General features: G+C 37.3%; 3 protein-coding genes, 2 long non-coding RNA genes and 1 other non-coding gene across 13 annotated transcripts; 3 read left to right on the forward strand and 3 right to left on the reverse strand.

The window, feature by feature from the left end:
* The first annotated feature begins 649 nt into the window (after nucleotides 1-649).
* SLC2A2 (solute carrier family 2 member 2) lies at nucleotides 650-30,979 on the forward strand. Its single transcript, XM_042955229.1, has 11 exons — nucleotides 650-664; nucleotides 8,104-8,196; nucleotides 11,653-11,915; nucleotides 19,051-19,175; nucleotides 21,827-21,942; nucleotides 23,051-23,213; nucleotides 23,719-23,906; nucleotides 26,210-26,314; nucleotides 29,684-29,785; nucleotides 30,492-30,695; nucleotides 30,779-30,979. Exons 1-11 carry the CDS (start codon nucleotides 650-652, stop codon nucleotides 30,977-30,979), a joined length of 1,575 nt encoding a protein of 524 aa, XP_042811163.1.
* Nucleotides 22,921-41,095, reverse strand: LOC122229767. The gene is made up of 3 exons (XR_006207130.1): nucleotides 41,061-41,095; nucleotides 24,617-24,718; nucleotides 22,921-23,156 (listed from the first exon to the last, which is right to left on the reverse strand). It is a non-coding gene; the product is annotated as an uncharacterized LOC122229767 (long non-coding RNA).
* Nucleotides 41,096-52,931: 11,836 nt separating this feature from the next.
* Nucleotides 52,932-92,348, reverse strand: LOC122230323. Its single transcript, XR_006207378.1, has 3 exons — nucleotides 91,825-92,348; nucleotides 63,540-63,608; nucleotides 52,932-53,056 (listed from the first exon to the last, which is right to left on the reverse strand). It is a non-coding gene; the product is annotated as an uncharacterized LOC122230323 (long non-coding RNA).
* Nucleotides 92,349-92,621: 273 nt separating this feature from the next.
* EIF5A2 (eukaryotic translation initiation factor 5A2) lies at nucleotides 92,622-105,774 on the forward strand. 7 transcript variants are annotated; one of them, XR_006207376.1, is made up of 7 exons: nucleotides 93,090-93,206; nucleotides 93,454-93,653; nucleotides 94,191-94,295; nucleotides 101,122-101,253; nucleotides 101,801-101,891; nucleotides 102,068-102,099; nucleotides 103,686-105,774. XR_006207376.1 is itself a non-coding variant. In XM_042956112.1 (6 exons), the coding sequence occupies exons 2-5, from the start codon at nucleotides 93,489-93,491 to the stop codon at nucleotides 101,169-101,171; spliced, it is 396 nt and encodes a 131-aa protein (XP_042812046.1). In that variant the 5' UTR covers nucleotides 93,073-93,206; nucleotides 93,454-93,488; the 3' UTR covers nucleotides 101,172-101,209; nucleotides 101,801-101,879. The 7 variants fall into 7 exon arrangements, 5 of the variants coding, with proteins under 5 accessions (XP_042812048.1, XP_042812046.1, XP_042812044.1 ...); XM_042956112.1 differs by lacking the exons at nucleotides 102,068-102,099; nucleotides 103,686-105,774 and adding an exon at nucleotides 97,042-97,117 and having other exon boundaries at nucleotides 93,073-93,206; nucleotides 101,122-101,209; nucleotides 101,801-101,879; XM_042956110.1 differs by having other exon boundaries at nucleotides 102,068-105,774.
* Nucleotides 100,672-100,814, reverse strand: LOC122199038. The gene has a single exon (XR_006193308.1). It is a non-coding gene; the product is annotated as a small nucleolar RNA SNORA67 (small nucleolar RNA).
* A 10,197-nt stretch (nucleotides 105,775-115,971) lies between the features above and the next one.
* RPL22L1 (ribosomal protein L22 like 1) lies at nucleotides 115,972-119,777 on the forward strand. Of its 2 annotated transcripts, none has more exons than XM_042903050.1 (4): nucleotides 115,972-116,023; nucleotides 117,620-117,712; nucleotides 117,878-117,999; nucleotides 119,514-119,777. In XM_042903050.1, exons 1-4 carry the CDS (start codon nucleotides 116,015-116,017, stop codon nucleotides 119,656-119,658), a joined length of 369 nt encoding a protein of 122 aa, XP_042758984.1. In that variant the 5' UTR covers nucleotides 115,972-116,014; the 3' UTR covers nucleotides 119,659-119,777. The 2 variants fall into 2 exon arrangements, with proteins under 2 accessions (XP_042758984.1, XP_042758985.1); XM_042903051.1 differs by having other exon boundaries at nucleotides 115,989-116,023; nucleotides 117,623-117,712.
* The last annotated feature ends 24,402 nt before the right edge of the window (nucleotides 119,778-144,179 follow it).

A 144,179-nucleotide genomic window follows, 5' to 3' on the forward strand; every position in this document is an offset into this window, starting at 1 on the left:
TATTAGGTGAAAAAAACTAAGGCACAGAAAAGTCACTGTGAGCCAGCCGCTTAATAACACCACCAGTAAATGCTGAGATTCAAACCCAAGTTCACAGCTCTCCAAAGCTCATTCAGGTGAACCACTCAAGACTGCAATGGCCTCTGGCTACACAAACCCAGCTGGAAAGCACAAACATCACTGTTCTGGTTCTCTATGGGGCAGAGTGGAGTGTCCTCCCTTCTCCCTGTCTTTGTCATCCCCACAGCATGGTATGTTGGCCCAGCACATCTTACCTTCTACAAAGGACCCCAACGATTTCTTTTTTCACCTATCTCTGATTACTGGCATACTTAACGTGTCTTAAAGTGTGACCATCTCTGCTTTGTAACTCATGCCTAAGGGACCTACTCCAATTTTCTTTTGCTGGTGCACAGGCATTGAAGCCACAAGTCACTAAGACAAAGCATTTATTGATTACATTCTCATCAATATCAGCCTCTGCCAAGATTAGATTTGGACTTTTACATGGCCACACAGCTTCCTTGCCTTGCTCCTCCTCCTCTAATGTATAACTAGTAGAAAGCTGGAGAAAGGCAGGGGCTGGCCAGCTGCGTGTGCCACACTCACTACAGGACTTGTAATTCAGAGGAGGACTCCAACTGGTAAAATGACAAAAGATAAGGTAAAACAGCATTATGTTTATTTTAAATGGGCTTGAGGAAATGAATAGGGGGATTCGTTCAAGTTGGTGACCATATGGAGGATTTGGGGAATGTTGGGTGTTGCTACCACAGATCAAAGCTACTTCTCTTGGCCAACTGATAGTTCATCTGGCTGCTAAAATATATATTTTATTCAGGATTTTATATCATGTATCTATTCAGGATTTTAAGGATATTTACTCTGTTTTCTGACCAATCTGTGTAACTTTTTCTCAAGTGATTTTGCATAACCATATTACTGAAGGAATGTGCAAAAAAAGGGGCAGGTTAACCTGAATCTAACTAATCGTGAAAATTGGTCTGAAATTAAAAAAAAAAATGACAATGAACGAAAAACAAGAGGTAGAAGGACTGTTCTAGATAAAAGGAGACTAAGAACTGACAACCAAATGGGACAGGTGATCTTAGATCCTGGAAAGAAGAAAAGAGCTGTAAGGGACAATATGGGGATAGTTGGGAAATTTTGAAAATGGGCTGCTTATTAGATAATACTAGTATATCTATTACATTCTTGGGTGTGATATGGTATTATAATTATGCAGGAGAATGTCTTTGTTCTAAACGAGTACATGCTAAAGTATTTAGGAATGAAATGGCACTAGTATGTGCAAATTCTTTTCAAATGATTCCAACAAAACAACAGATATACATACATACGTGTGCATGCACGTGTGTGCACACACACAGTGCAAGTTTAACAAGTGTAAATGTGAACCATCCTTGAACACAGGTTATGGAGTGGTCATTGCACTACTCTTTCAGCTTCTCTGTAGATATTTTCCAAAATAAAAACTTAAAGAGAAAAAGGTCATAGTGCTGTTGTTCCCTTATAAGTTTTCCCCAACCAAACTCACCCACCCCTGCACATAATCATACATGTGGGTAAATCTGTGGCCCTGGAAGAGTAGGACCCCTAAAGTTCTGACCTGATGTAACTTTCTGTAAGCACTTCTTCATGTCAGTAAGTGACGAGGCTGGGAGCAAAGACTTTGCAGTTAGCCAGGCTTGGATTTAGAGTATGGTGATGCTACTTACTTGCCGTGAGACCAGAGTTATTTAAGCAAGCTTGGGTTTTCTATATTGTGACAAAATGCGAACATATTGGGATACAATAGAAGGGTATGATATAGGATATGCAGGGATAACAATAGTTTTTTATGGTCTGGGGGTATTTAAATGAGATAATATTACAGAGTTCAGATGACTGTTAATGCTAATAGTTATGTATTTACGTGATGCATATTTTAAAAATACCTAGGACACCCTGATTTCCTATCACAGCCCAGGATAAAGCTAAAGCAGTTAACACTTTCAAGATGATATGAAGACAAATATTACATTAATACCTATACAGATGGTATGTAGATTTGGCAAAATAATAAAGGTAGTATTCAAATAACTAGAGTTTGGAAGATACTGCAAAAGGGAAGATAATGTGCTTACCACAGTGTCTGGCACGTAGTAAGTGCTCAAGCTTCATTTTGAACTATGATTAAATTCCCTTTGGGAGCTTGAGAAACTGTCATAGGGCTTTTCTTGAGAACTAAGGAATTGCCTAATAATAGAACCCAGAAATAATGCAAACTGTTGGAAAGCACAATGTTGCAGCTTTGTAAATCTGCCCAGACTTTAAAAGAAGTGGGATAAACATGGAACTGAGGGTCAGGAGACCTGAGTTCTCACATTGGATATGCCCAATAATGCACTATATAACTCAGACAAGAGACTTGAACTCATTTTCTTCAAGTAAAAAATGAAGAAATTAGACTAGAATCCTCTGTTCTCTAAGGTCCCTTTCAGCTTGAAAATCCTATGGCTTGAGAGGCCCGTGGGGTTTTCTAAAGTTGGATGCAAGATCACCTTTAGGTTTGCATTTGGAGTCATGCAGTTTAGAGGGAAGACATCAGCTTTTCCTCCTGACCTAGTCAATCAGTAGCTGCTGAAAATCTGCTTTTGTGTTTATCAGTGAGAGCTTACAAACACCAGCTCTGGGTTCCAACACTAGAATATCTGTTACTAGCTGTATTGTAGTTGGAATATTGCTTAATCTTCTGTGAGCTCTGATTTCCTCACCTGCAAAATGAAGATAACTTCCTGCACTTTGTAGTATTGCTGTGAAGATTATTGGCGATGTATGAAAAGTTGAAAGGTGGTTGGTTGACAAGAGAGATAAATGAGATCCTAATGTGATTAAAGATGCAGTTGTTTTATAGCCCTTTTATTGTTTATAGAAAGACCATATTATGTATCTTGTTTAATCTTTATGATAATCTTATGCATTAACTATTATTATACCCACTTTTTTGGCAAAGAAACAGGCTCAGGGTTATTAAAGGCCTAGCTGGGACTCTTTGAGGTTTCCTGAATTCTAAGTCTATCTGTTTTTTAACAAACCCTTTTGATTTCTAAGCCACAAATTAAACATTACATTTTGTTTTATGTTAGAATTCAGCCACTTGCCTAGTCTACATACTTCCACATTTATCCAGCAGCAGATTTTTAATTGGATGTGGAATCTAGTTTCTCTAACTTAAAAGTGTTAAGCTCTAAGTGAAGGTAGTCATTCTAAGATATCTTGTAGCCCATGAAGAAGCCAAGAGAAAAGTCTTGAAGATCTTCAGCCATTTTGTAGGTATTTAGCCTTCAGACAAATTCCTTACCCTTTGTGTATTGGTTTTTCCATATGTGACAGGATAATAATAATTACTACTTACAAGGCTGTTGAAAGAACAGGTGACCATTTAGAACCTGTACAGAGTAAGATCCTAAGTTCTCACTGTTTTCATTAGCTCCTATGTACCTAACCTTGAGTCAGTTTCTTGGGCATCAGATTTAATGGACGGGGTTAACAAGCTAATTCAAAGGTAGCAGTCTTCAGACGTATTCCCTCTCATAAACGAAACTTTCTTTGACCAAGCTTAGTGCCAAACCACACAGAAGATTGACTATAAATGTTATCTGTTTTCATTTCACAACTGAAAAAGAAAAGATGGGAAGCAAAGAACCGGTTTAAAGTGAAGTTCAGAGAGGGTAATTAAACCTGAAATAAGAGAAAAACAAAGAAAGAGAAGGAAAGAATGTAAGGAAGGAAAGGAGGAAGGGAGAAAGGGAGAAAGAGAAAAAAAAAAGAGGAAGGAAGGAAGGAAGGAAGGAAGGAAGGAAGGAAGGCAGGAAGGAAGGAAGGAAGGAAATCAAACAGCTCCAGAGACTTCTATATTTAGAACTATCGCTTCAGTTGGGAATTCAAGTGACCTGCTTCAAATGGATAACATTATTCCTTATCTGACCAACTAGATGAAATTTCCATCTTAGGAAGCTAAAGTGGGGAGACTGCAGCTTCCCTTGGCATGACAAGACCAGAGCCAACTCTAAAAAAGAAGCCAGGAAGACCAGAGGACAAGGACTTTAAGAACACTCTAAGATTTCTAAATGTTTAAAAACTATTTCCTTCACAGTTCCTTTTTGTTGTTTTTGTTGTTGTTATTCCTATAAAATGAGAAATTGGTTTTAGGGGCAGCCCCAGAATTGCTACAGTAATGACTTAGAACAATGTGATTAGAAAGTAATGGGACCAGAGCTCCAGAGAACTTCGATCTCTGAAAATTAAATTTCGTTTTTATCAAAGTAATGTAGGAGCAGCTAACGCTGTTTGGAGTGGCAGGGGTGGGCCGATGGAGATTATGGGGGACCAAATCTGCTACTGCCACCACCTTCACCACCAACTTCCATTTCCATAGCACCCCTGCTCACCATTGGCATGGTGACTAGTTGGATTGTTAAAATAAGAAGAGAGGAACTATATGATTGTCTGGTGGGGGCAGGAGGAGAGAGCCAGCAGAGAGCAGAAGCCCAGGGATGGAGTGGGAAGGGCAGTCACTAAGACACCAAGTACTTGGACATTCTGCCACAGGAAGAAAAGGAGATGAAGGGAAGAAATTGGGTGAGTATATCATGGCCCTGGATTTGGTGGTGGGAAGGCCATGAGGTTCTTCAAGGCCATGAGTTGTAGATGAGCAGTTGAGTAACTTTGGCCCTTTTGTATTTTTGTACAGAAACTTCACAAGTTTTCTGTGGGTAGATGAGGAAGGAGGGGATTTGTGTGGTGGGTAGTGGGAAAGTGAACTTGAAACTGGGCACTATTGGTGATTTGGTTTCAGCGTCACACTTGCAAATTCTATAAATATGTGCACTCTTAATATATTTTTTAAATGTTTATTTATTTTTGAGAGAGACAGAGTGTGAGTGGGGGAGGGACCAAGCGAGAGGGAGACACAGAATCCAAAGCAGGATCCAGGCTCTGAGCTTTCAGCACAGAGCTTGATGTAGGGCTTGAACCCACAAATTGTGAGATCATGACCTGAACTGAAGTCGGACGATTAACTGACTGAGCCACCCAGGCAACCCAGATATATATTTTTTTTTATTGAGAAAGATAATGATCCTAGATTTTTAGATGTTTGTTTCTTATCTGACCAACTAGATGAAATTTTGAATGTCTTGAATTTTGAATGCCTATTTCTGACCGATGAAAAATGCAAAATAACCCATTAGTTAAAAGCATAAGGTCTGCACCCATGTCATTATTGTACAAGTTACTGCCTCTGAGACCTTAATCTAGTCTTGTTACCTATAAAATAGGGATGCTGATGGTGCTGTCATGAGAAGTGTGGTTGGTAGAAAAATGGCTCTCCAAAGATGGCCATTACCTTATCTCCAGAATATGTAAATATGCTACCTTAAATGGCAAAAAGGACTTTACAAATGTCATTAAGATACAGAGATTTCCCTGGATTATCCAGCTAGGCCAAATCTAACCCCACAAATTCTTCAAAGGGAAGAACTTTTCTGCAGTGGTCAGGATTAGTGTGAGGACCTAACTGACCCATTTCTGGCCACAAAGACAGGGGAAGGGCACCACTAGCCAAGGAATGTGGTGGCCTCTAGAGCTCGGAATGGCCCTCACTTTGCAGCCAGCACAAAAACACAGATTCTACAACCATGGGGAACAGAATTCTACCATCAACCCGAATTTTCCTCCACAGCCTCCAGAGAGGAACACAACCTGCCAACATCTTAATTTTAGTCTGGTGAGACTCATACCAGACTCTTGACCTACAAGAACTTTAAGATAATAAACTAGTTTCATTTATTAGACAAATAAGAGAAAACTGAGAGCAGTTAAAAGAGATGATACACATAGAGCAATGAATAGGCATGCACTAGGCATAAATATTCAGTATCAGGCCTTGAAGCTGTGTTTGCATTGCACCTAATATCAGATTGTCTAGATGGTAGTGATAGACACTATCAGGGAAGTGAGTTGAAGCCTTCTCGAGGTGGCCACTGGGCCCCTCACTGCTGCTGCTGGTTACTCCCTATAAATAAAATGAAAGGATGATATTCCCTGTCCTTGGAAACAGCTGAAGGGGAAAAAGGATTTGAGGAAAAACCACCAACCAAGTAAATGGAACCCATTTTAGCTTTGGCTGCCTGAGGCACTAGGTATTAGAGATCTAGTTACATGTTAAAGGATAATTCAAAATCTCTGGTAATCCCATACACCATGTAGCATATTGTGTGTATGTATACACACATGTACATTTTACTTTGAATTTATTTACAATTATTTTATTATGTATATGTATAAATATACATATGGTTTATATCTCAATATATAATGCATATTATATGAGATATATATGCTTCTTTTAAGATATACATATATAATATTATCATATCTTTGGGGAAAGTTTTTAAGTCCTTTCAGGGAAGGAGGTTGCTGGGAAGAAAAGTCTACAGAGGTGCCACCTGAACTTGATTCTGAATTAGTGGAAAGAGGACAAACCTACAGATTCCCAATTCTCTCCCCAGAGAGTCCAACCCAGTAATAGGTCTGGGATGAACTCCAGGAAGCTACACCTGTAACAAGCTCTCTAACTCGGGTCTGGTTATAAGACCACTAGACTCTAACCTCAAGGGCTCTCGGGCTGGTTCTGTGATTATACTTTGTGGATGAGGACACTGAAATTTCTGATATCTAGCTTTATTAGGGAATGAGGGGACCTGACTAATAAGCTATTTTTCATGCTGGAGTAGGGGTTTACAATGATCCCCCAATTTAGAGAAAAACTGAGGATCCTATAGGAGAAGTGGCTTGGGTCACATACTCCCTAAATATCAGAGTGGGAACTGGAATCCATGTTGATATGACTCATTCATTTGTTCAATGGAATTTTTACAATAGTCCATGTTATTTATTTAAACATTTAAATTATGTAATTATATATGAAATTATTTCCTCATAAAATGACTCATAGTATAAATAAAAGAAAAAATACCCTCTTCTCTAGTCTCATATTCCTCCTCAACGATCATCCTTTTGTTATTTTTTCTTCAAGAAAATATTCTGTGACTTACATACAACATGCACAAATCAAAGAATACTCGGGTTTAAGCCTTTTTAAAAAAATATTAATGAGATTACACAGCTTCATTTGTCACGTAACAATAAGTCAGTACATAACAGTCACATTATTCCTTTTAACTGCAGCATAGCGAGTTATAGGTCTTATGATGTATTTGAGTCTATCTGGCCATTTTCCACTGAATGACATTTAGGTTCTTTCTACAATTTTTTCTATCACACACACACACACACACACACACACACACAGCTTCATCAAATATCCTGAAACGTGATTCCATATGTATGATATGATTTCTCTAAGATGGTCAGACGTGTAATTTTGAGTTGAAGGGAATAAATGTTCCTTTCTACACTGTTTTTTGTAGCTACATGGAGTTGGGAAGAAAAGAACATGCTTTAATCCATAGCTCTAGGTTCAACCAGTTGCAAATCTTGAAAATTATCCTTACATGGAAGGTGATGTGGTTGTGATAAAGCCTGGCCTATGCCTCTTATATGAGTTTTGAGGTGGTTTTGTACAACAGCAATGCCGAGGAGCGCCCCCTATCTCTTTGTTACAGGTGTCTTATTTGACTTCTCCCAATGATATAAACTGACTGTTTCTGTCATGGCAGTTGCCTTCAGTCAGTAGCAATTCTAGTCCTCAGTCCTGATTTTGAATCTTAAATATATACATATATATATATTTGTGTGTGTGTGTGTGTGTGTGTATGTAAAAGGATGTTTCGTTCCTCTCTTGGAAGAAATTGTCCCAAACTTCTCTCAGCTTTAGCAGTGTAGAGGACATGATGAATGGCTTTTACATTCCTGTATGAATGACGCCTGCTGGGAACATAAGGCATACTGTGAATGAGTATCAAGGATCAAGAACCAGCCTGTGGAGCCTGTCAGAAATCCAAGCTGCAGACCGACAGGATGGCAGGTAACTGAAATTGCTTAGTGTTTCCTAGCCCTGTGTTTCATTCCCCACAGGTCACCGGGACTTTGGTTTTCGCTGTCGTCACAGCTGCACTAGGTTCCTTCCAGTTTGGATATGATATTGGCGTGATCAACGCACCTCAAGAGGCAAGTGAAACATGTACAATTCAATTCTCTTTGTGGCGATTTCTGTCAGTGACTGAAAGATCTGCGTTCCTCATACACAGAGATAAAGTGTGCCCACGTGGAGAACACAGGGTAATCCCAGCATTCTGTCAGGCACCATGTGCGTGGTTTCAGAGCTGATAACTTGGCCTTGACTCCTCTATCACCCTCACAAAGAAAGAAAGGGCAATAAACAACTCCTGATCTCTGACTCTGCTGTTTGCTGAGCTCACAGAAAACTCTAGCCAGAATACCACATGCCTATTGATGTTGTTTTTAAAAACTGAAGAGCTTATTGCAGCCTTGATTCAGAGCCCCCCACCATACGTGAGTGGAAAAATGAATGAAAAATGCTAGGGAATAAGAGGAAGCAATAGAAGGATTTTAGTGCACTAACTTTTACTGAGCACCAACTCACTGTGCATCGGGCATTTTAACATATGTTCTCCCTAGTTGGACCTCTAAAAACCTTATTATACCCAATTCTAGGTCAGTTGAAAACCTTTAGGAAACTTAACACTAAAAACGTCCTAGTCCTTCCTCCTACTTCTGTCTCCCATAGCTAATTCAAAGAAAAATAATATGAAACTATTTAATAATAGTCAAGAAGTCCAATAAAAATTTGGATTTTCTCCATAATAACTATTTGGATGGGTATTTTTTTTAATATTGAATAATTTCTATAACTTTTCTCATTTATTTTGTGCATCCCTACTCTGGTATCCAATGAATAAATAGGAGAGGGCTGTCATTTTTCTCAGCTCCCATGGCTTGTAAGTGGGGAAACCAGGAATTCACCCCCCTTGCTCTAATGAAGGCTGTCGGGTCATTTAGGTCAGGATTGATGTCTCATTCCTCTTCCTGTCATTGGCATAATGGGGTTCAATAAAGTGTTCCATGAGTAAAGAAAGAGAGGAGAGAAGGTGGGGGGAAAGGAGTGGCAGAAGGTGAAAGTGCAAGCATTTGTTGGGTGCCTTCTATGAATAAATCATATTTCATCTGCTTCTCTTACAATGTTGGGCTCCATGGAAAATGTGTGCTGGCCACAGATATGGTCAACAATAAATAAATCTACCTGTGATCGTATGTATAGAATATACAACCCTGGAAGGGCTGCTCCTTGGACCAGAAGATGTGCTTTGGTCAGGCGCCACATAATATTTTCATGGGTGTGACTGTCTTGCCGAGGGTGAGAGATTTAGATGATAATGCTGGGGGTCATGGCTTTTTTTCTGAGTGGGCTTCTTGAAATTTGGTTCAACATCACCATAATTCAGAATCAGCAAGCCTCTTTTTTGTGAAAGATCTTTTCACATTCTATTTAAACCATCCTCTCCAGGGAAGGAGAGGGGAAATTAGTCTAAGGTTTCCCCTCCTTCAATCCAAGTCCTAGAGCCAGACTTGAAAACAGGATCCCCGACTGGCATCCGGCTTAGTGCCTTATCTAGAGCCCTTCTTTTCTGTGTTTAACAAGGCACTTAAACACCATTATAGAATAATAATCATTCAGCTTCATTTGTTTTTGTTAGTGGGATGACATTTGGCATTATTTTAGGGTATTTTAAAGTCACACTTTTTTATGATTATAAAAAATTATACAGGGGCACTTGGGTAGCTCAGTTGGTTAAGCGTTTGACTTGATTTCAACCCAGGTCACGATCTCATGGTTCATGAGATCGATACTTGAGTAGGGCTCTGCACTGACAGCACAGAGCATGCTTGGGATTCTCTCTCCTCTCTCTCTGCCTCTCCCCCCACTTGCCCACACGTGCACATGCACACACTCTCCTTTTCTCTCTCTCAAAAGAAATTAAAAAAGAAAAACAAAAAGCTACACATACCTGTTACAGAAAGTGTTAGAAATAATCATCTATAATTATTCTACCACATAGAGCAAACAGCTGAGAACATTTTGGATGTTTCCTTCTAGCCTTTTTTCTATGTATATTATCCCTATAGAGTGGTCTGCTAATGAGGTAATGTCATGGTCAGACTTCTTTTATCATAAGAGGACGTCACTTCCCTCCCTCACTCAGTTGACTTTACCACATTGGGCTTTACCCTATGACTGGCAACCTAGTCAGTTGTATTCCAGGTCCTTGTCAGAGGTCCTCCCAGACCACTCAATAGTGACCAAACCATCACTGAGAGGAAGGACAAAGAAGGAAGCCTGAAGGCTGTGCCTTTACTAAATTATATTTTGGTAGGATCTTTGCCTCTTCAGAAACACATGATAAAATAATGGTGCTGTGAAATTTAGTTCTGAGAATTGTTCATTATATTACACACCGAACTCTGTGGGGATCCAGAAGAAAAAAATTCCTTCAGGTCCCAACACCTTCTGAGGGGCCACTGAGTTGTTTTTATCTTTGAAATTCATCAGGATACAGGACTGTTTTCTTCTCTTTGAGCTGGCTGCCAGGAAGTTTATTGCTAAATTTATAGCATACTTCTAGCAAGGATACAGCACCTAGTCTTTTTAGCCTGCAGAATATTTTCCATTTGAATAGCTGCTTGCATTTAAAACTTAAAGAATTTTATATAAAAATACAGATTTCTGGTTTCTTTCCATTTATTTATTTATTTATTTATTTATTTATTTATTTTGAGAGAGAAAGAAAGAGAGAAAGCAGGGGAGGGGCAGAGAGAGAGAATCCCAAGCAGAGAGAATCCCACACTGCCAGTGCAGAGCCCGATTCAGAGCTTGAACTCACAAACCAAGAGTTCATGACCTGAGCCGAAACCACGAATTGGATGATTAACTGACTGAGCCACCCAGGCACCCCAAGATTTCTGGCTTCTTTTTAAAAATTAAAGGTCATTGGGGCGCCTGGGTGGCGCAGTCGGTTAAGCATCCGACTTCAGCCAGGTCACGATCTCGCGGTCTGTGAGTTCGAGCCCCGTGTCAGGCTCTGGGCTGATGGCTCGGAGCCTGGAGCCTGTTTCCGATTCTGTGTCTCCCTCTCTCTCTGCCCCTCCCCCGTTCATGCTCTGTCTCTCTCTGTCCCAAAAATAAATAAAAAACGTTGAAAAAAAAAATAAAAAAAATAAATAAATAAAAATTAAAGGTCATGAAACACTAGTCTCACATTTGCAGCTTCCTCCTTTAGGTGAGGCAAATGCTCTCCAGTGCTATAACCTTGCCCACTTACTATTATAGTCTCAATAGTAGAGACTGTATTTCAGTTCTCCTAGCTATCAAGGTTCTCCTTCACTTATTTGTTGCTGCCTAGTTCCTGTAGGCACTGGAATTTGCGACCTCTGTTTTACAGGATATGGTCAACTGTAAATAAATCTATCTGTGACTGCATGTATATAACACACATAATTGGGATGACACTTTTAAACACCTAACAAACATTCTAAAGGAAAAACAAAGAAAAAATGTATAGAGTATATGAGATGTTGGAGCTATTTTTCTTTATTTTATTTCCCCAGGTAATAATATCCCATTATGAATATGTTTTGGGTATTCCACTGGAAGACCGAAAAGCTATCAACAACTATACTATCAACAGTACAAATGACCTGCCCACAATCCCATACCTAAGGGATTCAACACCAACCTCTTTGGAGGAGGAAGAGACTACAACATCTACTAGCCTCATTACCATGCTCTGGTCCTTGTCTGTGTCTAGCTTTGCAGTTGGTGGAATGATTGCATCCTTCTTTGGTGGGTGGCTTGGAGACCAGCTTGGAAGGTAGGCAAGTTTCATAAATAAGCATAAACATGGGAACTAGTACTTGGGGTTTGTTAAGACTTTGTTTAGGAAGAAATCATCTTTCCTTTTGTGGAATAGTTTTGAAGTTGTTTTTTGTTTGCTTGTTTGTTTGTTTGTTTGTTTGTTTTTCAATTCATGACCCTATCAGTTAGGTTGGTTTTAGACTGAATAATGGAGAAAGCTCTTGCCCTAGTCTGCTTAATTGTGGAAGCATTCATAGCAAAACTGAATTTGGTGTGTATTTCCACAGAAATGCTTTGATTCTCTAAATTCATTAGTTTTAAAAATATGTTAAGAAACCACTACACAAATGGTTAACTCAAGAACTATAGAAAAGCCAAGAGTGAAATTTTTAACCAGGGAATCCATTGTTTGCTTCCCCAAATCACTCCATTTCTCAGACCCCCAGTTTTTCATTTTCAAATTAGAATTTGGCATTTGGATCAGTCAAGTCCTAAGGTCAAACCAATATCCCTAACTCTCAGTTGCCCAATACAGTTGGCCTGGGTTTCTAGCTGCTGCTACTGCTATGTCAAAGCCCGAACCAGAGATGAAACAAATAGTGTCTCCATTTCTTTACTCTAGTTTTTACCAGGTGTTTTGGATTTAAAACATCACTGGAACTCCTTCAGACTCAAATTTCTTTCATTTAGTCATGTGACATACTAAGTTGGGATTCTGCCCCCACCACCAGAGAGAGGAAATAAAATCAGAAAAATCAGAAAAATCAAATGGTTGGGTTTTTTTAGATTTATTTTCTACTTTTTGATGCCACCTTTTGTTTATTAATTATATTTTTTCTAATGATAAAAATAAATATGCAAATATGGACAATTTAGAAAATGCAAAAATATTTAAAGATGTAAATGATATAGGCATCTATTTTAGTAATTCTGGATTAAAATTAATTTAGTTTTTTAAATTCCTACTTTAAATTATAATTTTATCTCTCTGGTTATTAAAGTACTGAAAATTTCTTCCTCTTGCACTGGAGATTTTATATAACAAGACTGTAAGAAGTTTTCTTAAATACTGAATAACCTAATAACCTAAGTTTTATTCTTGTTCTTATTTGAAAGGACATTCCTCTACCATAAAAGAGTCAGTTTCTCACATTTTTCTCAATTTACACGTGTTTAGCTGAACTTAGAATCCATAAGTTACAAGGTTCATAAACTGACTTAAATTGTTTAAAAAAATTAAATCATTTTAATTTGAACCAAATTGATTTAAGCAGTAATTGGAAAATTTTTTAGATTATTTCTAAAATAAATAAAATTAACCAAAGTTAAATTTTATAACATGAACCAACCAATTCTTTCACCAGCTACTGATATTTTCTACCTCTTCCCATTCTTAAAGAAAAAATTTAAGGGGCACTTGGCTGGCTCAGTTGGTGGAGCCTGTGACTCTTGATCTTAGGGTCATGAGTTCAAGCCCAAAGTTGGGCATGAAGCTTAAAGAAAGAAAGAAAGAAAGAAAGAAAGAAAGAAAGAAAGAGAGAGAGAGAGAAAGAAGAAAGAGAAAGAAAGAGAAAGAAAGAAAGATAGAAAGAAAGAAAGAAAACTTAAGTCCTTATTGTCATCTCATTTAGAGATGAGATTCTGGCAGGTCCAGTGACATACTCTAAAACATTTATTTCAGGTCCTACTGAAGGAAACAGATGCATGCCCTCTCAAGTCTTAGAATTTAGCATCAACAATGATCATACCCCAAAACCATGTCAAATGATTATTTATCAAATGACTTATGGTAAACTAAAAGTGATGCTTCTTCCAGCTCTCAGTAGAAAAATGATTCTCCATGAAAAGAGCCACAAATTAATAATTTTAACATCAAAATTAAGACAAAAGGGTTTAGTCTCTCCTATAAAACTATTTTTCTAGGAAGAGTCACTGATAAATGCCATGATTTTCCTTATTGACCAGGTCGTTGCTCCATCAGTTAAAAATAAATAAAGAAAAATGTATATTTCTATTACTGCTTTAAAAACTCTTTCCTTGTAATTGTGAAATAGGTAATAAATGTCTGTGGCCACTGTTTTATAGATTTGGCTTCTCAGGGTCAATTTTTCCAGAGGCTGTGTTCTGAAAATTTAATTACAAGGATATGGTGGAGGAGACCATGATCTGTGCAATCAATCCATGCTACCATAAGTTGTACATAAGGTGTACATACCTTGTATTTGAATACACTCTTTCTTTTATATAAACAATGGAACTCACTAAAACCAAACATTAACCTCTCATTTCACACAGATCAACTCCCAGCTCTGTCACTTAATAGTTGTGTGAAAATGAACGAGTTACTTAGGTCCTCTAAGATGTTTCCCCCTCCATCTACAATGTAAGAAAAAAATAATACCTAACTCGTAGCATCATTACAAGGATTACATGAGAACATACACAGAGGTTTATCACAATGCCCAACACATAGTAAGCAAGCCCTGAATGTAGCCTTACTGTGATGCTGATGGTGATGATGATGATGATGATGATGAAGACAATGATGATGACAGGATGACAGTGATAATGCCTACGCTAACAGGAATATTTAGAGCAAAATTTAAAGACATATACTTAGAAATATATTCTTTCTCCCTGATTCAACAATGTCATGTATTTTTAGATTATTCATTCTTGGCCATTTCTCCCGTCTGAGCAGAAGTTAAAATCCTCTAAGTTGTACAAAGTGCTCTAGCATCCCTTGGTGGTTAAGGAAGAGGGACTTAAGAGAAATCTGGCACCAAAAGTACTTTCAGGCTATCTCTTTTAAGAGTTTTTCTGCCTAATAGAATATTCTCCCTAATAGAATATACGACTAGCCAGCTAATAACAATTTTCTTAAGGTCAATTATTGAATTTGTTTGTCTTCTGTCCTTGTGTAAAGAAAAGGCACTTCACAGAGAAATATCCCTGTCTTGTTCTGCTCTGCAGCTCTGAAGTTGGTCAGCTCTAAATCACTGTTTTCCTTCCCTTTGAGTAGTTGACAATTCACATATATTGTTTTTCTATTACTGCTCTAATGAGTTACCCTAAGCAGTGGCTGAAAACAACACAAATTAATTTTCTTACAGTTTTGGAGGTTAGAAGCCCAAATTCAGTTTCATTTGGCTGAAGCCGAGGTGTCAGCAGGGCTGGTTCCTTCTATTTTTTTTTTTTTTCAATTTACTTTTTATTTTTTTATTAAGTTTTTTTTTTAATATATGAAATTTATTGTCAAATTAGTTTCCATACAACACACAGTGCTCATCCCAAAAGGTGCCGTCTTCAATGCCCATCACCCACCCTCCCCTCCCTCCCACCCCCCATCAACCCTCAGTTTGTTCTGTTTTTAAGAGTCTCTTATGCTTTGGCTCTCTCCCACTCTAACCTCTTTTTTTTTTTCTCCTTCCCCTCCCCCATAGGTTTCTGTTAAGTTTCTCAGGATCCACATAAGAGTGAAAACATATGGTATCTGTCTTTCTCTGTATGGCTTATTTCACTTAGCATAACACTCTCCAGTTCCATCCACGTTGCTACAAAGGCCATATTTCATTCTTTCTCATTGCCACGTAGTACTCCATTGTGTATATAAACCACAATTTCTTTTTATTTTTTTTTTATTTTTTTTAACGTTTATTTATTTTTGAGACAGAGAGAGACAGAGCATGAATGGGGGAGGGGCAGAGAGAGAGGGAGACACAGAATCGGAAGCAGGCTGCAGGCTCCAGGCTCCGAGCCATCAGCCCAAAGCCCGACACGGGGCTCGAACTCACGGACCGCGAGATCGTGACCTGAGCTGAAGTCAGACGCTTAACCGACTGAGCCACCCAGGCGCCCCAGTATTAAACCACAATTTCCACAATTTGGCTATTGTTGAGAGTGCTGCTATAAACATTGGGGTACAAGTGCCCCTATGCATCAGTACTCCTGTATCCTTTGGGTAAATTCCTAGCAGTGCTACTGCTGGGTCATAGGGTAGATCTATTTTTAATTTTTTGAGGAACCTCCACACTGTTTTCCAGAGTGGCTGCACCAGTTTGCACTCCCACCAACAGTGTAAGAGGGTTCCCGTTTCTCCACATCCTCTCCAGCATATATAGTCTCCTGATCTGTTCATTTTGGCCACTCTGACTGGCATGAGGTGATATCTGAGTGTGGTTTTGATTTGTATTTCCCTGATGAGGAGCAATGTTGAGCATCTTTTCATGTGCCTGTTGGCCATCCGGATGTCTTCTTTAGAGAAGTGTCTATTCATGTTTTCTGCCCATTTCTTCACTGGGTTATTTGTTTTTCGGGTGTGGAGTTTGGTGAGCTCTTTATAGATTTTGGATACTAGCCCTTTGTCCGATATGTCATTTGCAAATATCTTTTCCCATTCCATCGGTTGCCTTTTAGTTTTGTTGATTGTTTCCTTTGCTGTGCAGAAGCTTTTTATCTTGATGAGGTCCCAATAGTTCATTTTTGCTTTTAATTTGCTTGCCTTTGGGGATGTGTCAAGTAAGAAATTGCTGCGGCTGAGGTCAGAGAGGTCTTTTCCTGGTTTCTCCTCTAGTGTTTTGATGGTTTCCTGTCTCACATTCAGGTCCTTTATCCATTTTGAGTTTATTTTTGTGAATGGTGTGAGAAAGTGGTCTAGTTTCATTCTTCTGCATGTTGTTGTCCAGTTCTCCCAGCACCATTTGCTAAAGAGACTGTCTTTTTTTCCATTGGATACTCTTTCCTGCTTTGTCAAAGATTAGTTGGCCATACATGTGTGGGTCTAGTTCGGGGGTTTCTATTCTATTCCATTGGTCTATGTGTCTGTTTTTACGCCAATACCATGCTGTCTTGATGATGACAGCTTTGTAGTAGAGGCTAAAGTCTGGGATTGTGATGCCTCCTGCTTTGGTCTTCTTCTTCAAAATTACTTTGGCTATTTGGGGCCTTTTGTGTTTACATACAAATTTTAGGATTGCTTGTTCTAGCTTCAAGAAGAACGCTGGTGCAATTTTGATTGGGGTTGCATTGAATGTGTAGATAGCTTTGGGTAGTATTGACATTTTAACAATGTTTGTTCTTCCAATCCATGAGCATGGAATGTTTTTCCATTTCTTTATATCTTCTTCAATTTCCTTCATAAGCTTTCTATGGTTTTCAGCATACAGATCTTGTACGTCTTTGGTTAGATTTATTCCTAGGTATTTTATGCTTCTTGGTGCAATTGTGAATGGGATCAGTTTCTTTATTTGTCTTTCTGTTGCTTCATTATTGGTGTATAAGAATGCAACTGATTTCTGTACATTGATTTTGTATCCTGCAACTTTGCTGAATTTATGTATCAGTTCTAGCAGACTTTTGGTGGAGTCTATCGGATTTTCCATGTATAATATCATGTCATCTGCAAAAAGTGAAAGCTTGACTTCATCTTTGCCAATTTTGATGCCTTTAGGGCTGGTTCCTTCTAGATGTTCTGAGGGAAAAACTCATTTCCGTGCCCTTTTCCAGCTTCCAGTGGTCACCTATATTGCTTGGCTTGTGGCCCCTCACTCAATCTTCAAAGCACATTACTCCAATCTTACTTCTTTCATCACATTATCTTCTCCTCTGCTGTCCTCTTATAAGAATACTAGTGATTCCATCACTGGGTCCACCAGAATAATCCAAGGTAATCTCTTTATCTCAGTGTCCTCGATTTAATCATGCCTGCAAAATCCCTTTTATTATATAAGGTAACGTATTGCCAGGTTCTGAAGATCAGGATGTGGACTCTTGGAGGATATTATTAAGCCTATAGTTGTGGGCAATCACTGAAGAATAAGACTACATAGTTTTACTCTCCAGAAAAAAAAAAAAAAAATCTCCTTGGCGTTAAAGATACTTGTTTAGAAAAAGCTCACCTGTTCAAGTTTGAAACATTGACAAAGAATATAACATAGAATAAGACTACATAGTTTTACTCTCCAGAAAAAAAAAAAAAAATCTCCTTGGCGTTAAAGATACTTGTTTAGAAAAAGCTCACCTGTTCAAGTTTGAAACATTGACATAGAATATAACAAGGTGCTGACATTTGTTTGTGGCACAAATATTTCCACACCTACCCATTTAGATTCTTTTATTGTCCTTATCATCATCTACTGAACTTTAAAGGAGGTTTTTGTGCCCCAATTTTCCATTTAATGGGAGTAAAAGTATCAGATGTCTGCAAATGTTAATTTTCATATGATTAATTTTGAAAATGATATTTTTGTTACTATTGTCAACTTGATTACATGTTTTACATTGGTTGACACTAATTCATTGATTCTGGAAATATAACATACGATGTCAAAATAAGAATAATTATAATTCTCTTTGATAAGGCTTAAAGTCAAAGTATATTTTAATTTATTTCCAAGTAATTCATGTTAAAGGAAATTTAACTTTGAAAGTTCCTTACATGACCTACATCAACTAAAAATGTGCACCATTAAGAAAGGAAGGAAGGAAGGAAGGAAGGAAGGGAGAGAGAGAAAAGAAAGAAAGAAAGAAAGAAAGAGAAAGAAAGAAAGAAAGAAAGAAAGAAAGAAAGTCATAAGTTACAACTACAGTGTTGAATATAGCTATCAACAGGCAATTATGCCTTATAGCAATCAACTTGAAGAAAACTTAATTATTTATTTTTATTTTTAATGGTATCTGTACTCTTTTTTTTTTAAAGTAAGCTCCACCCCCAATGTAGGGCTTGAACTCCACACCCTGAGATCAAGAGTCACATGTTCTATCAACTGAGCCAGCCAGGTGCCCTCTTGAAGAAAACTTAACTAGTTAATTGTTTGAAAAAGTTTCAGAAGAAAAAAAAAAAAAAAGAAAAAAGAAAAAGTTTCAGAAGTATTATCTTAAAGCAAACCAGTCATCACCACAATTGAATCATCTCTATTAAAATGTGGAGATCATGTGCATGAAACTCAGATTTTCTCATTATAAACATTAATCGTTAATGCTTTAGACAAAAGATAAATCAAACTAGCAGTCATGGTTTAAGATCCCCAACTAGCTGTTTCAGCAAAATTAAAATAACTGCTCTTAGGTAAATACCTTAGCATACTCTTAGGGCAAATAATTTTATCAAGTTTTGATGCTGAACTTATAATCCTTGCTTTTTAAAATTTCAGAATCAAAGCAATGTTGGTAGCAAATGTTCTCTCATTAGCTGGAGCTCTCTTGATGGGGTTTTCCAAACTGGGACCATCTCACATTCTTATAATTTCAGGAAGAAGTATATCAGGACTCTATTGTGGTAAGTCATAACATGTGCATGTGCATGTGCTCGCACACACACACACACACACACACATCTGTCTGAAAAATTCTAACGGCAGATGTGGTAACATGCAGGGAAGTTTTTGAGCCTAAGGTGGTGTCACAAAAGGGAAAGGCAATAGCATGAAATTGAAGTCCAGAGTCAAGCAGGTTTGGGACCAGTAAGTGGGAGTTGTGAAGCTATCTTCTTGCTCATGGCAGTTTCTAGTGGTATCATCTCAGATAAATTATTTAACTCTTAGTTTCATTATCTGTTAAACGAAAGAGATAATATCTACCATGTAAGGCACTTGTGAGAATACATGTAAATGTTCAGCATAGGATCTGACTACAGCAAGCTGCCAAGAAAAGCTAGCTGTCGTTATCGCTTCTGTTGTGCGGGAGACAGTAGCATGCTTCTATACCCGCAACCCCCAACTCAGCTCTTTGGGCCTATTTGGCCACTTATGTCTCTGTCTCTCCTTTCTGGAAAGACCTTGACACTCGGGCCCATCTCTCAGACCACATTCCCTAGCCATTGGATTCCAGACATGGTTGGGTGAAGCATTACAGTGACGGTGACCATAAGGAGAGGGAGTCACGCAGCAGCAGATGATTGAAGAGTTCACAATGGATGAAGGATGCTCCCCCTGTGAGCCTCACATCTGAATATCTGGAATGACTAGTTCTGGGAGCAGCTTTTCAAACTTTTAGAGGTTTCAAACTTTCAGAAGCAAATTTAACCAGCAGGGGTGTGAACAAAGGGAGGATCACTTAATCTCTACAATAGCCAAATCTTTAGCTTCTCAGTGCAAGTGAAGCCCTGATTCTGGTGGTTTGGAGCCAAGGTTTTACATTGTCCCAAATCATAGCTGCCTTTCAGAGCACTAATATTCACTGGGGCTGGGGGCGCGGGAGGAGGGGACGTGCAAGAGCACAAAATGATGTATAAAATGTTTACATTTACTTCCAAAGAGAAAAGACTATATAGTTTCATGTGTCTTCAATGATCAGGTAAAACAAAAGTCTAAAATATCCATAAGTTAATAACTTAATTAAAAGTATTTTTTTTGCTATTTTCAATGTTAATATAAATAGCTAAAAGTTAGGATAGCTTTATCAGGTGAAGAGTCAACCCACATGTGGCAAGATTTACATTCAGCATGTATCAATTCTGGCACTGTCTCGGCCTGGCCTTAGATATATTAACTGAACCTTCTGTAAAATGCAAATAATAACACTATTGAGGAGGCCCAAATCATGATTCTTCTTTCTTCTCTCTCTAATTTTTAACATACAGTAGGAAAAAAATCACAAATATTTTGGCAAAATTGAAAAGAAATGCTGTCAACATTGTGGACACTAGCACAGCCAAGTAACTTGTACTCCCCAACTAGCTTTTAAAATTATTCCTGGTCCTGTTCTGAGCATTAAAATTGCTGAAAATAATAGGAAATACATTTGGACTTTAAATTTGTGTCACTTCAGACCTGTGAGCTTATCTACATTATTATGTTCTTGAGATATAAAGGTAAGTATTACACAGAGAGTACAGCCTGGAATAGAGCCAAAAATAAAGGGGGAGGGGGTTTCTTCTTATTTAAGATCAACAGACCACACAATAGAGTCACATGTAAATGTCAACCAAAATTTAGATGCCATTTCAATCATGCAACTGTTCATGTGAGACCTTAGAACGATTTAAAGCACTAAAAGAAATATCAAAAGTTTCCAAATGCATCTTTTACAAAAAAGCCATACATTTCCATTTTATAGACAATCTCTCTAAGAGGAAGACTCTAACAAATATTATTTTTAAATTCTTAAGAAAATGCCAAACATCTCATTCAGCCTTGCTTATTGATAGTGTCTGACCTTCCTGTGCACTCAGCAAATGGCTGGATACTCTGGCAGCTACTCCAACATGACCGATGACATCTGCACTTAAGAAAGCTATAGAAGCCAGAATTGCCTAGTGCTTTTCAAATTTTTTGTATTCCTTTAAGCACCAAAATCTTTTCTGAAGCCCGTTTTGGGAGAGAATAAAGAAGATGGGTTGCTCTGGTTGGAAAAATGGAGGAAGAGCCCCTGAACCCCTTAACCTCTCCCACCTCTCCACACCCCTGCTCATCACTTTAACAGTGATCTTGAGGCACTTGCACGTTGTGGACACTCAGGGCTTGTAGTTCTCATGATAATGCTCTGTTGCACTGTGATCCCAGGTAAACTCTCTTTGAAGTGAAAAGGTTGGCCTACATATGTGCTCATTTCCTTTCATACCAGGAGTTTGGATTAAGAATATTATTAAAGCATTTTTTCATCTCTTTTCTGAAGACAACTTAAGGCCTTATGATGTACAGTCCATTTTAACATGGTTTTAACTAAATAAGGCAGTGCTATGAGTGATTGCCAAATCCACGACTCATCAGTTCTTTCCATTCCTATATTCAACTACAACTTCATCTGGAGTCTTCTCAACAAATATTTTTTGCATTAACTGTGTCTAAGACTGGGGACGAGGGCTCTTCCTTCCAACAGACTCTGAAAGGGACTTTTAGTCAGGATACTGACCATACTTAAACCAAATTACTGTTATTGAGATAGTCCCAGCTGCACTTGCATTCACATTTATGTTCATGTTTTATGCAGGGCTAATTTCAGGCTTGGTTCCAATGTACATTGGTGAAATTGCTCCGACCACACTCAGGGGCGCCCTTGGCACACTTCACCAGCTGGCCATTGTCACAGGCATTCTCATTAGTCAGGTAAAAACTCGATCCCCTACTTCACCCATCCTCTATCCAACTTCTCCCTCCCTGACAGTCCACTCTCACTGTAGACCAACACAAAGGAAAAAACCAGTTCCACCAGCAGGAGTAGAGATGGTGTAGAGACTTAAGCTTTTTATGTCAAAGCTAAATGATTAGGACACCACTCCTCAATTCTCCCCTTGGATCTCTGGTAGGATTGGCACTAGAGATGACCCAGCATGCCAGATCTTGAACTTCTGGAGCTATTCTAGAATTAAATTATTCTGTTTAGATTTCAAAGAATAGGAAACTTCACATTTTTTTACTGCTTGGGTTTCCTTTGTTTTGAGCATTTTACCTGGAAAATTAATATGTGTATGATTATCATAGCAGTTTTTCGTTCAGCCAGCTCTATCCTTCCCTTCTATCCCATGGACTCAGAGTCTTCAGAGCCCCTAGCCTACGACTATCCAGGGGGTAAACCACTGCAATAAGAATGACAAAACGGGTTCCCATTATAATAATTGTTCTATCTATGGAATACCATTTTATTTAAGTTCTGGGTAATCTAAGAAGAAATTTTTTAATGTCCAAAGTTTACACATGATTTTTGGTGTTGCTTTAGATGTCAAATGTGTTCTTAAAAGTTTGGTTGTTTCCCATCCTAAATGGCCCATATGAGTTAATGAAAACAAACCTAAGTGAACTCTTTGTAAAACAAATAGTCTCTAATTCAGTTAAGGTAGGACACAATACTAATAGTTTCTGTTTGAGCATACTTGAATCCAAGTTGTCAGGGAATACTATTTTTTTAAGTTTATTTATCTGTTTTAGAGACAGATAGAGAGCGAGCACAAGTGGGGAAGGGGCAGAGAGAGAGGGAGACACAGAATCTGAAGCAGGCTCCAGGCTCTGAGCTGTCAGCACAGAGCCCAATGCAGGGCTCGAACTCACAAACCTTGAGATCGTGACCTGAGCCCAAGTCAGACACTTCACGAACTGAGCCACCCAGGTTCCCCACCAGGGAATACTATTAAACAGTCAATGTGCTTTTTCAACAAATAGTTGCAGAAAGCAGACCCAACATGTTGTGCACCTGCTATGTTTCCTCCTGCCTCTTCAGATTGTCGGCCTCAACTTCATCTTGGGCAGTCATGAGCAGTGGCATATCCTGCTTGGTTTGTCTGCTCTGCCAGCCATCCTCCAGTCTCTGCTGCTCCTCTTCTGTCCTGAAAGCCCCAGATACCTTTACATCAAGTTGGATGAGGAAGTCAAAGCAAAGAAAAGTAAGTCTGTGGGTGGGTTTTTTTTTTTTTTCCCTTCCTATTGTTTTGGAACTAGCAGATAATGAAAAGCAGTGAGCATGAATGTTTACTGATCAAATTGGTACCAGAGCTTTCCAAATGAAGTCAGTGATTACATATAAAAACAATGTGAAAGATCACCTCAATATGACTCATGCATGCCATTTCAAACCCAAAAACACTCGAGCCCAAATGGGAAACCCACATGCAGGGTATTGGACTCAACCAGAGGTTTCTAAAAGACCTTTACTTGCATTACGCTGCTATGATAATAAAGATCATAGTTTTCTTTGTCATTAGATAAAACCAAATGTGCTTTTAAAAATTTTAAAACAGGATTTAATTTAACAAAAAGACTTTCCAACACCCATGCTGTAAAGCAATAGAAAGAGCTATGCAGATCTGTAACTCTTTCAAAAATATAATAAAAGTAAATTTACTTTTGTTTTGACCTGAGTTGTGTCAACCTGATCATTTGGGGGGACAGGCTTGAAAAGACTCAGAGGAAGTGATGATGTCACCAAAGACATCACTGAGATGAGAAAAGAAAAGGAAGAAGCATCAAGTGAACAAAAAGTCTCCATAATTCAGCTCTTCACCAATTCCAGCTACCGACAGTCTATTATAGTGGCACTGATGCTGCACATGGCCCAGCAATTTTCTGGAATCAATGCGGTAAGTTTTAGAATACCCCCTAATTCTAAGAGCAAATTGAATGAAATAGGGAAAGAAAAGGATGTAAATTTAAATAGCTAAAAGACATTTTAAAATGTTGACATCACATGTTTCACTACAATAAACATATACTGAGTGAGCATTAATTTTCTTTGTTTCGCTTCATCTGCTTTCTAAAATTGGCATAGAATTTTTTTAAACGTCAACGACAATCACTGGTTCTGTGTGTCCACTAAGATGGAAGGTTAAAGGCAAAATTCACAATTAATACAAAAGAGGGAAAAGGAGAATAATTGTGAGGAAAAAAAAAAAAAAACCACCTGAATTACAAGGGGCTTCTAGACTTGAGAACCAAATTTAGGATTTCTGATGGCTTAGGAAAAAGGAGTCCGTGGTTCCCTTTATCTATTTAAATGAAGTATACCAGGTAGCCAGGTGCAAAGAAATTTCCTGCCATCCAAGAAACTTTCACTCTATTTATCGAGACAGCATACAAAATAAACAATAGAGTGAACTGATATGATATGGGTGAGTGAGGGTAGTAGATAAGACATGATTGAAAAACATACTGAATATTAAACTAGCTAGCTTTTAGGTTTTGAACTGAAATCATTGCATTATGCAAACTAAAATTATTCTACTGGCAATTAACTACTAGAAGAAAATAATTAAGCATTTGTTAAAAAAACGAGATACAGAAAATCACTTACCCCTTTTATTGCTTTTAAAAATGCTGTTTGGGTTTCCTTTTTAATGAGCCAATCACAGATCCACAGGGGACACTTTGAGGGTGACCGATGGATGGGCAGATCCTTGGAAGAAGGAAAGATAGTAATTCTCATCAGTTGAAGAAAAGGAGGCCTGAACCTCACTCAACAAGCTGAATACTGCTCTTCTGTCATCTCTGTTCTCCTTTAAGGGGTCAGTGATGTTCATTTTAATCTAATACTCCATAAACCTTTGGGGTTTGGAGACCAATTTTGTAGGCTTTCTCTCAGTTCTGCCTGTATATATCCAGAGGCGCAATACTTAATCTCTCCAAACCTTCCTGCTTTAGTTACTATCCCCATGCCTGACTTAGAGGCATCCAGGAAATGTGAGCCGAAGCTGTTGGGCAGCCTACAAATGTGGGATAGTGTCTAGTGTGCTGTAAGCTGCTCCTCACTGAACACAGTGGGTACAGTTCTCCTCTATCAGCCCCACCTGCAGAAGAGGTGCCAGCCAGCAGGACAGGTTAACCAGGGAAGCAGTGAAAGAAGATGACAGAATGACAGAATGGCCTAAACAAGACCACTATAAACATAAAAACATAATTAATAAGAAAGGCTATTAGAGAGATTGTGAAGATTTCTCCATGTCCACTGAGGATTAGTGAAAAATGTTGGATTAAACGTGGTAGCAACCAGAATTCTTACACACATGGGTGAGAGTGTCAGTTGGAAAATTGTTTGCCAGTATCTGTAAAGGTAAGCACATGCATACACTATGGTCCAGCAATTCTATCCCCAGGCATAAATATGTACGTCTTTCACCAAAAGGATTATACTAGAACGTTCACAACAGCACCCTTCGTAATCGCCAATGACAACTACCTAAATACCCATCAGTAGTAGACTGGGTAATAAATAGTGGTATATTAATACAACAAAATAGTAAGCAATGATAATCAACACTGTACAAGCACACATAACCATATGGATGATCCTCACAAAGGTAATGTTGAAGCCAGATAACAAATAATTCACACAGTGTGATCCAGTTATGGCAAGTACAAGACTAGGTGAAATTTATCATGATGTTAAAAGTTGAAGCATTTCCTTGGGAGAATAGGGGGACATTCTGGGAGCTTCTGGAGGACTAGACATGATTTATATCTTTATCTGTGTGCTGCTTACACAGGTGTGTTCAGTTTGTGAAAATTAATTGATCTGTATACTTATGCTATGTGTACATTTTTTGTATGTATTTTATACCTTAACAAAAAGTTTAAAATTTTAAGTACATATAAAAAGAAAATGCAGATTCAGAGTTTTCAGCTAAATTTAAAGAGAACTTTAAGCAATCAGGAGTTTTAAATACTAAAGATTGATAGTGGCTTCTCATCGCAATCAGGAGTTTTAAATACTAAAGATTGATAGTGGCTTCTCATCGCCCAGAAGGAGAGGACAGACAAAATCTTTAGGGCATTGTAGGGACCATGGTTCCATAGAAACAACTAAAACTAAACAACTTAAAATATTTCTTGCTTTCAAGCCATTAGTGCCAGGATTCTTGATTAAGGCTAAACTGTTATTACTTTACAGATCTTTTACTACTCAACCAGCATTTTTCAGACTGCTGGAATCAGCCAACCTGTTTATGCAACCATTGGAGTTGGTGCCGTCAACATGGTTTTCACTGCTCTCTCTGTGAGTTCATACCCTAGATAAGTATGCTGCTTGTTTCTCAGTTCAGAAATGGGAGAGGGGAGAACCTTGTAATCCAAAAGTGACCAATCACTTATTGTTCTATAGATGTAGAGAACCAAGTGAGTCACAAGAAGAGTCCTTTCTGCAAATAATGACCCACCAAGTATAACCGAGCACGTGGATCACTGGTTATCCCCAGAGTAGGGATGCCAGTTAGTCACTCATTTGTGAATTAATAACTCACTTGGGGGACAGAGGACTTCCTCCTTGTAAAAACACCTGGAGTCCTCCTTTGCTCTGTACTTAAATCTATCGGGATTGGTGACAGTCTGTCATTTCTATCAATATCGGGTCTTTTACCTGGGCTCTTCTCTTTCCGTGGTTGAAATTCTTTCTTTTATCCTGATGCCCTGGGGAAAATACTTAAAAAAAAAAAAAAAAAAAAAAAAAAAAAAAAAAAAAGGTCTTCTGCAATAGATATATCTGTCTGTAACAGAATTAAACAGCCTCAGCAAATTCCTACGATATTTGGCTATTGGGCAGAGTTTCCAGAGAGCTCACAAGGCCATAACTTCCGGTGATGAGGTGATGCATAAAAGTCTGTGATATTATGAGAGACAAAGTAGAAGTGGTATAACTTGAAATGTCACTATATTTGAAATGTTATTATTATTTTTTTCTGACAAGGGGAAAAAGTGATATAGTCCACTTAAGACCAAGTACATTATATAAGGACTGATTCAGTATCTTGACAATGATATTTAACATAAACAATTGAAGAATTAATGTAAACAAACAACAAAAAACTCCCCAAACTTCCCAACTCATGTAATTCATTCTAAGATGAGGACAATTGGGCTTATTTTTATCTTCAAATGCAGGATATTCAAAAAGTTCATGCTTTTCAATGTTGGTCACAATGCTGTCTGTACTCAATATACTTTAGTCAGTTGTTTTTCTTTCTCTGCTCATGGACTTTTAACTATTACCTTAGAATGGTCAATAAATTACAGCCCGGTTACCTAGATCAAAAAACAGATTTGTCCAGACTACATTAAACAGTGCTGGACCTTGGAAAGAGGAAAGAGAACAGATAACAAGGGAATACCAGCAGTTCTGTAGACATGCCTTTCATGATAATGCCTGTTCAAGCCAAAAGGCCACTTGAAATCGATGAAGGTCTCCTACTGGGATGTGATCCAAGAGACTACTCACAATCTTCTGTCTCCTGAGCTATGTTTGTTACAAGCCCCCCTTCAAAATATTTTTTTTAATATAGAGATTATGCTTAAAACATTTTATATGTAACAGGATTTGCTATGTAAAGCATCAGGTTGTCAAAATTGAGTAACCAAAAGTCTAAATGCCTAAAAAGGAAACTGCTGCAGAATTTCATTTTTGTCCCCCCTCCCCACCAATCCAGTTGGAATAGGAGGAGTTGCTTGTTGCCTTGAAAAGTGTCCTGACTATTCTGAATATACCCTCTGAGAGTTTATCCTTTTATTCTGTGAAAGATTTTGAACAGATTAGTGACATAATTTTAAAAATAAGCTCTAATCAGCTACCTAATTAACCCTCCAGAGCTAAATTTTTTAATTACATGTATTTTTGGAAAGTTGTTTTAAGGCAGAAAAAGTACAAAAAGGATAGTCCCTAAGTCACCCAAATCCTCTCCCCCAAATTAACCAATGTGTATCCTTTCAAATACAGATATGCACGTAGGAATATGCACTGATAGGATATTAATGTTTCATTGACTTGGAAGGGACATAATCAAACAATTTTTTTCTCTTGAATGAGTATTTGGGAAAAGAAAGATTTTCCTAACCCCATGCTGAATTATGCTTCCACATTCCATATTTTCTTCCACACTAATGGGCCGGGAGAAGAGGGCCTATAATGTTGAGAGAAAACAAAACAGGAAGAATTGGGGAGGGAATGGGGAGACAGATGGATCTAGAGGAGAAGCAGTGGCTACTAAACTCCAAGGAGGCATCCAGAACCTGTGTGACACACATTGTCTTGGGCAAAGACAAGGGTTCTGGTTAGGCAAACATCTCTAACCCCTGACCAAGTCTCACCCTGGGCCACACTCCTCCCCAAGTGCTCACCTAGCCTCAAGAAATGAGTCCAACTCAGTTTCCAAGGCATGTGGTTTTAGAATTTATTATCCTATTAGTAATAATTGTTCAGAAACAGCAGAAACATAGTAAAAGCCCTCATTCTTGAAGAAATGCTTCTATTTTCTTGATAGCTTTGACATGGTGTCATCAAGTCAACTTGGAAAGTCATACTGACAGAATCAAATTACACAGAGAAATGTTATGAACTTGGAAAAGATTTGTTTCTCCTATTACCTTTTCAACAGTAAACGTGGGCTCTTTGCTCATCACCCTGAAGTGATTTGAAACCTGAAGATGCAATGCCTCTGAAATGAAAGGGGTTTTTGCTATAGGTGAAAACAAATGTTTCTCAGATATTTTCAGAGCCAGAGCTCAAGGGTATTGGATTGCTATAGATTTCCTGATAGATTTATGAGCTGAGCCAATTTAGTCATCGAAGTGAGAAATTATGGCATAGTTTTTTGTGTGTGATTCACCAACCTTGGCAGTATTCCAAGAAGAAGAGTCTATTTAACAAATATTGGTCTTGGCTAATTGTAAATCTTAACCATTAATTGCAAAGGTCCACAGACCCAAAGGTATCAATGACACATCTCCTGAATTAGGATAAGAAAGCACTTAAAGCTTTTGCTTTGAAGTCTTATCTTTTCAAATAGATAATTCACTTCCAGCACCAAATACATTTAGGGACACCAGAAAAATGCAGATCTGACTAATTGGTAAAGTGATCAAATTCTGTGAGTTGCCACGTGAATGGCCATAATTTGACTTTATTAGCAGTGAGAAAGTTGGATAAGAATGGTTGGCAACCCAACAGTTACATGATTTCAGGTGTCTGCAGTGCACAAAACCTTGTACTTGTAACAGGATAATTATCAAAAGATAAGTTAATGTCATTTTTTATGTAGAGTCATTTTAAATGTATAAGAAATCTACTGGAAGAGATCTGAGAGGTACAGCCTCTTAATACTGTACTCAAGTGATAATTGTAGAGTGATGGTAAGGCCATGGCTCTTTCTCCAGAATTGCCTGTTGAAAGCAATGTGACTGAGTGAAGCTGGTATCTGTTAACTACTTCTGCTCACTGAGACCAGTTCTGCCACCTCAGGCAAGAGTCACTACCCCCACTCAGTTCCACATCTGTAAAAATGGGATTACAGAACTTCCTGTTTCCAGCTGTATAAATTAAAACGACCTCTTTGGCCATAAAAACCATTTAATTCAGTATGTTTTGAAACCTTCCTAGGTATTCCTTGTGGAGAAGGCAGGGCGACGCTCTCTGTTTCTAATAGGAATGAGTGGGATGTTTGTCTGTGCTATCTTCATGTCCGTGGGACTTATACTACTGGTAAGTGTAGATTTTGGTCCTGAGATTTTTGGTTACCATATGATAGCACTTCTATGCTCCAGATCAAAGTGTTTTGCATGTCAAAACGTTTGAGATTGACTTAGGAGATAAAGCCAGAGGAACAGCATATAATGCAAAGGAGGAATGTAAAGAAAAAGGGAACTAGTGTTTTAGGTTTAAAGACTTCAACATCACATTACTTGCAATTTATTATTGCACTTGTTACCAAGGGAGGCAGTGTCGCAAAATGGTCAGAGCATAGTCTCTGGGGTCAACCCCAATCGGGTTCTAACACTGGCTCTGCCATTTGGCTACCTGTGTGACCTAGGGCAAGTCCCAGGACCTCTCCAACCTAGCACACTCATCCACCACTTCATGGAGGGTAATGCACTCCATCTGGCAACATTGATATGAATAGGAGAGAAGGTCAATAGATTCTTGCCTTGCCTCTTTCACAGGAAAAGAGTGACTGAGAGTCATATAGAGTCCTAATCCCGAGGATTTCCTATAACAGAGTTCAAAAGATTTAAGCACGACTCAGACTAGAATAAACTTGTGTCAGACTAGAATAATTTGTAGTTATTTGCACATAAACATATCTAGAAGAGAGCTATGTCACCTCTGAACTCAATGAGAGCCTACTTAAAGGAAGAAGCTGCCAATAATCCCAGTTCCACTCTTTTTGTTGTTTTTGTTTATTCCTCAGAATAAGTTGGCTTGGATGAGTTACGTGAGCATGGTAGCCATCTTCCTCTTTGTCGGTTTCTTTGAAATTGGGCCAGGCCCCATCCCCTGGTTCATGGTGGCGGAGTTCTTTAGTCAAGGACCGCGGCCTGCTGCTTTAGCAATAGCTGCATTCAGCAACTGGACCTGCAATTTCATTGTAGCTCTGTGTTTCCAGTACGTTGCGGTAAGCAGCCTAATATTGTGCAGATTTGCTGAACAGTGGAGTAGAACGACGGCTAACTGGAACTCTATTTGTTCTCTGTGCAGAAGTTCTGTGGACCTTATGTGTTTTTCCTCTTCGCTGGAGTGGTCCTGGCCTTTACTCTGTTTACATTTTTCAAAGTTCCGGAAACCAAAGGAAAGTCCTTTGAGGAAATCGCGGCAGAATTCCGAAAGAAGAGTGGCTCAGCCCAAGCGCCCAAAGCCGCCGTGGAAATGGAATTCCTTGGAGCCTCAGAGACTGTGTAAAGATTATCTGATTTGGGACATGAAAAGGAATAGAAAGGAGGTTGTGTGTTTTTAAATGACAGTTCTTTGAGAATGTTATATCTACATCTTGAAGGATTGTTTTCTTTTTTAGAGAACGTTTCTGGGTTCTTCTCAGTAATGTCATCAAATATTACCAAAAAACGTATTTTTTTTTAAGTTAGAGCATCTATTTTTGATAGTAAGACTCTGTAATTAAGTAAACCAAAAGTCTAGCTCATTTTGCTCTCCCAAAGGGCAAGTACATTCTAATGTTGCTAGCTCTACTCTTTTTTTTTTTTTAAGAGGGGGTGCTGGGGAGGGGAAGAAAGAGAATCTTAAGCAGGCCCTGCACTCAGCACGGAGCCCAGCGTGGGGCTCAATCTCACAACTGTGAAATTGTGACGTGAGCCAAAATCAAGAGTTGGATGCTTAACTGACTTAGCCACTCAGGTATTCCCCCGTTCTATTTTTTATAACAAGGTTCTCCTGAAATGAAAGCTGTTTCAATATATCACTTTAATGCTTCATTAAGTGTGTAGCTAGAAACCTGAAGATGCAACTAAGTTACATATTTGCATATGATTATGTTGGAATTTTCTTACCTATGGACCTCATACTAAAGATTTGGCTAGTGGAAATAAGGTCCGTGTTAAAATTGATAACTTTTCCTTTTCTCCCACTCAGCTTTTTTTCTTGCATATTGAATTTATATTGTTTAATGTTTTATTTTGTCTGTATTGTCATGTGGAATGGTTTGTGAATATATTAAGATATGTGCGTAAAGAAAAACTTTTATTTTTGGTAGGCTTACCAAATCTTTCAGAACTCAGGGAAAAACATTAGTTCCTTGGCTTGATTTTTTGTAAGATTAAACACTTGAAAAGAGTTTACTGGTCATGTAGCCTGGGTTATCAGTTAATATTACTAACTATTATAAACTATGTTAATTTTTTGCTGGTTCAATCCTTGGAGCTATATTTTGGTTTGCTTTTAATATTGAACACAGCCTGGTTTTCTGAGCTGTGTTTTTATAAAATACATCCAAATAGTGATTAAGTTGGGCATTTTTGTATCTCCTCAAATGCTAAGTAAGTTACAGTAGCCTAAGGGAAATTTGAAATAAAGGTTTGCTCTGTTTGTTAAAAAGGATTTTCTGAATTATGTTTCAAGACAAGGTGAAAGAGGAGGTTGGAGGATTCCTGAATGGGGGCTTCTGAAACTTCCTGAATGTTCAGTTTCAGACTTCATCGAAGTCCCTATTTACATTTCTGGTTAGATGATCATCCCTTTTGATGTTTCTTCTTTGTCATGGCAATCTATGGATGCTATCTCAGCTATTCTATTACTATTGCTAACATTTACTATGTACTATCTATGTGCCAGGCACTGTCCTAAGTGCTTTTACCTATGTAGGCAAATTGGAAATACACAGATGATTAAACAGACTTTCACTTACAGTCAGTTTTACAACTATGGAAATACAGTTCTGATGGATACCAAAGGCTTAGCAGGCAGCTAAAATATCTCCAGGCTGTTTTCCCCACAAAGTGGAGTACTGAGTCAATCCTTTCAGTGTTTGCTTTAATGTGCTTAAAAGAAAGGCACTTTTTTAAAGTACTTTTTATGAGTGGAGGGAAAAAAAATGCAGAACACTAGTTTTTTGGTTTTGGTTTTTTTCCCTAAGTTGTTTACTTTTTACATAATTTGGCAGTCCAAACAACATAAAATTATTTCTTTTCACTTTGCTTTTTATTCCCTTTGGACCAATTTGGAATAAATTATTTTTACTTAAGACTTCAGGATACAGTTAAAGAGAGCTTAAATATTTCAGAAGATTTTTGTACTAACTTGTGAATCTAGGTAAAAATATCGGGACTCTGAACAGGGCAGGATCAGGGGAATGGCTCTTGTGTGGCTCTTGTCTGTCCTCTTGTTGGTGGTCTTTGAGAAGCCCAAAGTTACACTGATAAAGAAATTTAACATTTTTCTAGGTGATGAGTGTGATTTAATCAAATTGCTATTCCTGATCTCATTTACTAAGAAAAGTTAAGTTTAAATGAAGAACCCAAAAGATCACTTTTTTTTTTTAATTTTTTTTTTTAACGTTTATTTATTTTTATTTTTATTTTTTTAATTTTTTTTTTCAACGTTTTTTATTTATTTTTTTTTTGGGACAGAGAGAGACAGAGCATGAACGGGGGAGGGGCAGAGAGAGAGGGAGACACAGAATCGGAAACAGGCTCCAGGCTCCGAGCCATCAGCCCAGAGCCTGACGCGGGGCTCGAACTCACGGACCGCGAGATCGTGACCTGGCTGAAGTCGGACGCTTAACCGACTGCGCCACCCAGGCGCCCCTAACGTTTATTTATTTTTGAGACAGAGAGAGACAGAGCATGAACGGGGAGGGTCAGAGAGAGGGAGACACAGAATCTGAAACAGGCTCCAGGCTCTGAGCTGTCAACACAGAGCCCGACGCGGGGCTCGAACTCACGGACCGGGAGATCATGACCTGAGCCGAAGTCGGCCACTTAACCGACTGAGCCACCCAGGCGCCCCCCAAAAGATCACTTTTAACTTCTAATTGGTTATTTCAACTGACACATAAACACCAGAAATTCAGAGCCTGAAGTTTTCTGCCTCAGAGAAACTGAAGTAATTTACAATGTTTCCCTTCCTTATTTTTTTCCTTGCAGAGATACAAGTGTGTTGAAAAGAAACCTTAATGTCAAGTAATGAGCAGTAAAAGCGTTGTAGCCGGACAAAGGAACTAGCTTCACATAATAGAAACTCCTAGGTCTTCCTTCAATGGAATACCTCATAACAAATACTAAAATTGGCCCTGATTAATTAGATAGAATCCAAGGGAATTAGCTATGAGTTTGAACATTTAATTTTCATAGTAGTCTATGACGTTTGTGGAAGTGTTTTCATACCCTAACGTCCTAACAAATGTGACTTTTCTCTTAGCCTGTTAGAAGCATGATTGCAATTCTTGGTCTGGCCACTCACCTAGCTATTGCCCACTGCCATCACCTCAGTGAAAGGGACTTCTCTAACTTTCTTCTCTATGCAGTCAACACTGTGATGGGGCTGAGATACACTAAGACACTGCGCGCCTCCTCCTCCAGGAGCTCACAGTCTAATAAGCAGTTCAGGAAGACCAGGGTATGAATATTCCCATCTGTGCCTTTTGCCATGCATGAACCTTGACGTGGAGGCCTCTCTTGTAAAATGGGCACAGCAGTATCACCTACCTCAGAGAGCTGTGAGCATTGTAGTAGAGTTCCTGCTACACAGGAGGTGCTCAATAAATGTTACCTAGAATTAGTATTCATAAAGATACTGCTAAGATAAAAGTTTGTCATATACAAGATAGTTCCAAATTTTTCCTTTCTTTTTTTAAAGTTTTCCCCCAAATGTATCTTTTGAATATAAGAAATTTTATAAATTCAAGATAATATTTTCTTACTTCAAGCAACAATCTTACAATGACAGGGGAATGGTAAAAATTAGGGGAGATATTAGGCTATTCTAATTCCTAAACCCAAACAACATTTCTAAGTTGGTTATGAGTTTTTATTGTATTTTTAAAGTTTGATTTTGCCTAAGTTATGTTATTTTTTAAGAGGTCACTGTAATATTATGTCTTGGATAATACCAAGTACACAGTAAAATGCTGTCTATTTAAATGTAATTCAACAAGATTATAATCACAGGACAAGACCAAACCTTCTTGGTAAACCTCAAAAATTGCAAAAGTGTTGTATGTACACGTAAACCTGTGTGCATGCATAAGCTACTTCTGGCTAGCTTATTAAAACAAACACATGCAGGAAATAAGGCAACATTAGGCGATATCTTGTGTTTATGGGTGTCCTAAGCAGAGGTGTTGAGTAAAGGATAAAAGAATATATATTTTTCTTTATAATTCTATCCATGACCACTCCAGCCATCTGCTGGTGTTTTTACTGCTTTCTAATTTGGTGCACATTAGAAAGAATCATAGTGAAAAGAGACTTGTTGTAGTTAGGGGTATATATCCACTAGAGTTTTATGTCAATAAATACATTTCTGAATGCTTAGTGTTGCTTCCTTTTATATTAAAAATAACTACATTTAAGAAAATAAATATTGGTTTTTCTGTATATCCTGTTTCCTTCTCACAATATTGTTCCTATTCTCATTTTAAAGATAATATGTGAGTTACTTTTTTTCATTTATTTATTTTTTTATTTTAGTTTTTTAGAGAGCACACAAGCTGGGGTGGAGGCAGAGAGAGAGAGAGAGAGAGAGAGAGAGAGAATCTTAAGTAGGTCCATACTCAGCATGGAGTCCGATGCAGGGCTCAATCCCACAACACTGGGACCCTGACCCAAGCTGAAATCAAGAGTCCACTCAACCGGCTGAGCCACCCAGGCACCCCTGTGAGTTACTTTTTAAATCCAAATTTTATTTCCACCAGGCAGTTGTTTCTATTATCATTGGTAGGAAAAACTAACCTGAAGGCTAGGTAAAAATAATTGAAGAGAAATAAATAACTCCCTTTGATAAAATAAAAATAATTTTATTCAGTAAATATTTAGTTGAGCTCTCACTATGAATAAGACACTTTGTTAAAATTTTGTGTAAGACACAAAACTTGGAAAAAAAGGTCCATATCCTCAATTACTTGCATTCTCATAAAAGGGATAAAAATTGAAAACAAATACAGTAAAAAGGAGAAAATAGAAAACAACTACAGTGGTTACTACATTTTTAAGTTGACATAAAAGTTTTGTTTAAATAGCTGCAAAGGATGTAATTTTTTTAAATATAGTATATATTGATATTTAAAAATTGTTCTGCTTAGGGTACCTGGGTGGCTCCGTTGGCTAAGTATCAGACTCTTGATTTCAGCTCAAGTCATGATCTCACAGTTCAAGCCCCGCATCAGGCTCTGGGCTGACAGTGCAAAGCCTGCTTGGGATTCTCTTTCTCCCTCTCTCTCTGCCCCTCCCCCACTTGCTCTCTCTGTCTCTCTCTCAGTATAAAGAAACTTAAAAACAATTTTTAAAAAATTTCTTTCCTCTATTTATCCAATGGAATTTAAATACCATAGTAATTGGTTACCACAACCATTAAAATGTATGTATACACATACATGTGGGGTGCCTGGGTGGCTCAGTCAGTGGAGTGTCTGACTCTTGATTTCAGCTCAGGTCATTATCCCAGGGACATGGGGTCAAGCCTGGCATCGGGCTCCATGCTGAGTGTGGAAACTGCTTAAGGTTCTCTCTCTGCCGCTCTGCTCCATGCACATTCAGGCACACCCTCTCTCTCTCTAAAATATACATACATACATACATACATATATATACATATATATTAACAGTTGGAAATTTTACTGCATTCTTCTCTATTCTCATATTTCCTCATTTCCTCCAAAGAATTTCATCCCAAATAATAAATTTGTATGCTTTAAAATAACTCTGATGATTCTATTGTGAGTTTCTGCAACAAAAATATCTATAATTTGAATTTTTATGTTCAAAAATGTCCCATGTCTATGGAAAAAGCCCAAGTGTCCAACTGATGAATGGATAAAGAATATGTGGTGTATATATGTATACATATATATACGTATATATATATATACATATATATATGTATACACACACACACACACACACAATGAAATATTACTCAGCCATGAAAAAATTGGAATCTTAACATTTGCAAGGACATGGATGGAGCTAGAGTGTACAAGTCAGTTAAAGAAAGGCAGATGCCATATTATTTCACTCATATGTGGAATTTAGGAAACAAAACAGATGAACACATGGGAATGGGAAAAAGAGAGAGAGGGGGAAAACAAACCATAAGAGACTCTTCATGATAGAGAACAAACTGAGGGTTGATGGAGACAGGTGGATGGGGGGTGAGCTAGATGGATTATGGGTATTAAGGAGGGCACTTGTTATACTGAGCACCAGGTGTTATATGTAAGAGATGAATCACTCAAACCAATATTGCACTGAAAGTTAACTAACTAGAATTTAAATAAAATTTAAAAAGAAAAAAAATGTTCCATGTCTATAAAGGTCCAAACGTTTAACATTTTTTTCTGGATTGTGCTAACATTTATTGTTGTTAGTGGTACACAAATGATGAAAAAAAAAAAAAAAACCTGTGTTGCAGATTTTGATAGAATTACTAATTTTTAAAATCATTAATTTAAATTTCATCTCAGTGAAAAGCAGGAGTTATTTTTCAATCAGTTAAATATTAATGGATGGATATTTCATACAGCTAAAATTAAAGTGATCAGCATAAATACTGTTATTACTCTGTTATTACTGATATATTAAAATCTTGTTTTCATAAATAATAATATAAGAATAGAACATTTATTCCATAAACTATTTCCAAATTATAGCCAAAAAGCACATAAAAATTGATCACAAAAAGAAATTTTAATAACCAGCTAACAGCTTAGTTGAACATTCTTTAATTTTGTTGAAATCAAACAAATTATATTGTGGAAGGATTTGTTATCCAGTTGTTACAATCATTCCTCATTTAGTTTGTGGGCAGTAAAACCAAAAAGGTTTTAACAAAAGACTATTAATACCATTGAATCTTTCACTTAAAGGCAACTTGCTTAATCTGATATACTGAGAAAGGGTTAGGAGAATTGAAATACTAATTTTACATATTTTCACATATATAACAAAATTTCTCTGTTTTGTCACATGCCTTATATACATCAAACCATTAGAACTTGGATTTGGCTTATGAGCTTGTTCAACTCACAGAAAATATCTAACATAACCTAATGGGCAAATTTCAATTTTCATTGTCAAACTAATTTTCCAAATAAGATTTACTTTCTATTTGACTTAATTTTTCACTTCCCATAAGTACTTTCATACTTTTTCCTGTGACAGCCATCTCATGTTTGAATTCCAGTACTTCCACAGGTAAATAGAGATTAGGCATGGATACTTGCCATTAAGTCTGTCTCCGGCATTTCTCACAGATGTTTTACTTTCTTTACTTTTATGGGTCATTCCCTCAGGAGCAATACACTTTGAAAATAATTAGGTAAGTTCTGCTAAACAAAAGTGGTCATTATCTTGTCCTACAAAGCCTGAATTCAAAATATTCTAACTTGGGCCAAAATATACTATTTCTTATGCCACCTTAATTAAGGTAGGCTTCATAACTAAAAATTATTCCCAAATATTTTTTTGTTTGGCACCTCTAAAATCTTAACACTCTGGGACAATGCAACATAGTGAGAGTTGGGATCTATTGAGAAGGTTGATTATGAAAGAGGTATTTGAAAAGAAGAACTGGCTTAATGCACAGTAGGCACGTTATTGGGCACAAAAGTGTATATTTTGGCCCATAATAGAGCTAAAACATGAAACTTTGAAAACAATTATTACAAGTTATTCAGGAACTAAATGTTGGGGTTGCAGCAGGGTGCAGAATAAAACTTAGGGAATCAGATGATACAGACTCCAAACAACAGGAGTTCAAAAGAGGAAAAAACAAAATAGAGGGAAAAACTTATTAAAGATACCTTATACTGAAAATTTGCTGAGCTGAAATACAAGATGAGATTGTTCATTTTGTGTCAAATACAATGAACAAAACCCAAAATTTCACCATGAAATTTCCAAACACCAGAGATTGAGTACATATTAAAGCATCTGGAAGGGAAATACAGGTCACACACAAAGGAACAAGAGTCATAACAGCATGTGATATGTGAACAGCAACTATGGAAGCTAAAAGGCTGTGGAGCAAGGCCTGTAAAATTCTGAAGGACAATGATTTTCAACCTAGAATTCCATCCCCAGACATATTACCCATTGAGTGAGAAAGTAAAATAAAGATATTTCCAGAAATGCACGACTCAAAATATTATTTTTTCTGCACCTTCTCTCATGAAACACATAGATGGTGTAGTCTACAAAACAAAGAAGAAAACCAAGAGAAAGAGTAAGATGTGGAATTCAGCAAAAGAGAAGAAAGAAAGATAAATCTCAGGACAAAAGTCATGGGTGGACAGCTAGCATCAGGGTCAAGAAAGCAACTCATTCAAAGTGAAGTAAGGAAAAGAACATTCTGGGGGAAAATAAAACCGGAAGATTCTCTGATGCATTTGGCCATATGAAGAAAAATTTGGAACACTAAGGGAAAAAAGTGACAAACACATAGAAAACTAAAAAATGAAGATATGGGGCAATTATGAATTCCTGGAAAGAGAGTAGGGTAGGGAATGGCATAAAAAGGAAACATCATAGTACACTATTTGGCTTGGCAGTGAATAATTGCTTCCGTAATTATGTAAAACTGGATATTGTTACAATTTTTGTTTCCAAGTTAAATTTACAAGGTACTACATCACAAGGCATATGGACAGAGAAGGTGAGCAAGTGTGAGGAAAAAAAGCTCAATTATTATCATAGTAAGTTGTCAACACATAAATCCATAAAGCAAAAAAATATTAGCATAAGCCAAGTGCTGGTAATTTTCCCTGTGCTCTTGCAGATCTGTTGTAACCCTTTCTAACCTGTGCCTCAGGAGACTGGTCTCTTCACACCATTGCTCATCTGGGTTCCTTATCTTTAGCTTCTAGTTGGATTTGCTTAATGGGACGTACTGGGGGAAATTGGAGGACAGAAGCAGTAGAAAGCAGACTATTGGTTCCTGCAGCTTCCACCTGCCCACCCTTGGCTGGGCAGTGTCTGCATTCCTCCACCTATGGTCACAGATCCTGCAAGGTGGGCCCTCTCCTCCAGCTACTGTTCTTACTGTTGTCTGGTAATCATTGCTCTGGCATTGCCCCTCTAAATCCTAGAGTTGGTAATGGCGTCCTACTATTATTAGTTCCACTAATACAAGTCCCGGTGCTTTACCATCCCTCCTCCTTTGTAAATCATCTCTTCATTAAACTTCTTTAATCATCTCTTTTTCTGCTGGGACCCTGAACAATATAGCACATGAATTAGAACATGAACATTAAAGCTCTAAGGGATATTTAAAAACTTTTCAAGTGTTCATCTACAAGGAGATTTGTGGGTGGAGAAGAATGGGGCAAGAAACTATGTTTTGTAGTTTTTAAAATATTTTTAATATAAACTTTGTACTATTATTGACCTTTGAATCATAGACATGCATTCTTTTATAAAAATTAAATAACATTTTAATTTAAAGTATTAAATCGACCTTCAAAAAGCTATATAGCACAAAAGTAGATGAGATTATATATACACAATATGTTTTAGACAAATGAGAGAGATCAAGAAAGTAAAAATGGGTAGAAAGAGAGAGAGATGGGTGAGGAAGGAGAGAGGGAGAGAAGGATACAGAACAATGTTAACAGAGGTTAGTGGTTATCCTTGGGTGGTAGGATTTCAGACAGTGTGTGTGTGGTCCAAATCATCTTCATTGTGCATGTATATTATGTTTGTAACAGGATAAAAATAAATGTGGGGAAGTTAACCTTCTTTTAGAAATAGATGGTGAGAAAAAGAATAGAAATGGGTCTGCAATTTGAAAAACAATCAGGTTTTATTATAATGGGAAGTGTGTGAATGTGTTTATAGACTAAAGAAAAAGAAAAATAGAGAAAGGCTTTTAGGAAGAGGAAGAGGAGGATAAGCAAAGAGTGGGAAAGTTTGTTACAAAAATCACAGGTAGTGATATTAAAAAGGAGGAGACAGAAAGGTGAGAGAAAAATAAAAAATGAATAAAGATATGGAGATATTTGGGGACAAAGAGTAGAAAACTTGAGATTGCTTGTATCAAATGAACTGTCCTTTTTCAGCAGAGAAAGTGCTAGGTGAGCTCACACCCTGAGCAGGAATCCAGGGGATAATTGGTACCTGGACTACCCCAGTAAACCAACTGCACTCCAATGTTCAGCGTTGATTATTAAGTTATCAGATGAGTCATTCTGGGTAGGTTACATAATCTTCTAAAGTTTCAATCATTTGCTCCTATGTAAAATTAAAGTGACGATGGCATGAATTCTGTTTAAATTACAGGATTTTTTTGAAGCACAAATAACTGTTTTTAAAATTTTTACCTGGGGGTGACTGGGTGGCTCAGTTAAGTGTCTGACTTCGGCTCAGGTCGCTATCTCGTGGTTCATGAGTTTGAGCCCCACATCAGGCTCTCTGCTGTCAGTGCAGAGCCCACTTCAGATCTTCTGTCCCCCTCTCTCTCTGCCCCTCCTCTGCTCACACTCTCTCTCTGTCTCTCTGAAAAATAAAAAATAAACATTACAAAATTAAGCTAGAAATCAATAACAAGAAAACTACTTAATAATCCAACTGCTGGAGGGGATTCAGAAAAACTGGAACTCTTGTTCACTCCTGGTTGGAATGCACAATTGTAGAGCCCTTTTGGAAAATAGTCTGGCAGTTTCTTATAGAGTTAAATATATACTTAACATAAGAACCAGCAATCTTACCCTCAGACATTTATTCAAAAGAAATAAAAACTTATGTTTACACACACACACACACACACACACACACACGCTGCATAAATGTTTATAGTGGCTTTTTTCATAATCAGCAAAAACTAGAAATGCTCAAATGTCATTTAACTGAGGAATGGATAGAGAAACTATAGAATACGACTCAGCAATAAAAAAGAAAGAATGAGCGTAAAATGTGTTAAAAGTTAAACTGAGGCATATTAAAAATTTTAAGAGTTTATTTAAGCAAAAATCAATTCGAATTGTGCGGTGTCAAAAAGATGTGGCTGGGAGTGTTCCATCAAGAGGAACTAGGGGCAAGACTTTCATGGAAAAGACACAGAGACAAAGCAAAAGATTATTGGATTGGCTATAGGGTTGCTTTATTTGGGAAAGCCTAGTTGGCTGGTTGTGATTGACCATCCTTAGATTTTGATTTCTTACCCTTGAAGGATTTACAGGCTTAGGTTTTGTTTGATCTGTTTATATAGGCTGCCAAGGCATTAAAGCCACTACAGTCTAATGGCCTCCTTTAATTAATTTAACGCATGCAACAACATGGATGAATCTCATATATCATAGGCTAAATAAACAAAACAAGACTCGAAAGGCTACATAATCTATGATTCCACGAACACAATATCTAGAATACAAAAGGATAGGGCTAGAAATCAGATTATGATAGTATTTGCAAAGGAACAGGGTTAATTTGTAAAGGGGCTGCATGAGGGACCTTGGGGGAGTCATAGAACTGTTCTTTATCTTGATTGTAGTGGTGGTTTCCTGGACTATATATTTGTCTAAACGCATAGAACTATACCAAAAAGAGTGAATTTTATTGTATATAAAATTTTAAACATCAATTTAATGTTTTTTTTAAATTTGCATAAAATAAAAGGCAATGAACTTCTCAGGTTACTTGAGGAGAGATTTTTTTTTCATGTTTTCTGGCTATGGTCAATTATCAAAACATGAACCCAAACCAAACAATGTAAGCCTTGTTTATTCTGCTAACTCTAGGTGATTTGTAGCAGAAAAGGAATATGCCAATCAACAGAATCCAGAGATAATCCTAAAGCACAATTTTAGCTTCTCTTCACAGTCTCTGAGCTACACTCAAAACCTCTTTCCAGAACTGCCAAGGAGGCTTGATTGAGTTTCAGCATTATTTCCAGACCTCCCCAGGTGGAGCCATTAATAATCAGTGAAATGGCCCAAAAAGAGCACTGAAAGGAACATGAGTTTCAAAAATTTGCTAACTGCATCATCAATCTCTGAATGATTGAGAACTGAATATAAAGGCCATGGTACTGCTGCCCTTTCACACACCCACAACACTCTGAAACAGCAATCAACCCTATAATGATGATCTCACGATATTGCATAACCCTGAGGAGACAAGGTGAAGCTGGCTCTGTCTGGAACTGTGTTGATTGTCATCCATCAATCTGCACAGTCAGGAACGTCTGTATTCAGAGCCTCTGACAACCAGTTCCAGTTTAGACTTGTTCCCAAGGGACACGGGTGATTATTTTTATCTGCTAACGTTATAGTTTAACTAATTCACTAATGATTAAGACAATTTTAAAGACTGAGCAGGCCCCACTAGCTAAATGGCTGCTGCACTTTAGTTAACATGCAAAAGGTGTCCGCTGCCTGCAGTTAGCTAATAATGCATTATAATTAATAGTACTCGGGAAAAGTGTCCGGTCAGCAGGAGCCCTGAGGTTGTTTTCCTAATGCGCCAAGATGATCTCCATCAGACCTTCTCTTGTTTCATCAGATAAGTGATTGTGCTGTCCTTATTCTGATTCTTTTAATTTTGAAAGTCATTTGGGTTCTGATTCCAAAACCTCACAGAATTTTCTTCATGAGCATTTTCTTGAACTGACATGTGGGTTGCTGTGGTGATAAAAGTGAATAACCACCTTCTTATTTACTCATCTCCAATTCTGCCTTGCAAAAAGCACATCTCAGCAGGAGGGCTTCAGCAAGCACCACCCAGGGGAAGTCAGGACAATGATTCATCCACTGCAGTATAGATTTCTTCATTTGCTTGCACTATCTCATGTTCTTCTCACATTGTTTTATTTGATTTTATTTTATTTTTGACTTTCATTTCCTTGTGTATAGGATCTGCTTTGTCCCACTATTCTTAATTGGTGCTAAAAAGCCTATTTTGTAGTTAGGGAAACCAATCTTGGATGTCCTAGACAACTATTACATCATCTAACCCTACTTTGCTGGAATAAGAAACAGATGATGATGAAATCAGAGCAGTTCAGTGAAAGCCAAGAAAATAACAACAAATAATAGCCTGAGAACATGGCCAAAGGCCCATAGTCATCTCCTACCTCATTATTATTGTCAAATAATAACATAGAAATATTTTGGGGAATTCAGTGCCCTTCTCCAGATGCTCCTTCCCATCTCTGCCATCCTCCATTGCCCATCAACATTCCAGGGCAGGAGAGGGATGAATGAGGTGTCCCTCACAATATACATTCCAAAAGCAGAAAGTATCAAAATCATGTAAAGATGATAGAGCAGTCAGAAGGGGAAAAAATATGAGATGAGTTATATATATATATGTGTGTGTATATATATATATATGTATATATAAATATATATACATACACATATATATATAAATATATATATACACATATATATATAACATATATATATACATATATATAACATATATATACATATATACATATATATAACATATATATAACATATATATACATATATACATATATATAACATATATATAACATATATATATATACACACACATATATATGTATATAACTCATCTCATATATATATATATATATATATATATATATATATATATATATCTCATCTCATCTCATCTCATATATATATAATATATGCTAGCAAGAATCATTGTTCTACTGGTTCTGCAATTATGTACATTTTCATTTTTTATCAAGTTAGAAGTTACACACAAAGAAAATCTCTAATAACTGGCATTGGATCAGCTGGTGGAGTCTAGTTGTGTTCTATGTCTTCTATGAATGTCAATCAGGTGTTGTTCGGGTCTCCTATTTTCTTACTGATAATTTTTCCTTTACTTGTTTCTGATTACTGAGAGAAGTATTGAAATCTCCAACTGTAACTGGATTTGCTTAGTTGTATAACCTGTGCCACCACTATATGTCCTCCTTCCCCCAACATTTTTAGCCATTCTAAACTCTACTGTTATTATAATCACCATTTTAAAAATAAGGAAACTAAGGCAAAAGGAAGGCTAAGTAAATGTATGAGGCCACTTGGATTTCAAATTGAGGTAGTTTGACTCCAAAGTCCTTGCTCTTCACTCCCATGATATGCTGAACTCTGTCTCATCTGTGAATTTCAAGAGTGGGTAAGATGACTTTATTTGCCCTTTACAAGTTATTTGTGGCACAAGCCAATTTCTGGGGTTGTTCAAGCACCATCCCAGCCTCTACTCTCTCCCATCTCGACCACCATTCAACACAATTTTATCCTCCCTTCAAGGAGCATTGGATGGGACACTCTAAGGGTATGTTGTTAGGAGATACTGCTTTCAGTGGGTCAGAAGGTAAAAGACCTTGCTTTGGCATGAAGGGCTCTATGGGGGTTATGGCTTTCTTTCCACCTTCTCTCAGTTCTTAGCTACCTTAGCTTTATTCTCTTCCAGGATGTTGGTGTGGATAGTTCTGAGTCCTGCTTTTAGAGGGTTCCCCTCTCCTGAAGAGGCCTGGAGGTGGGGAGATAAAGCCAATACTACTATGGGGTTCAGCAATTCACCTGCTCTTGCTTCTTCTTGTCATCATTGTGGTAAAACCTTTGAGGTTTTACCTCAAAGGTCAACTATGGGGTATGGGCTTTGAGAAAGAGGCAATGAAGGCCTATTCAGATTTGGCCTTAGGCTAGAAAGACAAAAGGAGTCTTCCTGGTTCACTCACAGTTCATCTGGTTTAGCAAGACCAGGATGTCTTGGGGTCAACAGGACTTTCAGGGTCAAAGTTATACAGCAATGTGTAACTCCTAAAAAAGCAATGTGTATTCTCCTAAAAGATGGCTTCTGTATATAAATCTCTTAGGGAAGCTGTAATGGTAGATGATTGGCCACCTCTATTTTCATCAAAGAAAAATTCAAACCATAAGATTGTCCATGGGAATGCAATAACTATTTCTTTTTTATTAAATAATTTTTTAATGTTTATTTATTTATGACACAGAGCATGAGCAGGGGAGGGGCAGAGAGAGAGAGGGAGACACAAAATCAGAAGCAGGCTCCAGGCGCTGAGCTGTCACCACAGAGCCCAGCATGGGGCTTGAACTCATAAACTGTGAGATCATGACCTGAGCCGAAGTCAGATGCCTAATCAACTATGCCATCCGGGCACCCCTGGAATAACCATTTCCAACCAAAGAAATGTAAATCCTCATTCAGAATATGGCTAAAGAGCTGTTCTGTTGTTTGCCTCAGAGACCTTTTTTTTTCAGAGTTGAGGGTTCTTCCAGTTTAGATTAGGGCAAACTTTGGATCCAATGGAAGGACAGCTGAAATCTGAGCAAAGACCAGTGCATTTGATGTCTTGAAAGCAAGAGATGACCCACCACTCTCTTTAGTCAATTGAGGAAGGACTATGAGACCTAAGTGTTAAAATCAGTGTTACTGCCAAACTAATAAGACACTGGTCATAATATCAGAGTGGTAAATTATTTTACATGAGGAAACAGAGTTGTCAGGTAACCTGGATGTATACTCCTGTTGACCTGACCTAACACGAAGGGAAGCTAAACCAATATGGTTCTTAGAAAGTGAGGGAAGTTGTTATGATTTGTCTAGTAGCATTAGGCTCTGAAATGATTTCAGATTGGAACATTCCTACTATAGATATGTTTGTATATTTATCAGGCAAGAATTATGGGCCTGGAGGGTCATCTGGTCTGCACTGATCTACTATAGTAGTTGTAATAATAATAATAATAATAATAATAATAATAATAACTTGGTGAGCACTTACTATGTCTTTTATAAAGATAAATATTCTCTCATTTATTCTTCACAACAACTTTATTCCTATAAACAATATTACTGAAAAGGAAACCAAGATTTAGAGAGATATACTTGTTCCCTCGAGGATTTTGCCCTCACAGTTTCCTTACCTGGAACACACATTTGTCAGTCACCTGATCATTCCTATTCATCCTTCAAGACTTAGTTCTAGTGTTCCCTACTCTCAGAAATCAGACATCTTCCCTTCTTGGAGCCTCTTCTGGGCTAGGCACCCTTCTTCTCTTTCCTCAGTTCTCTGCATTACCTCTGCAAAGTACTTGCTACATCATATTAAAATGTTCCTGTCTCTAAGGCAGGCTGTATCTTGTTATGACTAAATCTTTGTTTCCAGAGATGCTCAATATCTGGCAGAAACTATTATTCAGAAGAATAAATACTGTGACTAGTATTGAATAGATGCTCAAATACTTGAGGAATCACAAATTAGATGATGGTTAAGCCTTTAAGATAATGGTTAAGCCTAATTAGATGATGGTTAAATGAGTGATTGGACTAGAGACTCTTTAAGGTCCCTTCCAATTCTGAAATACTACAGGTTTTTTTTCTTTTTTTTCATAATTTTTTTAAACATTTATTTATCTTTGAGAGACAGAGAGACAGAGCACGAGTAGGAGAGGGGCAGAGAGAGAAGGAAACACAGAATCCAAAGTAGGCTCCAGACTCTGAGCTGTCAGCACAGAGCCCAACCAGGGTGGGTAGAGCTTGAACCCATAAACTGTGAGATCATGACCTGAGCCAAAGTCAGACACTTAACTGACTGAGCCACCTAGGTGCCTCAGAGATACTACAGTTTTGAGACTCAGATTTGAGCCTCTCTGGCTTGAATAGATAATACTGACCTTCACTGAGAAGTGAGAAGTGGAAGTAATTTCAAGAGGAAACTAAGGAGGTCAGTTCTGAATTCAAATGAGCCCCCCAAAATTGCCCCTTCAAAGTTGGTAAACTCATCTAAAAGCAGAAGACCCACACGTTTTTTAAAGGAGAAAAAAACACAATATATTCTATGACACCAGTTCTAATTTTCAAATGTAAATCCCTTCATAGTTCTTTGGTAGAAATAATCCAACGTAAATAACATCCTCAAAGAATAAACTTCTCGGTTGTACAAGACAGATTATATCTTGAAGGACATGAAAATACTATATGTGAAGAGATGAGACTGGCCACACAATCAGCCCCTCCCTGTTATCGAATGGCCACTGCAGCAGTAACAGCAGGCTCCTGCTAGGCTCCATTCAGAAACCTCATGCACCGCTGACCTCTATGAATTACTCCTGTGACCTTCACCAATGTGCCTCAGGCAGTAGTCATTCTTTTCTGTCATCTACAGGCTTCATGAATTGTAAATCAGTTCAAAACTGATAAGTACTCATCAATTCCCACTCACATTCTGTTCCAAAGCGTAGTTGTTTCCATTAGTTTAAAATTTGTCATAAAACTTTCATACTAGGAAACCCATGGTGAGAATTTCTCTCAACAGTAGGCATATTTATTTCACTTAAACCTTGGAAACAAGGTTATTAAAAAATATATAAAATGGCTCCTTTTGTCTTGTTTTTAATGTCTCTTTATTGCAGGAAAAATAATTTGAGGGGTCTCTGGTAGAAGGCTGGTTCTGATTGCCAATGCCATAATTTAAATTTCACCACAAATACTGATTGATTCAAAAACAGCAAAAGAGAGTGGCTCCCAATTTTCTGTTACAGAGCCAAATTTAATCTGAATGTTGTGGGAATATTAATTCATTTGTGGAATTAAATGCAAGATAATACGCTCATGTTCTGATGCAAATCTGTAATTTAGAGTTGAGCTTGCCAATAACAGTGTTACTTAGTACAAATTCAAAGTTTAATGTGTCTGTGTTCACGTGCTTTCCAAATGCATTTCAGAGTCCATTTGTAGTACAGATAAGCTCAGATATCTGCTATTTTGAATTTTATCCAAGGAAATTTCTGCAACCAAAAAGAGGTGTGGTTATTTTAATCACCCCTCCTGAAGCAGTCCATTTCTTTTAGCTCTATGTTGAAAACTAGTTCATTAAATTGAACCAAAATCTACCTCCCTGAGATTTCTTCCATTTTTCTGGTGAGAACACCTTCCAGGTAAAAGCTATAAAATGGCCCGAGACGCCTGGGTGGCTCAGTCGGTTAAGCATACGATTTTAGGTCATGATTTTGCGATTCACAAATTGGGCTGTGTCCTGACAGCTCAGAGCCTGGAGCCTGCTTCAGATTCTGTGTGTGTCTCTCTCTCTGCGCTTTCGTGACTCATGCTGTCTCTCTCTCTCTCTTTCTCAAACATTAAAAAAAAAAATTTTAAAGCTACAATGGCCCAATTTCAGCCTGTCATTAGGAATGACTTTCTTACAATTCAAATGTTCCCCATCAACATGACCACTGCACGAACTGAGTACACATGAATTGCATGTACACTATGTGCTAGACCTTCTTTTAAGTGCTTTGCCTATATTATATCTTCTATCACAACCACACCTTTAAGTGGGTACTATTATTATCCCATTTTACAGATGAAGCAGGCATAGGGATTTTAAGCAATGTGTCCCAAATCACACATGCAGATCTAAATCCACTGACCATACTGCAAAGTCCTGTGTTATGAGATCACCACTTGACAGAGAATTCCAGTAGCAGAGGAGGTTTGAACTAAATGATATTTGAAGCCTTTTGCAACCATGAGAATATGTCACTTCCCCAGAGTACCTCTCTATTATGCTCCCTTGGATGTTTGTACTTCCTCTGTGATGGCACCTATCCAATTACTTTATTGTAATTACTTATTGTGTCTCTCCCACACAAACTAAACTTCTTCAGAATGAGGACTATTTCTACCTTCTTAATCATTATATCTTGAATATCTAGCACAGTTCCTGGCACAGAGTAGGCAATGAGTATTTTGTTGAATAAGTGAGTAAAAGATATAATGAATCAATGGCAACATCCCATTGTTTTACAATTTAAATTTCGTCAGGTCTTACTGCAGAACTAGATTCTAGAATGAAGACTAAAAGGAAACAGATACACCTACACTAGAAGTGTTTTAAAAAGCATATCCCATATTGCTTTATGCTTATTGTACGTTGCTTACTAATACATATATTTTTTTTAAATATACATCTATTTTAACAATAGGAGATTAGTTAAATAAATTACTATCTGTTCACCCAGTAGAATATTGGACTTTTGTTAAAAATGATGTTGAGGGATGCCTGGGTGGTTTGGTCAGTTAAGAGTCCAACTTCGGCTCAGATCATGATCTCAGGGTTCATGAGTTTGAGCCCCACATGGGACCCTCTGCTTTCAGTGCACAGCCTGCTTTGGATCTTCTGTCCCCCTTTCTCTCTGCCTCTTCCCCACAGGTTCTCACTCTTCATCTCAAAATAAATAAACTTTTTAAAAAATGATGTTGAAAAATAATAGTTAATGACATGGAAACACATTCTCGATGCATTCAACTTTTTAAAAAATTAACCACTAAACCCACTTTTTGCTCATGTGAGAAAAGAAAAAAGAAAAAATTAAATGGCATATATACATAAACATCACTAAAAGGATGTGTTATAACATTAAATAGCAATAATTTTTTTTCTGTTACAGAATTAGAGATAAATTTTTATTGTTTACAGGTCAAGTTTTTTTTCCTATTTCATTGATCTCTATATTCTCAATTTTCCACAATGAACTTGTATTACGTTTAGAAAGAGGAAAAATAAAGGTTTGGGGCTTTTGTTTTGTTTTTTGCTAAATACAAATGAATTACTTGTATAAATAGTTAGAAAGGAATGGGTGCAACTTCTACTCATGTACTCAATTATCTCTTTTCCCCACTACTTTAATTGAAATACCATACATAGGTTGTATGTTCATACATAGGTTGTATGATTCATTATGTTGTAAGGGGAGGGGTGGCTCTTGGGAAATATTTTTTCAAAGTGGAATCAAAGGCACAGTAGACTTTTCCTACCCAAACTTGACATATTCAGAGGATACTGTGCTGGTGTGAATCTCCTCATGGTTTTGTCTTTCCCCATGCATTGCAATAATTATACTAACTCCTATGAAGTGATTTAAACCCAACAAACAAACAAGCAAGCAATAACAAATCCTTCATAATAACAAGTACCACTAAAGAGAAAAATGAGTGCTAGTTGTAGAAATAAAAAATAAATAAACAGGTGTAAGGCAGTGATTGTTCTTTGCCTAGAACTACATGTTTTATGGGAAAATATGAACAAAAACCAGGCAAAATATATTTTCTAGAAGTGTTCCTTAGTTCTTATTTATCCCCTCCAATGATACCAGATTTGGCAACTTCTGAAAAATGTTATGCCAAGATTCCAACTACTTTTTTTTTTTAATGTTTATTTATTTTTGAGAAAGAAACAGACAGAACGTGAGCAGGGAAGGGGCACAGAGAGAGGGAGACACAGAATCCAAAGCAGGCTCCAGGCTCTGAGCTGTCAGCACAGAGCCCGGCATGGGGCTCAAACCCAGGAAATATGAAATCATGACCTGAGTCGAAGTCAGATGCTTAACCAACTGAGCCACCCAGGTGCCCGCCACCTTCTTAATTTATTCCTTGGCTGTAACAAGAAAGAAAGGGTGGAGAGAGACAGGGGAGTAGGGTAAGAGAGAAGGAAAAAGGTGGTGAGCAATGCTGGCTGCTGGCCCTTGTAAAAGATTTCAACTGTCAACTGATACAAGTAATGGTTAGGAAGGTTTTGTTTTGTTTTGTTTTGTTTTGTTTAAAAGGAGGGGAGCATGTTTGAAAGAGGGTGTGCCTGCAAGTCATTGAAAACTGGCCCTTTTTCCAATTATTTGTGGAAAGGGTTGAGGTTTGATGACCAAGACTGGGAGAAGGAACAGAAAGTGGTGGGTCTGACACTCCAAAGGACAGCATGAGGTAGTCAGCAGATAAGCAGCTCCATATCTCTACATCTTGGAGTCATATAAACAATAAGCTGGGAACCAGGTCCACCCGCCCTGGGACCCATCTCTGTATAGACAGGAAAGATATGAGGCCCCTTTCTGACGAAGATTGGACATAAAATCAGCAATCATGTTCTGTTTGCTGGTGGTTTGGCGACTTGAATAGATTTGGGGCATATGCCTGCCAACTACAGACACTGAAGTTCTCTCGAATCACCCACAGGGGAGAGTACTCCTTGGCAAGATACATACTGAGTGTTTAGGGAGCTTTTGTGTAAAATGGCATATTATTTCTAGTTTCTTGATGACCTACAGAATCACTCTTGCTTGCTTTCCTTCTCACTGAGCAATTTTCTTTCTTTTTTTGAAATTGGCATCATCACTTACTGTCCCCTACTAACTTACCTGTTCATACGGGACAGCTCCCCATAACAAAAGTATATCTGGCCCCAAATGCCAGAAGTGCTAATGTTGAGAAACCTCAGCTTACATGTATATGGGACTTCAATTATATTTTCTGAGGGCCATTTTACTCACTTGTAAAATGGAAATAAAAATACCATCAAAGCATTTTATGATCCTTAAAAATATAAATTTTTTACTCAAAATCACCTACCTCGTAGACAATAATACTAAACAATACTGAATACCGGACCCAGATTTCTAAGTGCAGTTATCTTTCTGCTACATTACAATCTTGGTACCTGCTTAATTTCTATGTTCTCCTACTTGCACTCCTGACTGTCTGTTCCAGAGCATGGTAATCATACTCCTTAGCCCTCACTTTTTTTCTGCCTGGGTTTCTTACCTGTTCTAACTTCTAATATTGTCTTCCCTTGTGTCATCATTTGACCTTCAGTGTCCCTTGGTTCTATGCGAAGCCCAAGGAATAGTGTTAGAGCTTGAAATTCCTTCATGTATTACTGAATTTTATGGATACAATAGAATAAATTTTAGTATATAATTGTTTTGTAATTCTTGAAAACGAACTTTCCTTATTGCTTTTTTAACACTGCTGCTCAATTGGTAAAACTTTTAAAAAGATAGCAACAAAGAAATTTGAAAACATTCAGTCTCCAAACCTAGAAATATCTCTGCCATCATTTTGTCTTTTTTCAATGCATATTTTTTCTTCCATTAAAAGGCATTGTGATGTCAACACTATTCTGTAATTTTTTCCCACTTAATACATTGTAACCTCTTTCCATGTCACTAAGCATTATTATCTAACATCATCTTTAATGGGTCCATAGTAATCCATTGTACAAGCGTATTAGAATTTGTTTAACCAACGGTGTTGTTGGAGTAATTAGGCTGCTTCCAATTTTTATCTTTTATAAACATGCCCTTCCAAATATTCTTAAAGCAAATCTTTGAGCATTCTTATCACATACCTAAAAGATGGATAAATGAATCAAATGACATGCAAAAGTTTGAGTTTTGACATATATTGTTAAATTGAAGGGAATTTTACTTTGAATTAATGAATTTTTTGGTTAGTGGGTGTTGACACGCCATGGACATTCTTCATCCTGATTGGTTTCTCACTATAGTGGCTCCTCATTGAGTATCTGTGAAATGAAAGCCAGAGTAAGGCCGGCAATTGGTGGTGATTAGTCAGTACTGTCACCCCTACTGTAAACTAACTTCGAGTAATCCTGAAATTCAATTCCACTGAAGTTCAGTGAATGCCACATAGTACTAAAAACAATGTGGAGACTATAACGATGAACCACCAACCTTGAAAGTATTTACAATTTAGTGTTCACACATAATTATTATATAATACAAAATACGATAAGTTCAATAAGAAAGTTACAAAATGCTGTGGGAAGAAAAATATTTCTGAATAGGATGTTTGGGAGGTTTATATAAAGGAAACTATATTTAATCTGGACTTTGATGAGGATAAGGTCAGACTTTGACTGGCAGGGGGCAGAAAGGCATCTTGGGTATGGAGACATACCAAGCAAAAGGACCAAGGGCAAGAAAGTGTGTGACATTCGTAACAAAGGCAGGGGGTGTGGGCGGCAACAATTGAGGTGTCCCATGAGTACAGTTAATGCAAGGCAATAATGAGAGATGTACTGGGGAAGCAGACTGATAATCAAATTTTAACACATTGCTGAGAAGTAGAAACTATTTGTAGGGAAATGGGGAGCTAATGAAGGGGAGAGATATGCTGAAGGAAGGTTAGTGTGTCAGCAATGTGGGTCACAGAGGCATCTGGTAGAGGGAAGTATTGTAGTAGTCGTAGAAGAAGTAAATAAGGGCCTGAAAAAGGAAAGGGGCAGGTAAAGAGGCAGACTGTGAGGAAAGAAAATGTATAGAGAAATTCTTCAAGTTACATAGAATAAAATCATGCAAGCAGTGAAAATCATGCAAGAGTGAAAACTGGAAAAATTAAAAAACTGGATTTATAGTTCCCCTCCACACACACCCAACTTTTTTCCTAAATAAATATCCAATTAATTGTCAACATAGACTGTTCAGCTCTTTATTTAGCTTTTATTTGAAAAGCACCAGCACCACCTGGTGACAATAACTCAGATTGCCCCTCCCCAACAGTCCTGGTTCCTTCTTTTCTACTTTCAATTGCTTTTTGAAAAAATTTCACACATACATAAAACTTGAAAGAATACTAAAGTAAACACCTCTATACTATCATCTATGTTTACCAATAGTTAGTGTTTTGCTACATTGGCTTTATCCGTTTCTATATGTGTTCATAACTGAACCGTTTGAAAGTAAATTGTAGACACAAAAACACTTAAGCTCCAAAATTTCCTGCATGAATCTAAGAAAAGGATTTCCTGTACATGATTGTAATATCATCACCTTACCTGAAAAGTTAATAATAATTTTACATCATCATACAATATGCTATGTATGTTCAAATTTTCCCAATTGTCGTAAAACATTTCTGTTTTTAATCCAAGATCTAATCAAGACTTATGCTTTTCAACTCGTTGTTGTTTCTGAGGTCTCTTCTAATCTAGAACGACGTCCCACATTCTGGATTTGTCTGATCATTACCCCCATGATTAAGTTCATAGTAAACATTTTGAATACTTCATAGGTGACTTTGTGTAGTTTTTATCGCATCTCTTCAGGAAAACTTACTGGTCAGCTTCTCCTTCTATTGGTGTTGCCAAGTTTGATCAACTTGGTTAAAGTGGTGACTGCAAATTTTACCCCACATAATTAATGCCGTAAGTGGAGAGTTACCTTGAGACCAAATGAATATCTTCACTCCAACAAATTTTTACACAAAGGTTTTGACATACATTGGCACGCCTTACTCGAATCAGTTAACTATACTAGAAATTGCAAAATGATTTTCTATTTCTATCATTCTTTTGACATTAATTATTAAAGAGAAACAAATAAATTAACCTAGCTATAAAGCAAACTGATGCAAGCAGATTTTCACCAAGTATTCTGTACACCCTTGGTGAGCTATATCTCAAAGACAAAAAGAACTGAAAAAGAAATTTCGAACTTGGGGTACCTGAGTAGCTCAGTCAGTTAAGCAGCCAAGGTCAGGTCATTACTTCGTGGTTCCTGAGTTCAAGCCTACGAATGGGCTCTCTGTCATCAGCGCAGAGCCCACTTAGTATCCTCTGTCTCCCTCTCTCTCTGCCCCTCCCCAGTGTGTGTGCATGCTGTCTCTCTCATTCTCTCTCTCAAAAATAAATAAACGTTTAAAAATAAGAAATTTTAAATTTTACTTAGTTTGTATATTATTAGTAATCATGGTATTGTAATTCTGAAACTTTTTATGTAATTATAAAATTAAGCAAATGAACAGATGTATTCATAAAATTAGGAACCAAGATTTCACCGGAAGAGCAAAGAAATACAGAAATCAAATATAACTAGCTAAGGAAAAATGCTATAATGTTACGCTTGAATTAGAATTATCAATATTAATTCATGCTTTAAGGAAAAAAAAAAGTTACTTCTGGGTGCCTGGCTGGCTCAGTTGGTAGAGCATGCAACTCTTTATCTCAGGGTTCTAAGTTCGAGGAGAAAAAAAGTTACTTCTGGGGTGAGTGGCTGGCTCAGTTAGTGGAGCATGTGACTCTTTATCTCTCGGTTGTTAAGTTCGAGGTCCATGTTGGCTATAGGGATTACTTAAAAATAAAACCTTTTTAAAAAAATTTTTAATGTTTATTTATTTTTGAGAGAGAGAGAGCGCGCGCACAAGTGGAGGAGGGCAGAGAGAGAGAGAGAGAGAGATACACAGAATTCAAAGCAGGCTCCAGGCTCTGAGCTGTCAGCACAGAACCGGATGCAGGGCTCAAACTCACGAACCATGACATCATGACCTGAGCTGAAGTCGGACGCTTAACTGACTTAGCCACCCAGGAGACCCTTAAAAATAAAATCTTACAGGGGCGCCTGGGTGGCTCAGTAGGTTGGGCGTCCGACTTAGACTTAGGCTCAGGTCATGATCTCGCAGTCCGTGAGTTCGAGCCCCGCATCGGGTTCTGTGCTGACAGCTCAGAGCCTGGAGCCTGTTTCAGATTCTGTGTCTCCCTCTCTCTCTGACCCTCCCCTGTTCATGCTCTGTCTCTCTCTGTTTCAAAAATAAATAAACGTAAAAAAAATTTTTTTTTAAATAAAATAAAATCTTACAAAAAGAAACAAAGAAATAACTCCTTAGTTCTGTCCACTAATCATTTAAACAAAGATATTGCAGCAGCAATAACAGAACTAGCACCCAGATTTTGGTTTCTCATATGCTTACCTGACATTTGCGTATCTTCCTTCATGAAATGTCTGCTCAAATCTTCTACCTATTTTCATTGGATTGTCTGTGTTTTTTTATGATGTAGTGAAAGGACTTATTTCTGTATTCTGGATTCAAGTACATTATCAAATATATTGTTTTGTGAATATTTTGTCTCATTCTATGGCTATATTATTTATTTTCTTAGTGTTTTTTTGATGAGCAATTTTTAATTATGATGAAGTCCAATTTACACATTTTTTTTCTCTTACGGTTATCGCTTTTCTGTGTTCTGCCCAAAACACCTTTGTCTATGCACAAATCACAGATACTCTTCTAAAATCTTTATAGTTTTAGTTTGAAGAATTTTTGTAAATTTATATAAAAGTTATTTGAATTTCAAAAAAAATCTTTATAGTTTTACTTTTTATGCACAAGTCTACAATCTATCTAAAATAAATTTTTGTTTATAATATGAAATAAGCATGAAAGTTAATTTTTCTATATGGATATCTAGTTATTCCAAAATTATTTGTTTTTTTTAATGTTTATTTATTTATTTATTTATTTATTTATTTATTTATTTTTAATATATGAGATTTACTGTCAAGTTGGTTTCCATACAACACCCAGTGCTCATCCCAAAAGGTGCCCTCCTCAATACCCATCGCCCACCCTCCCCTCCCTCCCACCCCCCATCAACCCTCAGTTTGTTCTCAGTTTTTAACAGTCTCTTATGCTTTGGCTCTCTCCCACTCTAACCTCTTTTTTTTTTTTTTTTTCCTTCCCCTCCCCCATGGGTTTCTGTTACGTTTCTCAGGATCCACATAAGAGTGAAACCATATGGCATCTGTCTTTCTCTGTATGGCTTATTTCACTTAGCATCACACTCTCCAGTTCCATCCACGTTGCTACAAAAGGCCATATTTCATTTTTTCTCATTGCCACGTAGTATTCCATTGTGTATATAAACCACAATTTCTTTATCCATTCATCAGTTGATGGACATTTAGGCTCTTTCCATAATTTGGCTATTGTTGAGAATGCTGCTATAAACATTGGGGTACAAGTGCCCCTATGCATCAGTACTCCTGTATCCCTTGGGTAAATTCCTAGCAGTGCTATTGCTGGGTCATAGGGTAGGTCTATTTTTAATTTTCTGAGGAACTTCCACACTGTTTTTTTCCAAGTGGCTGCACCAGTTTGCATTCCCACCAACAGTGCAAGAAGGTTCCCGTTTCTCCACATCCTCTCCAGCATCTAGAGTCTCCTGATTTGTTCATTTTGGCCACTCTGACTGGCGTGAGGTGATATCTGAGTGTAGTTTTGATTTGTATTTCCCTGATAAGGAGCGACGTTGAACATCTTTTCATGTGCCTGTTGGCCATCCGGATGTCTTCTTTAGAGAAGTGTCTATTCATGTTTTCTGCCCATTTCTTCACTGGGTTATTTGTTTTTCGGGTGTGGAGTTTGGTGAGCTCTTTATAGATTTTGGATACTAGCCCTTTGTCCGATATGTCATTTGCAAATATCTTTTCCCATTCCGTTGGTTGCCTTTTAGTTTTGTTGGTTGTTTCCTTTGCTGTGCAGAAGCTTTTTATCTTCATAAGGTCCCAGTAATTCACTTTTGCTTTTAACTCCCTTGCCTTTGGGGATGTGTCGAGTAAGAGATTGCTACGGCTGAGGTCAGAGAGGTCTTTTCCTGCTTTCTCCTCTAAGGTTTTGATGGTTTCCTGTCTCACATTCAGGTCCTTTATCCATTTTGAGTTTACTTTTGTGAATGGTGTCAGAAAGTGGTCTAGTTTCAACCTTCTGCATGTTGCTGTCCAGTTCTCCCAGCACCATTTGTTAAAGAGACTGTCTTTTTTCCATTGGATGTTCTTTCCTGCTTTGTCAAAGATGAGTTGGCCATACGTTTGTGGGTCTAGTTCTGGGGTTTCTATTCTATTCCATTGGTCTATGTGTCTGTTTTTGTGCCAATACCATGCTGTCTTGATGATGACAGCTTTGTAGTACAGGCTAAAGTCTGGGATTGTGATGCCTCCTGCTTTGGTCTTCTTCTTCAAAATTACTTTGGCTATTCGGGGCCTTTTGTGGTTCCATATGAATTTTAGGATTGCTTGTTCTAGTTTCGAGAAGAATGCTGGTGCAATTTTGATTGGGATTGCATTGAATGTGTAGATAGCTTTGGGTAGTATTGACATTTTGACAATATTTATTCTTCCAATCCATGCGCAGGGAATGTCTTTCCATTTCTTTAAATCTTCTTCAATTACCTTCATAAGCTTTCTATAGTTTTCAGCATACAGATCTTTTACATCTTTGGTTAGATCTATTCCTAGGTATTTTATGCTTCTTGGTGCAGTTGTGAATGGGATCAGTTTCTTTATTTGTCTTTCTGTTGCTTCATTGTTAGTGTATAAGAATGCAACTGATTTCTGTACATTGATTTTGTATCCTGCAACTTTGCTGATTTCATGTATCAGTTCTAGCAGACTTTTGGTGGAGTCTATCGGATTTTCCATGTATAATATCATGTCATCTGCAAAAAGCGAAAGCTTGACTTCATCTTTGCCAATTTTGATGCCTTTGATTTCCTTTGGTTGTCTGACTGCTGAAGCTAGAACTTCCAGCACTATGTTAAACAACAGCGGTGAGAGTGGGCATCCCTGTCGTGTTCCTGATCTCAGGGAAAAAGCTCTCAGTTTTTCCCCGTTGAGGATGATGTTAGCTGTGGGCTTTTCATAAATGGCTTTTATGATCTTTAAGTATGTTCCTTCTATCCCGACTTTCTCAAGGGTTTTTATTAAGAAAGGGTGCTGGATTTTGTCAAAGGCCTTTTCTGCATCGATTGACAGGATCATATGGTTCTTCTCTTTTTTTTTGTTAATGTGATGTATCACGTTGATTGATTTGCGAATGTTGAACCAGCCCTGCATCCCAGGAATGAATCCCACTTGATCATGGTGAATAATTCTTTTTATATGCTGTTGAATTCGATTTGCTAGTATCTTATTGAGAATTTTTGCATCCATATTCATCAGGGATATTGGCCTGTAGTTCTCTTTTTTTACTGGGTCTCTGTCTGGTTTGGGAATCAAAGTAATACTGGCTTCATAGAATGAGTCTGGAAGTTTTCCTTCCCTTTCTATTTCTTGGAATAGCTTGAGAAGGATAGGTATTATCTCTGCTTTAAACGTCTGGTAGAACTCCCCTGGGAAGCCATCTGGTCCTGGACTCTTATTTGTTGGGAGATTTTTGATAACCGATTCAATTTCTTCGCTGGTTATGGGTCTGTTCAAGCTTTCTATTTCCTCCTGATTGAGTTTTGGAAGAGTGTGGGTGTTTAGGAATTTGTCCATTTCTTCCAGGTTGTCCAATTTGTTGGCATATAATTTTTCATAGTATTCCCTGATAATTGTTTGTATCTCTGAGGGATTGGTTGTAATAATTCCATTTTCGTTCATGATTTTATCTATTTGGGTCATCTCCCTTTTCTTTTTGAGAAGCCTGGCCAGAGGTTTGTCAATTTTGTTTCTTTTTTCAAAGAACCAACTCTTGGTTTTGTTGATCTGCTCTACCGTTTTTTTAGATTCTATATTGTTTATTTCTGCTCTGATCTTTATTATTTCTCTTCTTCTTCTGGGTTTAGGCTGCCTTTGCTGTTCTGCTTCTATTTCCTTTAGGTGTGCTGTTAGATTTTGTATTTGGGATTTTTCTTGTTTCTTGAGATAGGCCTGGATTGCAATGTATTTTCCTCTCAGGACTGCCTTCGCTGCGTCCCAACGCGTTTGGATTGTTGTATTTTCATTTTCGTTTGTTTCCATATATTTTTTAATTTCTTCTCTAATTGCCTGGTTGACCCACTCATTCGTTAGTAGGGTGTTCTTTAACCTCCGTGCTTTTGGAGGTTTTCCAGACTTTTTCCTGTGGTTGATTTCAAGCTTCATAGCATTGTGGTCTGAAAGTATGCATGGTATAATTTCAATTCTTGTAAACTTATGAAGGGCTGTTTTGTGACCCAGTATATGATCTATCTTGGAGAATGTTCCATGTGCACTCGAGAAGAAAGTATATTCTGTTGCTTTGGGATGCAGAGTTCTAAATATATCTGTCAAGTCCATCTGATCCAATGTATCATTCAGGGCCCTTGTTTCTTTACTGACTGTGTGTCTAGGTGATCTATCCATTTCTGTAAGTGGGGTGTTAAAGTCCCCTGCAATTACCACATTCTTATCAATAAGGTTGCTTATGTTTATGAGTAATTGTTTTATATATTGGGGGGCTCCGGTATTCGGCGCATAGACATTTATAATTGTTAGCTCTTCCTGATGGATAGACCCTGTAATTATTATATAATGCCCTTCTTCATCTCATGTTACAGCCTTTAATTTAAAGTCTAGGTTGTCTGATATAAGTATGGCTACTCCAGCTTTCTTTTGGCTTCCAGTAGCATGATAAATAGTTCTCCATCCCCTCACTCTCAATCTAAAGGTGTCCTCAGATCTAAAATGAGTCTCTTGTAGACAGCAAATAGATGGGTCTTGTTTTTTTATCCATTCTGATACCCTATGTCTTTTGGTTGGCGCATTTAATCCATTTACATTCAGTGTTATTATAGAAAGATACGGGTTTAGAGTCATTGTGATGTCTGTATGTTTTATGCTTGTAGTGATGTCTCTGGTACTTTGTCTCACAGGGTCCCCCTTAGGATCTCTTGTAGGGCTGGTTTAGTGGTGACAAATTCCTTCAGTTTTTGTTTGTTTGGGAAGACCTTTATCTCTCCTTCTATTCTAAATGACAGACTTGCTGGATAAAGGATTCTCGGCTGCATATTTTTCCTGTTTAGCACACTGAAGATCTCGTGCCAATCCTTTCTGGCCTGCCAAGTTTCAAAAGAGAGATCAGTCACGAGTCTTATAGGTCTCCCTTTATATGTGAGGGCACGTTTATCCCTTGCTGCTTTCAGAATTTTCTCTTTATCCTTGTATTTTGCCAGTTTCACTATGATATGTCGTGCAGAAGATCGATTCAAGTTATGTCTGAAGGGAGCTCTCTGTGCCTCTTGGATTTCAATGCCTTTTTCCGTCCCCAGGTCAGGGAAGTTCTCAGCTATAATTTCTTCAAGTACCCCTTCAGCACCTTTCCTTCTCTCTTCCTCCTCTGGAATATCAATTATGCGTAGATTATTTCTCTTTTGTGCATCACTTAGTTCTCTAATTTTCCCCTCATACTCCTGGATTTTTTAATCTCTCTTTCTCTCAGCTTCCTCTTTTTCCATAACTTTATCTTCTAGTTCACCTATTCTCTCCTCTGCCTCTTCAATCCGAGCCGTCGTCGTTTCCATTTTGTTTTGCATTTCGTTTAAAGCGCTTTTCAGCTCCTCGTGACTGTTCCTTAGTCCCTTGATCTCTGTGGCAAGAGATTCTCTGCTGTCCTCTATACTGTTTTCAAGCCCAGCGATTAATTTTATGACTATTATTCTAAATTCACTTTTTGTTATATTATTTAAATCCTTTTTGATCAGTTCATTAGCTGTTGTTATTTCCTGGAGATTCTTCTGAGGGGAATTCTTCCGTTTGGTCATTTTGGATAGTCCCTGGAGTGGTGGGGACCTGCAGGGCACTTCCCCTGTGCTGTGGTGTATAACTGGAGTTGGTGGGCGGGGCCGCAGTCAGACCTGATGTCTGCCCCCAGCCCACCGCTGGGGCCGCAGTCAGACTGGTGTGTGCCTTCTCTTCCCCTCTCCTAGGGGCGGGATTCACTGTGGGGTGGCGTGGCCCATCTGGGCTACTTGCACACTGCCAGGCTTGTGGTGCTGGGGATCTGGCGTATTAGCTGGGGTGGGTAGGCAAGGTGCACGGGGGCAGGAGGGGCAGGCTTAGCTCGCTTCTTCTTAGGTGATCCATTTCAGGAGGGGCCCTGTGGCAGCGAGGGAGTCAGATCCACTGCCGGAGGTTTGGCTCCGTAGGAGCACAGAGTTGGATGTTTGCGCGGAGCGAGCAAGTTCCCTGGCAGGAACTGGTTCCCTTTGGGATTTTGGCTGGGGGATGGGCGGGGGAGATGGCGCTGGCGAGCGCCTTTGTTCCCCACCAAACTGAGCTCTGTCGTCCGGGGGCTCAGCAGCTCTCCCTCCCTTTGTCCTCCAGCCTTCCTGCTTTCTGAGCAGAGCTGTTAACTTATGACCTCCCAGATGCTAAGTCGCGCTTGCTGTCAGAACACAGTCCGTCAGGCCCCTCCGCTTTTGCCTGCCAGACTCGGGGACTCTGCTTGGCCGGCGAGCTGCCCCTCCGCCCCGGCTCCCTCCCGCCAGTCCGTGGAGCGCGCACCGCCTCGCCACCCTTCCTACCCTCTTCCGTGGGCCTCTCGTCTGCGCTTGGCTCCGGAGACTCCTTTCTGCTAATCCTCTGGCGGTTTTCTGGGTTATTTAGGCTGGTGTAGGTGGAATCTAAGTGATCAGCAGGACGCGCGGTGAGCCCAGCGTCCTCCTACGCCACCATCTTTCCAGAAAATAATAATTTTTTAAAAAGGTAGCCAAGATACCTTTCAACAGGTGAATGGATAAGCCAACTGTGGTATTTTCACACAATGGAATATCTCTCAATGACAAAAATAAGTAAACTACCAACCATTTAAAAGACATGGATAAGCCTTAGATGCATGTTGCTAGGTGAAATAATCCAGTCTGAAAATGATTCCCATTACATGACCTTTTGGAATAGGCAAAACTACACAACCAGCAAAAGATCAGTTGTTGCCAGGGATTTGGGGGAGGAGGGAGAGTTCAATAGTTCAAGGCAAGCAATATATTTAGGGCTGTGAAACTATTCTGTATGATACTATAATGGTGAATACATGAAATTATACATTTACTAAAACCCATACAGCTTCACAGCACTGAGTGAAACAATGTATGCAATTAAAAGACATCATTTAGGAGGTTGGGGGATTCAGGAAGGAATGCAGATGAGACAAGAGACTCTAACTGTATTACAATGTATAAAACCACTTCCTTGCTCTGTTAGCAAGGAAATAAATATCACAAGTGTATAGGAATATAAGTAAATGATTGAATAGGGAAATGAAGGAAGGAAAAGAGACAAATATCCCTTACAGAAGAATTCTAATTTATTTACGTAGATGATCTGCCATGAAGGAGCATAACTTCCCACTGTGCATTAAATGATTATCTTCCAAAGAGTACAGTATGGAAGGGGAGAGGGGAGAGTAACTTTATAGAGGAGAAATCTGACAATACTATCTCAGCCATATGAGCAAGGTCAATATCAACAGTGATAAACCATATTCATAATATGTACCTTTGATATGATGTGAAGAAAATAGCAATTTACCTCTGGGGTCTTCATCTCCAAACCCATATCCCCAGTCTAATCATGAGGAAAAAATTAGACAGATTCCATTAGAGGGATATCCTGCAAACGCTTGACCAGTACTCTTCAAAACTGTAAAATTCATCAAAATAAAGGAAGTCTAAGATTCACAGCCAAGAGGAGCCCAAGGAGACATGACAAGTAAATGCAATGTAGTATCCTGGGTAGGATTCTGGAACAGCAATATACATTAAGTAAAAAAAAAACAAAAAACAAAAACAAAAACAAAAAACTAAGGAAATCTGAGTCTTCTATTGACTTTAGTTAACTGTAATATAAAAATACTGGTCCATTAAATTGTAACAAATATGCAATACCAATATAAGATGTTAATAATAGGGGAAACTGGGTGAAGGAGTATATGGAAACTCTCTGTACCATATTCTCAATTTTCTGTAAATCAAAAACTTATGTAAAAAAGAAAGTGTATTAAAAGTATATGGCAGGGGCGTCTGGGTAATTCAGTGGGTTAAGCAGCCGACTCAGCTCAGGTCATGATCTCATGGTTCTTGAGTTGGAGTCCGCATGGGTCTCTGCTGTCAGCACAGAGCCCACTTCAGATCCTCTGTCTCCCTCTCTTTCTGCCCCTTCCCTGATCTCACTGTCCTCTCAAAAATAAATTTTAAAAATCTTAAAAACTGGTTGATCTTTTCAAAGAACTAAATTAAAAAAAAAAAGGTATATGGCAGACATATTCCTATTAATGAAAGGAATCCTACTTAATGATAAATAATACTTAATGATAAATAAAAACAATAAAAAAGCAAAGACTTGAATAGATACTTCACAAAGGAAAATATATGAATGCCCAGTAAGTGCATGAGTAGTTAATATCACTAGTCATTAGGGAAATGCAAAAGTAAAACTACAATGAAAAGCCACTATTGACCCACTAGATTAACTAAAATTTAAAACACTGAAAAGACCAAATGTTGGTCAGGATGTGTGACTCCCATCCATTGTTGGTGGTATTATAAAATGGCACAACCACTTTGGGAAATATTTGACAATTTCTCATTAAATAGAGCAATTCCAAGTTTAGATATTTATCCCTCAAAATAAAATCTCATGTCTACAAAAAGGGCTTGTACATGAAAATAAATGTATAGCACCTTCACTCATAACAGCTAAAAACTGGAAATAATCCGTATGTCCATCATTGTTTATTAGATAAATAAACTGTGTTGTATTCATAAAACACTACTAGGTAATAAAATGGAACAAACTATTGATAACCACAGTGGTATGGATGACTGAAAGAAGCCAGGACATGATGCTAAATGGAAAAAGCCAGATACAAAATAATTCGTACTGTAATGTACTTTATATGATGTTCCAGAATAGGCAAAAACAATCTATGGTAGAAAAAAATCAGAAAAATTATTTACTCTTGGAGAGGGGTGGTATATAGCCTGGGAAGGGACATGTGAGCACTTATCTGGGTGATGCAAAGGTTCTATATGTGGGCAATTGTGGATTACCTGCATACATGCATTTATCAAAAGTCATCATGTTATAAAGTGAAGATATGTGTATTTCAATATGTAAATTTACTGAAATAAAAAACTCTGAAGGGGAAAAAAACTCTTAAGAAATAACTGGATTTTGAACTGGTAATTTTAATAAATTGAATAATTATTTTTAAAACTCTTGAATAATTTTTGTGATTAAAAAACTATCAACAAAGACATTATAAAAAATTCAAGATTAGATAATTTTGGCAAGAGATTTTGCCAAGAAAGGGAGGACAGAAATATAATGTTAGAGTCAGATGTGGAATCCAGGCAAAGTTTTTTATTTTACCTATTTATATTAAACTTTTTATTTTGAGTGAATTTTTAAATGTATAGAAATCGTGATGATAGAAATGTTTCCATATACCCTTAACCTAATGTTATATATCATAGAATCACTGTACATTTATATAAACTAACAAATTTATGTTAGTACAATATTATTACTAAAGTAGAAATTTTCTTTGACTTTTCCAATTGATTTTCTTTTTTTGTTCCAAGATCCGATTTTGGGCACTACACCATTCTATTTTATTCGTCTCCTCCAATATGTGACAGTTTCTCAGTGTTTTCTTGTTTTTCATGACTTTGATAGTTTTGAAGAACACTGCTCAAGGTATTTTGTAGAATGTTCTTCAATATGAGTTTATGTGGCGTTTTTTGTTCTGCATTTTCTTAGATCCTGTATTCATAGTTTTGGCATCCATTGATCATAGGGCCAAACTAACAGCCAGAGTTCTTTGCATCTCCTTTGTGATCCAGCATTCACAGGTACATGAAAATCATATTACAAACCCTCACCAGTTCTGGTCCATACTCTCGATAACCTCCTTTATCTAACTATCACATACCAAGCCAATATTTCCCCTGCTTTAAATCACCCAGGGCCAGGAACCAGACCACACCCGTAGCTGAGAGCCAGTTGATATTATTTGAAGTAGTCATTCCTAAGCGGTTTCTCCTGTCCTGTCTTGCCTGTTCCATTGAAAATACAATAAAGTTTTAGGCCATATGTTGCCCTTGCTCCTACTTCTGTCTCTTGATCAAAACTGGTGCTTTCCCATGTAGTCCTGTATGGCATGGCATAGCCCCTTCTCTTGGGAATTATAAGTAATAAATTCTTTCAGTCACATTAGCCTCTCCATGTCATCACTCAGTTACCTCCATAAATTTAAATCCCACATGTACATTTTAATACATTTTCTCATTATTAGACCAGGGCTATGAATTAGGGGAAAAATACTGTAGAAGTAAAATGCTCTTATCATATCATTTTAGGGGCACATGATACCAACATTACTTATTATTGGTTATATTAACCTTGACTCCTTGGTTAAGGTAATGCCTGTCAGGTTTGTCTGCTGTAAAGTTAATGTTTTTCCCCTTCTATATTCTTTTTTTAAAATTTTTAAAAAATGTTTATTTATTTTTGAGAGACACAGAGAGAGAGAGACCATGAGTGAGGGAGGGGTAGGGAGAGAGAAGACAGAGTCTGAAGCAGGCTTCAGGCTTCGTGCTATTAGCACAGAGCCAGACACGGGGCTCCAACCCACAAACCGTGAGATCATGACCTGAGCCGAGTTCAGATGCTCAACCGACTGAGCCACCCAGGTGCCCCAATACTTTCTCTATTCTGTTCAATAGAAGCAAATCACTAAATCTAGCACACAAGAAGTGGAATTACGTTCCACCTTTTGGTGGGAGAAATATCAAAGATTTTTTGGACGTATGTTAAAAGCACCACAATTATTAATAAACATGTTGGGGTAGATATTTCAAGGCTATGCACATACCCTATTTCTCCTTAAAGTTTTGCCCCCAAATTATAGTGCTTATTTTTATTGTGGTATTCTAATGGTGAATTTCTATTTCCCTTATCTTTCTGCATTTATTACTTGAAATTCTTTTCTAAAGATTTGTCCCTTCTCTCTTTCTCTTCCTCTTTCTCTCTGTTTTCCTTATTTATTTGCATGAATATGAATTCATGGATAATTTATTTTACTCACAGATGTATAATCAACACTATTATTATTTTGTTGTTTAAATTGTTCCAGCATTGGCCCTTGGGAGCCTGTGTCCTTTTGACATGCCCCCATCTCCCCATCCTCATCTTTTTTTATTTTATTTTTTTTAATTTTAATTTTTTTTAATTAAAAAACATTTAATGTTTATTTGTGAGAGGGAGAGAGAGACAGAGTGTGAGCAGGGGAGGGGCAGAGAGAAGGAGACACAGAATCCAAAGCAGGTTCCAGGCTCTAAGCTGTCAGCACAGAGCCCGATGTGGGGCTCAAACTCACAAATCATGAGATCATGACCTAAGCTAAAGTCGGATGTTTAACCAATTGAGCCACCCAGGTGCATTGCTATTAGGCACACTTGCTGCTTTTCAGCTCTCTGTAGACAAAACTAGAACATAAATGTATGTATACTAACCCATGCATACACATTGCATTGGTGGTCCTCATGACCACTTTCAGGTTCAGTGTTTTGCTAGAAGGACTCACAGGCCTCTGAAATCATTATATTCATGGTTTATTACATAAAAAAAGATACAAATAAAAATTATCAAAGGGAAAAAGCACATTGGATGAAGTCTGGAGGAATTCAAATGCTCATTTCCAAGAGACTTCTCCCAATGGAATTTTACAGGATGCACTTGATTCCTCCAGCATTTAATTGTAACTACATGTTCAAACTGTTGTCTACTAGGGAAGATTGCTTAAGCCTGGGAATCCAGAGTTTCTATTGGGAATTAGTCACATAAACACACAGTGAATGCAGTTTCTGAAGTTCCCTATGCCCAGAAGGAAAGAAAATATTCACTATAAGTCATACTGTTTGCACAAATTATCTAAACAAATTGGTATAGGGGTTCAGGGCTTCTTTCACTTAGAAATGTAGCTGCATGAATCAGTACTTCGTTCCTTTTTATTGCTGAGTGGAACTTCATTTTCAGGATATACCATAGTTTGTTTATCACCTTTTGAAGGATGTCATCTAGGTTTTGTTGATTAATATAAAACTGCTATGCACATTTGTGTACAAGAACATAAGTTTTCAATTCTCTTGGGTAAGTATCTAGGAATGGGATTGTGGGGGGTCATTTGTTTGAAAAGAAACGCCAAAATGTTTTACAAAGTGGCTGTACAATTTTGTATGTACACCAGCAGTGAATGAGACTTCCAGTTCCATTCTCAACAGCATTTAGAATTGTAAGATATTTTGATGTTAGCCATTCTATTATGTGTTTAGTAGTAGTTCATTGTAAATTTAGTTTGTGTTTCCCTAATAATCAATGATGTTAAGTGCCTTTTCATATACTATTTGCATGTGAAGTGTCTGCTCAGAGCTATTGCCTACATTTTTATTCAGTTTTTTGTTTTCTTATTGTTGTATTTTAAGAACTCTATATAGAATTCTGGGAAGTTGGAAGGGTAGAAAGCACCAGGAATCTCTTTCTCTACCTAGACCACAATTGCTTTGGAGGAATCTGTCTGATGTAACTATTTTAGATCGCTGGAGTCTATTGAAGGATTGCAACTTCTGAAGAAAGGCTCAGACAGTAAATTTCATTTAATTTATGTCAATTTCAGCTTAGCACAGTAGTAGCTACCCATCCACCCATCCCCAGATCCATGGCAGGCAGCTGTGCACATGTTCCAGGAGCAGCTTGCATGCAGTTTGTGGAAGCCACGGTGGACAAAAAAGACCCTGTCACCTCCAGCATTACAGATCTATCCTCTGATACAGGTTGGAGCTTCTGATCTCAGAGGTGGGGGCAAAGAGTTGGGTGGCCTTTGTTATTTTACCTCCTTTATAGTTGCAAACCCTTCCTTCTCCAGTCAAAGTGACTTCCACAGGATTTAAAGTCCTCCTCTCTTCATTTTTCTCTTATTCCTCTTTTGGGAACCAAACATTAGAAATGAATATTCAAAAGCAATTGCATAAAAGGGGGAGATTAGAAAGTCACCATGCATGCCCATGGATAGGCTTAAACTCAGATAAAATCTGTGATCTTTAGCACAGACTTTGCCTACAATTAAAAAAACAAACAAACAAACAAAAAAACCCAGCAAATTATAGGGGTAGGGAGAGAATCTAACTTCTAGACTTATCACAGTTTTGGATTCAAGTTCGCAGCTGTCAACAGCAACAACAACAAAATCACAAGGCATATAAAGAAACAGGAAAATATGGTTCCTTCAAAGGAAAATAAAGCATCAGAAACTGTCCCAGATGGCAGATCTGTTAGACAAAAACTTTAAAGCAACTGTTTTAAAGATCCTTAAAGAATGAAAGGAATATGTGGAGACAGTCAAGAAAATGATGTATGAAAATAAAATATCAATAAAGAGATAAAAAATCTAAAAAGAAACCAAAAAGAAGATTTCGAGCTGAAAAGTACAATACTGAAATGAAAAATTTGCAAGAGAGAATGAGGGTCGTATTTGAGTAGGCAGAAGAAACAATCAGTGAGCTTGAAGATAGAATGATGGAAATTATCAAGTGTGAGGAACAGAAAGAAAAAAATTTTGAAAAGTGAATAGACCCTAAAGGACTTGTGAGCACCATCAAGTGGACTAACATCCATGTTCTGGGAGTTCCAGGAAGAAAAGAGAAAGAAAGGAACAGAGAGATTCTTTGAAGAAATGATGGCTGAAAACTTCGCAAATTTGATGAAAGATGTGAATATAAACATCTAAGAAGCTCAGCTAACTCCAAGTAAGTTGAACTCGAAGAGATCCACAGTGAGATACATTATAACCAAACTTTCAAAAGACAAAGACAGAGAATCTTTAAAGTAGCCAGAGAGAAATGTTGAAAGCAGTCAAAGAGATGTCAGATCCAAGAGCTCCTCATTGAAATTATCAGTAGATTTATCATCAGATACTTTGGAGGCCATGCCAGAAGGCATGATATATTCAACGTGCTAAAAGAAAACAAAAAACCCTATCAATTATGAATTTATATCTGCAAAACTGTCCTTCAAAAGTGAGGAGAAATTAAGACATAACCAGGCAAACAAAAACTGAGGGAATTTGCTACCATTAGGCCTGCCTTGTAATAAATGCTAAAGGGAATCCTGCAAGTTGAAATGAAAGGGCACTAGATAGTAACTTGAAGCCATATGAAGAAATAGAGATCTCACTAAAGATAAACAATCACCTGGGAAATTATAAAAGCTAGTATTATTGTAACAATGGTTTGTAACACTTTGTTTTCTATGATTGAAGAGACTAATACATTTTAAAAATAGCAGTTTAAAAGCTAGTATTATTACAACTTTAGTTTGTAACTCCATATGTTTTTCTATGTAATTTAAGAGATTAATGCATTTATTTATTTATTTATTTATTTATTTATTTATTTTTGAGATTAATGCATTTAAAGAATTAGTAGATTATGGTTGGGGGCATACAGTGTATAAAGATATTTTTTTGTGACATCAACCACTGAAAAAGTTGTGGATGGAGTTGTAAAAGAGCAGAGTTTTTGTATGTTATTGAATTTAAAACTGAAAAATTTTCCTCTTAGATTAGGAATAAGGCAAAGATGTCCACTTTAACCACTTCTATTCAAGTACTAGGGGTCTAGCCAGAGCAATTAGATAAGAAAAATAAGTAAAAGACATCCCTGTTGGACAGGAAGAAGTAAAATTATTTATCTTTACAGATGATAGGATCCCATGTGTAGAAACTCCTGAATGGTCCACAAAAGTGTTAGAACTAACAATGCTGGGAAAACTGTATATCCACATGCAAAAGAATGAACTGGACCCTTACCTAACACCATATACAAAAATTAACTCAAAATGGATCAAGAAAACAAATGTGAGAAATAAAACTACAAAACTTTTAGAAGAAAACAGAACAAAAATCATGACATTGGATCTGGCAATGATTTTTTTAGATATGACACCAAGAAAAAATAGGCAATTTAGACTATATGAAAGTTTAAAATTTTTATTAAAAAAGTCAATACACAGCTTGTATAGTTAGTACCTTTTATATGAAGAGGTCAGTGTTAATACTATGTAGACTGAGAAAAGTTAAGGATAGATGTTGAAATCTCTATAGTGACCATTAAAAAATTAACAGAAAGCTGTATAACTAAAAGGCAACAGATAAATTAAAATGAAAATTTTAAAGTAGTTCATTCAAAAACAGGCAAAAGGAGGAACAGAGGAACTAAAAACAGAGAGCACAGGCAGAAAGCAAAATAATGGAGTGGAATGCTTAAACCATATCAATAATAACATTTAATAATTATAATAAGACACCTAGAAATACTCTGACTAAATGTAGAGATTTTCAAAATGGATAAAAAAGGAGGACCTGACTATATGTTATTTCCAAGAGAGGACATAAATAACATGTTGCATGTCATATATATTTATAAATGAATATCATACACACACACATGCACACACACAGTGTTTTTGAAAGTAAAAATAGAAAAAGACACATGATGCAATAGGTGAACAAAAAACTGGAGTTCTATATTAGTATTGATAAAGTAAACTCAAGGAAAAGTATTACTCTGAGATAGTACTGCAATAAAAAAAGATATGTTATAAAAGAAGTAATTCATCAGGAAACATAATAATCACAATTGTGTATGTGTGTAACAACAGAACTTCAAATCATGAAATAACAATTGATGGAATTAAATGGAAAAATAGACAACTCCTTAATTATAGTTGGAGATTTTAACACATTTCTGTCAGTAATTGATAGAATTTTTTAAATCAGGAAAGACATAGAAGATCTGAATAACTCTATTAACCACATTTACCTAACTGACATTAAGTGGAACAATACACAACAACTGGAGAATACACATCCTTTTCCAGTGGACATTGCTAAGTTTACCAGGATAGAATGTATGCTGGTCCATAAAACAAGTCAATAAGTCTCCAAGCATTGAAATTTCACAGAATATACTTTCTGACGAGAAAGCAAGTATATTTAAGACCACTAACAAGATATACAGAGTAATCCAATTACTTTGAAATTAAATAACACATTTTGAAATAAGCTGTGGGTCAAGGAAAAAATTTCAAGGGAAATTAGAAAACATTTCAAAGTAAATGTTAGTGAAGACAAAAAATATCAAAAATTGTGGGATGCAGATAAAGGTACTTAGAGGGAAATTTGCAGTCTTAAAGGCTTATTTTAGAAAACAAGAAAGGTCTAAAAAAATAAATAAACAAAGGTCTAAAATCAGTAACCTAAGGTTCTGTCTTAAGAAGCCAGAGACAGAAGAGCAAAGTAAAACCAAACTAAGTAGAAGAAAAGAAGAACTAAAGACTGAAGTAGAAATCAATGAAATAGAAAACATAAAGACAATATAGAAATTTCATAAAGCCTCAGTTTGTTCTTAGAAAAGATCAACAAAGTTGATAGACTCCTATCTAGACAGATTAAAAAAAAAAAGAGACCAAAATCACCAATAGGAGTAATCACTACAGACTCTAAAGAAATTAAAAGGCTAATTAGAGAATTAAAAAAAAATTTTTTTTAAGTTTGGTTATTTATTTATTTATTTATTTATTTATTTATTTATTGAGAGGAAATGAGCATGAGCAGGGGGTGGACAGAAAGAGAGGGAGACAGAGGATCCTAAACAGGCTTTTAGCTATCAGCGCAGAGGTAAACAAGGGGCTTGATCTCATGAATGGTAAAATCATGACCTGAGCCAAAATCAAGAGGCAGACGTTTAACCAACTGAGTCACCCAGACACCCCAGAGAAAGTTTTAAACAACTTTAAAGCAATGCATTTGACAGCTTGGAGAAAACAGACTAATTCTTTGAAAGATAAAACTTACACAAATTGACACATGATTAAATCTATTAAAGAAATAGAATTATTAAAAACCTTCCCACAATAAAAAGTGAAAGCCCAGATGGTTTTATTATGTAATTTTCTCTAGCATTTAAGAAAAGATATAAAACTAATCCTAACAAACAAACTCCTTCAAAAATAATGGAGTGACTACTTTCCAATTTATTTTATGAGGCCAGCACAACCTAATACAATACCTAACAAAGACCTTACAAAAAAAGAAAATTACAGCTCTATATCCCCAATAATCATAGCAAAAATATCCATAATAAACAATTAGTGAGTCAAATCCAACAATACATAAAAAAGATAATACATTGTGACAAGTTAGTTTTATTCTAGGAATAAAAGGTTGGTTTATATTTGAAAATCAATGAAAGAAAGCATATTAACAGAAAAATGGGAAAACTATATTATTATTTCAATAGATACAGCAAAAACATTTGGTAAACTTCATTCATTACTAGTAAACACTCTCAGAAACTAGAAATAGAAGGGAACTTGCTCACTCTGATAAATGGAATATATGAAAATGGCATATATGAAAAAATAACAGTACTGCTTAATGGTGAAATATTGAATGCTTTCCCAAAAATTAAGAACTAGGCAAGAATACTCATTCTCATTACTTTATATTCACTCTCTCTAAGGTCGTAGCCATTTCAGTAGGGCAATAAAAAGCAGTAAAAAGCATAAAGATCAGAAGAGAAAACCTGTTATTTTGTTGTTGTTGTTGTTGTTTTGGGCAGATGACATGATTGTTTATATAGAAAATCTCAAGGAATTTATAAGATAACTATTAGTAAAATTTCAGGATACAAAGTTAATATACAAAAATCAATTGTATTTTTGTATATTATCTTAAACTACTGGAAAATAAAATAAAAAGTTAATTTCACTCACAATAGGATAAAAAAGTTAAAATACTTAGTAATAAATTTAATAAAAGACATGCAAGTTATTTTCATTGAAAACTATGAAACATTGCTGAGAAAAAAGGATGACATTATATGAAAATATATACCATGTTCATGGATTAGAAGACTCAATATTGTTAAAATGTCAATTCTTCCCAAACTGATTATAGATTCAACACAATCCTAGTAACAGTTCCACTATGCTTTTGGTAGAAATTGACAAACTTTTTCTAAAATTCACTTGGAAATGAAAAGGATCTAGAATATCCAAAGCATCTCAAAAAAAGAACAAAGTTAAAAGACCTAACTACTTAAGTTCAATACTACTATGAAGCTATGGTAATCCAACTGTATGGTATTGGCATAAGAATTGACATGTAAATCAGAGGACAGAATAGAGAATTAGGCTCACACTTATAAGCTATTTGATTTTCGACAAAGATGCCAAAGTCATCTGATAGGTAAAGGAAAACATTTTAACAAATAATTTTGGGAAGATGGTGGCGTAGGAGGACGCTGGGCTCACTGAGCATCCTGCTGATCACTTAGATTCCACCTACACCTGCCTAAATAACCCAGAAAACCGCCAGAGGATTAGCAGAAAGGAGTCTCCGGAGCCAAGCGCAGACGAGAGGCCCACGGAAGAGGGTAGGAAGGGCGAGGCGGTGCGCGCTCCACGGACTGGCGGGAGGGAGCCGGGGCGGAGGGGCAGCTCGCCGGCCAAGCAGAGTCCCCGAGTCTGGCAGGCAAAAGCGGAGGGGCCTGACGGACTGTGTTCTGACAGCAAGCGCGACTTAGCATCTGGGAGGTCATAAGTTAACAGCTCTGCTCAGAAAGCAGGAAGGCTGGAGGACAAAGGGAGGGAGAGCTGCTGAGCCCCCGGACGACAGAGCTCAGTTTGGTGGGGAACAAAGGCGCTCGCCAGCGCCATCTCCCCCGCCCATCCCCCAGCCAAAATCCCAAAGGGAACCAGTTCCTGCCAGGGAACTTGCTCGCTCCGCGCAAACATCCAACTCTGTGCTCCTACGGAGCCAAACCTCCGGCAGTGGATCTGACTCCCTCGCTGCCACAGGGCCCCTCCTGAAATGGATCACCTAAGAAGAAGCGAGCTAAGCCTGCCCCTCCTGCCCCCGTGCACCTTGCCTACCCACCCCAGCTAATACGCCAGATCCCCAGCACCACAAGCCTGGCAGTGTGCAAGTAGCCCAGATGGGCCACGCCACCCCACAGTGAATCCCACCCCTAGGAGAGGGGAAGAGAAGGCACACACCAGTCTGACTGCGGCCCCAGCGGTGGGCTGGGGGCAGACATCAGGTCTGACTGCGGCCCCGCCCACCAACTCCAGTTATACACCACAGCACAGGGGAAGTGCCCTGCAGGTCCCCACCACTCCAGGGACTATCCAAAATGACCAAACGGAAGAATTCCCCTCAGAAGAATCTCCAGGAAATAACAACAGCTAATGAACTGATCAAAAAGGATTTAAATAATATAACAAAAAGTGAATTTAGAATAATAGTCATAAAATTAATCGCTGGGCTTGAAAACAGTATAGAGGACAGCAGAGAATCTCTTGCCACAGAGATCAAGGGACTAAGGAACAGTCACGAGGAGCTGAAAAGCGCTTTAAACGAAATGCAAAACAAAATGGAAACGACGACGGCTCGGATTGAAGAGGCAGAGGAGAGAATAGGTGAACTAGAAGATAAAGTTATGGAAAAAGAGGAAGCTGAGAGAAAGAGAGATTAAAAAATCCAGGAGTATGAGGGGAAAATTAGAGAACTAAGTGATGCACAAAAGAGAAATAATCTACGCATAATTGATATTCCAGAGGAGGAAGAGAGAAGGAAAGGTGCTGAAGGGGTACTTGAAGAAATTATAGCTGAGAACTTCCCTGACCTGGGGACGGAAAAAGGCATTGAAATCCAAGAGGCACAGAGAGCTCCCTTCAGACATAACTTGAATCGATCTTCTGCACGACATATCATAGTGAAACTGGCAAAATACAAGGATAAAGAGAAAATTCTGAAAGCAGCAAGGGATAAACGTGCCCTCACATATAAAGGGAGACCTATAAGACTCGTGACTGATCTCTCTTTTGAAACTTGGCAGGCCAGAAAGGATTGGCACGAGATCTTCAGTGTGCTAAACAGGAAAAATATGCAGCCGAGAATCCTTTATCCAGCAAGTCTGTCATTTAGAATAGAAGGAGAGATAAAGGTCTTCCCAAACAAACAAAAACTGAAGGAATTTGTCACCACTAAACCAGCCCTACAAGAGATCCTAAGGGGGACCCTGTGAGACAAAGTACCAGAGACATCACTACAAGCATAAAACATACAGACATCACAATGACTCTAAACCCGTATCTTTCTATAATAACACTGAATGTAAATGGATTAAATGCGCCAACCAAAAGACATAGGGTATCAGAATGGATAAAAAAACAAGACCCATCTATTTGCTGTCTACAAGAGACTCATTTTAGATCTGAGGACACCTTTAGATTGAGAGTGAGGGGATGGAGAACTATTTATCATGCTACTGGAAGCCAAAAGAAAGCTGGAGTAGCCATACTTATATCAGACAACCTAGACTTTAAATTAAAGGCTGTAACATGAGATGAAGAAGGGCATTATATAATAATTACAGGGTCTATCCATCAGGAAGAGCTAACAATTATAAATGTCTATGCGCCGAATACCGGAGCCCCCCAATATATAAAACAATTACTCATAAACATAAGCAACCTTATTGATAAGAATGTGGTAATTGCAGGGGACTTTAACACCCCACTTACAGAAATGGATAGATCACCTAGACACACAGTCAGTAAAGAAACAAGGGCCCTGAATGATACATTGGATCAGATGGACTTGACAGATATATTTAGAACTCTGCATCCCAAAGCAACAGAATATACTTTCTTCTCGAGTGCACATGGAACATTCTCCAAGATAGATCATATACTGGGTCACAAAACAGCCCTTCATAAGTTTACAAGAATTGAAATTATACCATGCATACTTTCAGACCACAATGCTATGAAGCTTGAAATCAACCACAGGAAAAAGTCTGGAAAACCTCCAAAAGCACGGAGGTTAAAGAACACCCTACTAACGAATGAGTGGGTCAACCAGGCAATTAGAGAAGAAATTAAAAAATATATGGAAACAAACGAAAATGAAAATACAACAATCCAAACGCGTTGGGACGCAGCGAAGGCAGTCCTGAGAGGAAAATACATTGCAATCCAGGCCTATCTCAAGAAACAAGAAAAATCCCAAATACAAAATCTAACAGCACACCTAAAGGAAATAGAAGCAGAACAGCAAAGGCAGCCTAAACCCAGAAGAAGAAGAGAAATAATAAAGATCAGAGCAGAAATAAACAATATAGAATCTAAAAAAACGGTAGAGCAGATCAACAAAACCAAGAGTTGGTTCTTTGAAAAAAGAAACAAAATTGACAAACCTCTGGCCAGGCTTCTCAAAAAGAAAAGGGAGATGACCCAAATAGATAAAATCATGAACGAAAATGGAATTATTACAACCAATCCCTCAGAGATACAAACAATTATCAGGGAATACTATGAAAAATTATATGCCAACAAATTGGACAACCTGGAAGAAATGGACAAATTCCTAAACACCCACACTCTTCCAAAACTCAATCAGGAGGAAATAGAAAGCTTGAACAGACCCATAACCAGCGAAGAAATTGAATCGGTTATCAAAAATCTCCCAACAAATAAGAGTCCAGGACCAGATGGCTTCCCAGGGGAGTTCTACCAGACGTTTAAAGCAGAGATAATACCTATCCTTCTCAAGCTATTCCAAGAAATAGAAAGGGAAGGAAAACTTCCAGACTCATTCTATGAAGCCAGTATTACTTTGATTCCCAAACCAGACAGAGACCCAGTAAAAAAAGAGAACTACAGGCCAATATCCCTGATGAATATGGATGCAAAAATTCTCAATAAGATACTAGCAAATCGAATTCAACAGCATATAAAAAGAATTATTCACCATGATCAAGTGGGATTCATTCCTGGGATGCAGGGCTGGTTCAACATTCGCAAATCAATCAACGTGATACATCACATTAACAAAAAAAAAGAGAAGAACCATATGATCCTGTCAATCGATGCAGAAAAGGCCTTTGACAAAATCCAGCACCCTTTCTTAATAAAAACCCTTGAGAAAGTCGGGATAGAAGGAACATACTTAAAGATCATAAAAGCCATTTATGAAAAGCCCACAGCTAACATCATCCTCAACGGGGAAAAACTGAGAGCTTTTTCCCTGAGATCAGGAACACGACAGGGATGCCCACTCTCACCGCTGTTGTTTAACATAGTGCTGGAAGTTCTAGCTTCAGCAGTCAGACAACCAAAGGAAATCAAAGGCATCAAAATTGGCAAAGATGAAGTCAAGCTTTCGCTTTTTGCAGATGACATGATATTATACATGGAAAATCCGATAGACTCCACCAAAAGTCTGCTAGAACTGATACATGAAATCAGCAAAGTTGCAGGATACAAAATCAATGTACAGAAATCAGTTGCATTCTTATACACTAACAATGAAGCAACAGAAAGACAAATAAAGAAACTGATCCCATTCACAACTGCACCAAGAAGCATAAAATACCTAGGAATAGATCTAACCAAAGATGTAAAAGATCTGTATGCTGAAAACTATAGAAAGCTTATGAAGGTAATTGAAGAAGATTTAAAGAAATGGAAAGACATTCCCTGCGCATGGATTGGAAGAATAAATATTGTCAAAATGTCAATACTACCCAAAGCTATCTACACATTCAATGCAATCCCAATCAAAATTGCACCAGCATTCTTCTCGAAACTAGAACAAGCAATCCTAAAATTCATATGGAACCACAAAAGGCCCCGAATAGCCAAAGTAATTTTGAAGAAGAAGACCAAAGCAGGAGGCATCACAATCCCAGACTTTAGCCTGTACTACAAAGCTGTCATCATCAAGACAGCATGGTATTGGCACAAAAACAGACACATAGACCAATGGAATAGAATAGAAACCCCAGAACTAGACCCACAAACGTATGGCCAACTCATCTTTGACAAAGCAGGAAAGAACATCCAATGGAAAAAAGACAGTCTCTTTAACAAATGGTGCTGGGAGAACTGGACAGCAACATGCAGAAGGTTGAAACTAGACCACTTTCTGACACCATTCACAAAAGTAAACTCAAAATGGATAAAGGACCTGAATGTGAGACAGGAAACCATCAAAACCTTAGAGGAGAAAGCAGGAAAAGACCTCTCTGACCTCAGCCGTAGCAATCTCTTACTCGACACATCCCCAAAGGCAAGGGAGTTAAAAGCAAAAGTGAATTACTGGGACCTTATGAAGATAAAAAGCTTCTGCACAGCAAAGGAAACAACCAACAAAACTAAAAGGCAACCAACGGAATGGGAAAAGATATTTGCAAATGACATATCGGACAAAGGGCTAGTATCCAAAATCTATAAAGAGCTCACCAAACTCCACACCCGAAAAACAAATAACCCAGTGAAGAAATGGGCAGAAAACATGAATAGACACTTCTCTAAAGAAGACATCCGGATGGCCAACAGGCACATGAAAAGATGTTCAACGTCGCTCCTTATCAGGGAAATACAAATCAAAACCACACTCAGATATCACCTCACGCCAGTCAGAGTGGCCAAAATGAAGAAATGAGGAGACTCTAGATGCTGGAGAGGATGTGGAGAAACGGGAACCCTCTTGCACTGTTGGTGGGAATGCAAATTGGTGCAGCCGCTCTGGAAAGCAGTGTGGAGGTTCCTCAGAAAATTAAAAATAGACCTACCCTATGACCCAGCAATAGCACTGCTAGGAATTTACCCAAGGGATACAGGAGTACTGATGCATAGGGGCACTTGTACCCCAATGTTTATAGCAGCACTCTCAACAATAGCCAAATTATGGAAAGAGCCTAAATGTCCATCAACTGATGAATGGATAAGGAAATTGTGGTTTATATACACAATGGAATACTACGTGGCAATGAGAAAAAATGAAATATGGCCTTTTGTAGCAACGTGGATGGAACTGGAGAGTGTGATGCTAAGTGAAATAAGCCATACAGAGAAAGACAGATACCATATGGTTTCACTCTTATGTGGATCCTGAGAAACGTAACAGAAACCCATGGGGGAGGGGAAGGAAAAAAAAAAAAAAAAAAAGAGGTTAGAGTGGGAGAGAGCCAAAGCATAAGAGACTGTTAAAAACTGAGAACAAACTGAGGGTTGATGGGGGGTGGGAGGGAGGGTAGGGTGGGTAATGGATATTGAGGAGGGCACCTTTTGGGATGAGCACTGGGTGTTGTATGGAAACCAATTTGACAATAAATTTCATATATTAAAAAAAAAAATAAATTAAAAAAATAAATAAATAAATAAATAAGTATTATTTTCTTCCAGTCTATAACCTGCCTATTTATTTTGGTAAGAAATTTTACATTTGATGAAGTTTAACATATAATTTTCTCTTTTATGGCTATTGCTTTCCATGTCTTCTAAAAATTATTTGCCTATTCACAAGGGTATATACATATTTTCCTATATTTTCTTCCATAAATTTTATTTTATGTTTATGTCCACAATCTATTTTCAATTAATTTTTATGTAGCATATGAAGTAGGGATTGTAGTTCATTTTTTTACTGATGTAAAATTCATATAAGAAAAACTATCATTTAAAATTACTTTTAAGTTTATTCATTTTGAGAGATACAGATACAGCGTGAGTGGGGAAGGAGCAGAGAGACAGAGGGAGAGAGAGAATCCCAAGCAGGGTTCATGTTGCCAGCACAGAGCCTGATGCAGGACCTGAACTCACAAAACCGCAAGATCATGACTTGAGCCAAAACCAAGAGCTGGACGCTTAACTGACTGAGCCACCCAGGCGGCCTCTAAATCTATCATTTTAGAGTGTACAAATCTGTGGTATTTAGTACATTTCACAATGTATGCAACAATTGCCTCAATAGAAGCAATTATTAATAAATAACATTTTCATCACCCCAAAAGACAACCTTATGCCTATTAAGCAGTTCTTCTCCATTCCATCCTTTTTTCCAGCCCTGGCAAACATTATTCTGCTTTCTATCTCTGTGGTATTACTTAATCTGGATACATATAAATGTTGTTACAGAATATGTGAACTTTTGTGTCTGGTTTCTTTTCTATAGCATAATATTTTTGAGATTCACCCACATTGTAGCATGTAGCAGTACTTTATTCTTTTTCATGGTTGAGTAATACCACATTTATTCATCCATTCGTCTGTTAATAAGACTTTTGGGTTGTTTCCATGTTTTCCCTATTCTGAATACTGCTGCTCTGAAACTTGTGTACAAGTATTTGCTTGAGTATCTGCTTTCAGTTCTCTGGAGTATATGCCTAGGAGTGGAATTGCCAGTTTATATAAAAATTATGAATTGAATTTTTTGAGAAACCACCAAACTACTTTGCACAGTGGCTGTACCATTTTACATTCCCACAAGGATGTACAATGTTCCAATTTCCCCAATTTCTCAACCAATATTTGTTTCCTTTTTTAAATTATAGCCATTCTAGTGGGTGTGAAGTAGTATTTCATTGTGGTTTTGATTTTCATTTCCCTATTAATGATTTTGACCATCTTGTTATGTGCATTTTGGACATTTCTATATTTTCCTTAAAGAAATGTCTATTCAAGTCTCTTGCCCATTTTGAAAAATGGCTGTCTTTTGATTACAAGTTTTATTCTTTATTATTATAGCTTAATAATAAGCCTTGCATTTCTTCAAACTTTTCTTATTTTTATAAATTAATTTTGTTAATATAGGTCCTTAGAATTTCCAAGTAAATTTTAGAATAATCTCGTCACTTTCTATACAAAAACCTACTGGGATTTTGATTAGGATAGCATTCAATATATTGATCCATTTAGGAAGCAATGACATCATAGTGACATTACGCATATCGATCCATGAACATAGTATATTTCTCCAATTATTTAGTTTGTCTTTAGCTTATCTCCAGAATATTTTGAATATTTTGTAGTTCTCAATATATAGGTCTTATACACATTTTATTTTTAAGTATTTAATTTTTAATACTATTATAAATGGGTCCCTCTTTTAAAATATTTAATTTTCAATTGTTTGTTGCTAACATGGAAATACAATTGATTTTCCTATTGAGCTTATATTAATTCTCATAAACACACTTATTAATTCTAGTCTGCTTTTAATAGATGTCTTGGATTTTCAACCGAGATGATCATGACATCATGAATAAAGTAATTTCTGATCTGTATACTTTTTATTTCTTTTTCATATCTTGGTGCACTGGGTAGGATTTCCAATACAATATTGAATAAAAGTGGTTACAATGAACATCCTTGTCTTGTCTTTGTTCTTAGAGGACATAGTGGGAAGAATTCTAAAAATATCCCCCCAAATTCTCATTCTGTGATTATACAATCAAATACTAATCTAGGTACTGCTGTGTAGTGACTCTGAAGATGGAATTAAGGTTACTAATCAGCTAACCTTAAATTAGGAAGATTATCCTATTAAGCCCAATGTAATTACATGAGCACTTAAAAGTAGAAGAAAAAGGCAGAAAAGTCAGTCAGAGAGATGCTGAAGAAGAGGAAGTTAGCAAAGGAAAGATGATGAAAAAAGGGAGGTTAGAGAAACAAAGCATAAGAAGAATTTGACTTGCCATTGCTGATTTTGAGAATGCAAGAAGGCAGGCATGAGCCAAGGAACACAACTGGGAACAATCTACAAGCTGGGAACAATCTCCAAGTGACAGCAAGGAAACAGGGACCCCAGTACTACAAGCTGGGAACAATCTCCAAGTGACAGCAAGGAAACAGGGACCCCAGTACTACAATTGTGTGGAACTGAATTCTTCCAACAACTTGAATGGTCTTAGAGGTGGATTCATTCTTAGAGCCTCCAGAAAAACAAAACAATACAATACAAAAAACACAGCCCTGCTGACACCTTCAATTTGGCCTGCTAAAATGCAGGGCAGAAAATGAACTGAGCCACACTGTGCATGGACTGCTGATGTACAGAACTGAATGATTTTTAAGTGAGAGTTATTTTAGGGCACCTAATTTGTGACAATTTTGTTATGGCCACAATAGAAAAGAAATGTAAAAGGAACATATTCAGTATTTCACTGCTGAGTTTGTTCATTGTTGGGTTTTTTCATAGATGTCCTCTTTATATGTTACTATGTTAAAGAAGTTCCTTTATATTCCTAGTTTGCTGAGTTTTTCTCAGGAATGTATATAAAGTTTATCAGATGCTTTTTCTGCATCTATTGAGATGATCATATGGCTTTTCAACACTTTTCTGTCAATGTGGTGAATTATATTGAATTTTTCTTCTATCTTTTTAATTAATATTTAGGAAAGTCATAACAAATGGAACTTTTCATATAAGCATATAAAGGAAAAGGTTTATGAAAGAACCTTCACTATGGTATGCAAAATTATTTATGCATCAATGCTTACTTTTTATCTTTTTTAAATAACAGCTTTATTGAGGTATAATTCACATACCATAAAACTTCCCTAGTAAAGTGTACAATTCAGTGACTTTTTTTAAGTATATTCAGAGTTATGCAACCATCACACTAGTTTCATTTTATGTTTTCATCACCCCAAAAGAAACCCTGTACCCATTGGCAGTAACTTATTCTCCCCTCCATCCAGGTCCTGGTAACCACTAATCTACTATGTGTTTCTATGAATTTGCTTATTCCAGATCCTTCATATAGATGGAATCACTCAATATGCAGCCTTTTTTCAAGTAGCATTATATTTCAAGGCTCATCCACGTTGTACTATTCATAAGTACTTCTTTCTTTTTATTGTGAAATATTTTTCATTGCATAGAATATAATGGAATATTATATGACTAGATGTGGAATTGCTCAGTCAGATGCTTACTCTGTGTTTAACATTTTGAGAAATGAGAAACTCATTTAACATTTGAAAAAAATTTCTTTGCCTTCTTTCACTAGCATAAGGTAGAAATCTATGCCATTGATTTAAACCTTTCTCCTTTCCTAAAATAAACATTTAAAGCTATCACTTTTTTCTCTACAGCTGTTTTAACTATAGCCTACAAATTTTAATATATTGTATTTTTGTTATTCAATTTAATATATTCTTCTCACTTTCCTTGCCTTTTCTACTTTGACCTACAGGTTAATTACAGATGTCCTAATCTCTAAATATTTTCAGTTTTTAAATAAGTCTTACTGTTTTTTTATTTAATTCTATTGAGGTCAGCCAAAGATTTCTGAAAATTGATCAAGCATATTTTGGATGATGATCAATGTATACTTGAATTCAATGTGTATTTTACAGATTTTAGGTACAGCACTCTAAAAATGTCCATTAGATCAAGATGGATTGTGATTTTAAACCATACTACATTCTTAATGATGCTATGTCTATTGTTTCATATATTGCTGAGAAAGGTATTGAAAAATACCTACAATTGTAGACTAGGCTATGTATTTAGTTCTGTCAGTTTTTGCTTCATGTATTTTTAAGCTCTATTAGTCATGTACACACTTAAATTATGTTTTCCTAATGATTTGATCCTTTATCATGCAATGTCTCTTTTCCATTGGTAATAGCTCTTTGTCTTGAGGTCTACATTATGTGATATCAATAAAGCCACTCCAACATTTTAATGCTTACTGTTTGATTGGTATCATTTTTTTAATCCCTTTATTTTCAACCAATATGTGTCTTCACTTTTAAAGTGTATCTGGTAACACTATATGTTAACTAACTTGGATTTAAATAAAATTCAATGTTTTTTAATTAAAAAAAATTTGTAAAAGTGTAACTGGTAGATGGCATATAGTTGGGTATTATGAGACTGAGATTCTCTAGTCTGACAATCACTACCTTTTAATTGGAATGTTTAACCCATTTATATTTAATGTAATTATTGATCTGGTTAATTGGGATTGGGTCTCTTTGTTATTTGTTCCTATTTGCCCCATCTGATTCTTTTGAGATTGATGACATATATTTAATGTAACATATCCAAAATATAATTTCAACATGTGATCAATATAGGACATTATTAGATAATTTATCTTCTTTTTTGAACTTACTGAGGTATAATTGACAAATATATTTGTAAGAAAATTTAAGTGTACATCATGATGATATGATATACATACACATTGTGAAATGATTCTTCCCATTTAGTTAATTAACACATCCATCATTTCATATACTTATGTTTGGGGGTTATTTTTTGTTACTGTTGTTGTTGTTTGGTGAGTACATTTAAGTTCTACTCTCATACAATAAAATGTTATCAACTATAGTCACCATGTTATATATTAGATCCTTAGACCTTATGCATTTTATAAGTAAAAATTTATACCCTTTTACCAACTTGTCTCTATTTCCCTGTCTCCTATTGCCTGGCAACAATATTCTATTCTCTGCTTCTATGCATTCGACTTTTGTTTTTGGTTTTGTTTTGTTTTGTTTCCACACATAACAATCTAAATGCAGTATTTGTCTTTCTCCATTTGGCTTACTTCACTTAGAATAATGCCCTCAAGATCCATCTGTGTGTTACAAATGGCAGGATTTCCTTCATTCTCATGGCTGAATTCTATATTTGAATTATAATTCAGCCATATGTGTGTGTGTCTCCCATCTTTTTTATCCATTCACCCATCAATGGACACTTAAATTATTTGCATAACTTGACTGTGTGAATAGCAATGAACATGAGAGTCCACATATCTCTTTGATGTCCTGTCTTCATTTCCTTTGGATATATACCCAAAAGTGGGATTTCTGGATCATATAATAGTTCTATTTTTATTTTTTTTTAACAACCTCCATGCTGTTTTCCATAGCTGCTGCACCACTTTACATTCCCAACAGTACACAAGGGTTCCCTTTCTTCCACATCCTTACCAACACTTGTTATCAAATACATTTTTGAGGATAACCATTCTAACAAGTGGGAGGTAATATCTCATTATGATTTTAGATTTACATTTCCCTGATGATTAGTGATGCAGAGCCCCTTTTCATGTACCTGTTGGCCATTTGTATATCTACTTTGAGAAATATCTATTCTGTTCCTTTGCCCATTTTTTACATTTAGACTGTTTTTATGCTATTGAATTGTATGAGTTTTATATATTTTGGATATTAACCCCTTATCATGACTTACAAATATTTTCTCTGATTACATAGATTGCCTTTTCTTTTTGTTGATGGTTTCCTTTGCTGTAGAAGCTTCTTACTGTGATATAGTCCCACTTGCTTATTTTTGCTTTTGTTTTCTTTGCTTTCAGTGAAAAATCCAAAATATCATTGCCAAGATCAACGTCAAGAGCTTACCCCCTCTGTTTTCTTCTAGAAGTTTAATAGTTTTGAGTCTGTTGTTCAAGTTTTTAAACCATTTGAATTATGTTTGTATACAGTGTAAGACAAGGGTCCAGTTTCATTCTCTTGCATGTGATTATCCAGTTTTTTCAACACCAGTTATTGAAAGATTATATTGTATATAACTGTATACTCCATTGTATTCATTGTATATTTATGCCTCCTTTGTTGTAAATTAATTGGCCATATAGACATCGGTTTATGCCAGGATCCTCTTCTAGTCAATTGTTCTATGTATCTGTTTTTATGCCAGTACCATAGAGTTTTGATTACTTTGGCTTTGTAATACAGCGTGAAATCCAAAAGTGTGGTGCCTCTAGTTTTGTTCTTCTTTCTCATGATTAGTTTGTCTACTTTGGGGCTTCTGTGGTTCCATGCAAATTTAAGGAGTTTCTCCTAAGGTGAAAAATGCCATTTGAATTTTGAGACGAATTGCACTGAATCTGTAGATTGCTTAGGGGTAGTATGCACATTTTCATAATATTAATTCTTACAATCCATGGGCACAGAAAATATTCCCATTTATTTGTGTCTTCAATTTGTTTCATCAACACTGTTTTCTGTGTATAGGTCTTTCACCACTTTGGTTAAATTTATTCCTAAGAATTTTATTCTTTTTGATGCAATTATAAATGGATTGTTTTCTTAATTTCTTTGATAGTTCATTACTAGTGTATAGAAACACAACTATCTTTCCATATTAATTTTTTGTCTTGCAACTTTACTGAATTCATTTATTCTAACAGTTTTTTTGGTAGAAACTTTAGGGTTTCCTATATACAATATAATGTCATTGCAAACAGAGATCATTTTACTTATTTTCCAATACGGATGGCTTTTATTATTTTTTCTTACCTAAATATTCTGGTTAGGACTTCCTAACAACAAGTGGAATAAAGGTGGTGAGAGTGGGTATCCTTGTCTTAATTCATTATTAACTGTGGGTTTGTCATATATAACCTTTATTATATTGAGGTACAATCACTCTATACACAGTTTGTTGAGAGTTTTTATTATGAATGCATGTTGAATTTTGTCAAATGCTTTTTCTGCAACTATTGAGATGACTGTATAATTTTTATCGTTCATTTTGTTAATGTGGTATATCATATTGATTGATTTGCAGATGATGAACCATCCTTGCATCCCTGGAATAAACCTCACTTGATCATGGTGTACAATCTTTTTAATGTACTATTGAATTTACTTTGTTAATATTTTGTTAAGGATTTTTGCATCTATGCTCATCAGGGATATTGACCTATAATTTTTTCTTGTAGTGTGCTTGTCTGTTTGGGGTATTATATGGTCTTATAAAGTGAATTTAAAAGTAACCCCCCTCTTCAATTTTTTGGAAAAAGCTTAAGAAAAGTTTATATTAATTCTTCTTTAAATATTTGGCAGAATTCATCAGTGAAGCCATCTGGTCCTGGACTTTTTTTGGTTGGGAGGTTCTGATTACTGATTCAGTCACCTTACTAGTAATTGATCTTTTCAGATTTTCTATTCTGTGTGATTCAGTAATTGTAGGTTGTATGTTTTTAGGATTTATCTATTTTTTCTAGGTCGTCCAACTGTTTGAAGTATAATTGTTCATGGTCGTCTCTTATTTCTCTGGTATCAGCTGTAATGCCTCCTCTTTCATTTATAACTTTTTTTCATTTATAACTGTTCTTTTTTCTTGGTAAGTCTAGGTAAATGTTTTTATCTGTTTTGTTTATTTTTTTAATAGCTTTTAATTTTACTAATATTTTTCCAATTTTTTTTGCAGTATTCCATTTTGCTTTGGTAATTTGTGTCTTCATTTTCATTTGTCTCAAGATATTTTATTTCTCCTTGATCTATTGGTTGTTCAGTAGCATGTTGTTTAATCTCCACATATTTGTGACTTTTCCGGTTTTTTTTTCTTGTAATTATTTCTAGTTTCATACCTTTGTGGTCAGAAAACATTTGATATGCTCATAATCTTCTTAAATGTATTGATTTGTTTTGTGGCCTAACATATATATAACCTATCCTGGAGAATGTTCCATGTGCACTTGAGAAGAAATGTGTTTTCTGCTACTGTTAATTAAATATTTTGCAAATGTCTGTTAAGCCCATCTGGTCTAATGTGTAGTATAAGTCCATTGCTTCCTTATTGATTTTCTATCTGGATGATCTATACATTGTTGAAAGTGGGGTATTGAAGTCCCCTACTATTATTGTATTGCTGTCCACTTCTACTTTTAGGTCTGTTAATAGTTCCTTTATGGATCTAGGTGTTTCTATGTTGGGTGCATAATTATCTACAAATGTTATATCCTCTTTCTGAATTCACCCCCATATCATTATATGACTTTGTCTCTTATTACAGTCTGTCTTAAGGTCTATTTTGTCTGATATAGAAGAATAACTATCTCATCTTTCTTCTGGTTTCTATTTGCATGGATTATCTTTTTGCATCCCTTTACTTTCAGTCTGTGCCCTTAAGGCTGAAGTAAGTCTCCTGCTTTAGCTTTAATAATCATCTATATACTAATGATTCACAAATGTCCATTTCTATTTAAGATATATACATATATCTCCCATAGGAAGCTGAAATTCAATCTGCCCAAAAGTAAACTCAACTTTCCCTGGTAATTTGCTCTTTCTGTTATATTTTCTATCTCAATGAATGGTAGCATCATTCTCCCAGTTTTTTACTGTATCCTCTTCCTCATACCCTACATCTCTCTTTCCATTTTGACCCCTAACATTTAATTAATTATAACACTATTTCCATTTTTCACGTAATTCTCTTGAATATGTCCTCTCTATGTTCTCATAGTCACCACCTTTGTTCACCAACATATTTCTTCCTAATCAGTTTCCTATTTCCAATATTTTCTCCTCCCTCCAAATCCTCCATACCATAACCAGAAGTGTCTTTCTAAATGAAAGCTACATTCTTGTTATTTTCTTATATGTACTATTTCAATATCTTTCTGGTTTACTTGGGAGAAAATTCAAGTTCACTTATCTCTTTTTACAGTATGCACCAGACACACTGAAACATTTACAGTCCAGGATGATGCTATAATTCTCTCATCTACAAGTCTTTGTATCCCTTATCCCTTTGCCTAAAATACCTTTTCCAAAACTCTCCTCATTGCTAACTTCTACTAATTTTTTTTCATGTCAGATTAATATATTCACTGCTAGAGAAGCAGTCTTGAAATCTTCTAGACCTGTGATGTGTCCAATATCATAGACACCATCATACCTATTGAACACTTAAAATATGGGTAGTCTGGGTAGTCTGAATTGAGATGTACCCTACACCAGAGACTGAAGGATCAGTTTAAAAAAACTATAAAATTATCTTAATAATAATTTTTATATTGGTTACATATGAAATCTTTTGGATGTATTGGGTTAAATAAAATATATTATTGAAATTAATTTTATCCCCTTTAACTTTTTAAATATGGTTGCAACAAAACTCAAAATTATATGTGGCTTACATCATATTTCTATTGGATTACACCTAGACTAGATGAGGAAGAGATCTTTTTTTTCAGAACCCTGTAGTTATTTATTTGTATTTATTTTATCTGTTAAAATTGCTAAATTGCATCATATAGTAGACTGCAAGCACCTAACGAACAGGGGGCTGTCTTGGTAAACATGGTAATTCCAGTGCTAAAGGTATTAAAATAAAAACAGTAATCCCCATTATTCATGGATTCCATATTTGTGACTCTGCCTATGGATTCAATTTACTTACAATCAGGACTAGCAGTGCTTTCAGTCAGTTATGGACAAGCACAGAACAGCAAAAGATAGAAGTCATCCAATGCATATTTTCCTAGCTGAGGTCAAACAAGGTGAGGCTCTGCCTTCTTGCTACAGCTGTCAAATTCAACAAGTGTTTCTTTTCAGTCTATTAGCACCACTTTTCACATTTTTGTGACTTTTGTTGGTGACTTGGCTGTTTACGATGGCTCTGAAGCATAGTGCTTGAAACGCCGTCTAGTGCTTCTAAGCACAAGAAGGCTGTGATGTACCTTATGGAGAAAATACATGTGTTAGATAAGCTCCACTCAGGTATAATAATTATAGTGCTGTTGGCTGTGAGTTAAATGTTAATGAATCAATACGTATTAAGTAAGGTGAAACTGAAACACACATAAAACAAGATTATATATTGGTCAGTTCACAAAAATGTTGTGACCAGAGACTCACAGGAACCTAACTCTGCACTTCCCCTAGGAACAATGGTTCAGTATTTGCTGACTCCGTGTTCCAGCAACTTCACTAGAATTGACTGTATTTGTTGAATGAATGAAGCTGGATCATTTGATTCCAAATCCAAATCTTATGCAAATGCAGCAGTAGTTAAAGTAGTGATTATGGAGCCAAGCTGCCTAGAGTTCAATCTTGGCTCTCTGATTTCCTAGCTGTGTGAGTTTGGCCAAAATACTTTTCTCTGCTTTTTTCTCACAATTAAAAATGTAGATAAAACAGTAGTTGCTAATGGTTTCCAGGGGCTGGGTGTAGGGGGAGGGGACTAACCACAAAAAGGAGGGAACTTTTGGAATCAGGGAAATATTCTTTATTTTGATTGAAGTCATAGTTCTAGAACTACTTATGTTTTTCAAAAGTCACAAAACTGAAAAGGGTAAGTTTTAATTTGTAGAAATTATAACGTAGTAAACTTAACGTTAAGGGGCACCTGAGTGGCTCAGTCAGTTAAACGTCCAACTTCAGCTCAAGTCATGAGCTCAGGTTCCTGGGTTCTAGCCCTGCATTGGGTTCTGTGCTGACAGCTCAGAGCCTGGAGCCTGGCGCCTGCTTCAGATTCTGTGACTCCCTCTGTCTCTCTGTTTCTCCCCTGCTCATGCTCTCTGTCTCTGTCTCAAAAATAAATAAAGATGAAAAAAATTAAAAAAAAAATAAATTTGAGGTTAAAAAACGGGTAATAGTTAAGATTAAAGGAATAATGCACATAAGACATTTTATGCTTACCTACTTGCATAGATACTCTTTACATATTAGCAATCATTCTAATAACATTAGACAGGGAAAGGTTAGACTGTGTAAGGAAAAGCAGAGTGGACTCATGAACCAGGGTTCTAATTCGACTTTTTCATATATTAGCTAGAGGCTGAATTCCGTTTATGGGAGTTCATTTTTTTATAATAAAGGTTGAATTCAACATGTGTCAAATACCTGTGCAAACCATAGGGCCACATAGTAATGTGAGAACGTGACTGGTACTCAAAAGACAGCGATACAAAATTACAAGACCACATACTGGGGAGTATAGGTCACCTCCCCAAGGTAGAATGCAATGCGTTGTGAAATGGAACACAAGGGGGCGCATCTCTTTTAAGAACCTTGGTCCTTAATCCTAGTCAAGTCTCTATTGGCTCCTGGTCTATTTTGAAGACAACCCAACAGCTCTACTGAGGTTTGAACATACCTCAAACTCAAATACCAATGCCAAGAGGAAAGAAGAGCCGAGTTTCTCAGAACTGGACTGGTCTGAGTTTCTGGACAGGACCGTGACGAAGGAAGGAGGTAGGCATTCACCATTCACCTTCACAACTCCGTGACAGCCTAGTGTGAAGAATGAGCTGGGTCATTTCACTGCTGTTATCTGGGTCGCAGATGTCTCAGGAGTTCCCACCCCAGAAGGCACTGCTGACCCTGCCCAGGCACCCAGTGGTAGTCACTGCCAGAACCTCATCACGGATGGCCGGGGTCCCCTGTGAGCCGACAGGTTAGAGCCGGTAATAAAATACTGCACTTGGGCTCTTCCTTGAGGAGCCAAGTGTGGTTTCAACCATCAACCTGAGCCAGAAGTTCGACCCCAAATCTCCTCCCACAACCACGCAGGGCACCCGTTGAATCCGTGTCCCTCACAGGGCCTGACAACTGTCACGTGACAACCGCCACGCACCCGATGGCAGGGGCCACAGAACGTGTGGTTTGGCTCCTGTTAACTTCAACTTGGACCCGAGTGCAACCAACATAAAAGTTTGAGGTAGCAAGTTTCCTTGCCTTTAAGTTCACCCTCAGCAAACGGACTCCAAAAAGTGCTCCTCACGCCGGAAGTGCACTAATCCGCAGCACGTGGGGTTGCCAGGGCGCTCTTCACGTGACTGGGCGGGACCTCGTGAACATTGTAGCCAATGGTAGCCCTAGAGGGCGGTGCCTGTGACGCGCCGGGACCTATCCCGGAAGTGGGGCTGTGGTGGGGGCGGGAAAGGGCGGGGAGGCCGGGGTGTGGAAAGTGTGGCGGCCCCGCCCCGTCTCTTGGAACTGCCGGGGCCGCCACCGCTGCCGCCGCCGCAGCTGTAGGGGACCGGCGCCGGTGCGCAGGCAAAAGGAGCTCTTTCCCTGCTGAAAGGTGAAGACACGGGGAAAAGCTGGTAGGGCCGGGACCGGAGCGAGGCAGGGCCGGAGAAGGCGACCGGAGCCGAGTCCAAAACTAGGGAAGGAGGAAGGATGGATGGGGGAACGGAGGAGAGCGCGGGACCCGCCAGGGCTCAGGCCCTTGCGGGGCCGGGCCGGGCCGGGCCAAGGATGCCGGCAGGACAAGGGGGCGCCTGAGAGGCCGGGGCGACGGCGCCAAAGGCTGGAGGGCGGGGTGCACGCCTGCTGCCTGGGGGCCAGGTGCTGTTGACCAGGTCCTGTTATCCCCATCCTTCTCGGGGATGTGCGGCCTGGGCTGGGTCCCCCGCAGTGAGGATAAGGGCGGCGGCGGAGGGCCGGGTGGCGCGGCGCGGCGCTGTGCGGGAAGGTCGCCGGTTTCTCCTGCGGTGGGACGACGGGGGCCGAGATTTGCTGCTCCCCGCGCCGGTGAGTGCCCAGGGCGGGTATCCCCCACCCGCTAGGAGCTCATCTGCGACCTCCCTCCCTACCTCCCCACCAATGGATGGAAAAGTTTGTAGAGGCCGGAGTTAGAAGTGCCCCCTATTCTTTTGTGGGTGTTCTATAAATGAAAAAATAATAGATCCATGATGTTTGGTACGTAACCTGTCCGAAATGTGATGTTTCCCTGCCTGCGTTCCCGTTGTTAAAAAGCAAACACAAACTTTTTGTATAGTTCCCTGGGAAAAGCTAGCATCTCCCCAGCCCACCATGGCGGATGAAATTGATTTCACTACTGGAGATGCTGGGGCTTCCAGCACTTACCCAATGCAGTGCTCGGCCCTGCGCAAAAACGGCTTCGTGGTTCTCAAAGGACGACCATGCAAAATAGTGGAGATGTCAACTTCCAAAACTGGAAAGCACGGTCATGCCAAGGTAAGTGCCCTTCCAGGTCTCTCTTTGCGTTGGGGTTTTAATCATTTGTATTACAGTGCGGAACATGAGATTTCCATATTTATAACTTTGTAATAATCACAATTTTTTCTTCCCACAGTTACCGGGTGACCAGCTATTGCTTTGCATACTGAAATATAGCTTTTCCTTTTGGGGCCCTTATAATGTTTCATTTAACTGGGAAATGAAACTTTCCTGAAATCCTAGTGACTTAGAATAATCTATTCAGATGAGAAAATGTGTTCTAACATAACTTCATTTTTCTTATGCATCTTATAATTGAATTACTGGACTATATATGATATTGGGTCTGGATATGTCATGAAACTGTTTAGTTTGGTTCACTGCTTCTCAAGTCAATGACCACTACTTTTTTTTTTTTTAAGAAAATAAAATTAGATGACCTTGGAAGGAGAAAGAATCTGTCATAATCAGCTTTGGTATTGTGCTCTTGTGTATGTAATGAGTGATATACTTGGCAAAGATTAAACAGGTTTCCTGTTCTCCCTTTTCTGCTAGGTTCACCTTGTTGGAATTGATATTTTCACGGGCAAAAAATATGAAGATATTTGTCCCTCTACTCACAACATGGATGTTCCAAATATTAAGAGAAATGATTATCAAGTGAGTACCAATTTCCTGTAAAATGCTGGTTGTTTCTTAAAGTTGCAAATACATTCTACTGTTAACTGTAATTTAACAAAACCTGGGAGTAGTTTTGTAGGTTTTTCTAACCAAATATTAGGCACCACTTATCCTAAAAATTGGAAAAATAGTGATATTTAACACTTGTACCTTATCTATAATTATTGCTAATTTGCTATTTTTTTAACATTTTGAATTTTTAAAAAGTTGAACATGTCTTATTGTTTCTCAGATCAAGTGACTGCATTTTGTGACTGAATAAGTCCAATGTTTGGTAAAACTGCTCTTTGTTGTAAACTATTTCAAATGTAGGTAACTCCCTCCCTGGTATTTTATTTCTTTTCACTTCTCAAACCTAAGACTTTATAAAGTCTTTGGGATTCATGTTCCACCAACCAAGTTTGTGTATTAATGAATGTGAGTTAGAATTTGGTATTCTTAAATAGGGAAGTCAGCCAAAAGCCATTAGTATAAAAGATGAAGTACCTGGCCACTGCATATAGTAAAGAAAATACAAAACTATGTAATTGTTTTATTTACATTCAGTGACCATGCTGTGACCTTTTGTTAAATTATAGGTATAAACTTCCAAGTTTTAGTTCCAATTATATATTTGGATAGGTCATGTGTAATGATAACATTTTGTTGGTTTGGGAGAATTGATGGTAACCAAACCATTGACCTCATAGGATGTGGGAGCTCAGATTAATCATAACTAAAGTCTCTCTTGTAAGTCTTCAATCTCAGTGACAAGCATACCATATACAGAACTCTTTTCTGTTATATTTTACACAGTGAAAAATACAAGTGTGATACCTAGATTTTTTAAATTCATTTTAAACTGACTTCTTGCTATATCTTTTATTGTATTATGTAATTTTTAGAGCATGTTACCTTCAGCTGCAAGTCCCATATGACTTCCTTTTACTCTTTATTCACACATAATGTAAACATATTTTTACATAGTTTTAATCTAGTAAGTTTTATATTTTCATTTTCCCATTTATAAATATTTTCTAGGTTTCTTTGGAGTCTTTGTAGACATTTGAATTGTCTTATTATAATAGCGTATGGGCTTTTTTTTTTTTTTAATCAGGCAAATTTGGGTTTGGATCTAGTTCTGCCACTTTCTAGTTGGACAACCTTGGACAAATTATACAATCTCTCTGAGACTCAGTCTTCCCATCTACAAAGGAAGGATAATGTGAGGATTAAATGAGAAAATGTATACCGTAATTACCTCATAAGTAGATATGTACCAAAAAGTAGTCCTTTTCTGCTCCCCCTTTTCCTGTATAAAAATTCCATTTAATCACTCCATTATGCTTGGAGCACCTAATTTAGACATGGCTTATAGTGGGTGCTCAATAAACATTTGTTAAATGCATATGTGATTATTCATTGAAGTAAGGATAGTGCAGCTAAGGCTAAGCATAGACTTTTCTTTTGCCAAAAATGGATTTCTGTTTTTTTATCCTTAACATGTGAATGCTTTGAATATTCAATATTCATTATATACATTAATACGCATTCAACATAGAATGCTTTTGCCTTTGAGTGTTTCAGAAAGATAGTATCAGTAATTCATATAATTACTACCATGATCAAATTAGTCAATCATTGGGGCACCTGGGTGATTGACTAATTGTAAAAAATATTGTGCTCTAGGCAAAGGCTGACTTACCTCGTTCCCTTTACCTTAGTCTAGGCCATGCTGTATCCCCAAATAAAACCCAAACCAAATTTTTCCTTTAAGTCTTTTCAGTCGGTTAAGCATCTGACTCTTGATTTCGGCTCAGGTTGTGACCTCACCGTCAGGGCTCTGTGCTAATAGCTGGGAGCCTGCTTCAGATTCTCTCCCTCTCTCTCTCTGCCGCTCCCCCATGCACACACGATCTCTCCGTCTCTATCTCTCTCCCCCTCTCTCTCAAAAATAAATAAATATTAAAAAAAATTAGTCAATCATTGATTGGAGCTCCAGATTTAACATAAAGGAAAATTTAGTTTGGGTTTTATTTGGGGACACAACAGGACCCAGACCAGGGTAAGGGGAATGAGGTAAGTGATGCCCTTGCCTAGAGCACAAATTTTTTTTTTTTTAAGTTTATTTATTTTGAGAAAGAGAGAGAGAGAATCCCAAGCAGGTTCTGTGATGTCAGCACAGAGCCTGACTCAGGGTTTCATCCCATGAACAGTGAGATCATGACCTGAGCTGAAATCAGAAGTGGGACATTTAACCAACTAAGCCACCTAAAAGGAAAAATCAGTAATTCAAATTTTGTCTTTATTTAAAATTTTGATACTTTGTTCATCATGGAATTTTTGTATTAATTTTAGTTTTAAAATATGTGATCACTGATGAGTTTTTTTGGTGCCACCTTAAATTTTGCACTCAGAACAAGTGCTTCACTTTCCTCATCCTAGTGTCAGCCTTTGGTATGTAGTCTGTACTGGATCATGGATAAGAGAATGACTCATGCCAGATAGGCTGGCTCCGAATCCTTACTTTAACACTTACTAATTACGTGACCTTGGTTGGCAAGTTATTGAACTTCTTGCCTTTTTTTCATTATTTATAAAGTGAAGATAAGAATGGTAAACCTCATGGGAGGTTTAGTTAGTTAATACTTAGAACAGTGCCTTGCATCGTAAGTACTCAGTGATCATACCCCTTTGTTATCAAGTCACCATATAATACTTATTTCTGTTCATTTAAAAAATTTAGCTCTGTGGGCCTTTTCAGTTATATTTATTGTGCTGTGGTGGTCTTCATGCACGTATCCATGCCAAATATGTACAAGGTATGAACCTGGAGTTGGGAGGAAATAGTTTCTATCAAAGACAATATTGGAACAATTGATAAATTTGAATATGGACTATATATTAAATAATATTTTAGCAATATTACATTTCCTAATTAAAAAAAATAAGTTGGTTATATAAGAATTTGTCTTTTTTGGGAAAGAAAAAAAAATTTGTCTTTCTTGCTAAAGAATCATGATTTTTGAAACATACTCAAATGGTTTAGTAAAAAGAAGAAAAGAACAAGAATGTATATTCTATGTATTTTATGTATTCATATATACATAAATGCACATGTGGTTAAATGTTAATGGGTGAATCAAGGGGAAAAATATGGGATTTTGATGTATTATTTTTGTAACTTTACATATATCTGAAATTTTAAAAATAATTTGTGTAAGAAGATCAAATAATTTTCATTATTTAATTTTATTTTTCTACAGTTTTATTTTTGAAAATTTTAATTTTATTTCATATAGCAATTTATTTTAATAAGATGTTTAATTTTTTAAAATGTTGTTTTACTAGATATTTTATAATGTCTATACGTATTTTATTTGAAATGCTTTATATTTCATCCCACAGTTTAACTGATGAATTCTTAACTCTTTAAAAATAAAATACCACCATTATATAAATAAATATCAAAGTATCAGTAGTATTATTTGACTTTTATGTTTCAGTCACTAATGGCAGTGGGAACCTTTAATTCTCGAAATAGACAAGTTCTACTTCAGGGAATTGCTAAAAGAGCCAAAATCAAAAAGATCTGCCTTGTAAGCCTGTGGCTATTTGGAATTATATAATAAATGATGTTGGAAAAACTGGACAGCCACATGCAAAAGAATGAAACTAGATTATCTTACACCATATACAAAAATTAACTCAAAATTGGTTAAAGACTCGAATATAATTCCTGAAACCACAAAACTAGAAGAAAACATTTGTGGTAAGCTTCTTGACATTGGTTTTGGCATTACACTTTTGGTTCTGACACCGAAAGCAAAGGCGGCAAAAACAAAAATAAATGAGTGGGACTACATCAAACTAAAGTGTTTCTGTACAGCAAAGGAAACCACCAACAAGATGAAAAGGCAACCTACTGAATGGGAGAAAATATTTGCAAATCATATATCTGATAAGGGGTTAATGTCCAAAATATATAAAGAACTCAATAGTAAAAAATAAACCCCAAGCAATTTGATTAAAAAATGGGCAGAGGATCAAAACAAACTTTTCCAAAGAAGATACACAGATGGCCAACAGATACCTGAGAAGATATTCAACATCACTAATTAACAGGGAAATTCAAATCAAAACCACAATGAGATATCATTTCATACATGTTAGAATGGTTGTTATCAAAAAGACAAAAAGTGACAATTATTGGAAAAGATCTGGAGAAAAAGGAACTTCTTGGACTGTTGTTGGGAATTTAAATTGGTATAGTCACTATATAAAACAGTATGGAGGTTCCTCAAAAAATAAAAGTAGAACTATCATAATAATCCAGCTATACCACTTTCGGGTATGAAAACACTAATTTCAAAAGCTATATGCACCCAGATGTTCATTGCAGCATTGTTTACAGTAGCCAAGATATGGAAACTGCCTAAATGTCCATTAATGGATAAATGAATAAAGAAGATGTGGTATACATATACAACTGATTACTACCTTGTCATGAAAAAAAGGAAATGTTGACATTTGCAACAACCTGGATGGAACTTGAAGATATTATGCTAAGAGAAATAAGTCAGAGAGAGAAAAAGAAATACTGTATGATTTCACGTCTATGTGGAATGTAAAAAACAAATGAACAAAAAGAAAACAAAACGTATAGAGCAGATTGGTGGTTGGTTTTAGAGATGAAGGGGATTGGAGAATGAGTGAAATGGGTAAAAGAGGTCAATTGTATGGTGATGGATGGTAACGAATTATTTTGGTGATCACTTTGTAGTGTATACAAAGATTGGTACAATAAAAAAAACTACACTTCTGCCTCAACCTCCTTGTTTCCCACTCCTCTCCCAACTACCTCACAAATGTTTGAGTGATGTAAAGATGAATTAAAAGGATTTGTAGTTGCTTTGAGGATGCTTTTTGTTTTTGAGGTTTTAGACGTGTGCAAAAGCTGAAATCTGATGAGATATCTGTGGGAAGCCATAGCCAGATTTGGTAGTGCCATAGAGAGGAGATTTGAAATCTACCTCTATGGTAGGTTTGTGTTACAAACAGTAACACAAAGCAGTAAAGGGAGTAAGGACCAAATCTTCAACTCCTTTTGTGTTTGTCAATGTTAGCATCTGGTATTCTGAACAATTGCCTTTTATAAAATCTGTTAGAAGTCTAGGCACCTGTTGCTGGATGGTAGGATAGTTCTATTTTTGTTTTTTTGAGGAGCCTCCATACTGTTCTCCAGAGTGGAAGTGGCTGTACCAGTTTGCATTCCCCCCAGTAGTCACTTATATGTGGAATTTCAGAAACAAAACAGATATGGGAAGGCAGTGGGGGGGAGAGAAGAGACTGAGGACTGATGGAAGGGGGTGGGAGATGGGCTGGAGGGGTGAAGGGCATCAAGGAGGGCACTTGTGATGAGCACTGTGTGTTGTATTTAAGTGATAAATCACTGAATTCTACTGAAACCAGTACTACACTATACATTAACTAAAATTTAAATAAACTTAAAGAAATCTAGACATACTGTATATGCTTCTAGAATAAATAAGTACAGCCTGGCTATTTCATCATTCCTGTAATAAAAAAAAATCAGCAATATCAAAACTGTGTCTCTTTGTAGGTTAGATTGTGTTTGTTTCATTAACGTCATCAACAAGCAAATGTTTGTCTTTAAAAAAAATCTAATGTTAATAGTAAACTGGACACCAAAAGTTTTCTACAGAATTTTGTTCATAATCAAATTATAAAACACATTGTAATCATGGAAAACTAAAATTAACTTTATGCCCATTAATAGGAAAACAGTTAAATCAGTTACAATCTATTTATGCAGCTGTGAAGTAGTTAAAGAGACTGAGGTAGGCCTATAGTTTCCAATTTGGAAAGATTTCTAAGACATACTGTTAAGTGAAAACAACTTGCTGAAAAATACCTGTAATATCCCATTTATGTTTTTTTGACACAAAAAGTGACATTGATTCAAAGAAAAGAAAAAAACCTGACAAGATGTCTATCCCATGGCTCCCTTCCCTCCCCACTCCTGCTCCTCTTCAGCTCCCAGGGCCTGAATCCTGGATAGGGCTAGGTAACAGGACAGCCCTTCAGATGAGGTCAGCAACATTGACGAGCATCTCCTCAATTGAGGATTTGTGGAAGGTCTCGACATCTCAAAGAGTCCTCCTGTCTTCTTCTGTCACCATGTTAAGGGCCACACCCTTATGGCCAAATCGTCCACCAGGACCAACTCTGGATAGTTTCCCCTGTTGGTGGGAAGGTCATAGTTGATGACTAAAGAAACCTGATGCGTATCAATGCCTCTGGTCTAGGTCAAGGGCTTAAGAAGACGCAACCTATCCAGAAAGGGTTGAAGTATACATGTAGGCAGCCAAAGGAAGGCAAAGGAAACAAACATCCCCTTCCTTCCAACAACCTAAGACATGTCAGATTTTTTTCCAAGTTACTAATTTCCTGAAGAGGGACATGAGCAGACCCCATGTAGACGGAATCACCTTGGATTCTCATTTATTTTTTCTAAAGCAACTATATTTGTATTGTGCACATACACATAAATGCTTCAGGGCATATTAGAGAGAGAGAGAGAGAGAGAGAGAGTTGGGGGAACGTGGTGTGCAGGAAGGAGTGAACTTATACTTTTAATCTATACATCTTTTATGGTTTTGTATGTTTAGCATTATTTAAGCTCAGAATATATTAACGTATTACTGTGTACTTGTACAAATTAATGTGGATTGCAACTTAACTATGTAAATATTACAAAGTGATATAATCTAATCACTGCAAATGATATAATTTCTTTTAATAGCTGATATGTATTCAGGATGGTTACTTATCCCTGCTGACAGAAACCGGTGAAGTTCGTGAGGATCTTAAGCTGCCAGAAGGTGAACTAGGTAAAGAAATAGAAGGAAAATACAATGCAGGTGAAGATGTACAGGTAAAGACCTAAGGGGAGATTGCTTTTTATAAGAACTGTGGCATAAACTAGTTAGCAAAAATGGCAAATATGAAATGTAGTTTTTAAATACTGCTCTATGAGATGGTTTTCCCATGATACCCCGAGAGGTCCATTACCAAAGAAAGTATCAAAGTTCACTTTTTGCTAAGCAGACACTGCCAACCCCAAATTTGTTTTGAAGACCAGCACCTGAGCTATGAAAGATAAGAAAAGATGGCATGGGAATACTAAAGCGTGAAGGTGATTTACTCTTTGTCTTTGCTATGACTCTCAGAAGTATGACATCTGATAAGTATTGAGACATTCATAGCTCTTATTCTTCCCGTTTCCTGGAAGTCACCTTAAAAACCACAGTTTGAGAAATTTTACTTTGGAAAACTATAAAGAAAGTAGGTTATCTGGTCTTGGAATACCTCTTTCCAAAGTCAGCATGTATAAAATATCCACAAATATCCAGTATATAATAATATATCTTATATATGTATTGCCTTCTGAATAACTTTTTGCCTGCATTTTTCCCTTCTAGGTGTCTGTTATGTGTGCAATGAGTGAAGAATATGCTGTAGCCATAAAGCCCTGCAAATAAATGGGAACATCAGGCATGAGCAAAATGTTAGGTCTGGATCAACCACAGATCTAAAGTTTGGGTCTAAGTTGTCACCAAAGCTATGGCCTTCATAAGCCACCTCATTTTTTTAAATTGTTTTGAAATTGTACTCAGTTAGTTTTGTAGGCAATTGGTAATTTAAAATCATCAAGTTTGTAATTCTTTTTTTTTTTTTTAATTTTGTAGGTGTCTTTCCTATAACTTTCCTGTGGTTTTCAGTGAGTACAAGAAATAGATAAGATGGCTTCAGCAGATATGATTTGTCTGAGCAAATCATTCCTGAATTTTAGTTGATAGATAAACCAGGGCTTAAAATCAGACAATGTAGCATCTAGTGGTATCAAATACCACATTTAAGTTGAATTGTTCTGCATTAATTTCAGACCTAATATAGAATGAGTTGATTGTGGATTGGAATTGTCACAGTTTCAGCCTGTGTGTGGCAAGCACAAATCCTTAACCAAAAATCATGTTATCAAAAAGTGTCAGTTTTCTTAGTAGGCATGTGCAGCCACCTGTATTACCTCAGTCATACTTTCCTTTGCCAAATTGTTGCAAGACTAAACATAACCTTATATGTAGTGATTTTGCTACCTGCTCATAGTTGACAGACATTGAACTGTAGGTTGACTGTTATTAGCAAGTCAGATTACAAAGGAGGAGTCTACAGGGGACAGTGGCAAAGGGGATTGGTTAGAGCTATAGGTTTTTACTTGAGGCCTGTGTAACTGGCATAAAAATAGAAAGTTTCTTTCTAGTTATGTTTTTGCTTTTTGTTCTCTCTCTGTATTTAAAGGAGTGACCTGCTTTATAGGATGCTATGCAGTGCTTTTTATCAATATGTTGAATAAATTGTTGGTATTTATAGTAGTCCCTCCTTTCCAACCATTTTTAAGTACATTTTTTGGCATTAAAATATTTAGTTGTCCAGCAAAACTGGATATTCTTTAAATTGATTTGGAATATTTGTTAAATTTATGTACACTTTTTCTAAAGTGAATTGAAAGTGCATCATGGAGCAAGAGTTACTTTCTGTGATGATTATTTTTCTTACTTTGAGAAGTACATATATTTTTTTCTGATTGTTATGTACTTAATTCGGTTACCAGTGTGAAACATAACTAGGAAAGAATTCTAAAAACTGAATAATTTAAAAAAGTGTTTTAGGTGACTCAGCTACATTTCTCTTCGTATATCTTATTTCCAGGATTCTAGACACTGTCACAGGGTTTGCAAGGACCTTTGACTTAAAAACAATCATTATATTGAAATTAAACTTAGAACAAAATCACTACTTCAGTAATCATTCTCTAAGACTGATTATGAGACCTTTCTCATCATGCCTTGACCTCTGAAAGACCTTTGTTCCTATCATCTGGAGGAAAACATATATGATGCTGTAACCGATCTAATCAGTAACTAAAAATAGTATTAGGCACTTGATCTTAGCCAAAAGGCCGAGAAGCAATACTGAAAATAGTATTAGGAACAGAAGATCCCATAGGTTTAGTTACTTAATTTGTGCACATTTTTAAATCTTGTATAGGCCTCAGCAAACCCATTTGGAGAAGAAAACAGGATACTTAAGAGAAATGCAAGGAGAATTCTAAAGCACAAGAAATATAGAGGTTATAGTTAACCATTTTAGCATAACATCTTAGCTTTTGCCCATCTGAAGCACAATTAGGAATTAGGCTAAATTCTTTCCAGTATTCCATCTAAGTATCTACTTCATACTGCTCTAGTGTTTTAGTAGTCTGTTCTGTGCGTTTTACTTGTTACTGGTTGGCATTGTTATCCACAGGAATTCCAGGAAGTTCTCAATCTGTGCTGCTTGCTGGTCACTCACATGGCCCCAGTTAACCATACTAGTGTTCTGGTTTACTGTTAATTCTGGATTAGCATGCCCTTGTTGTTCCTAACTTGTCAAACTTCACATAAATACATTTCAATTGTGAGGTAAGCATATGTGAATTATAATGCATCTCTATCTTCATACCTTGAATGGCAAAAGCTATTTATGCATAAATATTTTAAGTACCATAATGAAATGTAAATACTCTTCTGATATATAAGTATAGATTTTAAAGATATGGGACTGTTTATTTTCACATAAGTCAGTACATGTTTCTCTAGAACAAAATATTTCATTTAGTAAAGCTTTATAAATTGTATTAAAAGGAAGCAGGTAAACGTATTTTTTAACATAGAACAGCAGTAACTTCATTCTTTTTGACATCAGAAATACTAAAAGTTGATTCCTAGTATTTGTTGTACTTTTTTGTAGCAAATGTTAAATATCACAGGTTACCATGTATAGAGTGTAGACTGTCATGTTGATAGATTATACGATGATACACCATTTTTGTCGGCAGGCATTTCACCAATTTATATACAATATTAACAAGTGGAATATTTGTTTCTTTCTAGAGCAACATATTTTATTTCTACTGTGAAGACTTTGTTATACCTTATTTGCTACTACAAAGTTGAATACCCTCTGAAATAGATCAAATCATTGCTACTTTGACTTAGCATTTGCCTCATAGACATAATTATGATATTTCATTCTCCCCTCCAAGGGCTGTCTGTCACTTGAAATTGTTGCTAACCAAGCTCTTGAATCCGTTACCATTTATGGTACAAAATTCTGTACCAATGCTTTATAACAATTACCAAAACTCTCCTGCAGCCGGAGCATGATATCTTTAATAGGAGATGCTATAATAAAATGTTTAGGCTATAAAATTTGGGGACACAATTTTTCATTATAGCACAATGTGGAGTATGTGCATATGCACACCCAGCTTTGTATGTTTGTTCTTTTTACAAAGTCCTTTCAATTCTTAAAAGTACTGTAGTCTGGTAGTGCCTCAAATGTTGTGACTTTTTTTTTTTTTAATTTACAACTTTTCCAGAATTTGTTTTTGTAACTTTAAAGTTTCTCAATTAGATTATTTCTAGTTGAGCTGTAATTTGAATGCATTGTTCTCAGGGCTGTTTGTGCTAAGAGCTGAAGTTGCATTATTTTAAAGCTGCCTGAAAGTATATTGCCAAATTTTCCCAAATTGTAATACAATGATAACATGCAAATAAAAATCCTTAACATCAAAATACTTAACCTAAGTATTAAAACAAAATGGGAACATTGATAACATCTATACTGAAATCTTGCCATATAGTTTTCATTGTAGAATAGACTTTGGTAGTCTTATCTTAGAACCCAAACCTTAATGATCTATCTGAAAGCATTTCTTTGGCATGGACCCCAAAGATAGTTTTTAGAGCCAGACAAATAGGTAGTGGTTCTCAAACATATCTAGGGACAACAGATCAAAAATTCGTAATGCTCTTTGGGTACATGAAAATGTTTACATACTGAATTCTATAATATGAACCACAAACAAATTTACTATGAGAAAACATGGCTCTTAAGCAGTATAAGAGCAAACTCTGAGCATATTTCCATAAACCGTATGTTATATTGAACTGATCAACAGTTGAAAATTTTCTAACTTTACTTAGGCATAATATTTTATAGTTTTTAAGCCTTTTTTTCTCCTAGCATTCAGACAAGTAATAGACAACAAAGGCTTATGAAAAATTTGTTGTGGAAAATCTTAAAATTGAGAAAATTCAATCTATTAACTTTAATCTATTAAATTTTTTTTCTCTGAACTGGATATATGGCATCATTATTTGATTTTAGCGGGAACATTTGGATTTAGCTTATGGAACACAGATGTTCTGTGAGAACATGACTTGAAGTCACTATATAATTTAATGTTTCTCCATTAAGTATACATCTGAACATCAACTTAACTACCAAGTGAGGTCAAGTGCCTGAAAAGTGCTATCTACATCTAATTAGCATGTTTTCCTTGTGTGAAAGAGGCATCTTATAGCAATGCATATCGAGCTTTCTTTCACCTGCTAGAAACATACTTGTTGCCAAACTTTACCAACCACTACTATTCCTCTCGCCTTAGAATTGGATGAAACCTATTTTACAATTGAGAGAGAGGTTATTTTATTTATATGAAGTCCCTAAAACTATTTCTTGGTATTGGTAGACTTAGGTTCATCTTAGTTCATGATTGTATTTTTTAAAAACTCTGGACACCAAACTATATTCAGTGATGACTGTACAGCTTGTCATAAGTCATAATTGTGATCTTTCTTGAAAGGAATTCTTTATTATGGTTAATACCTACTATAAATGAGCACTCTTGTGCTTGTTACAAAATACAATGCACATTACTAGTTCTCTGCTAGTATAATGAAAATGGCTAGTTCCATATTATTATGTACTTGTGTTCTCCTCTCCAAAAAGGAAATAGTTGAAATGGCATTGTCTAATCCAGTGGCACTTTATTAGTAATACATTTTTATTTGTCTTAGGTACAGGAGAATTCTTGCTTTTATCTACAGAGACTCATGTTTTAGCTAAAACTTTAAAATTATAAGATATGTAGTATGAGTATTATAATTGTGTATTTTACATCTCAAAAATGGGTAAAATTCAAATGTCTTTGGGTATACTAAATTATTAAAATCCTTTACATTGTAGATGATATACATCAATTATAACTTTTTGTTACATTAAAATATATTTGTCTGGTAACTTCATCAGCTATATTAAATAAACATAAAGTTAACTTAACAGCCTGCCCTATTCTTGTACATATACATTCCTAAAACCATTTTTATGCTAGAAAATAGTATGGGGATGCCTGGGTGGCTCAGGGTGGCTCAGTCGGTTAAGCTTCTGACTTTGGCTCAGGTCATGATCTTATGATTCGTGGGTTCAAGCCCCGCGTCAGGCTCTGTGCCCAGAGCTCGGAGCCTGGAGCCTGCTCCGGATTCTGTGTCTCCCTCTCTCTGCCCCTCCCCTGCTTGTGCTCTGTCTCTTTCTCTCTCAAAAATAAATAAACATTCAAAAAAATTTTTAGAAAATAAAAGAAAATAGTATGTATTTATGAGTTGATCACTGTTAAAAGAAAATCTAACTTATTTTTACTGTGTTTTTATATTCTGGATCCTTACTAGACAGTACCCTAGCTTTATGGCTGGGAATGGTAATTTTTACATTTTAGTTCCAGATTTAGGTATAGTTTTGTTTTCATTTTAAAATTTTTAATAGTTTTAAAATATGTAAAAAAGCCCCATGATTCAAAATTCTGTAATTACAAGAGTAAAAACATCTTTCCATCTTCATCCTTTTCCTTGCATTCTTCCAGACATCTTTAATGCAAGGGCAATTAATGGTTCCTCCCCTACCCCTGACCTTCCCAGTGTCTGAGGTGTTCCTTCCGTACCAGCATTGCTGTTCTCTTTCCCCAGTGATGTGAATGGTGTGATGAGTCCCTGAAACAAACCCTTCATCCTTTTTCCAATTCTGTGTGTAATCAACACCATGTGGACATTTTCATCCCTAGATGGCTCAACCCTTTTTTCCTTTTACACACTGTACCATTCTAGAACACCTCTCACTCCCTGACATTTGAGCCATGCCAGGACTACCATGGCAGTTGTGACCTCGTATCCATAACTAGTATTACTGATACCATAACCTTCCAAAATCAGCAAGATAATTGTGCAGTAAGAGAGGCACCAGTTTAGAGTCTTCCAGCTCTCAGCCCCACTCTTTTATTGCCATTTGCAAATACCAGTAGCCTAGGCTCCCAGAGGGAGGCATGGGAGGGGGGAAAAAGCATGAAAAGACTAATTTGTTATGTGTCAGCCTATCTTAATCCCTCCTCCATCCCCAACCTTTTAATTAAACATTCTATCCAAATAGGAGGTGTCCTGTGGAATTGCCACATTTAGAACTCAGACTGCCTATCTAAAGTATGTGTTCCACTGGGAATTTAAAACATCTACAGGCAGGGGAGCCTGGGTGGCTCAATCAGTTAAGCATACGATTTTTGGTTTAGGCTCAGGTCATGATCTCACGGTTCATGAGATCCAGCCTCAAACCCCATGTCAGGCTCTGCACTGACAGTGTGGAGCCTGCTTGGGATACTCTCTCTGCTCCTTCCCCGTTCACACTCTTTCTCTCTCCCAAAAGAAATAAACATTAAAAATAAACAAAAATAACATCTACAGGCATACCTCAGATTGCAGGTTTGGTTCCAGACCACTGCAAGAAAGTGAATATTGAAACAAAGTGGGTCAGGTGAATTTTTTTGTTTCCTAGTGCATAGAAAAGTTACATTTACGCTATATACTGTAGTGTATTAAATGTGCAGTCACATATGTCTAAAAAGATAATGTACACACATGAATTAAAAAATATTGCAAAATGGGCTATGTGGGTGACTCAGTTAAGCGTCCGGCTTCCGACTTCCAGTCAGGTCATGATCTCCTGGTCCATGAGTTCGAGCCCTGTGTCGGGCTCTGTGCTGACAACTCAAAGCCTGGAGCCTGCTTCAGATTCTGTGTCTCCCTCTCTCTCTGCCCCTCACTGCTCATGCTCTCTGTCTCTCAAAAATAAATAAACATTAAAAAAATACTGCAAAAAAATGCTAACCCTCATCTGAATTTTCAGCAAGTCAATCTTTTTGTTGGTAGATGGTTTTCTCTTGATGTTGATGACTACTGACTGGTCAGGGTGGTGGTTCCTGGAGGTTCGGAGGCTGTGGCAATTTCTTAAAATAAGGCAACAATGAAATTTGCTGCATCACTTACTTATTCCTTTCATAAGCTATTTCCCTGTAGCATGTGATGCTGCTTGATAATATTTTACCCACAATAGAACTTTCAAAATGGAAGTCAATCCTCTCAAACCTCGAACCTCGCTGTTGCTGTATTGACTATATTCTATTCTAAATCCTTTGCTGTCATTTCAGCGATTTTTCACAGCATCTTCACAAACAGTAGATTCCATCTCAGGAAACCCACTTTCCTTGCTCATCCATAAGAAGCAACCTCTGATCCATTAAAGTTTTGTGAAATTTCAGTAATCCAAATATAATAATAATGAAGAAGTGTGAAGTATCGTGAGAATTACTAAAGGACACAGAGATATGAAGTAAGGAAATGGTTTTGGAAAAAAAAAATGGTGCCGACAGGCTTGCTGGACTCAGGGTTGCCATAACCTTCAATTTGTTAAAAAGCAAAAAATGCGGTATCTGTGAAGTGCAATAAAGCTAAGCACAAGATGAGGTGTGTTTATGTTCCCATGATACATTCAGCAGGATCAGTTACAACCACTGGGTGTATACTGGCGGAAAAGGACTCACCTACAAGGTTATATCAATCTGTTGTCCAATTTGAGAGTTATTTCTGGATCCAGTAAAATAATTTTTGGCCACACCATGGGCACATCCCAGCATCACAATGACTTGTGCCCCAGTGTTAGGAAGGGCCAGAAAAGCTTGGCAACCTTGGTTGCCATCAGATCCCTAACCAGATTCTAATTGGGAGAACAGAGGCTCACCTACCCAACACTGATAGCCTGTCTGCCCTTTTTTGTTCACGATTATGTGTGTGAATTTCACTTAAAATTGCTGTCACTCTAGTTCCTTTTAATTGCTGTGCAATCAATAAGGTAAATCTTTTGGGGATTTTATGTACATATCACTAACACTCTGATATTAGAGAATATACCTTTCTTCCAAAGGCAAATGGAACTTTTGGGGAAAAAAAGAATATTTAGGGCACAAAGAAAACGGTAGTTTCTTTAAGGTAGAAATACTTAAAATAGCATTCTGAGGGGCGCCTGGGTGGCTCACTCGGTTAAGTGGCCGACTTCAGCTCAGGTCATGATCTCGTGGTCCGTGGGTTCAGGCCCCGCGTGGGGCTCTGTGCTGACAGCTCAGAGCCTGGAGCCTGTTTCAGATTCTGTGTCTCCCTCTTTCTCTGACCCACCCCTGTTCATGCTCTCTCTCTGTCTCTCTCTCTCTCTCTCTCTGTCTCAAAAATAAATGTTAAAAAAAAATTAAAAAATAAATAAATAAAAAAATAAATAAATAAAATAGCATTCTGATACCAATCCCAAGTGAAATTAAAATTGAAATTTAAGAAAACCTTTCTACCTGCAAATTTAAAAACCTGTTACATAATACTATGTTGAAAGGGAACTACAACAGAAGCAATTCCCGAAAGATGATGAAGAAAATGTATGTAAAGCTGTAGAAAACAAATTGTAGCCTTAACATCTATATCAATAAAAATGAAAGCATGAACATAAGTGAAATTAAAGTCCTAAATCAAACTAGAAAAATAACAGAAAAAGAAACTAAAAGCACATGGGAAGAAATGATCAAGATAAAAGCAAAAATTAGGTGAATAGAAAAATAACACATTAAAAAATAAAATTCTGGGGGTGCCTGGGTGGCTCAGTCGGTTAGGCATCTGACTTCAGCTCAGGTCATGATTTCATGGCCTGGCTTCTGAGTTTGAGCCCCGTGTCGGGCTCTGTGCTGACAGCTCAGAGCCTGGAGCCTGCTTCGGATTCTGTGTCTCCTCTCCCTGCCCCTCCCCTGCTTGCACTCTGTTTCTCTCTCTCTTAAAAAATAAATAAACATTAAAAAGAAAACTATTCTTGGGGCGGCTGGGTGGCTTCGTCGGTTAAGCATCCGACTTTGGCTCAGGTCATGGTCTTGCAGTTCGTGAGTTCCAGCCCCACATTGGGCTCTGTGCTGACAGCTCAGGGCCTGGAGCCTGCTTCAGATTCTGTGTCTCCCTCTCTCTCGGCCCCTTTCCCACTCACATTCCATCTCTCTCTCAAAAATAAATATTTTTTAAAAATTAAAAAATAAATAAAATTGGGGTTCTTCAAAAAGTTAACATAACAACAAACCATTGGCCAATTTATTTAAGGTAAAGGAAGAAAACACAAGTATAGAAAGTGAGAAATAATAGGAATGACTAATAATGGAAAGAAAAGTAAAACAAGAGGGGCGCCTGGGTGGCGCAGTCGGTTAAGCGTCCGACTTCAGCCAGGTCACGATCTCGCGGTCCGTGAGTTCGAGCCCCGCGTCAGGCTCTGGGCTGATGGCTCAGAGCCTGGAGCCTGTTTCCGATTCTGTGTCTCCCTCTCTCTCTGCCCCTCCCCCGTTCATGCTCTGTCTCTCTCTGTCCCAAAAATAAATAAAAAAACGTTGAAAAAAAAAAAAAGAAAAAAAAAAAAAAGAAAAGTAAAACAAGAAATTCTATGCAAATAAATTTGAAAACTTAAATGATATAATTTCTTAGGAAATTATGGTTATTAGAATCAGCTTCAGTAGAAATAGAGAGCCTAAACAGAACAAATTTAATAAATGAGAAAATTATCAAGAAAACATCCCACAAAGATTTACATTTTTTTCAATGTTTATTTATTTTTGAGAGACACAGTGGGAGTGGGGAAGGTACAGAGACACGGAGACAAAGAATCTGAAGCAGGCTCCAGCCTCTGAGATGTCAGCACAGAGCCTGATACAGGCCTCAAACTCACAAACTGTGAGATCATGACCTGAGCCAAGGTCGGACACTCAACCAACTGAGCCACCCAGGTGCCCCCCCCCCCCCGCCCGACAAAGACTTATAGATGTAGATATAGATGGAGAGAAAGAGGACAAACAAATGATAAATGGAGCAAAATGTCAATAATAAGTAAAAATCCGCATAAAGGTTATATAGACACATATATGTATTTATATAGACTTTGTCCAGATTTTTATGCATTTATATTTATATGTGTGTATGTGTGTGTGCTTTCTTTGAACTATTTTTGTAACTTTTACAATTTTAGGTACAGTAATTTTTTCTAAAAGAAGTTTTTTAATTCAAAAAGCATGTATAGTACCATCCAATTTTTATACATGAATGTAATTACTTGCGTAATCTAAATTATTTATATTTAGTCATACATATTCACAAACATGCATGCCCCCAATGCATTAAAAAGCTATTTCTAAGCAAGTAGGATTTTAGATATTTTTATGCATTCTCTTTTTTGTTTCTCTGTATTTCTTTTCATGAGAATTTCTTTTGACTTAAGATAATAATTTTTTTAATTTAAAAAGATCCTTAAAGCATTGCTTATAATGGTGAAAAGGTGGAAATAAATTTAAATGGGCAATAATTTGAATGACCAAGCTAAAAATAACAAGACAAAAATTACAGAAAATAATCAATGAAAAAAGATACTTACTCTCTTTTTAAAATTTGATCAATTATTCAGAATTCCTACGGCACTAACAAGAAAATCTTACTTCTGAAATTACAGTTGTTAGAAATAATAAAAGTAAATAACCATTTAAGGTTTTCCTAAATATACACAGAGAGAAAAGATGCATTGAAGCAAGCATAAACTTTTTCATCTCAGTTTTTAATGTTTTAATGTTTAATGCTTTCTAATCAAATTAGTAAAGGAAAGACAAGCAGGAGTGACGTCAGATTTATTTCCCCTGCCTGGCGCCCTTAACTTTCATTTATAAATATTTAACAAAGAACATTCAAGGTCAGAGGATCAAAAGCAATATTCTTAGGTGGTAGTAAGTTTCTCTCAGTGCCTCACAGTTTGCATAGAAGGGCTGCAGCACATCCTTTGTTAAAGCTGTGCAGGGATGCCTGGGTGGCTCAGTCGGTTAAGCGGCTGACTTCAGCTCAGGTTGTGATCTCATAGTCTGTGGGTTTGAGCCCCGCATCAGGCTTTGTGCTGACAGCTTGGAGCCTGGAGCCTGCTTTGGATTCTGTGTCTCCCTCTCTCTGCCTCTCCCCTGCTCATGCTCTGTCTCTCTCTGTCTCAAAATAAATAAAAGGCATTTAAAAAAAAAAAAAAAAAAAAAAAAAAAGCTGCGCAGTTTGCTTCCATAGGACTGTTTGTGCTACAATGTCATTTGAGTATATTTTTCTGGAGATGCGTAGTGTTTGTCTATGTTGCACTCTAAGTAATTTCCCATTCACTAATTTTCTCTGCGGCTGTGGCTACTCTCCTTTTTAACTCTTCCACTCTTTCTAACTGAAGTTTTCTATTTTTAATTTCTAGAACTTATTTTCTTTTAGTACTAGCCAATTTGATTGTTCCTGTTTCCCTCACCATATTTGAAATACCATTAACTTCTAAATATATTCAAGACACTTATTTTATATTCTATATAATTCCAATATATATTGGTCTGATTTTATAGTTTTTTTGGAGGAGTTTGATTTTCATTCATAGTTGCTTGTTTTCTTTTGTATTTAGTGATTTAAAAAAAAAAATTTGTCAACTCATATTTCTGTAAGTTTATCTCAGGGAATCCTTTGTGCCTGAATCTAAAGTACATCTATACAGATAGGATCTACATTTACTTTTGCGTAGCACTATCAGTCCAAGCACTCTTTAAACAATATTTTTAGGTTGAAGTTTTCTCATGCTATTTGAGCAGAGCTGATCCTAGTCCCAAAGTTACATGAGCATGCCTTGTCATCTCTGCCTCCAAAAAATTTTTACTTTCAACCAACTTGATCATACATTAGAAATTATGTATAACACTGTGTTTTATCCAGTTTGTTTGTTTTTTTTAGGGTGGCTACGTATGGAGGGATTTCTCCATCCAATCTGTTGTATTGTCCTTCTATATTTTATTTTATTGATCTATTCAGGCTCCAGAATCATGTAGATCAAATGATTGAAGTTTATATTAGAACTATATCTATCATATATTATAGTATCTTATAGTTGAATGACTGGAAAGGTAACTTTTCCTTATTCTAAATTTTCTTGACTCTTTTCAGACATTTAATTCATATGTTTTAGAATCCATTTCAAAGTAAGAACTGTCTAGGAGGGGGTGTTGACAGGCATTGAGTATTTATAGTTCATGTGTAAAATTTGGGAAATACTATGTTATTTACAATATTTAATCTTACCATCTGCACATTTCTAGTTAATAGTCTTTTCAGCATTAAAAAAATAGAGAAGTCTTTTTTTTCCACTATGGTTTCAATTTAGTTATTTTGAGATTACTAGCTAGTTTGAAGCACATTTTAATATCTCCTGTGTACAAATGACTTAATAGTTCCTAAAGGGTTTTTTTTTTGTTGTTTATTTCTTTGTTTCGTTTTTCAGTCATAACATGGAAGTCTGCCAAAAACAACAGAAATAAAATAGTGTATCAATTAACAGTTTATTTTCAAAATACCCAATACTGCAGGGATAATTTCTGCTCTACAGCCTGAGCAGCCCTTGAGGAGAAAATGCTAATTTCCTTTTTTTGTTTTTCCCTTAATCTTTGAGAAAGAAATTCTGGTTCTTGAGGCAAACGACCAAAAAAAAAAAATCTTGAAATGGATTTCTCCGAGGAATTCAATAGTTATATTCAGATCCTACACATTGTATGCTTCATTAAAGCATAATTTCCACCATGACTAACCACTGTCATAAAAAATAGGGGCACCTGGGTGACTCAATCGGTTGAGCATCTGACCTTAGGTCATGATCTCAGGGTTTATGGGTTCAAGCCCCACATCAGTCTCTGTGCTCACAGCTCAGAACCTGGATCCTGCTTCGGATTCTATGTCTCCCTCTCTTTTTGCCCCTCCCCTGCTCATGTTCTGTCTCTCTCTCAAAAATAAATAAATATTAAACAAATTTTTAAAAAATATATGCAGTTGTTACTTTCTAGGAAATTTTCTGAATATTAACAACAAAAGTCCCCCCCATCCATACCTCTCGCTCCCAGTATGATAGTTTCACCTCTGTAAAACAAATTGCAAAATATTGAGAAGGATATCATTTTTCTGATCTGTTGCCAACTTACAATTCTTCAAAGTTCAAAGGCTATTTTTTCCTTTTGTCATCAAAACTGTCCCCACCCCACATTCACCCTCATGTGCTTTATGCATTTTAGTAGTTAGGTCTCATCAAATATTTGTTGAACTTTAATTGGGACGTATTTTGGATGGAAGTCAGGAGCCCTAGGGTATCATGGGCATGCTATGAAGGTGCACACATGAGTTGTGTCTTTCCATAGTATCAGCTTTATTCAATCATAAAGCAAAGTTAAATTGTAAATCAGGTTCAGGATTCCAAACTCAATGACATTTCACGTTTAACTTGGTTTCTTACCCATCACACAAATTAAAGCACAAGGCAAGCACACAACAAGATAAAACAAGAGGTAGGAAATTAATGAACTAAACTTGCAATCATTTTCTGAGTGTGGAGTTATGATAAGGCCTCCCTTGGGTCTAGGCCAGCTCTCAGCACTTGCTGCTTATTATGTTCAAGCAATGAAGGATCTCTGTTCTGCCCAGAGACCATTTGGCAGAACGTTTGGGGTAGTCGCCTTTTTGGTGTGGTCAGAGGCGAAAGGGTCAGCATCTGGAAAGTCTTGACAGTCTGCTGCAAAAATCCTTCCTTTTTAAAGGGATTCAACCAGACCTCCTCTGGTTTTGCTGGTTATCAGTTTTGGTGTGGTCAGTCGTACTGGCTTGGAAGGTACCTGGTCTTACCTACACTGCCCTTGGCCGCTTACATCACTGCTTGACCTAAATTCTGCCTCATAAGAGTGACTCCATCTTAATTTCTACACAGGGCTAACTAAAACCCATGATAAAATTAAATCACACTCTACAAGTGAACAAGTGAGAGCAATCCTTTTTTTTTTTTTCTTGGAAGCTTTTTTTCCTCAAGAACCCAATTTATTTTGGCTCCCTGAAACACTTCCCTCAACAGTCATTTAGAAAACAAGACTCATAGACGAAACATGAATACAGACGTAACTTTTTCTCTGCATAATTGTAATTACAATATAAGACAGAAGATCCCAAAGCACCCTGAGACATTGTCTTGCCCTGATTGGAAAGAAGATCTAGGTGATCAATGAAAGATGATTCCTGCATCCCTCGGTTGTGTTTATCTGAGAGCGACCTCCCAGGAACTGCAGAGACCTCTGAGGTCCGTGGATTAGTGTTGTCTTTAGCGGAAAATCGTGAATTACTTTACAATGGCCACTAGCCGGCGCTCCCGGGAAACCTGACTGCGTAGGAAACCTATCCACCCTGGCCACGCCCCAGTTTCCTGGGTTACCGGCCTCCACACGTTCTCTTCCGGGAGGCAGCGAGCGTACGTTCTCAGCGCGTGACGCAGCACGTTTTGCTATAAATACGTGAAGCGCGCCTGTAGCTTTCTCTCTGATCCCACGGTTGGCCTTCAAGATGGCGCCGGTGAGTGAGCGTTCTTTGGGTGGGAGCGTGTTACTCCGGTGTAGATGATTTTTACATCTACAAAAATTTTGCGAGTTGGGGACCTCTCATTCGAGATAAAGGAAGAGTTGAAATGGAGACTAGGTTAGGAGCACAAGCACGTTGTTAAAATTACAAGTTGTTATTTTCGAGACTTCTGGAGACTGCCATGCGGTCTAGTAGAGTTCGAGCTCCGTCCGGAACTGGCTTGGGATGGGTGGCTGTGGCAGCGCAAAGAAGGAGGAGGCACGACGATGAACAAGGATAGTAGGACAGCACTGGGGCCTTTTTCTTTTCAGTCTCGCTTCTGGAAATGCCGATGCTGTCCTATTCGTTTGCACCAGGAAAGAAATGTGGGTAATCGGGCCGGTCTGATAGCCTCGCCAGCGCGGAGGGAGCTCCGAGGCTACGACAGTTTCAGAGAACTTTAGGACTAAAGGAAGAATTGTCATTGTTACTTCATGAAGGAATTTTTTTTAAAGGTGAAAGTCACGACTTTAGGCAGATAAAAAAGCATGAAAAGATCTTATTTACGTTGTTAATAAGGGAATCAGATATCAAAACCAGTCTAAAGAGCATTTGAAAAGGTAGGTATACGTCGGCGACTTACCAGTTGTAAGTTTTGGAGGCGATTTTTTTTTTTTTTTTTTTTTTTTTTTTGGTGCAAATTACTCGTCTACCTAAAAGCAAACTGGCATTAGTACTTGCTATCCGTTTGGGTGGATCTAATTTGAAGATGCATCCTCTGATGAATACTGATTTGTCTGTTTTTAGGACATTGAATGTATACTGATAGTAGCCAGAGCAACGTTTTACTTGTACAGCCTGATTATGTGATAATTCTGAGTTTGGGGTATGGCAAACTAAAGTTACATATGTTTTTTAAATTACATACTTGGATTAAATATCTCCTTTTTCTCTCTTATAACACAATAATGATTTAATTCTCTAGGCTTGAGTGGATAGAGTATCCTGTTCTGGTGTATAGAGCTTGGGCAAAGTGGTGTATACTACCTGTTTCCCATAGGGCCTGGCCTATAGTAAATAGTACCTGATAATTTAAAATTGAACATCAGTGACCTGGAAAATACTAAAAGCCCATAAAACTTATCTTGATAATTGGAACAGAATGGACTTGATTAGAGGTTTAAACCAACCCCAGGTCGTGGTTTAATTTTAATTTACAGTAGAAAGTAAATTGATTCTCTTATTAATCTCTTCCAGTTGTAAATATAGGATTCTCTGGAATTTTCTCATTCAGAGAACTAATAGTGGCTACCCATACGCTTCATGCTTTCTTGAGTTTTGCACTTTTGAGACACTTGCATGGTGAACAGGGAGAATTACCATTGGATTTCACAAAAACCCGGTTTAAACAAGTTAAGGAGTGTACCCCTTTTCTGACAGACTAAGAAAAAGGGGTATACCCAATAGATAAATTAAGCGACTTTTTACAGTTTTGCACCATTTCATAATATGACATCACAGTACACTGTGCATCTTTGGGCTGATAACAGAAAGTTTTGCAATATAAAAATGAGTGAATGGACTAGTCCTAATTATGTTAACTATCTGTAGCAGAAAGACAAGAAGCCTAAGAAGTCAACCTGGAAATTTAATTTGGACCTTACTCATCCAGTAGAAGATGGAATTTTTGATTCTGGAAATTTTGTAAGTATCACTCTCCTTGGCTTGTTTTTATCATTGTATTAGAGTGCTTGATGATTTAAGTATATAATTCTTGATTTTAACCTAAGCTCTATTCCTAGGGTACCTTCCCTAGTGAAAATCTAGGGTTTTCTTCCCTAGTTTTGCATTTTTTCTGTTTTAAAATAGGAACAGTTTCTACGGGAGAAGGTTAAAGTCAATGGAAAAACTGGAAATCTGGGGAATGTTGTTCACATTGAACGCATCAAGAATAAAATCACAGTTGTTTCTGAGAAACAGTTCTCTAAAAGGTTAGTATTTGTTTCCCATAATATTTTAGTGAAATGATGGTAATTGTGAATATTACAGAATACGTAATCCTAATATTTTCTCTTCATATGCAGGGATAGATGTGTTGATACGTTCAGAGATGCACATGAAAAGTGTTTTGAACTTCCTAATAGCCTGTGTGAATGGAAAATATATTCAGTAACTGGGCCAATTACTTAGGCTGGTTGTCAGTAAGCATAAATTTTTGCTGGAATATAGGCTCCTGTCCAGTACATTATAGTCCCTGAAATCCAAATTATATATAAACTTTAATGATGTTAGATGATTTAATATTAGAATATGTTGCAAGAAACGTGTCTAATGTGTAACTTGGAAGTAACGTCTCAATTTGCCTAAGGTAAATGTTTTCATATATATATATATATATATATATAAATATATATATATATATATATAAATTAAAGGTTTTGGTGGTTGGTTTAGCATAGGCAGGTAGTCAGAGGTTCATTTAATTTACTCAACAAATTTATATGGTAGCACTGTTGTAGGATTGGATAGCCCAGCAGTGGGCCAAGAAGCCAAGTACGTACCACCAAAGGAGCTTAAATTCTAGTGGAGACAGTGAAGTGCAGTATTAAGTAGTTGAGAAGTGAAGCTGAAGACAACAAACTTAATGGGAGAATAGAGGAGATGGTAGTGGCTTGGACTAAAGTAGTGACGCTTGTTAGCTGTTTGGTTAATCACTAGGGATTCAGGGGTGAAAACGTAATATTCTCAGGGATCTTATAATAGGCACATAATTGTAAAATGCAGTGCTATAATAGCTGTGTTGAAGGTAGAGATCGGGCTAAGAATTTGCAGAGAACCTGAGATCAGCAGTGTTGCCAGTCGAATGATGTAATTCCTGCGAGAGGGACCGGCATTAAAGAAAAACAGAAGCTTGAGGAATGCTTGGTAGTTCAGAATTACCGTAAAGCATAAATGGAAGAGAGTGGCTGGAGTGATGAAATGAGACCATGCTGAAAGTTTTTTGTAAGAACTGAGCCATATGCTAGTTGCAGGTGTGCTGATCTTTTAGGTTCATCTATTTTGAGAGAGGAGAGAGAATCCCAAGCAGCCTCCACCAGGCTCGATTCCAGAACCCTGAGGTCATGACTGGAGCGAAATCAAGTCAGTTGTTTACCTGACTGAACCACCCAGGCACCCTAATGAGATTATGTATTTAATTAAAACGTAATCTTGTTATGGCAGTAAAACTGAAGAGCAAGCTACTGTGGCTCTCTCTTTAGCTTCAACATAAAGGACGTTTATTTTAGGGAGGTGGGGGAATAGGGTTTGTAGGACATGAACTGATTCTAATTGGGGTTGAGAAGCTGCCTAATTATTCTGTCCCCAGCAACCTTCCACAATGTTTGATACAAATGAAATATTTTGGAGGGAACATTAAAGATGAATACAACTGCATGTCTTATATGATAATCCTGTGCATGGTAGATAATTATGTTTCTTAATGAAATTCGTTTTTATCTTACAGGTATTTGAAATATCTTACCAAGAAATACCTTAAGAAGAACAATCTTCGTGATTGGCTTCGTGTGGTTGCATCTGACAAGGAGACTTACGAACTTCGTTACTTCCAGATTAGTCAAGATGAAGATGGATCTGAATCTGAAGACTAGATACGGCAGCCTCTTACAGGGTTTTGCTCGCTAATAAAACAAATGAAGCATGCAAAGGAAAGAAACCTCTAGAAATGGACTTTTAGTTTATTGGTGAATAAAAAACACTGTACCCTGTGTGTTAAGCTTCTGCCTTTTCTGTTTTAAGTGTATGTTGTTTACATGATTCTGGCCTTTCCTTTGATAGTTTTTGTAAGCAGTATTTAAAGATTACTTATTTTGAGAGAGTGTGGATGGGGTGAGGGGCAGAGAGGAGACAGAATCCCACGCAGGGACAGAATCCCTCTCCCTCAGCACAGAGCCCAATGAAGGGCTCAATCTCCTAATCAGCTGAGCACCCCTGGTGCTCCTGAGCAGTATTTAAATTGTGTATAGCTGGTAGAGTTTTTTTTTGTTTTTCAGGATTTCTGAAGTTTTACTCCTTTTATGGGTGTCCTCAAAGTATGTAGTGATGCATAGGAAATAATGAAGGGCAGTATTGTGTATGATTATATAGTGAAATATTTTAAATTGTCTTGACAGTCTTAAACATTTTTGTACATTTTGAAAATGGCAATTCTGAGTGCCTAGAATAGTTCTTGCACGTAAGTGCTCACAACTGAAGCACTTGTGCCCTCTGCTTCAGAGGATGCGGACTCCTAATTCACATAAAAACTATGCGTGAGCAGGGCACGGCTCTAAACCAATGTTTAATTGCCTGTTTGACATCTCAAACCAGATGCCTTGTAAGCACTAGAATCTCAAAACCTTCCAAGTCAGAACCATTGATCTCTTACCCACTAAATCTGCTTTTGTGTTCCTTGTCTGAATAATTTACTTAGCCAGTTAGAATCTTGTCCCCTCTTTGACACCTCCTTACTGGTAATTCTAAAAGTGGTTGTCTATTGATTAGTTCTCAGTGGATGGACCCTTTCCCCCGAATAAAGAAGTCTTTGAGCAAAGCAGAATGGTTTGGTAAAATTGAGATTGCAGGAGAAAAGAATACTGGGATGGGGGTACTAGAGCCGTACCAATTTTCTTGTTTTCCAGTGGTCCTAAGTAATGCGTCTTTTTCCTTTTCTAACCTGAAGGTGGTAACTCAGGTACTTGGAACACAGGCCCTGATACCAGTAGAATCATGTTGCAAAAATAGCATCTTGACTATAACAACCTGATGTACACATTTACTTAATTGGTTTGGGAATGTTTGGAATAATTAATGTTAATTCTTTTGGGGCGCCTGGGTGGCTCAGTCAAGTGTCCAACTTTGGCTCAGGTCATGATTTTATGGTTCATGAGTTCAAGCCCCATATCGGGCTCTCTGCTGTCAGCATGGGGCCTGCTTGGGATCCTCTGTCCCCCTCTTTCTCTCTGCCCCTCCACTGTTCTCTCAGACATTTAAAAAAGGGCTACTGGGTGGCTCAGTCAATTGAGCATCTGACTTGGGCTTAGGTCATGATCTCACTGTACCTGGTGAGATCTCACCGTTCTATATCAAGCTTGCTGCTGTCAGCCTAGAGCCTGCTTTGGATGCCGTCCCCGTCTCTCTCAGCCCCTCCCCTGCTCTTGCTCTCTCAAAATAAGCCGAAAATATTTTTAAATGTTAATTCTCTTGATTATTAAGAACTTGAAGTGGTCCCTAATATTATTAACCTACTACCCTAGTACAACAACTCCTTTGTTCTTTTCCTGACAATAGTAATAACCTCTTAACTGCCTTGTTTGAATTGTTCGTGTTTTCTGCCAATAGTTACCAAGATCCTACTGTGCTTCCTTTGTTGAGCATTGTGGATACAAGGGAGTAAAAACAGCCTACTCTAGTATGGTGAGGGAAACTGACTAGATAATCCCATAGAAACTTGAGTACAACAAAGGAGAGGCGTTTATAAGAGGGATTTGATCTAGTCAAAGGTAACAGGAAGTATTTGAGCTAACCTAGAACAGACATGGTATTAGTTGGGTAAAGGAAAATGGGTGTTTCAGGCAGAACAACATAGGTAAAATTCTCAGGACATTGAGAATCTGGTTAGTATAGAGTCTACCTGGAATAGAGTCGTGATTATGAGAAGAATTTGGAAAGGTAGGTGGAAACCAGCCCCATGCAGGGCAGAAATCCATGTTTTCTTTTATCCTGAGAGCAATGGGAAGCTACTGAATTTTAAATAAACTAATGTGATACAATGCGATCCACATTTTGAAAAAGATATTTGTGTTGTGGTGAGTGGTTTTCAGAGGCGTCACCTCATTCTCTCCACCACACATTCAGCTCAGGTCACAGAGACTTCCTTATTCCTGAATATACCAGAGGCACCCCTGCCTCAGGGCTTACTCTGCTCGCCCCTGTGCCTGCCTGGATGCTTCTCCCCTAGATGTCTAGTTGGTCTTTACTCTGAGCTCTTCTCAGTAAAGCCTTTCCTGACCCTATTTACTCCCATAATTCCCTATCTCTCTTATTTTTCTCCTACTATTTACCATGTACCGTAGGCATTTTACTTTACTCTCTGTCTTCCTCCACTGGTGTATAAGCTTCCCAAAGACAAGTGTTTCTCTTTCTGATACTGCAGTATGCAGCTGGCTCTCAAAAAACTTGGTTTTCAAAATAATAAAATTTATATTGATACATCCAATTCAAATTTACCATGACAGTTTTTACGTCATCTATTGTATAGTCCTATTTCCTTTCTCTATGCTGAAAAATTCAGTGACACCAACACAAGTATTTATTTGCTTTACCTCACAATACACATGTAATAGTCACCAAAAGCAAAACGAATATTACTACCCTTAATATACTTTGCAATTTAAGATTGTTTTGCAGTTCTTCTTGTCCTTATTGTATATTCCACTAGGAATGAAAAAAGTCCTGTGTTTTAAAGTCACTAGAAATGATTCATCTCTCTGTGGTTTGGGCACAAACTCGACATACAGGTTCATTTGTTTCATTTTACTTTTGATTTTAAAAAGTTCACTTAAAATCTTTTTCTATTTTATAATTGTGTAAAATGTTTACAAGGTTCCAAAGTCCCAAACAAAGTATATTTAAAGAAGACTAGGGGCGCCCGGTTGGCTCAGTGTAGAACTCTTGATTTTGGCTCAGGTCATGATCTCATGGTTGTTGAGTTCAAGCCCTGTATTGGGCTCTGTGCTGACCATGCAGAGCCTGCTTGGGATCCTCTCCCCCTGCCCCGCTCTGTGCCCCTCCTCTGCTCACATACTCTCTCTCAAAATAATATATATAAAACTATATATATAACTATATATATATATATATAACTATATATATGTATATATATGTGTGTATATATATATATATATATACATATATATAGTTATATATATAGTTTATTCAACCAGTTGTTTACTGATAGACATTTGAATTGTTTCCAAACTTTTGCTACTATAATTAGTGCTGCAGTGAAAAGCCTCTTATCTTTGCCATTAAATCTTTGGAGTGGATCCCAAGAAGTGACACTCTTAGGTCAAAAGATAAATGAATGTGTAATTTCAATATATATTGCCAAATTTCCCCCCATGCGGTTTGTACCATTTTATACCCCCTGCTCACACACACTATCCTCTCTACCAGCAGTGTATGAAAATGCCCATTTTCCCATGGACTTAGCAACAGATTATGTTGTCCATTTTGGTTTTTTTGGTCTATCTGATAAGTGAGACATTGTTTTCAGGATAGTTTAAATTTTCATTTATCTTATGAGTGAGGATAAATGCCACTTAATAAGTTAATAAAGGACCATTTGCATTTCTTTTTCTGTGGGACACCTGTTTGTTATCTCTAGGGCATACATAGGATTCTTGGTCTTTTTATTTTTTATTTTTAGGCACTCCCTGTATATTAAGGCTATTAAACTCTTGTCTGTGATGTATGTTGCACAGTTTCTTTTCAGTTTGTCATTTGTTTTTTCCCCATACTTATGGTGTTTGCTTTTGTCTTGTTGCTTTAGAAGCATTATTTTTATTTTTATGTAATTAAATCTATTAATCTTTTACTGATTATTACTTCAGGATTTTGAGCCATGGTTGGAAAAGTTTTCCCATTTTTAAGTTGCAGAAGAATTCATGTTTTCTTCTAATGCTGGTATGGTTTCATTTTTAAACTTTAAGTCTATGTTCTATTTTGAATTTATCCTGGTTTACAATTTGAAAAGTAAATCCAATGTAACCTTTCTTTTTCCCATGTGGCTACCCACTTACACGGTTACCCCTGATTACAAAGTACTCAGGAAGTCTGGATTAGCATTGATTTTCCTACTTGTCTGGAAATCCCTTCCGTGGTGCTGCTGAGGTGGTTGCAACTGTCTACATTTACAGCCTTAGTGTGCGTGGATGATATAAATGCCAGAAGGGCCACTTTTAAATACAGTGGTGCCATTTGTAAAGGGCTTTCTCTTCCTCTTTTTTGATCCATCACCAGCCCTGTGTGGCAGAATATTATCTTCCCCATTTTGCATATGAGGAAACTGAGTCTCGGATGAACTGGCAGGCCCAGGATCACGCTGTGCCATCCACCTCTCAGTCCTGACTCAGTGCTTCCCCTGCCCTGGGGCGGGCCACTTCCTCCCTGCACAAGGCCATGGTCAGGCATGGGGCGGTGGAGGAGCACTGATCTGGGGGTTGAGAGCTCTGCCTTGCTGGCTACTGGCTATGCAACCTCAGACAACCCCTCGTTGCCACCTGAGTCTCCGCATCTGTGTGTAAAGAAGTGGTTGTAAATAGGCCGGCATTTCTCAGTTTAGTAACCCCGCCTCCTTTTGAGGAACACAGACCCGTCGTGTTGCCTTGCTCAGGTCTGACTGCCCTCCCCATCATATGGCTGATGCCTAAATATCCACACCAACCAAGGTTTTTTGGTATTTTTTTTAAGTTTATTTATTTATTTTGAGAGAGAGAAAGAGCAAGTGCGTGCGTGTGTGTACACGCAAGCAGAGGAGGGAGGGGCAGAGGGAGAGAGAGAGAGAGAGAGAGAGAGAGAGAGAGAGAGAGAGAGAGAAAGAAAGAATGAATCTTAAGCAGGCTCCACACTCAGCCTGTGTGTGGAGACCAACACCGGGCTTGTTCCCACGACCCTGGGACTATGGACGGATATCAAGAGTTGGTTACTCAACCCGCTGAGCCACCGAGGCGCCCCAGTTTTTTGGTGTGTCTATTCCAAAACACAACAAAGTAAGGTTCTTTAAATTTCCTAAATATAAACTTACAATATTAAATAAGGTTTTTAAGACATGCATGCTTCTTGAAAGTAGCATATGTCCCCTCCCCCTAAGATGTGGTACTCTCTAAAGTTTTTCCCTGTCCTAGATTTTTGTGTGATTCAAAAAAAACAGACCTGGGAATCAGGATCTACTATCTCAATTATGATTGATTGGATATGTTTTTCCCCCAAGGGAGGGATCCATTAACATGCAAATGCTCTTTCCCTCTTCTCCCGGAGGCAGAATGGTGAATTCCACAGATCCTAGGCATGTCACAAATGTCTGGTCATTGATTGCTATTTTGCCAGGCTCTGTCCTGATAGTTTATGGGTGACTTAGATGTGCTTTCTGTACCCAAAGAGGCTCAGTTTTAAGGGGGGCAGCAAACATAGGAACAAACAATTTAGGTAAGTGTGGTCAGTGCCATGATAGAGACATAACAAGGTGCTTTGGAAGCACCTATACCCTGCAGAGTGGGAAAGGTAATCCAGAAACGCCTTCTGGAGGAGGCCGCTGACCTTGAGCTGTCTTTAGGGAACATGGAAGTTAATGGGACAAAGAAGGAGAAAGGGATTCTAGGCACCAGTGGCCTTCTCTTTTACAATCTTTACACACTATATCTCATTTAATCTCTATAGCTATCCTGCAAATTGCTATTATTTCCCTTTCACAAATCAGAAAACCAAGGACTGAGAGTGCTAAACAGACTACCTACGGTCACACAGCTAATAAGTTCCAAACTGGAACTTAAACCCAGGCCCATTTGATTTCAATGCTCATGCTCTGTAAATGGCTCAGTGTCAAAAGGTTTCTAAACTTCTCTCGGCCAGGCAATCCTTTCTCAGAGTGATGCACATTTGACTGGCTCCATTCAGCTTCTTGGGAGAATCAAGCATTTTTTTTTTTCCTGCCTGAGACCCACCAATTGGCCTGATAGAGAGGTTGTCTGGCACACACCTTTGTTGCAATAAAATCAATCATGGGAGCGGGCCCACTGCTTGGAAGGCACGGTATTGGAAGATTCCTTATTTCATCACCCTTATTCTTTTCATGCAGGCATGAAACAAACTTTTACAATGGGACTTCTCTCCCTTTTCTCTCCCCTTCTAGCTGTGGTCCCCAAAACTGAGAACAAAACTAAAAATATGCCCATTTTCCAAAGCGAGGTGTTTACAGTCTCCTCAGAGCTTACAAAAGAGATGCCCCGGTTCCAGTTGTGTAAGCCTTAGTTCACTATCTGACTGCAGGACATGAGAAGCTGAAGACTCCAGGATGCTTGACTCATCCTTGAGAAATGAAGGCCTAAAGCAACGGCCGGAGCCGCTTACCTCCAACAGCAGAGTGATGAGAGGTGTGTTTTCACAAATGCGGGGTTATATAAGCAAGCATTTCCCCTGGACAGATACGGTCCGTGGGGAAAGACCCGGCCTGGCCCAAGTTTTTTTCCACCTTAGAGAACTACTTGGAAAAGAGATGGGACCTCAAAGGAAAAGAATCTGTGTAGAATGGGCCGCCAAATACTCAGGGGCTGCAGGTAGTAAGTGCAAAGTCTAGGAAAACGCATTGTGCAGGTCACAACTGTTGCAACTAAAGATTCTCACTGATAAATCTTTGAGAAATTCAGAAGTGTATCCTTCAAGAGAAAGAAAAAGGCTTAAACTTTCTTCTTGTCCAGATAGCCACACCACCAAACCATAGCTCTTAAGTCGGAACTTCTCTGCTCCTTCCTTTTTTCTGCAGCCCCCCTGCATTTTCAGGACAACCCTGGAGGAGCCAGAGGCAGCTACTAAAGTTGGGGGAGGGGCACACTTGGAGCCCCCTGGCACGCAAACTCATCCCACAACCTTTTCTCTTTGCTCAAGAAGCAACACAGGCATCCTGACACTTTGACAGAATTTTCGGGTTACTTTTTTCCTTCCTCACTAGACTGTGAATACTCTGAGGTCAAATTGATCTCTGTGTGCATTTCTGGGTGAACTCATCTAATAGCAAAAGAATCCCAAGCCAATTAATTAACATGACTTCTTATTCATGAATGTGGAAGGATCAACCAAGTATCCCCCCAAATGAATAAAACAAATAACATCACAGAAAACCAGATGGGATGAGTACTTAGAAACAACTGACCCAGAAATGGAAGTACAAGGAACACAAAAAAGTTTTCCTCCGCCTAAGGAAACTTGAATCCCCACACTGAAAGGGTCAACTGTAAGCCAGGCAGGATGCTCATGTGGAAAAGCTCATACTTAGACACATCCTGAAGAAATTTCAGAACTCTAAAGGATATAGAGAAAATCCTAAAAGCTTCCAGAGGGAAAACAAAGCAGAACAGTTCACCTACAAAGAAATTAACTTGAATGGGACCTACCCAGGGTTTCAGTAAGTTTAGCAGCAGGAATAATCTTAAACTGTATCCCTCATCAGCCATGAGAGTCCTTTGCTATTCCTGGTTTCATGTAATGACAAGACTAGACCAGATGACTTCTGGGGTCTTTTTTGGCTTGAATCTGCTTCCAATTCTTGTCCCTAAACTGCAAAGCTGATCTTGCCATTGGAGCTTACCCAATAAACCCCACAAAGCCACTTCACTCCATAATTCTACAATATGCACCACTGACTTTTTTTTTTTTTTTTTTACTGGCTTATGCTTTAAAGGAGCATGTGTAGGGCAGCCGGCGTGGCTCAGTCAGTTAAGCAACTGACTTCGGCTCAGGTCGTGATCTCACAGTTCATGGGTTCTAGCCCCACGTCAGGTTCTGTGCTAATGGTTGGAGCCTGCCCCACGTTCTGTGTCTCCCTCTCTCCCTGCCCCTCTCACACTCACACGCCGTCTCTCAAAATAAATAAATGTTTAAAAATAAAAAATAAATAAAATAAGTTCTTACTGAAAATGGTGTACAGTGAAAAGTATATCTTCTCCCTGACCTCTCCCAACCAGTTTCTTCTCTCAGATGCAATAACTATTACCAGTATTTATCTGGAGCTTATTTTATTTTATTTTATTTTATTTTATTTTATTTTATTTTATTTTATTTTTAATGTTTATTTCTGAGAGAGAGAGAGAGAGAGAGAGACAGAGCATGAGTGGGGGAGGGGCAGAGAGAGAGGGGGACACAGAATCTGAAGCAGGCTCCAGGCTCTGAGCTATCAGCACAGAGCCCGACGCGGGGCTTGAACTCACAGACTGCGAGATCATAACCTGAGCTTGAACTCACAGACTGCGAGATCATGACCTGAGCCAAAGCCGGACGCTCAACCGACTGAGCCACCCAGGCGCCCCTGGAGCTAATTTTATACATGTGTAAGTATATGTGCATTTACTTTCTGAACACAAGCTAATTCATCCATTCAGTCTTCTTTCTTGAGAACAGAAATAGTGTTTTCAAGTATAGTTCTGTAAACAGAAAACGCACAGTAAATGTCTGTTGGATTAATCTACCAACAAACACTCGTGAGCACCATACAACATTACAGAATTCTGAAAAGATCATTCAGATCTTCTATTCCAGAGTTTATCAGACTGTGAGAAACAGAACTCTAGTTCCATGTGAGTGTAATGTGTAGTACAACATCGACAAAACACATGGGGAAATGCTCAGTTAAACACAATTAAACAACATTACCTCACGTGGGGACTTTTCGGGTCTTTATTTGAACTTTCATTCATTGGTTTACAAAAATGTACAGCATTTCCTAAACATACTGCATGATAGAACATTTTTACTTACCAACTCAAGAAAGCATATTGAGTCTTTAGTTCTATTTACTGGCTTCCAAAGAATGCAGTGGATAAAGAACATGTTAAATCATACCAGGAGGATTTAATCAATTAGCCATATCCAGAATGTGAGAAATTCTACAAGATAAGCTACCAGTTTCTTCAACAATAAAGAAGTAGCATTAACCAAAGGGGATAGGACTGTTGAGGGAATAAAAAGACTTAAGAGAAAAATCAATCAAATATAATGTGTAGATCTTTTTGGATTGTGATTCAAACAAATAAAATGTAAATGGACATTTTTGAGAAAGCAAAGAAAATTGAACATGAGCTGGGTATTAAAAATGTAAGCATTAACTACTTAAAATTTTGATCATTGTTAATTTCATTGGGTTTGAAAATGGTATTATGGTTATGTTTTTATCTGCTAACAGTGTCAGCCCAAATAAAAAGGTAAACTGAGACAAGCTTAAATTACTAGTAACAGAGTTTATTCAGGCATAGCAGAGGAACTGGAATTTGGAAAATGTATGTTGTAGAAACTACAGCTGAGTCTGTTTGGGGTGGACTGTATTTATGAGCAGGGAGTGCAAAGAGGGTGGAGTCTAGCCAGAGTTCATGCAGTAAGCTCATTGGCTTGAGAAGGGGCAGGGTTTCTTGGTGGATGTTCATTGGTCAGGAGATAAGTTTCAGTTTTCTGTAAATCAGGCATTTACAGGAAATCAATCTCTCAGTTCTTAAGTTTTCTTTTCCTGAGGGTGTCTGCCTGAGATTCTCCATTTCATTTCCTCTGGTTCTATTTTAGATTGCAATTCTTTCAGGAAACATACATACTGAAATATTTACAGGTAAAATGATAAAACTTCTAGGATTTTCTTTTAAATATATACTGGTAGTGCTTTTTTTCCTCAGTATGAGTTTTTGTTACATGGATATGTTAACTTTGTAAACATTTCTTGTCCTTTACACATATGATTTGTGTACTTTTTGTGTATAAGTTCTACTTCAAAAATATTACAAAACATTTAATTTGTTGTATTTTTTAATTTACAAGTAATACAAACAGATGGTTAAAAATTCGGTTCTTACTTAAAAGGATATACAGTGAAAAGTATATCTTCTCCCTGACCCCTCCCGACCGGGTTTCTTCTCTCAGATGCAATAACTATTACCAGTATTTACCTGGAGCTAATTTTATACACGTATAAATATATGTGCAAGCATGGCTTGGAGATAAATCCATGTCAGTATACATAGATTTTCTAACTTTTAATAGTTCTATGTTATTTTACTGTAAGCATTATCATACTTAATTTGAGAAGTCACTAGTACTGGACCTTATTAGGTGGCTTACAGTTTTTGTGACTCTACATAGTGCTCGCATGACTGTCCTTACCCTCAGGTCTTAATATTTATGGGTTTTGAAATGTTAATAGATCTGGCCAAATTGTTCTCCAAGATGTTTGCACGAATTAACCTCGGTTTCCCCCACCAGTATATAATAGAGTGCTCAAGTTCACGATATACTGTTGCATACATAATAATGCCCTCAAGAGGGAGATATTTCCTAAACAAACTCACCTTTGATTGTAACAGTTCTTATTCGTATACCTTAAACAAGGAAGACGTGGTTTATTTACATATAAAATTAATACTGAGAAATGTCAACTGAAGTACTTCCAGAATAAACTGCTTTCCCTTCTAAATGGTGCGATAAATAAATATAAATTTCAGAAAAATAAAATCAGAAAGAAAACGGAATTATCCTTATTTAACAAGAAGGCTAATGAGGTAAACTGAAACTTTTGAAAGACTGGCTTTTTTACTTGGATGCCATTTCTCTCTGACCCTATTTTTAGTCCCTGGTTCCTCCTCTGCTAGATCTTGCTGTTGTTTGTTTTAAAAATGTATATGAGTTCAAGCCCCACATTGGGTGTGGAGATTACTTTAAAAAAAAATCTTAAAAAAAAAATAAAAATTCATATAAACTTTATGTGGCAGACTTTTTCTTATTGACAGTGAAGCCTGTGTTTGGTTCAGGCTCAGTATTTAAGTGCTGAGCAGAGCCAGCAGCTGAGAAGAAACTTCTGGTGTGGGGTTAGTTTGTGGTCATCTGGGAAAAACAGTGGAGCAAAGGTGACTAATCCTTGGAGAGAAGTAAGTGGCTGTTCAGGGGAAACTTTGTAACCTTTAGTGGTTCTTTAGTAAGGATCTAAAGCTCTCTCCTGATAAAATGCGCACGCGCAAGTAACACAATATTTTGCATACAATTTTAGGGGAGGAAAAGTTCTTTCTTCCCTTCTAGGTTCTTTGGCTAGTCTAATACTTAAATTGACATAGGACAAGTTAACAAGAGAAAAAACAAATTTAATTTTGCATGGACAGGAGCCCCATGAAAATATGAAACTCAAAGAAGTGACCAAGGCAGGAAGCTTTTATGCCTTTTAGACAAGGAAACAATGAATTTATGAAGAATTGGCAAGCCAAAGGGGTTTGGGCCTCTGGTACTAAATTAGTTAAGTAACCAGTTTTGTTTATGCAGCCTTCTCAGCCCTAAACTCTGTCTCTGGGGATAAGGATCCCTTCTACCCTCCTGGTACAACAAAAGTGACTTACATATGGGGAATGTATTTCCTGCTTTCAGGAGACAGAGGAGATTCTGATTGCCCTTCTTGCCTTGGCTATTCCTAAGTAATTTTAATTCAAAAAAATCATAATATAATATGCCAAAGAAGCATGTTTTGGGGTGGCACGTTATCACCCCTTCAAATCCGTATGTTTTATAAGCCCTTTCCGGCCCTTGGCCTAGAAGGCCTACACAAGAAACTACATATATATTATAAACATATGTATATATAATTAGATATATAATATACATAATTATTTGTTGTTTATCTGAAATTGAAATTTACTTGGACATTCTGTATATATATATATATATATATATATATATATATATATATATATATACTTTCTATATACATTATATAACAAAATAGAATATGAAATATAAAAATACATTTATATTTCATAACCCAAATCTAAGGCAAGAGCAGATCTTGCAAAAACTATGACTATGCTACCTTTGGGTCCTATCTGGCTTCAAAAAGAAAAGAAAAGAAAAAGGAAAGGCACAGAAAAGCATCCACTGTGTGTGTGTGTGTGTGTGTGTGTGTGTGTGTGTGTGTAGTGTATATACATTTTATAGTTTTACTAACCCTCGAAATATTTCTAGCTTCATGAAGAGCTGTAATTGGATATTATTTCCACTAGATGGAGCTATATCTTTGTTACTGGAGAATTTTATGAATTTTCTAAAAGGAATGTTTCAGAGATGATGAATTTTAAGGTGAAATAGGAAAGAACTGCATATTAAAATTGTTTTTGGAGCAGTCATGTTATTCCTAACTTTTAAAATATCTTGAGTTGTTAATACAGGTGCATTTGCACAGATCTTATATTTTTGGCATGCTATTGATGAATTAGCATGCCAAAGACCCAAGCCAAACTTTTCTCCTAGAAGGATAGCTGTTAATAGTATTTCAGTTAGGGTATTTCAAGATACAGGTCCACAATCACTTGTTTGTGATTCTGAAATCTAAAAACCAGGTTTTGCAAATAATAAAACCAAAAAATTTAGTTAAATTTAAATTCTAGATAAACCCTGAATAGCATTTCTAGTGTAAGTATGTTCAGTGCAATATTTAGGACATACACAAAAAAATTAGTTGTTGTTCACCTGAAATTCAAATTTAATTGGGCATTCTGTATTTTATCATGGAACCCATTCTGCAAACCAAAGATTTTGTAACTTATTTGATTGGAAAGTGTAACTTATACTGATGTGATGCTATTTATAGTCTTTTCCCCACTTGGTGTGAATATTTGTATGAATTCTGCAGAAATATTAACACATTTGATGATAGCTACCACCCTGACTTTACTGGAGGTATTACATAATATAAGGTATTTGTGCCATACTATCTTTTCAAAATTAGAAAAGTACTGCATTCAAGGGGCACCCGAGTGGCTCAGTCTGTTCGCGTCTGACTTCGACTCAGGTCATGATCTCGCGGTTCGTGAGTTCGAGCCCCGGCGTCAGACTCTGTGCTGACCGCTCAGTACCTGGAGCCTGCTTTGGATTCTGTGTTTACCTCTCTCTTTGCTCCCTCCCCCTCATATTCTATCTCTCTCTCTCAAAAATAAACATTAAAAAAAAAAAAAAAAAAGAAAAGTACTGCATTCAAAAATACAGTTGCCTCCAAGGCTTTTATCTATCTGTCTGTCTATCTATCCATCTATCTAATTTTATTTTTTAGAAAGAGAGCAAGCATATGCTAGTGGGGCAGAGGGGGAAAGAGAGAGAATCTTAAGCAGGTTCCACACTCAACACAGAGCCTGATGTGGGACTCCGTCTCACAACCCTGGGATCATGAAATGAACCGAAATCAAGAGTCAGATGCTCAACCGACTGAACCACTGAGGCACTCCTCCAAGGCTTTTAGAAAAGAGATTATGAATCTGTAATAAATTATTTTTAGTAAATAAGAAAAATAGTTATGCCAAAGGTTACTTCTGAAGGCACTATTAGAAATTTTGAAAATCCATCATCAGTTCATTGTGGGTAATATGACTAGAAATAAACCTTCTAATTTCCTTTTGCAAAGTGTGTCTCAGTTTTATGCTGTCTTCAAAAAGCAGAAAAATAATGCAAAGGAAGGTGCCGCTACAATTCAAACTGCAGAAGTGGTAGAGAAATCATTTGGTCCTTTTCAGACAGAAAAATCAACTTAGTCTCTGAAAGAGAGATGACCCTCTTTCCTTTCCTTCAAACAAAACAGACCCTATGGAGGAGACTGCCTAACTTCCTTGGCATTATATTCCAGAATGCTGTTATTTCGCTACTTAGGAAATGCGCTCTCATTTGTCTTAAACTTGTTTGCATTCAGTAGACATTTAATAGAGTTAATGTGAATGACAATTGAGAGAACTGCTCATCAACATTTTCACAAATACACCTTTACCTTATTGAATACCTATTGATTTTCTTTTCAGATTTCTATTTTCAGCCTATAAATAAATAAGAGATTATAAATACTCTGATAATAGGGGCGCCTGCGTGGCTCAGTCGGTTAAGTATCTGACCTCAGCTCAGGTCGTGATCTCATGGTCCATGAGTTCGACCCCCACATCAGGCTCTGTGCTGACAGCTCAGAGCCTGGAGCCTGCTTCGGATTCTGTGTCTGCCTCTCTCTCTGCACCTCCCCTGCTTGCACTCTGCCTCTCTCTCTCTCTCTCAAAAATAAATAGACATTAAATTTTTTTTAAATAAATAAATACTCTGATAATTGAAAAATAAATAATATTAGATTATAAATAATAAATAATATGAGATTATAAATCATCTCAGTTCCCTTCAAAATTCTTCCATTGTAACCATTTACCAAACTTTATCATTATTACTAAAAAATTACCCTTAATCTTGTACATATATATATACAAGATTACAAACACACACACATACACACACACATCCAAGAATTATGCTCCAGACCAGTGTTGGTGTTTATGATGTGTCCAGTAGGTCTTTCCCTGATGGGTCTTTTTTACCACATCAATTTCTTCTACCAACTTTGAAAATAAGTTTTTCTCAGCAAGTTACTTAGAGTTCCTTTTTTGTTTGGTATATATGGATATACTGCATGCAACTTTATAAATGCTTAAGTTACAAATGTGTGGTTTATTGTTACTCTGCATAAATGCTTGATGCCTAAAAATGATATTTTCTCCTTATGTGACTCAAGTAGGGAGAATAAGCTATTGTGACTTTTTTTTTAAGGGAGAAAACTTGGAAGTTGGATTTGAACTTGAGATGTTTTCCTCCATTATTAAAGAGACAAACAAAAACAAAATTCTGTGGTGATTTTTTTTTTTCCTGTCTTGCATTATAAAAGCCATCCCTGTATCTGTAGCTGCCTGGATTTTGATTTGGGTATTTTGTCTGGATTTTCGTTTATGCGAGGATGATACAGACATCATTTCATTGTGCAAGGAAATAGACATTGTATAGTAGTTTAGAATGAAGCTCTGGAGAGAACCTGAGTTTGTCTCCAGGAGCTCCCTCAGTGTAAACTGAGGGCAAGGAAATCCATTCGGAGGGCTTCTTGTGACAGCTTATTGTGAATGTGACAGAAGACAGAATTGTTATTCATAATTCCCCTTCACGTTATAAAGAGGGCTTCTCATTTGCTGATGACAGGTATACAAGTATGCAGTTTGCAGGTGAGAGACTGGAGGAAGGAAAGGCAGCCAGCGGGGCTAGGTGCTTTTGGGGGGATGAGAGCGATGAGGAAAACCCCAGACGGCAGCAACACTAGAGGGGCTGGGGAGAGTCAGCTTGGATTTGAATGCTTGCAGCAGTTTGCTGAGAATGTGTCATGTAGGACCTTTTTTCTGTTTCCCCTCTGAGATCTGTAGTAATCTATCTATATATTTTTTAACCTCAAAATGCTGAGAATGACTGTGTTTCTTGTGTAAAACAGGGGCAGGGGCCTGAGTCCTCACTGGTATTTGGAGAAGACAGAGTCAGCCTGTAAGGATGAGCGACAGCCTATATATTCATTATAAAGGAAAACGGTGCACTGCCTGGCAGGCCCAGGGGTCTAAAAGCCTCTCTGCACCTGCTGTCTGAGAGAGAAGAAGGTGTTTTGTAATAGGGAACAAGAGTGGACATTTATGACATTTGAACAGAGTTGTATCCGCAAAGGTCTGTGCTACAGCAATTAGAGATGGAATAGCTGGCGATTAGCAGTATAATTAAAGAAGACATTGTTTCTTAAAGTCTGAGACTTGAACAATTGGACACAGAAAGACTATGAATTCACACATAACATAATGAAATGAAATGTTTGAGGGAGGACTCAGCCTAGCATGTGATCTGGTTCCGTGAGGGGCACAGAGAGGTAGCAGTGGATGATACGGGCTATGAGAATACAAGAACCGAGATGGGGCCAAGCTTCCCTAGTAATGTACCTAATCACTTCTGATTCACAGTTTGTTCTGTATTGAGAACAGTTTGGGGATACTACAGTTGTATTTGTATACTAGTTATAGAATATTATTTTTGTTTTGGCCTTTATTTAAATGTTAATTAAGTTCATCACTAATCATTTCTTAGGGTATGATTGGTTCTTCTTAATAAAATTTTTTTTAACTTTCTTTTTTTTTTAAATTTACATCCAAATTAGTTAGCATATAGTGAAGCAATGATTTCAGGAGTAGATCCCTTAGTGCCCCTTATCCATTTAGCTCACCCCCCCTCCCTCAACCCCTCCAGTAATCCTTAGTTTGTTCTCCATATTTATGAGTCTCCTGTTTTGTCCCCCTCCCTGTTTTTGTACTATTTTTGTTTCCCTTCCCTTATATTCACCCGTTTTGTCTCCTAAAGTCCTCATATGAGTGAAGTCGTATGATTTTTGTCTTTCTCTGACTGACTAATTTCACTTCGCATAATACCCTCCAGTTCCACCCACGTAGTTGCAAATGGCAAGATTTCGTTCTTTTTGATTGCCGAGTCATACTCCATTGCATATATACCCTACATCTTCTTCATCCATTCATCCATCGATGGACATTTGGGCTCTCTCCATACTTTGGCTATTGTTGATAGTGCTGCTATAAACATGGGGGTGCATGTGTCTCTTCAAAACAGCACACCTGTATCCCTTGGATAAATGCCTAGTAGTGCAACTGCTGGGTCGTAAGGTAGTTCTATTTTTAGTTTTTTGAGGAACCTCCATACTGTTTTCCAGAGTGGCTGCACCAGCTTGCATTCCCACCAACAATGCAAAAGAGATCCTCTTTCTCCACATCCTCGCCAACATCTGTTGTTACCTGAGTTATTAATGTTAGCCATTCTGACAGGTGTGAGGTGGTATCTCATTGTGGTTTTGATTTGTAATTCCCTGATGATGAGTGATGTTGAGCATTTTTTCATGTGTCGGTTGGCCATCTGGATGTCTTCTTTGGAGAAGTGTCTATTCATGTCTTTTGCCCATATCTTCACTGGATTATTTGTTTTTTGGGTGTTGAGTTTGATAAGTTCTTTGTAGATTTTGGATACTAACCCTTTATCTGATATGTCATTTGCAAATATCTTCTCCATTCTGTTGGTTGCCTTTTAGTTTTGCTGATTGTTTCCTTCGCTGTGCAGAAGCTTTTTTATTTTGATGAGGTCCCAGTAGTTCATTTTTGCTTTTGTTTCCCTTGCCTCCAGAAATGTATTGAGTAAGAAATTGCTGTGGGCAAGATCAAAGAGGTTTTTGCCGGCTTTCTCCTCGAGGATTTTGATGGCTTCCTGTCTTACATCGAGGTCTTTCATCCACTTTGAGTTTATTTTTGTGTATGGTGTAAGAACTATTTCCTCTTAATTCATTTGTCTCTGGATTTCAAAGTAGAGACATGAGGAACAGGAAAGAAATATGATATTACTTATAGGCATGTTTCTGAAATGACTCCCTTAAGAACTTCAGAGACAGGAATGCCTGGGAGGCTCAATTGGTTGTGTCCGACTTTGGCTCAGGTCATGATCTTGCGGTTTATGATTTTGAGCCCCGTGTCAGGCTCTGTGCTGACAGCTCAGAGCCTGGAGCCTACTTCGGATTCTGTGTCTCCCTCTCTCTCTGCCCCTGCCCCACTCACTCTCTATCTCTCTCTCTCAAAAATAAATAAACATTAAAAAAGAACTTGAGAGACAAAAGATATTTTAGAGATCATCTAATCTCAAGGTTCCTAAACGTCAATGCACAGACTTGTGTCAGGGTTTTAGTGTGAGAAAGCACCCGGCTGTGCTCTGAGTGTGGAGCCTGTTTGAGATTCTCTCTTTTTCTCCCCCTCTGCACCTCCCCTATTTGCTCATGCTCTCGAAAGAAAGAAAGAAAGAAAGAAAGAAAGAAAGAAAGAAATCCTAATTATTTAAAATTACTTTCTTCAGGGGCACCTGGGTGGTTCAGTGGGTTGAATATCCAACTCTTTATTTCAGCTCAGGTCATGATCTCATGGTTTGTGAGTTTGAGCCTGCCCTGATGCCAGCTCTGTGCTGGCAATGTGGAACCTGCTTGAGATTCTCTCTCTCCCTCTCTTTCTGTCCCTCCCCTGCTGGCTCTCTCTCTCTTTCTCTCTCTCTCTCTCTCTCAAAATAAATAAACTTAAAAAAATAAAATTACATTCTTCATTTATTTCCATATTATTTCTTAGAGTAAAATCAGAATAGTAGCACAGGAAAAAAAGACAACATGTAAAGAGGTTAAGACAAGATAATATATGGTGCACTTGCAATATAAGGTGTATAATCATCAAAGGAGAAAAGAAATCCCCTTTTTTCAAGATAATAAGGGAGAGAATGAATGCTTTTCCTGTTGTTCCTTCACACATGTGTATCAGATATTCTAGAACACCTCGAGCAATTAATACATTTCTAGTTGATAAACAAATTAAGCAAAAAGTAATTGGTTGAAGATAATTTTAATGAATCAAATGTTCATTTCCAAATACTTAAATCCTAGGATATTTAAGGAGCAATTAAAAAAAATTGAAGATTCCTCCTATGAATTTCAAGAAGTTTTAAAGGACGTATATTTCGATCTTGGCTAAGGTCAAATCTGTGATTTCCAGAGTTATTCTTTACAGAGCTCATTAACGTAATTTCCAAAATTCAAAGGTAAACATTGTAGGTGACAAAATCTTTATTTCTGGGTGGTGGAATTAAGTATGATTTTTATTTTTTTTCTTTAGTAGAAAATTTTGTATTGTTTTTAGAGTGCTTATTCCTTTTGTCATTGGGAAAAGGATATTGAAAATAAATCCTGAGTTGCCAAACACACACACAAAGTGCAAATCATAAGTGCATGGCACAATGATGAAGAAATAAGTTTTATTGAGATAGGTTTTCATAAACATGGCTACTTACCTACTCTACGTTTAGGGATTCAGAAACATAGCCATAAACATAACCATGTATCTATCTAGGGTAGGTAGCTAAATGTCCTTTCTAAGAATTTTATTAAAAATTTTCATTAAGAATACCTAGGAATAACCAAAGAGGTGAAAAATCTATACACTGAAAACTGTAGAAAGCTTATGAAAGAAATTGAAGAAGACACCAAAAAATGGAAAAAGATTCCATGCTCCTGGATAGAAAGAACAAATATTGTTAAAATGTCAATACTACCCAAAGCAATCTGCATATTCAATGCAATCCCTATCAAAATAACACCAGCATTCTTCACAGAGCTAGAAGAAATAATCCTAAAATTTGTATGGAACCAGAAAAGACCTCAAATATCCAAAGCAATCTTGAAAAAGAAAGCCAAAGCAGGAGGCATCACAATCCCAGACTTCAAGCTATACTACAAAGCTGTAATCATCAAGACAGTGTGGTACTGGCACAAGAACAAACACTCAGATCAGTGCAACAGAATAGAGAATCCAGAAATGGACCCACAAACGTATGGCCAACTCATCTTTGACAAAACAGGAAACAATATCCAATGGAATAAAGACAGTCTGTTCAGCAAGTGGTGCTGGGAAAACTGGACAGCGACATGCAGAAGAATGTACCTGGACCACTTTTTTACACCATACACAAAAATATATCAGTTGGATTTCTTGTTCACAGTACATAAGTTCTTAATTTCTTCTAAGACATAATTTTTTAATTATAGATTTCTGAAATAAACTTTTAAAATGGATTTTTTTGGGGGGTGCACCTAGGTGACTCAGTTGGTTGAGCACCCAGTTGGCTCAGGTCATGATCTCATGGTTGGTGGGTTCGAGCCCTGCATCATGCTCTGTGCTGACAGCTCAGAGCCTGGAGCCTGCTTTGGAGTCTGTGTCTCCTTCTCTCTCTGCCCCTCCCTGACTCATGCTCTGTCTCTCTCTGTCTCAAAAAATAAACATTAAAACTTTAAAAAAATAAAATAAAATGGATTCTTTTTCCTTTCAAATTATTTCCATTTGGCCTCATAACAGCTTTTAGGTGACATATGTAGCCTATGACAACCAGCTCTAGCTTCTTTAATCTATCTGGCATGTGTGTACTTTGTGCTGTCATAAAATTCAAATATAACTGCATTTGTAATTTGTAATATGGCTTGATCTCACAACCATGAGATCATGACCCGAGCCAAAATCAAGAGTTGGACACTTAACCGACTGAGCCACCCAGGTGGCCCTTGAATAATGAGGACTTGGTATCCTAATGATTATTACTACCCATCTCACCGTGTGGTAATTTAAACATTTAAAAATTATACAGGCATGGTCAAAAACACTAAGCCTGCTAGGAAATCTGTATACATGTCTACGTTAGGGTGTTTGCTAATACAGGAGGACTTGCCTACAAAGATAAAGTTCAGTGTTTCCTGGGGATGTATTTAACCCCCTCTAGTGGAGAGAAGAAGTGTAGAGAAAATTCTCCAAATATTTTGATAAGCTTGCAAAAATTTATCTAATTAGATGATTTTCTCTGAGCACATTAGACTTGCTAATTAGTCTTCACTTAGTTAAGCAAGAGACAGCTAGTCACCATGTAAAAACACCCTCTCATTGCGCACACACTTATAAACTAAATCACCTTTACAGGGATATTTAGAAATTAACTGAAATGTCATTAGCATATTTTAATTCTTAGTCAAATCAAACAGGACAGATCCCTGATATAGAAAACACACTACTTCATCTTGAGCTGAACTAAAAAAAATCTATCTTTGGCTAGATTTCTCCTTAGATCACTATTTTAGGACAAAATCATCATTTCTAATAACGATCATCCACCAAAGAGGGCAAACATATCTGTGATCCTTGCTACTGCTGTGTTTAAGAAGAAAATGTTTCTTACTAAAGCATCTTCACCTGGCATTTTTCATGAATTGATGGACATCTGTTCAGCTTGGGCATTGGTACAGCTCAAAACACGTTTATTCTGTCAGCATTCTGAAGGGACTCTGTGCATTCGTGGGATGCCAAAGATAACATCTAGATCAGCAATTTCTCATAAATCATTGGAACATGGAACATGAAACAAGAAGAAGAAATCAGGAATTCAATAATAAATATGGCAAGGTGCACAAACAAGAGAATTGAAACCAGATGAAACGGAGCCTTCCAGTACAGAAGGTCAAGGAAGGTTTTTCCCCTGCTCCCTCAAAGCCTTGGAATAATCCCTCTGATTGTGCTTTCAATCCAGCCATCAGCTTACTGCTCTGAGTTGGTTTTGGAATATTTATGTGGCAGATTTAAGGCTTTAACATACAACTGAAAAATGAGTGTAGTTTATTTTAGTTTGTTCAAGGCCCCAGGCCACTATGCAATGAAGAAGAAAATAGTGTGGTGTATCTTAAGGAGTCCTGTGCCCACGCGCCTTGAAATAAATTCTACCTATGTGTATATGAATATAACTCAATGTACACAATAGATTTTTTAAACTTGAAGTTACATATGTGAAAAAAAAGTAACGTGAGTAATTTTGTTCACAAACAAAATGTCAGAACTTCTCAGGAGCCATCTTAGGAAGATATAGGTATTCTAACAATGTTGACATTACTAGATACGTTAGGAGAATAGCTCTTTGAGTCTCGAAAAGCTTTAGTCTATTTTTAAAATAGCCTCTGCAGTAGCGAAGTCATCATTATTTGTCAGTGGGTTTGAACTTTTAGAACCATAGTCATTTGGTGACAAATATGGTAACTGATATCAGTGAAATGGTTTTTGTTGTTGTTGTTGAAAACAATGTAGAATAATAAATTAGTGATAAAAGTGGCTTGAAAGCATTTCCAAGGAAAAGTTACAAACTATGATCAATGTCTGCCTAAATGATTATTAAATATATAAGGTGAATATTGAGACTTTTTGGATTTGATTTCATCTTACATCAAAGAACCTTATTTTACTCTTTTATTTTGCATATTTTAATTTAGTTTGATTTTGAGTGCATGATGAGAACTCACTTCCTAAAGCAATCATCACAGATGAAATAAACTGTTATGTGAATAAATAAATAAGTAGTTGATCACTTTTGCAAGTTTCAATATATAAGTACTTGAATGTTGTTTTTCCTTTTTAATCCAGACATTTTCATGGTATATTTTGTGATTAAATTATCCTTAAAATACTGAGTTGATTCATTTTGGTCCCTTGCAGTTCTCTTTAAAGTTATTTGTTTATCCTTGATTTCAGTTTCCCATGCAGCCTTATCAGAACTGAACCTTTGCTACACAGGCAGACTGACCTTGGACCCACCTCCCTCAGCATCCCTCTGAGCTGCTTTCAAAGGATGACTTCTTTCCATGCAGAGATGCATTTCCCCGCTACGGTTGCCATAGGGGGAAAAACAAGCCTAATTCTGTTTTATCTCCTAGATTTCTTGATACATAGGTAGGCACTGTCCCTGTGGTCAAATGTGTGGGTATAGGACAGAATACCTGGGTCCTAGTCCCAGCCTTCCACCTGCCAACTGTGTGATCTAAACCAAGTTGCTTAATCGCTCTATATCTCAATTTTCTCACGGGTAAATTGGAAAAACTCTTAACTCCTAATTTATGGGGTTGTTGTAAGGTTTAAATGAGTTAGCATATTTCAAATGTCTGGCACCTGGTGAGTCTCAATGAACATTTGCCATTATTATTACATTAAAATAAACATAGAGAGTGAGACTTTTTGCTGTTGTAATTTCTTTTAAGTTTAGAAATTTATGGAGAACATTTTCTCATGTCTGTAAACATGTGTCATAGCTGGTATATTTCAGTTTACGGATGCACCATAATTTACTCATTAATCCCTTGTGTTTGGTATTTAGATGGTTTCTAAGTAAGAGATAATGGGATAAATTTGTTTATCCTTCTTTTCTTAAAATAATGGGAGTTTCTGAACAATTTCATAGGGTATGGGCATTTTTCATCCCTTTGCTTTTTTCCCCCGAATTGGGCATAGAAATGTATCGACTTTGATTCACATTTGTAAAGATGATGTGGATCTGTGCACACTTCCATCTGTCTATCAAGCATAATCCCTCTCATACTATTTAGCATATTAGCCCCTCTGCATATTACCTGACTCGTCTCATAGAAGAATAGCTTTCATTGGTCCAGTCATCCAAATCATGATCAACAATGACTATATTAAGGATATATGTACCCCAAATGTTAGTCCTCTCACATTACCTTTGTCTTTAATCTTGGTTCCATTTCTCCTGTCCCTACTTGTTCCTTATCCTGTCACTTATCTGCCTACAGAAATGTTCAAGTTCCAACCTCAGGAATGTTCTTCAGAGGTACCATCACCAGAGTTCTTAGAAGCATAGGGTCACTGCAGCACAAAGACCTGATCGTCCTTTAAGCCAGATGAAATGTAAGAACAGAAAGAAGGCTTAGAACAAAAAAGCACAGAAAAATCATAAAATAAGGGACAAAACAGGCATAAACAGACGGATCCTCCAGTATGGGGTGTGATTTTAAGGTTGGGATCACATATGGAATAGTCCTTTAGATATTGAAATGAAAACATATTCAAGAGACATTGTTCAGTGTAAAAACAAGGCGTGGATCAGTGTGTGTCAAACAGTGTGTACCTGTTGCATTAGAATATGGAGTCTAATCTTAAAAACTGAGAACAATCTGGGGGTTGATGGGGGGTGGGAGGGAGGGGAGGGTGGGTGATGGGCATTGAGGAGGGCACCTGTTGGGATGAGCACTGAGTGTTGTATGGAAACCAATTTGACAATAAATTTCATATTAAAAAAAAAGAAGACTATGGAGTCTAAGAATTATATGTGTTGCTTGTTTATGTGTAATATACCTCTGACAGAACACAAAAGACTCTCCGGTGGCTCTAATGAAGCTCTAGATAGGAAAACTGGAGAGTGGAGAACAGGAATGTGTTAAGATCTTTTTTTCACTCTCAATCCTTTTGCACTGTTTGAATTTTGTACCATATGAATGCAGCGCCTATCCAAAAGTAGTAAAGCAAAATATGTGAGAACTTTTCTCTCATAGTGAATTTCTTGTGTTATTCCTTAACTTGCATAGTGGTGGCTTTCTTTTTAGAACCACTTCCTGCCCTTATCCTAACCTGCCCTCTTAGCATATATAATAAAGATCCCTCAAGACTTACATAGGGGGCATTCTTCTGACAAAATTGATTGTAAATTTCAATTATCCACAGACTAAATATGGCAAATTGCTGTCATGTAAAATCTTTGCAGGTTATCTTCGTTTTCATTTTATATTAGGAAAAAACTAAGGGCTTGTGGGTTCAGGGGACAGCAATTATTTCCAGATTTCATAGACTCAGTAGCAGAGGAAAAAACTAAGATTTTCTTTCTTTCTTTCTTTCTTTCTTTCTTTCTTTCTTTCTTCCTTCCTTCCTTCCTTCCTTCCTTCCTTTCTCTCTCTTTCTTTCTTTCTTTCTTTCTTTCTTTCTTTCTTTCTTTCTTTCTTCCTTCCCTCCTTCCCTCCTTTTTTCCTTTCCTTTCCTTTCCTTTCCTTTCCTTTCCTTTCCTTTCCTTTCCTTTCCCAAAAGAGGAAGCTCATTATGGTTGGGCTCCCACAGCTATATATTCT

The sequence above is a fragment of the Panthera leo genome, chromosome C2 (assembly GCF_018350215.1).
Source record: "Panthera leo isolate Ple1 chromosome C2, P.leo_Ple1_pat1.1, whole genome shotgun sequence".
NCBI classification, from domain to species: Eukaryota; Metazoa; Chordata; class Mammalia; order Carnivora; family Felidae; genus Panthera; species Panthera leo.

Excerpts from the sequence above, each read along its gene's own strand:
- SLC2A2 (XM_042955229.1), top strand. Across the intron at positions 19,176-21,826 it reads TATATCAGGACTCTATTGTG|GGCTAATTTCAGGCTTGGTT; the intron begins GTAAGTCATAAC and ends TGTTTTATGCAG. Across the intron at positions 29,786-30,491 it reads CCGTGGGACTTATACTACTG|AATAAGTTGGCTTGGATGAG; the intron begins GTAAGTGTAGAT and ends TTTATTCCTCAG.
- RPL22L1 (XM_042903050.1), top strand. Across the intron at positions 117,713-117,877 it reads TTTTTGATTCTGGAAATTTT|GAACAGTTTCTACGGGAGAA; the intron begins GTAAGTATCACT and ends GTTTTAAAATAG. Across the intron at positions 118,000-119,513 it reads GAGAAACAGTTCTCTAAAAG|GTATTTGAAATATCTTACCA; the intron begins GTTAGTATTTGT and ends TTTATCTTACAG.
- EIF5A2 (XM_042956114.1), top strand. The coding sequence starts at position 93,489 with ATGGCGGATGAAATTGATTTCACTACTGGAGATGCTGGGGCTTCCAGC. Across the intron at positions 93,654-94,190 it reads GAAAGCACGGTCATGCCAAG|GTTCACCTTGTTGGAATTGA; the intron begins GTAAGTGCCCTT and ends CTTTTCTGCTAG. Across the intron at positions 101,254-101,800 it reads ATGCAGGTGAAGATGTACAG|GTGTCTGTTATGTGTGCAAT; the intron begins GTAAAGACCTAA and ends TTTCCCTTCTAG.